The following is a 140,982-nucleotide window of genomic DNA, read 5'->3' on the forward strand; positions in this document are numbered from 1 at the left end:
AGATAAAGACGCAGGAAACTTTCCGTAGGTAGAGCAAGAAGACAAATGGTTGAAAAGCAGGAGAAAGAAAGAGAAGACAATGAGAGGACATGCACGGTAGGTGGTTGGCCACTTGAAGAGCAGAAGGGCCAAAAGAGAGAAGAGGGAAAATAAAATAATTCAAAAAAAAATTCTCCATAACTGAAAGATGTGAATTTGCAAACGAGGGCCCAATGATAGCACAACAGATAAAAACAAGTCAGGGAATACGAGCAACAATCAGGTCTCATACACTTAGAGGCTGGAGGCAGTGCGGAGGCTACATATCACAGATGAAAGGTCAGGAATCCAAACATCTGGAGACTTCGCCAAAATTCTAAAGGAAGACTATTGCCAACTGGTCTTTCTGTAGTCAGCTGAATTATCTAGCCCATGAGGATCTGAAAACTTTTATGTCTTCTGTACCCTCTCTCCTTTGACAAGCCTGGAGGAAATAAACTAAGACCAAGGTCAAAGTGGGAGGCACATAACAGGGGATGGACATTCCCAAGCGGAAGAAGAAGGGAGATCTCTGGGAGATCTCTCCTGCCCAGCCGTCTCCTGGGAGGAGAAGCCGTTAATACCTGCTCTGGCTGAATATCAAGAGACCACAGTCGGCAGGGGGGGGGGGCGGGGGTGTGAATTTGTGATCAAAACACAACAAACAAAGCAAATGAGAAACCAAGTACTCACTCCAGGCAAAAATAAAGAGGTGTGCAAGAAAGAAGTGGTCATAGTGTCTTGTCGCCTGTGAATACCATTTCCATGCTCAGAACAACATAAATGCTATTTAATACTGTAGCTAAGGGCGCCTGGGTGGCTCAGCCAGTTTTGCGTCCGACATCGGCTCAGGTCAGGATCTCGCAGTTTTTGAGTTCCAGCCCCGCGTCGGGCTCTGTGCTGATGGCTCAGAGCCTGGAGCCTGCTTCGGGTTCTGTGTCTCCCTCTCTCTCTGCCCCTTCCCTGCTCATGCTCTGTCTCTATTTCAAAAATAAATAATAATAATAAAAAAAAACACTGTAGCTAAAATTTGATATTTCTTTGGGAGACGAAGGGATGGGAAGGGTGGAGGAGGGAAAAGGAAGAGAGGAGTTTTCATATCATATAATGCCTAAAATGAAAAGTCGGCATGTAGTAATAATAGTACATTATTCAGAGACGTGGAGTAAAACGCCAATATAATCCCTGTGACAGATGATACTGGCTGTCCTGGGAGGGGAAATGCTAGCATAGAGGGTTTCACAACAAGCTTAATAAGAATTATGTGACCTTTTTTTTTTTTTAATAGAGAGAGGGAGAGGGAGAGAGAGAATCTCAAGCAGGCTCCACGCCTAGCCCCAGCGCAGAGCCAACTCGGGGCTTGATCTCATCACCATGATATCGCAACCTGAGCCAAAATCAAGAGTCGGATGCTTAACTGACTGAGCTACCCAGGTGCCCCAAGAATTGTGACTTTTTAAATTATGTGCACAAATGCTTAGATGAAAGAAAGAAAGAAAGAAAGAAGAAAGAAAGAAAGAAAGAAAGAAAGAAAGAAAGAAAGAAAGAAAGAAGAAAGAAAGAAAGCCAAAAATGTTACATACAGATATAAGTATAGAAAAAAGAGAAAAAGACACTGGGGGCGTCTTGTTGGCTCAGTTGGTTAAGTGTCTGACTTCAGCTCAGGTCATGATCTCACGGTTCACGAGTTTGAGCCCTATGTCGGGCTCTGTGCTGACAGCTCAGAGCCTAGAGCCTGCTTTGGATTCTGGGTCTCCCTCTCTCTGCCCCACCCCTACTCATGCTCTGTCCCTCTCTCTCTCTCTCTCTCTCTCAAAAATAAATAAACATTTAGGGGCGCCTGGGTGGCGCAGTCGGTTAAGCCTCCGACTTCAGCCAGGTCACGATCTCGCGGTCCGTGAGTTCGAGCCCCGCGTCGGGCTCTGGGCTGATGGCTCGGAGCCTGGATCCTGTTTCCGATTCTGTGTCTCCCTCTCTCTCTGCCCCTCCCCCGTTCATGCTCTGTTTCTCTCTGTCCCAAAAAAATAAATAAATGTTGAAAAAAAAATTTAAAAAAATAAATAAATAAACATTTAAAAAAAAAGACACTGATTCTCTGGGATATGAGGATTACAAATAATTTTTCTTTATAGTTTTGTGAGTAAAATAAATGTTTTAACTTTTTCACCGCACAATTATTACTTCAGGAAACAAAAGAATATGAAGGCAAAATCAAGAATTTTCTCACTGGTGAATCAGCACGACACTGGAGCGTAGGTTCCAGACTGTGGGCGGGTCTCGGGAATGGAGTTTCCTCTTCATCCCCACACAGAGCTGACACTCCTTTGGTCCTCCATGTTGGATTGCTTAATTCTGTCTAGTTCAATGTCGACTCCCCAGCTGCTTCATAAATCGTTTGAAAGTCATCAGGCACATAGTGGGTCTTCAATAATTCCTTGCTACATATCACCACACCGTGCCTTCTTTCGCAGGCACAGAAATACAGCAAAGAATTATAACAGGATGAAACTAATACAACATTGTATGTTAACTCACTGTAATTAAAAGAAAAACTTTTTTTTTTTAAGTTTATTTATTTTTGAGAGAGAGAGAGAGAGCACAAGGTGGGGAGGGGCTGAGAGAGAGGAGACAGAGAATCTCAAGCAGGCTCTGCCCTGTCAGCGTGGAGCCCGATGCCGGGCTCCAACTCACAAACGGTGAGCTCATGACCTGAGCCAAAGTCAAGAGTTAGACACTTAACTGATTGAGCCACCCAGGTGCCTCTAACATAAAAATGGGACGGGACGGGACGGGACGGGACGGGACGGGACGGGATGGGACGGGACGGGATGGGACGGGACGGGATGGGACGGGAAGGGAAGGGAAGGAAAGGGAAGGGGCGCCTGGGTGGCTCAGTCGGTTAAGCATCTGACTCTTGATCTCAGCTCAGGTCATGAGCTCAAGGTTCGTGAGTTCATAGACCTGCATCGGGTTCTGTGCTGACAGCAAGGAGCCTGCTTGGGATTCTGTCTCTCCTTCTCTTTGCCCCTCCCCTAGTGTGCTCTCTCTCTCAAAATAAATAAATAAACTAAAAAGAAATTTTTTTTTAAAGAAAAGAATTATAACAGGAAATGCAGGAATTATAACAGGAGGACGGGGTCCTCTGCTTAGCCCATCGGTTCTGGCTGGCGCCCGAGGTCAGCACCTAGCTCCTTAGAGCGGGGGCTGGACTGGCCACAGGCTGTCAGGGAAGAAGCAGCAAATCAAAGCCACTGCCTCTTTATCCCCACCTCTCTCTCTTTCCCTTACACAAACCCTTGGTCACTAGGCAGGGAGCCTATGAATCTCCCACTGGCCCTCAGCCTCGTCTTCCCAACTTATTATATACACCCACACAGGTTGTGGTCATCCGACCTACTTCCTCTCTCATTTATTCATAGATCTTGATGTCCATCAAAGCTTTGAGGGAGGGGGAGTGGTGCCCAAATAGACCCACATTGAACTGTTGGCTTTTATGAGATGTAAAATCCTTCCAGCAGCCAAGGGCAAACAGAGAAGAGGCTCCCAGCAGGCGGTGCAGCCCTGCCCCCTGCTGCTGCCACACTGAAACTGCAGGACAGGTGACCCTGCCCAGGCTGGGGAGTCTTTCTGGACTCCATACAGGGCCATTTCTTTTGAAAAGTCATTCTTACATTGAGTTCTCTGTAATTTACCCTTGTTAGAGATTAAATTGTTTCCCCTCAGAATTCATATGTTGAAGTCCTAGCCCCCAGACCACAGAATGTGACCTTATATTTGAAAACAGTGCCATTGCAGATGTAATTAATTAGGTTAAGAGGTGGTTACACTAGGGGCACCTGGCCGGCTTAGTCGGTACAGCACGTGACTCTAGATCTCAGGGTGGTGAGTTTGAGCCCCGTGTTGGGGGTAGAGTTTACTTAAAAAGAAAAAGAAAAAAAAAAAAAAGGTTGGGGCTCCTGGGTGGCTCAGTCAGTTAAACGTCCAACTTCGGGTCAGGTCATGATCTTGTGGTTCCTGAGTTCGAGCCCCACATCAGGCTCTATGCTGTCAGCATGGAACCTGTTCTGGATCCTCTGTCCCCCTCTCCTTGCCCCTCCCCCTATTGTGTGCTCGTTCACGCTTGTGCTCTCTCTCTCTCCCTCAAAAATAATAAACATTTAAAAAAATTTTTTAATGTTTATTATTTTTGAGGGAGAGAGAGAGAGAGAGAGAGAGAGAGAGAGACAGGACGTGAGTGAGGGAGGGGCAGAGAGAGAGGGACACACAGAATCTAAAGCAGGCTCCAGGCTCTGAGCTGTCAGCCCAGTCCGGGTCTCGAACCCACGAGCTGTGAGATCATGACCTGAGCTGAAGTCGGACGCTTAACCAACTGAGCCACCCAGGGGTCCCCTCAATAAACATTTTTTTTAAACAAGTTAAAAAAAGAGATGAGGTTTTACTTGAACAGAGAGGGCCTCTAATCCGATATGACTGGTTGCTTGCAAAAAGGGAAATTTGGCGGCTCCAAGGAGCGACTACTCCTCAACAGCTGGGTGTGGTCTTTTGATGAAGTTCTGGCTACTGGTCTAGAAGCAGAAATGGTGTGGCATTCTGGGAAGTGTCCTCAAGGGAAGGGACATTCTCTTTCCCCCTCCCCTCCTTCCCACCAGCAAAACAGACATGGCGGCTGGTGGGAGAGCAGGCCCCACCCAGGCAGTGACTCAACAGGTAATGAGCACAGTCCCGGTCCTCAGGGTGCTCACCTGCCGGGGAACAGAGTCAGGTCCAGTCCTGGGGGCCACATTTTAGGGAAAACAGTCACACAAATATAACACAATGCTTGGGTCTCACCCTCAGAGATTCAGATGTTAACAGCGTACCATTCTCATGTTGAAGGTGGGACAAGATAGCAGGAGCCTGGGTCTGGAACTACCAGCCCTGGACTCTGTTCACAAGAGAACGTTGTTAGTTTGGTTTCAGCCATATTGTGGGTTTCTGTCCCTGAAGGCTTAACATAATCCTAACGCACAAACATAGCAGAGTCTTAAGATCACGAAAAAATGCATAAACCGTAAAAACATCAATATTAGTACTTTCAAACACCCACCCTACCTTTTTAGGGGTGGTCGGGCTCCTTGAAAGTGGATGCTAAAGTTAGGTCATTTCTAAGTTATCTGAAAAAAATTTTAAGTGCACTTGCGGAACAGAATCAACCATGAGGTTATTAAAAGTAACTGACAGTGTGTGGCCTGGGGTTTCTGTTGGAATGATGCTCTGCAAGTATCCACTGAGGTCTGTAGGAACAAATACATTGTACACTAAGATCACTTCCAGGGGCACCTGGCTGGCTCAGTCAGTGGAGCCTGCAACTCTTCATCCTGGGGTTGTGACTTCGAGCCCCAGAGCCCATGTTGGGTGTAGAGATTACTTTACATATAAAATCTTTAAAAAAAAATCCCTTCCATCCACGTGCCGTAATTTTTAACTCTTTCAAGTTTATGAGAATTCTCAGATTTTATGAAGTGTACTTTCATTGTTAAAGGAACATTTCCAGACTCCTGTGCTCCCATGCTGAGCACAGAGATTGGTTACTTTGGAACTATTTTTAGAAAATGCTACCCTAAGATGCCCCAAAGAATACCACCCCTATCCCTTTATTAACCCATATGTCATTGTAGTGGTATATATTAAGTTTCCAAGATAGAAATTTCATTTATGCTTCTTTTTGAGAGAGGGTGCGAGAGACAGCATGCAAGCACACACGCGGGGGAAGGGCAGAGAGAGAAAGAATCCCAAGCAGGCTCCACACTCAGTGCAGAGCCCAAGGCGGGGCTCAAACCCATGAAACGAGAGATCGTGACCTGAGCCAAAATCAAGTCAGACACTCCAATATTTATGCTTCTGATACTCCCAGAAAGAGCATCACCGAACAATTAGCAATTGGATGGTGGAACTAGCGGGGAAGGGGGAGGCTTAAGCCATGTAAAAGTTAACAAGAGCGGATAAAAAGAAAGCCTACAATCCAGGTTCCAAAAGAAGTCAGCCACCCTGGGAAGGAATCAAGCAGGACAGTATGAGAAACTTAAGTGTGAAGACATGCTGCTGGAGGGGTCTTTGGAGAGGTCAAAGCTAGGTCTGCATCCTGGCTCTGTCACTTCCGGTGTAACCTTGAGCAAGAAGATTCCTTAACCTCTGATGCCATTTCCTTGCTTATACAACAAGGATAGCTACATACTCACAGGGCTGTGGTAGGATTAGAGATCTTGCATGAATGCATGAAGCATGGTATCCGGCACCGTGAGTGCTCAGTAATGGTGGCTATTATTAGCTGATCCCAAGCCCAACCTAAGCCAACAGTGTGACAAGACTGGTGACAAGTTAATGACACCTTTGCCTGGATTAGAAGTGTGCAGATCAAGGGAGATTGCAGCCTATTTTTAATCCTTCTGATTGCTTTAACATTCCATACTTACACCCTCAGCAATTCTGATGTAATTGGTCTGGGGTGAGATCCTGGCACGGAGTTTTCAAAGCTCGAGTTTGAGAACCACTGCACTACATCTGGAGCACCCAGAAAGCTACATTACAAAGGGCAGGCTACCGTTGACTTAGGTACTTGGCTACTGACTAACACAACACTCGATATTTAACTGGATCCTGGATTCGGGGGAGGTACTGGTGGGGGGGGGGGGGGACAACTGGGGAAATTTTAATATGGAGTGAGTTATTAGATATTACATTCTCTGTGCTACTGGTTAGTGTGGTTACAAAGAACATCACTGTAAAAAAAAAAAAGCATACTCAAGTGATTAGGGGTGAAATATGATGTTTGAAACTTATTTTCAAATGGTCATGAGAACTTCTACTCAGACTACCAGAACAAAATACCATAGACCGGGTAGCTTAAACAACAGAACTTTATTTCTTACAGTTATGCAGGTTAAAAGTCCAAGCTCAAGATGCTGGCCAATCCTGTTCCTGGTGAGAACACTCTCCCCTAGCTTGCCAGGCTACCTTGTTGTCTGCACAACGGTGGAAGGGGAGAACAAGCAAACCTTTGGGGTCTCTTCTCATAAGGGGACAGATCCGTTCATGGAGGGTTCCACCCTCATGACCTCATCTCATTCAAATCACCTCCCAAAGGCCCCATTTCCAATACTATCACATTGGGTATAAGGACTTTCAGCATGTGAATTTTAGGGAGACAGTTCAGTCCACAGCAAAGTGTATTTATATATAAAGACAAAGCACACACCATAAGTTAACAACCAGCAAAGGTAGGGGGGAGGGCATACAAAGTTTTATTATTTTTCAATTTTTCAAACATTTTCATAATAAAGAGTTGGAAGGATTTTTGAAGCTGCTAGCAACAGAAAACCTGGGGAAGGGTAAAGGTCACATGAGCACTGTCTTCAAGAATGTGAAGTACTATCCCATGGAAATGTTTTCCTTGTGTTGTTCCAAAGACAGGGCTTGACCACTGATTCTGGTAAACGCTGAGGTGGCACATTTAGTCTCAACATAAAGGACTTCCTGAAAGCTAGAACTGTCCAACAATGGAAATGTTGCTTTCTGTAAGAACTCAAATGCTTCTCAGTGGAAGTGTTAATGCAGAATCTGGAGAACGATGTCAAGGATGCCACGTGTAGGGGCCTCTGCAGCAGGGCGGAGGCCAGAGTCACCAACTCGCCAAACTGATTATAAAAACACATGTGCACCCATAAGCATACAACACCTAACAAGTAGTCTACAAGCAGGGATGGCTTTCCAGTGATTATCTCCGAACGATTTGGAGAAAAGAGCCTTAATGGTTCAGGTGTACATTTGTGTTCCCGTAGTGTTTCCCACAGGCAGAATCACACATAAACTCAAAGTTCGCGTTACGCTCTTAAGTGTCTCCGATCTATCCATCGCCTTGCAACAAATTTACACTCTAGCAGAACTGCTTGTGTGACCCTACTTCCCACCAGGCCAAGTGGGGTTTGAACTCACCACCCTCCCTCTCCAGCCAAAGTCCCGGTCTGCCTCCCGCACTAGACCTGGCTTCCTCAAATCCTTTCCTCCTTTCCTTGCTCCCTCCCAAGTTTCACTGTCAGCAAAGCTCAATCACTGTTTCCTCAAGTTGATCCTTCCTTAAAAGCAAAGGAGATGGTGAGGAGATCAAGACAACGAAGTGGAAACAGGTGGTTTGTTTTCATTTGCCAAACTGGCTACCTGGAAAGGGCTCATAATCAAGGCAAGGTGGTTAGCTCTGTGTTAGCCCCTACCCAGACCACACCTTGCTGCTTCCATGTGCCAACCCTAAGTAGAAACACTCCAACTTTCTGATCAGGAAGAAACCATAAGCCCAATATACAAGATTTCCCACCACCACATGTCCAAAGACAAACACTCTTGTACCAATCTTTATGTATTTATTCACACATTTGATAAAAATGTCACAGTTAGAAGTGAAATCATTACAATGACATAAGTAACTGTACAGACTGACCCCAAGTATAGGGTCAAGTTGCCAAAAATAGGAACATTAGCAACACGTAGCTCCTTAACACCTGTGCACTCACACACTCTTGCCCACGCCACCATCCATGCCCCAACCATCACAGGCGCTAAGTTCAGACATAGCCCAGGGAGCTTTTCCCTGGCTTCTGTGAAGTCCTGGGGATGAGAAGAGAGAAATGATCAACGAAAAGAAGCTGGAGACACTCAACACATCTCTCCGTTCTGCCAATGACTCAGAGAAGGCAAGACATGAAACACGGGGGCAGTTATTTCCTTGGCACAAAACTTAACAGGCAACAAAAATGTCCAGAGGTTTGAGTCAATCTGAGGCTTAGATCCCCTTTTCAACAACACAAAAGGGTAGCCAAGTAGGAAAAAAGGGGAAAATCCAGCCGTTTAAATTCTACGGAAAAAAGAGAAGGGAGTATTTAAAACTTGATCCCTATTCTGTCAGATTGCAGCAGGACCATAAGCAAAATCAGCCAGGCCAAACTGATACCATCTGATTGTGACTTTACCCAAACAGTGTAGTCTGCTTTCGTTTTAACTCTGAAAAGAGGAGGAAAAACTTTGCAGAGGAACAAAAGGGTCACATAAACCACATCCCCATTATATCAGTATTTGGGGCAAGATTACATCTATTTCTTCACACAGCTTGTCTACAGCTCTGAGAGCTCCAAGGGAGTGGCCCAACCCCCATTCCTCTGCCTTTAGCCTTCCAAGATGGACAAGTCCTCAGCATCCAGTCAAACCTGAAGTGTGAAAAATAATGCCTGAATCAAAATGGTTTTCTATACAGTAGGACTATGGAGAAATCCTACTCAAGTTCCCAATTCCTACGTTTTGACACAAAGGTTAAAAAAAAAAAAAAAAAAAAAAACCCAAACCTGAAGTGTGATATTTTGAGCATCACCATTGACCCTATCAAAACACTGATGACACAGAAAGCTACCATCTGAAAGGATTCATTTCCCAGTGTTCTTGATAAACGGACTAAGGAAGGAGGTGATGATCCAAATTAATATAGGGCATGAATAGAGAAGAACTGGTCAATGCAAAGGAAACTGCTTTGGGGGATGGCGAGTCAATGGGGTGGTATCTGGGAGGCAGAAATTCCTTGGTACAAACTTGATGTCCCTAAAGATAGAAGCAGGGTGAGGACAAGGCACTTACACTGCCAAGCAATAGTTCACATCCATTCAACACTAGGACTGTTACCAAGAGCACTCCCAATGACCCCTCATTGAAGACTCAACTGGCCAACTGTACTTTCCAGCTGGACCTTCAGAACTGAAGGAAATCCCAAGCGCTGCAGAACCGATGGTGAGAACTGGAATGTTGGCAGAGGAAACTACTCAGGAAGCGAAAAGAAGCTGTCCCCTTCTGGCCTGAGGTGAGAGGTTTGTTCCAGATCAGCTCAATGAAATACCGAATTTCAAAATGCTTGGCCTGAGAATATGACAACGCCCTCATGGATGATTCCTCCTGTTTTGATAAAGAGCAATAAGGGCTCTGAATGAAATCGGGACACCAGTTATTGAGTCATCCTGCACTGGTGGTTACAGCAGACGCTTTCTAATACATGTCCCCATTCTGTAGCAGATAAGGAAGGAACTGAGACAGGGCTAAAAGCAGCCTGTCCCTTCTTATCCCAAAACCCTTCAAGCGTACTCGATCCGGGCAGGGCCACAACTACCCTCATTCTTCCGCTCTGAAGACGGGGTGGTAGCCTTGGCTTCACTACCCGTTTCCAGAGGCTTAGATGAGATATAGTCCTTTACTTTGATCTCCATGTTCTTGGCTTTCAGAGTGGCCATGTGCAGCTTCTCCAGGAAATCTGGCATGCCTGGTGGGAGAGAGGAAAATCTGGGTAGGCTGAAATACAAACCGACAATAGGCTCAAAATTAGAAGGCCCTATTTCTTTCACGGCAGGGAGCCAATTTCTTTCTTATAGAGATCACAGCCTAATCAACAACCTGTGAGTGACAGCTGCCTCCTAAAATGTATACAGAGTGAAAACAACCCATGACCTCGGAGATCCTTTGGAAAGGGGTACTGATCAAGCCGCATAAGGTTTTTAGGTGATTAAAATACCACTTATCAGTAGCATAGCCTAATTATCTGCCAATTTTATTTAGACAAATATCAAACAGAAACACCTAATCTCTCCATTCTCCCCCTGAGGTATTAGTAGCTGCCTACAGAGAAGCAAAAGAAAAAAAATCACACGAGGATGCTTTTTAAAACAAGGAATTGGAAGAAAAAGGTACAGTTACAGCTGTGATATGTAGCCTTTGTCAAGATACATGGTAGCCCCTTTCTCAAGGTTACTGTCCTATAACTACCACATTTTTTCCACCAGATTGTATGGCCTCCAACACTATCTAAAAAAAAAAAAAATTGTTAACACATTAACATACACAGTCCATATTTAAGGAATAAAAGCTAAGCAACTGTTCTTAAAACTCCCTTCTGGGCACATGTTGCTTTCAGGGACTCCCTAACTCTCATCCCTCTGAACCCCAGCTGGAGGCTTCAATGTCTTCATAGTATTCAAGAATGGACCAGGAAAGATATGTAATTTCTCCAACAGTGCTCCCATGAGACAAGCACTAATCTTGCTTGCCATTAAGAGCTAGAGAAAAACAAAATGCTCAGCCCAGGTTCCAGGCCCTGTATACAAGTGCCCACTCACCACTGGAAACCATCCAACTAACGCAGTAGCGAGGAAACACAGTCTGGGGATTGTCACTGTAGGTCAACAAGTAGTCAAAGCCATTCTGAAAAAGAAGTACAGCAAAAATAACGATACCTGAATTACCCACCACAGCTTCCGTATCCAGTACCCCAGAATGATCATGATCGGACTCTGGGGCAGACAGTGTCATTTTTTACCCTGAGCAGAAAAGCGTTAATACTGAAGACCTGAGAGGTTGCCATTCGTAGAAGGGCCACCCTACAAGGTTGGCCCTCGGGTGGTGTCCGGGAACTCGGCTCCCGGAGTATTCCCAGTCAACAGTTAAGTGTAAGGGTGACTCCCTGTGTGTCTTGTCTGTTTGTGCAAACAATCATACAGTTTGTGCTAAACACCTGTTTTCCTTCTGGGGACATCTGGAATTTTGGTATGTGCTATGCAGAGGATCCCTATGTGACTAGCCCTGAATAAAAATCTTGGGTGCTGAGTCTCTAATGGGCTTCTCTGGGCAGAAACATCACATACCTGTTGCTATGTTTTTGTTGCTGGAAGAATATGCTCTCCTTCATGGGAGAGAGCAAGAGGAAGCCTCCACATGGATTCCTTCAGACTCTGCCTGTCTCTTCCCTTATGATCCAGCTGTGTATCCTTACTACATGACTATATAATGAATCTTAGTCATGAGTACAATTACATGCTGAGTCCTAGGAGTCCTTCCTGTGAATTTTGGGAGTGGTCTTGAAAATCCCAACACATATCCCAAAATGTTTAAAGGTCCTAATCTTTATCAAAATGATACAAACTCTGGGGCGCCTGGGTGGCTCAGTTGGTGAAGTGTCCGACTTTGGCTCAGGTCATAATCTCGTGGTTCATGGGTTCGAGCCCTGCATTGGGCTTTGTGCTGACAGCTCGGACCCTGGATCCTGCTTCGGAGTCCACGTCTCCCTCTCTCTGCCCCTCCCCCACTTGTGCTCGCTCTCTCTCTCTCTCTCAAGAATAAACATTAAAAAAAAATTCCCGGGGGTGCCTGGTCAGTTAAGCATCCGATTTCGGCTCAGGTCATGATCTCACAGTTTTCGAGCCCCGTATCAGGCTCTGTGCTGACAGCTCAGAGCCTGGAGCCTGCTTTGGATTCTGTGTCTCCTTCTCTCTCTGCCCCTCCCCCACTTGTGCTCTGTCTCTCAAAAATAAATACATGTAAAAAAATTTTTTTTAATTTTTAAAAATTATTTTTAAAATGATATAAACTCTGCCGCACTGCTGCTGCTGCTGCTGCTGCTACTACTACTACCAGCAAACCTTTATAGACCACTTAATGGTGTGCCAGGAACTATTTCAACTTACAATGTAGATACTGTTACCCCATTTTATAGGGGGGGAAACTGAGCAAAAAGAAGGAGGTTTGCCCAAGGTTACCCACATACTCAATGACAGCCAAGACGAACCCAGAATTCTGAGTGCAGGGCCCTTGCACCCACCATTCTTTTTGGCTCAGCACTCTCATTGCCTAACTCCAGTGAAGGACAGGAAATTAAGGAAATTTACAAGTGTCCTGATCCTAGGAGAAGTAACCAATCATGCTCCATCCAAAGGGGTAAGAGAGAACCGCTCTTATGTCGCACTTTTTTTTTAATGTTTATTTTTTAGAGAGCGAGTACATGCGTGAGCAGGAGAGGGGCAGAGAGAGAGGCACAGAGAGGATCTGAAGCAGGCTTTGTGCTGACAGCAGAGAGCCTGACATGGGACTCCAACTCAGGAACCGTAAGATCATGACCTGAGCTGAAGTCGGACGCTTAACCACTGAGCCACCCAGGTGCTCCTATGTCTGTACTTTTTAAAGCAGAGTGGCCACAACTCCAGGTGGTAGAACTACAACTTTAAATTCCCATGGTTTTTTTTTTTTTAACCAATTTTTTAAAATGTTTATGTATTTATTTTTGAGAGAGAGAGTGAGCGAGCACAAGCAGGGGAGGCGAAGAGAGAGACGGAGACAAAGGATCCCAAGCAGGCTCTGCTCCAACAGCAGAGAGCCCGATGCAGGGCTTGAACTCACAAACCATGAAATCATGACCTGAGCCAAAGTGGGATGCTCAACTGACTAAACCACCCAGGTGCCCCTAAATTCCCATGCTTTTACACCAAAGTTCTTTTTTTTCCTGAATGGACTGTTTAATCTTTTATTCGTTTACTCAATACGTATTTGAATGTCTGCTGTGATTGGCACTGTGCTGGGTATGACAGAGCAAACAAAAATGTGCTAGTCCCTGCCCTCAGGAGCTTTCAATTAACAGAATAGATGCCATAACAGAGATACAGATGAATACTATGGAAGTAAAGAGAAGGGAAAGGTAAAACCTGTACAGTGGAAACAGTAACAGTACCCACCACAAAGGTTGGCTAGAAGACTAAATTAGTTAATATATATAAAAGACTTTATTCTTCCCGTAAAACACTTGGGCTGAGAAGTCAAGAGACCCAGGTTCTCATCCACCACTACTTGTGTTTTAAAAGGAAACCAAAAACAATGATTACCCATAAGAAGAAGGAAGGAACTGGGTGGAAGGTACAGGGATATAAGCAAAATCACTCTAGTTATTGATAAATTTCACTTTGGAAAAACACATTTTTTTCATAATTTAATAAAACAAAATTAAGTTTAAAAAGCAGTATCTAAAAATCAAAGATAAAGTAGAAAACAGGGAACCCAACTACAAACTGAGTCAGTAAAAAAAAATCACAAAGAGAACACCTATTTCAAATAACTTTAAGTGTTTATTTTGGGGGGCGCCTGGGTGGCTCAGTCGGTTGAATGACCAACTTTGGGTCAGGTCATGATCTCACGGTTCATGGGTTCGAGCCCCGCGTCGGGCTCTGGGCTGACAGCTCAGAGCCTGGAGCCTGCTTTGGATTCTGTGTGTGTCTCTCTCTCTGCCCCTCTCCCACTCGTGCCCTCTCTCTGCCTCTCAAAAATAAAGAAACGTATTTTAAAAAAAACGTATATTAAAAAAAAACTTTTTTTTAATGTTTATTTTTTGAGAGAGAGAGAGAGTGGGGGAGGGGCAGAGGGAGAAAGGAACAGAGGATCCAAATCGGGCTCACGCTGACAGCAGAGAGATGACATGGGCTCAAACCCACAAACCACAAGATCATGACCCAAGCCGAATTTGGATGCTTAACTGACTGAGCCACCCAGGTGCCTTTCAAGTAACTTTAAAACTCAATTATTTTGTACCCTGTGTACATACCCTAAGGATAAAAAAATATATATATACAAATTTTAAATCATCACATTATTGGTGATCTTTGCGGTATTACTCTGAAGCTGTTGTGTATACTTCAGGTTAAAGCAAATGAGTAGTTATGTTTGGAGTGATAAGAACTGAATTTCTCATCATGGGAAAAGATGATAGATGTAAGACACAAAATAATAAACAACTCTCCAGTCTGAAATTTGAATTAAAAGTATTGGCATGTATTTAAGATTTATCTTTAAAACAAACAAGTAAAATTTATTACTTAGTTCTATCTTCTGAAAAGACCTAAAAACAATGAGCAAACCAATAGCTATTACTCCTAGAAACCAAATTCTGGTTATTTATTTTTAAAGATTTTATTTTCAAGTAATCCCTATACCAAACCTGGGGCTTGAACTTACAACCCTGAGATCAAGAATCACATGCTCTACTGACTGAGCGAGCCAGTCATCACCCCCAAATCCTGGTATTTAAATGACATTTTCTTAAAAGGAACCAGGACTCCCTAAAGAAATGCTAATTTCAGGTTTACAGCTAAACCTATACAAGATGAACCTAGGATATCTTATAACAGCAGAAAACAAAAGAACCCCTGAGGTCAAGTCAAAAGGATTCAAGCCAGGAAGATGAGGCCCCTAATGGCCAAAATTGGGACAAATTTGAGTGTCAATAATTGTAGGGGCACCTGAGTGGCTCAGTCAGTTAAGCATCCAACTCTTGATTTCAACTCCGGTCATGATCTTGCAGTTCATGGGTTCAAGCCCTACACTGGGTTCTGTGCTAAGAGCTTGGAGCCTGCTTCGGATTCTCTCTCTCCCTCTCTCTGCCCCTCCCCCCTGCTCGCACCTCTCTCTCAAAATAAACAAACTGAAAAAAAGAAAAAGAATAACTGCAATAGGTTAAAACTAAACAAACATGTTTAAAAACTGAAATAGCTACCCTCAAGACAAAAAGCTTCTACACAGCGAAGGAAACAATCACCAAAACTAAAAGGTAACCAATGGAATGGGAGAAGATATTTACAAATAACAGATCAGATAAACAGTTAGTATTCAAAATCTATAAAGAACTTCTCAAACTCAACACCCAAAAAGCAAATAATCCAGTGAAGAAATGGGCAAAAGACATGAATAGACGCTTCTCCAAAGAAGACCTCCAGATGGCTAACAGACACATGAAAAAATGCTCAACATTACTCATCATCAGGAAAATACAAATCAAAACCACAATGAGATACCACCTCACACCATTTAGAATTGCTAAAATTAATAATTCAGGCAACAACAGATGCTGGCAAGGATGTGGAGAAAGGGGAACCCTTTTGCACTGCTGGTAGGAATGCAAACTGATGTAGTTACTCTGGAAAAGTGTGGAGGGTCCTCAAAAAATTTAAAATAGAACTACCCTACAACCCAGCAATTGCACTACTAGGTATTTATCCAAAAGATATGGGAGTGCTGATTTGAAGGGGGGCCATGCACCCCAATGTTTATAGCAGCACTATTAACAATAGCCAAAGTATGGAAAGAGCTCAAATGTCCATCAACTAATGAATAAAGAAGCTATGATACACACAGACACACACATACACACATAACACACACACACACACACACACACACACACACACACACACACACACACACTGGAATATTACCTGGCAATCAAAAAGAATGAAATCTTGCCATTTGCTACAATGTGGATGGAACTAGAATGTATTATGCTGTTTGAAATAAATCAGGCAGAGAAAGCCAAATAGCCTAGGATTTTACTCATATGTGGAATTTAAGATACAAAACAGATGAACATAAGGGAAGAGAAGCAAAAATAATATAAAAACAGAGAGGGACACAAACCATAAGAGACTCTTAAAAACAGAGAACAAACTGGGGGTTGCTGGTGGGGTGCTAGGTGGGAGGTATGGGCTAAATGAGCAAGGGGCATTAAGGTGGGCACTTGCTGGGATGCACCCTGGGTGTTATATGCAAGTGATGAATCATTAACTTCTATTCCTGAAATCATTATTACACTATATGTTAACTAACTTGAATTAAAACAAAACAAAACAAAACAAAACAAAACACAACTAAAATAGCATTAGAAGAAGTCTTCTATCAGTTCTTCTACAGCAAAGACTAATGGTATTTGCCTATAACAAAAAAATAAAAACTTTACCTTTGGAGGATCCCTGGTTGAAAGGACCAATGCATTATTTTGAAACTCATAAATAAAGGAACAAATCAACTATTTCTCTTACTTCCCTTTCCTATGTGCACTATAGAAAACCAAACAGTTGGTGAGGAAAATTACCTTAATGTGTTCCAATTAATAAGTGGAAATAAATGAAGAAAAATAAAGGAATTACAAAACCAGCAATTTGTTATACCCCTAATGAAATAACGGATCTGAGCCATAATCACCAATCATTTCTAAATTCACAAAGAAAGAAACAGTCATCAACTGGCCTTCTGATACAGTGGTCTTGCCCAAAACAACCAACCAACCTGAATCTGTTCAAGCCTGAGGTTTGAACAGTAACTACCAATACCCAGGAAATACAGGCAGGGGACAGGGACAGAGGAACACATTAAATGATACTATGGAGATACAATCATCAAGATCCAGGACAAAAAAACACTGCTTCTTCAACAAATATAATTGCAAAACAGCAACAACAAGAAGAAACAAAAAAAACAAAAAACAAAAAAAAAGAGGGGAAACATACGGACTTCAAAAGACTCAAGAGATAATATGAACAAATTTCAAATGTCTAGAGTCTGAATCATATTTTTTTTCCTTCAAGAATTTTATCTTTTGGGGGGAGCCTGGGTGGCTCAGTCGGTTGAGTGTCTGACTTCAGCTCAGGTCATGATCTCACAGTCTATGAGTTCAAGCCCCACGTCAGGCTCTGTGCTGACAGCTCAGAGCCTGGAGCCTGCTTCTGATTCCATGTCTTCCTCTCTCTCTGCCCCCTGCCCTGCTCACACTTGGTCTCTCAAAAAGCGAATAAACATTAAAAAAAAAAAAAATTATCTTTTGGCACACCTGGGTGGCTCAAGCATCGACTCTTGATTTCAGCTCAGGTCATGATCTCACAGTTCATGAGTTCAAGCCCTGTGCCAGGCTCCACACTGACAGCAAAGAGCCTGCTTGGGATCCTCTCTGACCCTCCCAGCTCGTGCTCTCTCAAAATAAATAAGAAAAAAAAAAAAAGATATTTACTTTTTTTTAATTTATTTTTTTATTTTGAGAGAGATAGAGACAGAAACCAAAGACTCAACCAAAACTAAAACCAAGACTCAACACTTAACCAACCGAGCCACCACCCAGGTGCCCAAACTTTTTTTTTTTTTTTTAAAGCAGGCTCCATGCCCAGCACGGAGTCTGACGCAGGGCTTCATTTCACAACTGGGAGATCATGACCTGAGCCAACTGAGTCCTGATTCAAATAAACCAACTACAAAAAAATTCATGGACCATCAGGAAAATATGAACACTAACTAGATTATTTGATATTAGGGATCATTATGACACTGAGGTTATATTTTCAAAAATGTTTTTTCTTTTTGAGATAAATACTGAAATATCTATAGAAGAATTCTTCTATGGGTTCTTCTATAGTAAAGCAAGAAACTGTTTCAAAATAATCAGGAGAGCAGGAAAAGGGACAAGAAAGGATATAGATAAAATAAGTTTGTCCGTGAGTTGATCACTGTTGGAGCTGGGAATGGATACAAAAGGTTCATCAACATGATTCTACTTATTTATCTTTTAATTTTTTTTTTTTAACATTTATTTATTTTTGAGACAGAGAGAGACAGAGCATGAACAGGGGAGGGGCAGAGAGAGAGGGAGACACAGAATCTGAAACAGGCTCCAGGCTCTGAGCTGTCAGCACAGAGCCTGACGCGGGGCTCGAACTCACGGACCGTGAGATCATGACCTGAGCCGAAGTCAAACGCTTAACCGACCAAGCCACCCAGGCACCCCTCTTTATCTTTTAATTAGGGAAAATTTGAAATGTATATAAAAGTAAAACAAATAAAACACCATACCTTGGCTCAAGGATCTATTTTCCATCTGCCAAGTCCAAATGCAGCTGCCTGGTTTTCAAGTATTCTATCTACATGGTCAATGTTAACTTATCACTCCTCCCTAATCTCAACTTTCCTTTCTAAGTGGTGAGTCTCTGAACCCATTCATGGCTCATTTTTGTCTTTGTCTTTGATAAATCATGCCGTGTCCGCCCACAGGGCGCTTCCTGTTTTCCTCTATCCAGTCTGCCTTTTCAAGAGACCCCACTCAAATCTTACCTTTTTCATAAGAGCTTGCCACCAATATACTAAAAGAATTATATAGATAATCTCTATTGTTCCCCTACCCCAACTGAAAGAAATTATTTACTGGGCCCCTGCTAGATACAACACACTCGGCTAGGTGCTAAACAATGCCTTGGCTATTTCATGGTCATGGTTTCTAAAGGTAGCAATGCTGGAACTCAAGTCAGTTTTTTCCCAATAGGAAATATATGGGGGGCAAGGTTAAAATTTTAAAGGAAAAGAGTGAGACCTAAGTCTGTCTCCCACACGGTCTCCAGCCTGACCCAGGCTCCCCTTCCTAAAGGCAACTAGCCATGGACACTAAGTAGCCTTACTACTTTCTTTTCTATTTTCTGAAGTTCTAAAGGACTTTTTAACTACAACACATTGTAAATAAACTTTTTACACTGCAACCAGTTCTCTCTCAGCCTCATACACACACATTCATACATCCTTATGTACCTAAACAAGTCTCATGAAATATGCTTACACTCAGATGATTTCTACTCCGTATATTTTTTCTTTTCTTTTTTTTTTAGCTGGTCATAATGCACTAAAGTAATTTTGTCTTCCACTAATGGGTAGCAATCTGTTTGAAAAATACTGTTCTAAAAATAGTATACAAATAAACACACAGATCTCCCAGTTAAAAAGAGTCAATCACCACATTAACTGAAGTGAACCACCATTTCTGTCATATTTAAAGTCCCACGTCAGGCAGTATAAATAGAACAACTTGTTGAAAACAAAACCATACTAACACACAGTTCATCCAGCTCAAAAATAAAAGTAATGGAAAGAAACAAAGCCTTTAATTGTAAAGTGAAATACAACTAAAACCAGCAACCACTGGAATCAATACGTAGTAAACTCAATAGATTTGACCAAAAAAAAAAAAAAAAAAAAAAAAAAGCAATTCCCTATGTTGAAAAAAAAATTCTTCTCAAAGAAAGGTCACAGATTTTAAAGAAAGCTGAGAACATTATTTTAACCCTCTCATTTTACAGATAAGGAAACAGAAATCCAGAAAGGTTTCAAATGTTTTGCCCATTGTGGTGAAATTTTGATGGAAAAGATGCTCCTTCAGTTCCCAAAGAATGCCGCTAACAGGCCGTCGTCTTCTCCTGTCTCTCATACAAACAGGAATCGTGGGTCATCAGAACTTTGTCCTGGAGGATCTTCCAGGTGTTATCACCCTACAGCAATGGTTCTCAAACCAGTAGTATCACATTGGGACCTCTTAAAAATGAGAATTCTTGGGCCATACCCCAGCACTGTATGTTAACAAGCTCCAGTGGACTCTGATGCACGCCAAGTGTGAGAACCATTGCCCTTCCCAGTTCAGACAAAAGGCATTCCTTGAGAAAATTCCATAGCAGCTACACATCATCTCTCGGATGATGTAAAACTCACCTCATCAAATGACTTGTGGGGACGGATAACCATCTGGGATTCATACGATCTGACCCTTACAAATTCTGGAGACTCTGGAACACTAGGGTGCTCCACAGCACTGGTAAGGAGAAAAGTTAAGGAAACTCAGTAATGTTTACATACAAAACAGCATAAGAGCTAAAGTTAAGGAGAAAATCTAAAAAGCTGACTCTAATTTTTAAAATAAAACAGAGAGTCACCAAGATGAATGAATACAAACTAAGTTCTAAAAACAAAGTGAGTTTCCTTGGTGATTCCTAGGCTTTGTAACCTTTGTGTTGAAGAAAAAAGCACTTATTTTTCTAATTATCAATATTAAGGTTAAAGAAATGGTTTAATGAAAAGCTTACATCCCTTCTATCTTCCTAGACTGTCACCAGTCAAAGCCCACTCGTGTTCTAGCTGGGATGGATGGGGTCCTAGCAGCACCCCTATTAACAAGACCATGCAAACTCCCACCAGACATCTATGAAGGACACAGCTAAAGGATCTCAGGAGGAGCCACAAGTAACCACACATACCGTGACACCAACACCATCACGTTGTTTTCCTGATCCACGCTATACCGTCGAACATAAACATAATCCCGGGAATACATTGGATACTAAAGGAAAGAATAGGCAGAATTAGTGTTCTGCCTCACATGGATGTGATAAAAGTAAAAACAGTAACGAAAATACTCACAGGAAAATGGGTTACCCAGTGAAGAACCTCAGAACCACTAACCACATCCCTCTCAATCACTTCCAGCTTGATTACCAGGGCATCCCACTTTTTTCTATACTCTGTATCCAGCTGTAGAAAGAGAAGAGACTGTCAAGACCTAAGAAATTCAAAACAAAGCTGCAGAAGACTTCTCCAGATGCTTGGACCTCTGACCCAAGGATCTTATTCTGAAATGGAAACCTGACCTAAAAGTGGCAAAGTATGAAAAACACAGCTGTGTTTATTTTAGACAAGTCTTTCAAAATCCTTTCTTATAGGCCAATAGCATTATTTTGAAAGTGAATCTTACTAAAGAAAGGCAAAGCACAGGGGCGCCTGGGGGGCTCAGTCAGTTAAGCAACCAACTCTTGATTTTGGCTCAGGTCATGATCTCATAGTTCATGGGGTCGAGCCCCATGTTAGGCTCTGCACTGACTACATGGAGCCTATTTCGGATCCTCTCTCTGCCCCTCCCCGCTTGCTCTCTCCCTCTCTCAAAAATAAGTATTTTTTTAAAAAGGCAAAGCAAAGGAAAATATAAGAAAAAAATATTGTGATAGACATGTTTAGGGAAAATTTAATAGGTAGTGACATACAAGTGTACAAGGGTAAAACAAATTTTTAAAGATTTAAACAGACAAAAAGCCCAAAAGTATGAGCAAAACTTCACAAAAAGAAATGCAGGCAGTGTATTTTTTAATTTCTAGCATCACTTGTAACTAGGGAATTTCAAAATAAGACATATCATACACATCCAAACTCAACAAAAACTCCATATAAATTAACAAAATTCAGTGTTTGGGGGGAAGTGTGCACTTGCATATTATTAGTGTGTTATAATCATTAATTAGTTACTGAAAGCCTGATAAAACAGTGAAAAATCCAAGAAGGAAAAAAAAATTTTTATACAACTCTAGGTGATCCCACCTCCCCTTTTCATACATTTCCACCCAAGGAAGAAAGGAGTCTTTGAATACTCTTCATCTTTCCTAAATAAATAGCTTCACTGTGGCAATATTCCACATTACTAAATCCTGATTGGATCTGCACTCAAGAGGAAAACGCTGTAAAGAACATTATCGGGTCAATAGATAAAAACTGGAATACAAACAAGAGTAGAAGAGTTGCAAAAAAAAAAAAAAAAAAAAAGAGTATAAGAGCTGCATCAATGTTAAATTTAGAGACTTTCATAATGGCACCACAGTTAGGAGAATATGTCTAGTTTTAGGAAATATACACTGAAGGATTTCGGAATAAAGGGACACGTATGTAACTTACCCTTAAATTGTTTAGGAAAAAATAACTGTAACGCCTTATAAAATACTAAAAACATTCAATTACATTCCTCTAATTGATCTTCCCAACAGCCCTGTAAGAGGATAGAATCAGTCTCATCCCCTTGGACAAAGAGTAAGTCCAATGTCTACCTAGATGCTATTTGACAGGAGAAGGATACAAAAATAGACAGATGTACTGAAGCCAATGTCTTCGGAGTTAAAGAAATTATTCATGTGGACAGTTTGCAGTGGATTTCCAGGCTTAGAACCTCCAAACCTGGGAAGAAAAATTTACTCACCTGAACATTGAAGAACTGCCGGGGTGTCACATCTGTGTAGGTTCCAAAAACTAGAATGACATAACAAAGAATAAGGGATTAATGCCACATCCCCATCACTTGCCTTATTCCTATCACTTAACTGCATTCCAATTATAGAGTACAGACAGATCTTAAAGGCAGATTCAGGAGCACCTGGGTGGCTCAGTCAGTTAGGCGACTCTTAATTTCAGCTCAGGTCATGACTCCAGGGTTCCTGAGATGGAGCCCCACATGGGGCTCTGTGCTGACACAGCGGAGCCTGCTTGGGATTCTCTCACTCCCTCTCTGCCCCTCCTCCCCCCATAAATAAACATCAACAACAACAAAAAAACATTTGCTATAGAAAAATAAAAGGCAGATTCAAAAACTAGATTATCATATTGGGACAGAAAAGACAGACAAAGACAACCTACAGCAAAGTATAGCAATGAAGACACTGAGATACTGGTCATCTGGGGGAGGCAAAACAAAAACAAGAAACCATGGTAAATTTTCTGATCAAGAATCAGAAAAGAACAATTTAGAGAGGATGAGGAACAAAAGTCCTGCACACCTGGGCAACCATGGAACACACAAGGCAGCCAAGCTGGGCTCACCTCTGTACTGGTAAAGGTGAGTGCCTGTAATAGGGCGCCGCCACAGCTTAAAGTGTTTCTTATCCATCACCATTTCCCATGGCTGCTCTTTGCCCCCTAAATCTTCATTCCCTTCTGTCTGGGATTTTGGTTCTGAAGGGTGGCGTTCAACTCCAGAGCGCTGAAACACATGTGACATTTCCTCCAACCGCTTCATCTCATCAATGGATCTGCAAAGAAAAACAAAAGGAATGGTGCAGGTGGTTGTAATTAACCTGTGAAATGAAATGTCCACACAATGACTTGCATAAGAAAGGTGTGGGTTTAAAGCAGTATAAAATGAATAAAAACCTGACTTCCTGAGTTTGAATCCCAGTCCAACATTCATTCACCAAAACATTAAATTACTTGACCAGTCTGTATTCTTAATCTGTAAGATGGGGATAATAACAGCACCTACCTCAAAGGGTTGATTATAAAAACTTATATAATTACATATTTTTCCTCCTCCTTTAAAAATATAATTCACATTCCAGAAGAATCATCATTTTATAGCATATAATTCAACGTTTTTTAGTATAGTCACAAGGTTGTGTAACCATTACCACTAATTCCAAAACATTTTCATCATCCCCCCAAAAAACTATACCCATTGGCAGTCATTCACTCCCATAACCTCTCACAATCACTCATCTATTTTCCATCTCTATGAACTTGTCTATTTTGGACAATTAATAGAAAGACTATACAATATACAGTCCCTTGTGTCTTGCTTTTTCCACTCAGCATATTTTCTTATGAATTTTTTAATGTTTATTTTTGACAGAGAGAGAGGGAGAGGAAGAGGGATGGAGGGGCAGAGAGAGAGGGGAAACACAAAATCTGAAGCAGGCTCCAGGCTCTGAGCTGTCAGCATGGAGCCCGACGTGGGGCTCAAACCCACAAACCACGAGATCATGACCTGAGCTCAAGTAGGATGCTTAACCGACTTTCAAGGTTCATTCACGGTGTACTTTGTTCCCCTCTTTTTTGGCTGAATACTTCTATTTCATTGAATGATACATCACATTTTGTTTATCCATTCATCAGGTGATGGGCACTTAAGTAAGTTTCTACTTTTTGGCTGTTATAAATAATAATGCCATAAACAGTTGTGTACAAGTTTTCATGTAGACACAGTTCCACACAGCTTTCAGTTCTCTTGGATAGATTCCTAGGATCGAATTTGCTGGGTCATGGCAACTCTATGTTTAACCTTTTGAGAAACTGCCCAATTATTTTCCAAAGCAGCTGCACCATTTTTATATTCATACCAACAATGTATGAGGGTTCCAACTGCTTCACATCCTTGCCAACACTTGTTATTGTCTATCTTCATGGTTCTAGAAATCCTAGTGGGTGTGAGAAGCATATCTCATTATGGTCTTTGATTTATATTTCCCCAGGGCCTAATGATGCTAAGCATATTTTCAAGTGCTTATTGGCCATTTGCGTATCTTCTTTGGAGAAACAGCTATGGAACTCTTCGCCTATTTTTAAATGTTTGAGAGAAAGAGCACATATGCACCACATGTGGGGGCGGGGCAGAGAGAGAGAGAGAGAGAGAGAGAGAGAGAGAGAGAGAGAGTGTCCCAAGCAGGCTCCGTACTGTCAGCCCAAAGCCCTACATAGGACTTGATCTCAGGAACCCGGGGATCACGATGTGACCCGAAATCAAGAGTCGGACATTTGGGGGCACCTGGGTGACTCAGTTGGTTAAGGGTCTGACTTTGGCTCAGGTCATGATCTCACAGTTCCTGAGTTTAAGGCTGCTTCGGGCTCTGTGCTGACAGCTCAGAGCTGGAGCTTGCTTCAGATTCCATGTCTCCCTCCCCCGCTCGCACTCAGTCTCTCAAAAATAAACGTTAAAAAAAAAAAAAAAAGTCAGACACTTAACCAACTGAGCCACCCAGGCGCCCCTTTGCCTATTTTTAAACTGTTATTTTATTGCATTTTTTTTATTGTTGAAATGTAAGAGTTCTTCTATACACTCTCAATAACAGTCCCTTATCAGATATAATTTCTATTTTGTCCATTGCTTTGGGTTATCTTTTCAGTTTTTTGATAGTGACCTTTGACGCACAAAAGTTTTTAATTTTGATGAAATCCAATTCAGCTATTTTTTGATTGCCTGTGTTTTTGGAGTTACAGCTAAGAAACCATTACTGCCTAATCCAAAGTCATAAGGACTCATGCCTATATTTTCCTCTAAGAGTTTTAGTATTAAAAAAAAAAGTTTTAGTATTAGTTTACACTTTGATCCATTTTGAGTTAATTTTTGTGTATGGTATGAGGCAGGGGGTCTAAATTCATTATTTAGAATGTGCCTCTCCAGTTGTCCCAGACCCATCTGAAGACTATTCTTTCCTCACTGAATTGTCTGGTACTTTTTTTTGAAAATCAACTGGCCATAAATATAAGGGTTTATTTCTAAAACTCTCCATTTTATTCCAACAATTTATTTATCCATCCTTATGCCAGTACCATATATGTTTTTTAGTATTTATTTATTTAAGAGAGAGGGTAAATGGGTTTGAGGCAAAGGGAAAAGGAGAGTGAGAGAGAGAATCCCAAGTGGCTCCACACACAGTGTGGAGCCCAACACGGCGCTCATTCCCACAACTGTGAGATGGTGATCTGAGCTGAAATCAAGAGTCCAATGTTTTGTTTTAATTTTTTTTTTAACATTTATTCATTTTTGAGAGACGGAGACAGAGTGCGAGTGGGGGAGGGGCAGAGAGAGTGGGAGAATCCAAAGCGGGCTCCAGGCTCTGAGCTGTCAGCACAGGGCCCGACACGGGGTTCAAACTCACAAACCGTGAGATCCTGACCTGAGCTGAAGTCGGACACTTAACCGACTGAGCCACCCAGGCGCCCCGAGAGTCCAATGTTTAACTGACTAAGCCACCCAAGCACCCCCGATATCATCTTAATTACTATAGCTTGGTAATAAGTTTTCAAATCAGGAAGAGAGAGTCCTCCAACTTTGTCCTCCTTTTTCAAAACTGTTTTGACCATTCTGGGTCTTTTTCATTTCCATATGAGTATCAGGATCAGCTTGTCAAATTGCACAAAATAGTGTACTAATTAAGACTTTGATGAGGATTGTATTGAATTTATAGATCAGTTTGACTAGTACTGCTATCTTCACAATCATCTTCGATTCCATGAACACAGCTTATCTGCCCATTTATATGTTTTAAAAATTCTTGCAATGATCTTTCGCAGTTTAAAAAAAAATGTTGTTGAACAGTACAATGTTGAACAGAAGTGGTGAGAGCAGACATACTTGTCTTATTCCTGATCTTAAGAGAAAACCTTTCAGGGGGCGCGTGGGTGGCGCAGTCGGTTAAGTGTCTGACTTCAGCCAGGTCACGATCTCGCTGTCTGTGAGTTCGAGCCCCGCGTCGGGCTCTGGGCTGATGGCTCAGAGCCTGGATCCTGTTTCCAATTCTGTGTCTCCCTCTCTCTCTGCCCTTCCCCCGTTCATGCTCTGTCTCTCTGGCCCAAAAATAAATAAACGTTGAAAAAAAATTTTTTTTTAAATAAAAAAATAATAAAATAAAATAAAAAAAGAGAAAACCTTTTAGTCCCTCACTATTAAACTATGCTGCTAGCTATGTCTTTTGTAGATGCCCTTAATCAAGTTGAGGAAGCTTCCTTCTATTCCTAGTTGTTGAATGATTTTTTATCATGAGAGGAGGTTGGACTGTCAAAATGCTTTTCTGCCTGTACTGAGATGATCATGTGGTTTTTTAGCCTTTATTAACGCGATGTATTAAACTGATTTTTATTTGATGAACTAACCTTACTTTCCTGGAATAAAACCCACTACTTCATGTCCCTTTTTATATGTTGTTGGATTCAGTTTGTTAGCATTTTGTTCAGAACTACATGAAGCTTTAAAACATCCAAGATAATACCATATAACCTTCTATGTTCTATTATATATTATTTAGGAACATATGCCTATGTATAAAGACACAGATGGGAATGAAATACAACAAACTGAGATAGATAATCTGGAGGGCAGGGGAGATTTCAACTGGACAGGAGTACAGAGAAGTCTTTAATGGCATCTTATTTTCTTTCTTAAATATAACTGTATTTGTAACATTCATGTTAAAGTCTTTTTATACATCTGAAACATTTTATAATAGTTTTTTAAAACATGGCTTATATTTTCGCCTTAACGTTTAAATAGCCCATGGAAAGAAAGATTGCTGGCTGTCTGCATCATATACAACTCTTCTGTTATTCAAGACTGAAGAAGACATCAACTACTGATAGACTGTCTGAAATGCCCACTCTTCTTCAACCTTCAAAAAAACACACAGTTCAAGGTCAACTTCCCGGCAGAGTAACCATATTCTTTTACTTTTATTCCTCTACAGCCATATATCATATTATAATTAATCTATCTTTATACATGCCTCCTCTTTACTAAACTATGAATTCCCTAATGTCCCCAAATCAGTCTTTCATGTCTGTATTCCCAGCATCTAGAAGTACCTAGTAAACATCAAACACTCCAATGTTTACTGAATAAATGGAGTATATATGAAAGCAGGCCTCAATGATTCAAATTCTTATTAAAAGATTATATTAACACATTACTTTAAAAGCCAAAAATTCAAAGTTATACTAGTGGCCCAAGATTAAAAGTTGAGAGCAACCCAAAGTGATGGTGACTGTAAACACCTGTGTTCCAGTCCTCACTCTGCCAACTATGTGATCTTATGCCAAGTCATTTTACCTGTAAATCCCTCCCTTTTTCTACCTGTAATGTTAGGACATTATTTCTTGAAGGTTTCTATTAGCTCTAAAATTCCATTTCTCTGGATTTTAAACTTTGGGCTTCGATGAGAATCCCAAAATAGGTGGGATATAGCCCTCTTTCAAGCCCTAGCAGTTGGAGTACAGCACCTAACTTAAAGGAGGTTAATTAGAGACTTCTGGTAGAGGATGTGAATCTTGAGGAAATAATACAAGGCATGGGATCTTTTGGAGATTATTCTCAGTGATCTTGAAGGAGTTGAGAGTCCAGCAGTGCAACCAACCTAGGGGAAACAAAATCAGCACTAGTACCCTAAGGAGATTGATTATTCCTATGGCAAGTCTTGGCTGTTCTCTTGGCCAACCTGTACTCTGGTCTTCTTGTCAATGCCCTGAGTGACCTAACATCTTTCTGGTTAATCCCTTTGGCTTAAGTTAACCAATATCACCTCTGTTTGCAACCAAGAACCCTAGCCAGTACAATTTATACTGATGTTCTGATGAAAAAAGTTTAACCATTTTTTTTTCAACGTTTATTTATTTTTGGGACAGAGAGAGACAGAGCATGAACGGGGGAGGGGCAGAGAGAGAGGGAGACACAGAATTGGAAACAGGCTCCAGGCTCTGAGCCATCAGCCCAGAGCCTGACGCGGGGCTCAAACTCACGGACCGCGAGATCGTGACCTGGCTGAAGTCGGACGCTTAACCGACTGCGCCACCCAGGCGCCCCATTTAAAAAGTTTTAATTTGAATTAAAAATTGCAAAACAGGATTCACTGCTACCACTACAAACACATATAGAAATAGGAAAGGAACTTTATACAGTAAGATCTTTCAGAGAAAAAAGCAAAAGCAAAACCAGAACCAGACTGGCTCAGAGAACAATTCAGGCATCACACAGCACCAATTATGACACTTTTCAGGACTAGTAAAGCATTCTTCAGTAAAAATTAAGCACCACCCTTGAATGTCATTCTTATCACATAATGAAGAAGGGGAGGAATGTCTTATTAAAACTTCATCAGAGGCTCATCAAATTACATAGTAAGGTTTTAAGAAAATTATATGACTATAGGCAATACTTTTAATGGCCTTCTAAGGTGGTACAGAGCTTCTGACCCATTGCTTTATCAACCTCTCGTATATAATTAAAGGCCACTAGGTGACCTTGATTAAAATTATGAGACCAAGTCCCCAGAGGGGGAGAGAAATGTCTTGTGAAGGCCTGACATTCATACTTGAAATAGCACAATCTGAATGCTGGCACAAGACTGCGACATGAAAATGCAAATGATTCTTGTCCACAGATTCAACAATATGTGAAGGGTCTCAACTTCTTCTTTTTTTTTTTTTTTAATGTTTATTTATTTTTGAGAGAGAGAGGCAGACTGCAAGCAGAGGGAAGGGCAGAGAGAGAGGAAGACACAGAATCAGAAGCAGGCTACAGGCTCTGAGCCAGAGCTCGATGTGGGGCCCAAACCCACAAACTGTGAGATCGTGATCTGAGCCAAAGTCAGTCGCTTAACGGACTGAGACACCTAGGCGCCCCTGAAGGGTCTCAACTTCTAAATGCTGACATGACAGACATCATTAGCAGCACACAGGTGTTCAAAGTCAGTCACTATCCTGTATGTGGAGGAAGGAAAACCTCTCGCCATACATCTCTTTAGCCTGCTGTGCCAAATCCTGTTTGGACAGGGTGAGTGCCTAAACCTTGTTATCTAAGAGACTTAAACAGGTAATAAGAAGAAAGGACAAAAGAGATTATTCCCAAAATAGTAACAGAACCAGCAGATTAGTAAAAGGATTAAGAAAAAGACAGCCAATGCTTACCTTTCTCCAAAACTAAAGTCATTTCAATATGGAGTGAGAGGTATAGAAAGAAAATGAAGACATAAAACTATTAAAACAGAGTAATAAGTACAACCAGGTTTGGCCATGTTAAGTCCTGCCCCAGTATAGGGTTTGATATAAGGGCCCAAAATGATTCAAATAAAGCCATCCCGAAATTAGCCATCCCGAAATCAGTAATTTCAGTAAAACAACTGCCTCAATTCACATAATCCCTTCCTTAAATTACAAATTACGGTCAAAGTCAGAAACTTTCAAGTACAACTGTTACGAGACAACACATCTACAAATAACAAAACATCAGCTAGCTCACTGCAATTCTGGGCCAACTGGTTAACGGTAAAATAATGAAGACAATGTAAAAAATTTCAAGTCAGGTTTAATGTAGTTCTGATGATCTAAGAAGGGTATGCCAGCAAAAAATCTTCAAGTGACAGTGGCAAAAAAGATGAAGGACCTTTCGTTGGTCATTTATCTAATTAATAATACACAAAACAATGTAACAGAAGTTACAATTATTCTAAATGCCCTGAGATAAAAGCGGGAAACTAAACAATTTCTTTATGAAATTTTACTGGCACTTATTTACTCAAATTTCTGGAGCAATGGGCTGTAACTTTTTTAACAGGAGGAGGAGTTAATAGAACATTTTCCCCTAGCCTTTCATATTTCTTAACTTCCTTCCTCCTTTTGTTCTTGTAATTTTTTTTTTAATGTTCCAAAGCAATAAAAAATTACTACTGTATTTTTCCATAAGATCTGTCCTGGGCTCACAGAATGCCAGCTAGTACCAAAAACAACGATTGAAAGTTATTTTGTTTGATTTGTTTAATTGAAGCCACTGGGTAAGAATACTAGGCCAAGCATTAAAAGACCTGATTTCTACACCTGGTGCCCATCAGTGTGCCAGAGTCACTTTGTACACGTTACTCCATTTCTCAAATTTTCTTGCTGTTGCTAAATAAATGAGATTCTATTTGTTAAGATGTTCTCAAGCATAGAAGAATTGAAAGCCAGGTTATTCCTTTTCATTCTGAACGGAGACTCAAGTAACATAAGAAAAAACACACGCCATGTTTAAAGCATACATTCAAAGAGTACCAGCACAAGTTGGTACAAAAACAGCACAGAAAAACCAAATGCTGTGATTTAGGGGCCATGGGACAATCATGCTCTTCTTCCATTAACAATGAAAAAAATGCACTTGTCCTGAGGCACATTCAACCGCGCTCCATTATGGAAGCCACCCAAAATCATTTCACTAGCACAAACAAAATCTAAGATGTTCCAAACTAGCTATAAGAACCTCAGCAGTGCCTCCTTTAAAGCAAATAAAATACTTAAACGACAAACAAAAAATGTTCACCTGAACCCAGAATATTTTATTAAATAAAATATATGACAAGATATTAGAAACATAAGAAACCTATAGAACCACCGTACAATCGGCATATAGTTGAACAGCGTTACTATTCGTCTCCCTAGCAAGGTAACAAACGGTTTTTTTTTTAGTTCTCAAAATGGACACCTTCATCAAATTTTAGGTATATGACTGAATTCAAGCATGAACTAGAAAACAAATTGTTAAACGAAGGTCTTTACTAGAACAACTCTGGAGAATCAGAAAGGACCTTAAGTGTTCTGACTGGCCTTCATCTAAGCTTATGAAACTCGCGAGTGGGTTAACAGAGGGCAATACCTCTTCAGGAGCTGGATTAGAACCAAGAGTGTTTCAAATGCCCCCGGGTTTCACAGACAGCTCAAAGAGAAGGGAAATGGTACGAATACAGGGCCTGGCCATCAACTGGTCTCTTTCTGCTACAGTGGGTAGTGACTACGGACTCAAATGTTTACCACATGCATTTTTTATCTTGTTTTCCTCTCTAGCTCCTGCTAATGGGAGGCCTACTAAACAAAGGCTCCAGGACAGACTGTCCATAAAAACACATGAAATAAGCCAAAGAACGTCATCTACCACCCAGGCCCCCAATGCTATTCAATGCCCATCCCAAAACATCTCCCTCTCTTTTGCACCAGGTAGCCCTTTTCTGGTTTTCTTGTTTTTCCTAAATAGATCCAACTGGGAATTTTCCTCTCAAACTTGACTACTGGGGAACATGGGTATTTCATCATCAAAAAGAAAACGAAAATTCAAACAGTTAATTGATAATTTCTCAATACAAAGGTTTTCCTCCCATAAGTCATTTTATTTCCCATACCTGAGACTGAGAAGTTGCACAAGAATACTAACAGAAACTAGGCAAGCAACCTATCATGCTTTGGTATCTTAACATTTTTGTGAATAAGATTAAGATTTTCAATTGCATTTATATCCTCAAGGTGGATATTTAGTAACTAGTAAGTTTTCTATATGTATGTCATAGTAATGCAGGGATCAAAAACCATAGCCTAGGGCCAACCACCTAATTTTGTAAAGGTTTACAGGGAAACAAAAATTTAGGGGGTGGAGGGAGAGAGGGGATATCTGTTAAAAGGAAAATACAGAGGGGCGCCTGCGTGGGTCAGTTGGTTAAGCATCTGGACTCTGATTTGGGCTCAGGTCATTATCTCCCGGTTGTGGGCTCTGCGCTGACACTTCGGATCCTGCTTGGGATTCTCTCCCTCTCTCTCCCTTTTTCTCTGTTCCTCTCCCACTTATGCTCTCTCTCAAAATAAATAAACTTAAAAAAAAAGTTTACTAAGAAAAGGAAAATACAAAGATACTGTAAATCAAGAGCTAAATCAAGGCTTCCCCATGAGATTAGTTGAAAACTATAAGGATTAAGATTCAGAACCACAGATTATCAAATTCAACCAATAGTACTGCATTTTTCACCTAGAAATTTTGATGATGATGACAGCATAACTTCAGAGCCTAATGAAACACTATTCCCTAAGTTGTAGTTAAAGCAGCAAAAAACTGACCTAATTTTTGCAGGTTAAAATGGCTGGGCTACTGGTTTAAGAAGCCAAAAGCCTTTCCAGCCTCATAATTCTGTCACAGCAGCAAAAGAGCTCTCCTGGCATTTCTCACGAAAACCCATTTGGAATGCAGTAATTTTGTAAATTACATATACTCAGGTCAAATTTGAAACCTGCATTGAATTTGCACCTTTTTGGAAGAATTAAAGATTACGTGAACCAATGGGTTACATGCCTTCAAGACCTAATTTGTTTTTTACAACGTTATTTCTTCGGCGTGATGCTCCCTATTCAAAGTCTTCCCACCTACACCAATCTGCATTTCGTTTTTTCTAGCCAGACAAATGAAATTAGCACAGAAAGACAATAAAAAAAAACATGGTGTGCTAAAACAGGATCGAGTTACTGCATCGTCACTTCAAGTACCACCGGGTAAACCGGACACACTGACCGAAAAGGCAGGCCCCGAGGATCGACGTGCCGATCTCCCAATCTGACCCGCGCCAGCGAACCGGACCGAACGACCTCGTCTCCGGACTCACCTCTGCAACTCCTCCTCCTGGATCCTCTCCTCGTCCCACACGAACGCGCCAGCGAGCGCCGCCATCAAGGCAGAGGCATGGCCAGGGCGGCCGCGCAGCCGGCGCCAGAGGCGGCCGAGAAGGACGCGGCGCGAGGTCTCCGAGTAGAGGCGGCCGTACAGCTGCGCGATCTGCTGCGCGCGCCGCACACGCAGGCCCGTCACGAAGCGGCACTGATTGGCCAGCAGGGCTAGCAGGCCCCCGCCCCGCGCCCCCGCGCGTCCCGCCGCCGCCGCGCCCGCTAGCCAGGCGGCCAGGGCCCGCGGCCTCCGCAGGAACATGCCGCCGACGCGCGCCCCGCCCAGACCCTCTTGCCCCACCCCTCGGCGCCCGCTGCGCGCCCGGAGGCGAACTAGGCCTCCCTCTCAGGGCAAAAAGAACGGGTCCGGGAAGGCGCGGGCGGCCTGCCGCGAGTGCCCCTAGTCGGTCGGCCCCGAACTCGTCTCACGGTCTAACAGGCTTTTCATCTCTCTCTGCAGTAAACGTTGAGGAAGAGTCCCCTTTGCGGAGAGAGTCGGTCATGGCACAGTCGTGGGGGTGGCCCCGCAACCTCTGCAAGAGGCCTTCCTGGGCTCAGGCCGCGAACGCGGCAGGCCAACAGCCGATCAGCGTTGTTGGCTCCCTGCTTCCTTGGCGTCCTCAAGCCGGCACCGGGGCCCTGATGTGCAGCGCTCGGGAAGCAGCGAGGTGGGCGGCTCAGTCGCAGCAGCAGGTGAGGTCCCGGGCGTTCGGCGTCCGCCACATGCGCTGCTCGCCTGCAACCTACCCCCTTCGTGGCCACCCGGCTCCTGATTGGGCGCGGTCCGGACTCGTCGGTGCTGATTGGCGCTGCCCAGTGCTCGTCAGCGCTCCTTCCCGCCCCTTCGTGTAGCGCGCCGGGCCCCTAGCTAGCAAGGTAGGTGGCGCGGCAGAGAGCCAGTCAAGGGCGCCTCGGAGAGTGACCCGTAGACCCCGCCGCCGCCGCCGCCATATTCCGACCAAAAGACCCCACCCCGCGGGGGGGCGCGACCAGGTGTCAGTTAGAGTCCTGCGCAGTGCTCAATTGGTGTGAGAGGCGGGAGAGCGTCTCCTGTTTCACTACTTTGAATCTTGGGTGGAATGGGGTCTTGGTATTGCCTCTGCGGGACGCTGGGGGTGTCCAGGTTCGGGTGGGGAGAGGGCGGGACGGTGTAGACGCCTTTGGTGAATGGAGACCTTGCTGAGGCCTAGAAGCAGCTGCCATCAATACCTTCTTCGATCTCTCCGATCTCTCCGGCTGGCCTCTCCCGGAAGCGCTTTTAATAACCAAAGGTACTGGGATGGTCTCCGAGGGTCGGAGTCGTAGCACTCATCTTCTCTCTGAACCCCACGTCGCTAGAGTGGGCCGATGTGGCATCCTTAGAGCCTAGGACACTTTCCAGAGAGCTACGTGGGCAGGTGGCCTGTCACAGTCTGGAAATTGAAAAACCTTTTGGTAAAAGGGCAGCAGATGCCCTAGTTCGCGTAGTAGCTGCCCCACTCTCTTTGACTCAAAGATGTTAGCGTGAGAAGGTAAACAGGTCTCCTAAAACCTACTTTGCACCACCCGTGAACACCCTGGCTAAACGATCTCGAAAGCCATCAAATTACTAATCTGTACCCATCTCATTAATACAACTGTTGGATGTCCAGTAGGAAAACCTTACACTAAATTTCCTTTTTTTTTTCTTACAGGTACCTTAGGGACGAGAAAAAATATGTAAAAGGACGTCTTGCTACAAAAGGGGTTGTGCTCATTCCAAGACAATGCATTTAGAAATTTTACTCTTAGGGGAGCTATTTGAACCGTTGTAGAGATTAATAAAAAATGTTTCTCTAAAAAGAGAAAAAAAATCAAACTTTACTGGAAGCTGAAGTTTAGATCTATCCTATCCAGACTGTCTGTTTTTACTCCGGGGATTGGTTATTGATATTTATTTTCCCCAGAAAGCAGGTAAGGAGAAATGGGTATATAACAGAAAATAGTATTTGAAACTTTGAGTCAGGATTTTCCCAGTGATGGCCAGGAGGGGGCTGTGTGGAGAGAGGTTGAACTCTCCTACTGTCTTGCTCCCTTGATTAAAAGCTTAGCACTTCTGCTTTTTTGGTTTTTTTTTTTTTTTTCTTTTCTGTTTTTGTTTTGTTTATCAAAATGAGTTCTCAAGAACTTCAGCTGAGCCCCTCTAACCCTCAAATCTAGCCATTGTTCTCTATCGCTACTGCTTCTTCCTTCAGTACATAAACATAAGTCCATCTTCAAAAAAGCTTTGAGAAAAAGAGACCTTTAACTCATCCTCTTTTCAGAGACCACCTCTCTCCTTCCTTTCACAGCTGTGATTTTGTTTTTTAAAAGGATGGCATAAATATGCTTGCTGTCTCCATTTCTGTACCAACTTACCAATTCTTCCACTTTAGAATTTTATAGATCAATTTCTTCTACACCATTCTCTCTTCTACTTTTCTGTTGAGGCCCTAACAGTATTCTCTAGCCTGACCTCCCTTCCAATCCGTTATCCACAAACTTTTTGCTTGTGTATCCCCAGAACAAGTTGAAAAACTATTCCCTTTGTATACTTTTGTTGGCCCCAAATTCTTCATCATGAGCTTTTCTTGTGTAAGTTAGGTTCTGCCCTTTAGACCTACTAAAACATAAAGTTAAATAGGCCCAGCAATGGTTCATAGCAGGACAGAAATAGTACATCCAGAATTGGGTATGGACAGGATCAGGGGCACAAGTAAGCTCTACCAGCAGATGACCTAGACATTCATGTCGCTTACCGTTTTTGCACCAATGCCTCTGCCCTCAACTCATACCTATGGTTACATAGGAAGTGAGGTCCCTTTGATCAGCTAACAAGGAAAAAAAGCAAAATTTAATTTGCTGATAGGTCTGAATGGTACATGGATGCAAGTAGAAAATGAACTGTGTCTGTACTATAGCCCCACCCTGAGGTGATCCTGGAAGACAGTGGCCAGGAAAATTCTCCCAAAGGATAAATCCTCAGTGGTGCACCTGGCCATTCACTTTGTGTGGAAATGTAGCAGTAGTTAAAATATATATGGACTCACAGCACTGGCAGTTGATTTGGCTGGTTGACTGGGGACCTGAGGACCTGGCAGGAGAAAGAAAAGTTGGACAAAAAGGGGCACCTGGGTGGCACAGTCAGCTGAGCATCCGATCATGATCTCACAGCTCATGAGTTTGAGCCCTGCATCAGGCTACGTGCTGACAGCTCAGAGTCTAGAGCCTGCTTCAGATTCTGTGTCGCCATCTTTCTCTACCCTGCCCCCCCCCCACACACACACATGCGCTCACTTGCTCTCTCTCAAAAATAAGTGCACATGAAAAAAAAAGCAGACAAGAAGGTCTGGGAGAAGGGTACCTGGGTGGCTCAGTCGATTACATGTCCGACTCTTGGTTTTTGTTCAGGTCGTGATCTCACGGTTTTGTGAGTCAAGCCCCGCATTGGGCCCTGCACTGGTAGCATGAAGCCTGCTTGGGATTCTCTGTCTCTGCTCTCTGCCCCTCCCCGCTCATGCTGTCTTTGTCTCGGTCAAAAATAAACTTAAAAAAAAAACAAAAGGTCTGGGAGAGAGAGGAGTATATAGGTGGACTCTGAGTAGACAAGAAGTGTACAGATGCCCTGCAGAGAGTATCTACCCGGAAAGAGGCCCTAAAGAACAAGTAGGAAGAATAACTTACCAGTCGATGGCCCCCAGATGCTATCAGCCACCTCAATACCAGCACAATGGGTATGTGAATGGAGCAGGAATGGGAGTAATACATGGATCCAAGAACATAGGCTCCACTCACAAAAGCTGAGGCCACTGCTGAATGCCCAAACTACCAGCAACTAATCCAATGCTGAGCCCCCCAAATGGCAATATTCCTCAAGGAGAGCAACCAGGCTGGATGACAAGTTGACTGCGTTGGATACTCTCCATCCTGGAAAAGGCAACAATTTATTTTGACTGAAATTGCTACATTCTGGGTGTTTGCTTTTTTCTGCCTGCAGGGTCTCAGCCAGCACCAGTATCTTTTGAGTGTTACTGAATGTCTGACCTATTGACATAGGATCCCATATAGCAGTGCATCAGACCAAAGGACCCATTGCACAGCAAAGGAGGCATGACCGTGGCACGTGACCATGGGATCCACTGGCCTTATCACATTCTATACCATCCAGATGCCAGCATGAACAGAGAGAAGGAGTGGACTGTAAAGGCATAGCTGAGGTCCCAGCACAGAGATGATACCAACTAAGGATAGGGTACCACCTTCCATGACACCATGTACACTGTCAACAGTCAGTATGGTGCTATGTCCCAATAAGAACAGATAGGTCCAGAAGCAAGTGGTGGAAGTAGGAGTGGCTTCACGTACCATTAAGCCCAGTGAGCCCATTGGCTATTTCTCACTGCACCTGTGAACTTTGAGGGTTTTGAGGCCCTGGTTCCCAAAATGGAAGTATTTTCATCAGGGGCTATAACAAAAATCCCATTGAACTTTAACCTTCAGGTGCCACCAGACACTTTGAGCTCCTTAAAGGGACCAGCAGGCAAGGAGCAGGCGTCACCATCCTAGCAGCAGTAATTGACCCTGATTATCAGGAAGAGCCAGGGCTACAGTTACACAATGGGAGCAAAGAGGAAGGTACTTTGTTAGCACCCAGACAGTCCAGCTGGCTGTGTCTTTGTTACACCATTGCTCAATGTTGAGAGTAAATAGAGAAGTGCAGCAACCATGGCCAGAAAAGAACACGGTGACTAGGCACTCAGCATAAGTGCTTCCTGAGGGTGAGAAGCATCGAAAATGCATAGAAGAGGAAGATGATGTTATCTAGTTGGGGCCTCAAGACCAGCTGTTGTGGGAAATGTGGCTTATCCCATGAACGATCAGCTTCCTGCAGAAAAATCAAGCTGCTCCCAAAACTTATACAAAGAAGTGGATCTGAGTAGTAAACAGAAGGAGTAGCGGACACCATGATATGCCATTGCAGGTCCACCTTCATGACTGAAGAGCTTCTTGTTCCTAGGTACTTGGAGTGTTGTTGGCTGACAGCCCTCAGTTATCAGTCCTCTAGGAATTGCCCTCATGTGATGGAGCTTCCTCGCCCAAGGTAACACCTTCCTCTCTGGGGCATGCATCCAGTGACTTGCTGAAGCCAGCATATAAAGGCCTGGTCCCCCCCCACCCCAATTCAGGACAACTCAAAAGGCCATCATCCCAGCTTCAGAACTCTGTGGGGTCAGGCCTTTGTGGAGATGACTTTGCACCCCACTTTCTCCCTCTGACCAGGACTGCTTCCTTCCCTTCCTCCATAGGTGTTGAACCAGAGAACACCCCCAGTACCACATCACGTGCTAATCTTTATCTCACAGTCTGCTGCCCAGGGAACCCAACTCTGTCCTCAAGATCAATAGAGTCTGTCTGTCCAGAGAACTGGTATTGGGAGTCGGCTCATGGACTCTCTTTGCCTAGAAAGTGCTAGGGGCCCTGAATACTCCCCTCTCCAGATGTCTTTCTCTGGTATCCCTTAGCAGATGCCCTTGCCCTCTGACCCATCCCTCCTCGTGGCAGGTTCCTCATGCAGGCTCCAGGTCCTAGACTAGACATAATCTCTCCCGGTTTGGGGATCTGGCAGTTAGGAAGCACCAATTTATTGGTTTAGCAGCATTTGTAAAAATCACTTCTCAGGCACTCCCCAGAGAGTCAAATGGGCCCACTCTAAATTAATTAGGATTTGATGCCCATGCCTTGGTCCCTTTTCCCCAGTACTTGGAAAGTAAGTTGTCTAAGACTGATGCAAACCCTGGGTTCCAACGGTCAGGCGAAGAGGCAGCAGTAATTGCCTTCTCCTTGCTTCAAAATGGTATGTAACCCAAAGCTCTATTCATCTATTATTTAGAACGGAAAGTATTTACAATATTTATCCACTTATTCATCCATCCGTATGTGAGATCTTTTCATAGCAGGCAGTTTCCCCTAATTCACAACCTAAAAACAATTCAGGAAAACATGTGTTCTTGTCATCAAGGATACAGCTTGAGCTGCCAGGCCAAAGCACTTCAGGTCAAGTCTTCCAGAACCAGATCAAAATCCCTTCGACAAAAGAGACATCCCGGTCCTTAAACAAGAGATTAGTAACAGCCTAGGGCTGCTTTGACCATCTTCACCACCTTTGGGGAGAAATTACCTGAGCCCATGAGAAGAACGGAGAGAGAGAGAGAGAGAGAAATAGTGTCTTGACATCATCATTTGAGTACTTGGATCCCGCCAAGTCACTGTTTCAGTTATGCAAACCAATAAATTCCATTTAATTAAGATAGTTCTGTGTTAAGAGTTCTGTATCTTGGAGCTGTAAGTATTCTGACAAAACCTTTGCTTTCCAGGCCCTCACGGGCTGGGTCCCTCCACCTTATTACTCTCCTCCTGTGGGTTATCACTTCAAAACACTGACTCATTGCTCCCCCCCCCCAAAAGCCTGTCCCTTTCTTACCATCACACCATTGATTACATTATTCTCATGAGAACCTGCCCATTCTTCAATGCCTGTATTAAGTCTCTCCTTCATGAAGCCTTCCGAGACCATTAGTCTCAAGGGGCATCAAACTGCTTTTGTCAGGTCTCTGCAGGTCTTGTAGATTTCCTCTTTCCTGACAGCTGGACTAGAAGGCCCTCAAGAACGAGGATTGTATGAATTCATATATTTGCATCCTTCACAAAGCACACTATGTTCATTTGGTGAGTGAACATTGCATAAGAAAGCAAGCCTCCCTGCCCCTAACTAAGTAATGTAAAAAAACAAGACATAAAGCCTGTGCAACCTAATAGTCTGTGTGTTCAAGTGAACATATGCACAAATTTCTCTCACCACTCTTACTAGAGCACAAGGAAGCAAACAGGTGGGAAAGCATGAATAAGGGACGGCCTTCCCTTTTGAAAACGAAACCCACCCACCACCCCAGTGTTATTCCACAAGGAACCTCTCTGCCAATAGTTGGGGCACCAGAAATCTGGGTGAGAGAACCCCAAGAGGAAGGTAACACCAAGGTGGAGGACCGAGTTACAGGGTCTTGTCAGACCTCGCCATTAAGGGAAGGTCCTTTACAAGGCTAGCTGCCATTTTTGCTACAGAGACCAAGAGAACTGGAACCTTCCAAACAGGGCTGCCTGCAGGCCCGGTAACTCCAGCCACATTCTCAGAGCCTTCCAAGCCCTTAAGTAAGATGGAACCACAGATGTCTCTTTGGAAGTTTTACATCACCAAACTCTCCAGAGACATGGTTGTCCAAAGGGCTGAGGGGCCTCTATGTCTTCTTGAACTCATGTTACAAAGCCCCTCACCATTCACTGTGTTTTGTTTTTTTTTTCCCCCACTCAGCTGAGTGGGCAGACCAGGCCAACATAAATCCTTGAGCTTTAAGAAACCGCTGAAATCTCTCCTGAGGAAACTTCCCCTGCCCACAGCAGCAAAGCCAAGCGTTTTCCCCAAAGTGAGGAACTGTTACATTAATTCTCAAAGTGGGCACCTAATAGAGTGCCTTCACTTTAGGTACACCATTCAAAGAGTCATTTTCTCCCCTCCATGTGCCTCCCAAACGTAACTAAAATGCCACTCCCAGAAAAAAATGCAGGGGAGAAGATTTCGGGCTATTTGGAAACAAGGGCCAAAAAGTTTTTAGTTCCTTTATCTCCCCACAGAACCTTGTGACCTATGAGTTTAGTGGCTGATGGTGTAGACATCTGTGGGAGAGATGTCAGCTGAAGATTCTCTAGTTATTTTAAGAAAACTGCTCTTCCCCAAGACCCAACCACCTCTTCCTCTGTTCTCCAAGGTTCTCTCCTTGCTGCCCTTCACATCCTGCATCTTCTCATGTGTGAGCCCTTCTAAGCCCACACTGCTGACTCTGCCTCCATGCCATGAGATTGCTCTCTTCCCCTTCCGCAAGCTTCCAGGCCCCCACACCACTTCCCATTTCCCACACCCTCAGGCTCTGACACTTAACAGGAGTTGGGCCTCCGTCACACTGTCACCAGCCATTACAAGAAACCTGGATCCCTCCTGTCTCTTCTCAAAACCTTTCCAGGATTCCCCACTGCTTTTAGTGCCTTCAGTGGGCCTCTCACCTTTCTAACCTCTTCTCTCACTACATCCGGGCCTCCAGTTGTGCTCCTGCTCGCCATTCCTTCGGTGGCAACTCCCCACACCCTATCTCCAAATTCTCACGGTGAGCCTGGTTCAAGCTGCCCTCCTCCGTGAAGCCTTTTGTAATCGCTCAAGTCATAACCAGCCTCCCCTCTTGAGACAGCACTTTCCCCAACTGTCCATTAGACCACTTACTTCACTGCCTGTTTGTGAACAAGACCATCTCCTGAACTAAGAATACACAATTCTTGGAGACGGGGGCCACTGGTCATCTCGTTTCTTCTCATGGTGCCTAAGGGCGCCTCGTATACAACACGGGCCATTTGTAAAGATCTGAAATGAAATGAGACAGAGCACATCCTAGCTTTCAGGAAAGATGTGTATTCTTCCAAAGGGGGAAAAAAAAAAAAAGAACACCTAAACAGGCTGCTCCTCAAAGGGAGCCCTAAACCCTTCTGCCGTGATATACATTTGGCCTAGTGTGTCGGCTGAGCGAAGGGAAGATGGGTGGCCACGTGAGGCGTGGACACGAAAGGCAGGATCCTTCTACAAGTTACACTCCTGGAACTGTCTCCACTCGCGTGCCTCTCCTTGTTAAGTAAGTAATCATTCCCTGTGGTTTCAAAAGGAAGGGCAGCAACTTCTCCAAGTCCTAGCTCTAAAGAAGTCTATTCCTTTCCGCATCATGGCTGGGGTTCAGAAGCAGCTTTCTCTTCTGCAGCTAACCAGCAGCTGCAGAGGAGAGCTCAGGGTCTGAAGACAGGGACCGGGCTGGAGGTGTCCATTGCTCCTACCCTTGGGACCCTGGTGTGGAAGGTCTCAGGATTGGGGGGGGGGGGGGGGGCGGGTCTTAGGGGTGAAAATGCCTTGCATGGAGTAAGCACATGCAAGTCCCTTCTTTTCTTTTTATTTGATTACACACTTCATCAATTTCCCCTGCTTCTCTAAGAGGAAGGGAACAAACCAAATCTGGGAAACTGCAACAGAAAAATGACAGGGAGCCACTGGCATTTACATTCTTATTTGTAGTTTGTTTTGTTTTGCTTTTTAATTTTTTTTTTCTAGAAAAAAAAAAAAAAAAACACAACCAGGGGGATATATATGACAAACTATCAGTGTCAGGATGGCAGGGAAAAAGAGAAAGGCCAGAGGTATGGGGAACTAATAAAAAGTGGGTTCCAAATCACATGGAACGGTCCACAGGGTCATGTCTGGGTCCTCATGAGATGACTGGTCACTTTGGCATGCGTGTTTGGTGCCCGGTCTCTTGGTCTGCCTGCTTGGACACCCACGGTCTGAGAGAGCTGGCCACACCCTGGAGATCTGCCAAAGGCAAACTCGGACTTTACAGACAGACGTAAGACTTAATTTAGCTCCTTGGCTTTGTGCTCAGGTATCATACTGCGGTCTTTCTTGCCGAAAAGTCTGGAAGAACGTGAGAGTCACCATGGGACACACGTTGGCACCACAGTGAACTCCAGGCAGCCGCTCACTCGTGCACAGACATGGTCTTCACCTCCCACGCAGGCATCTGTCCAGATATCCCCAGGACGACAGGCTGAAGAAGGACGAGACACAAGACAGTCCCTTTCTAGCCCCAACTCAACAGTGGTATCCATTCTCCGGTCTTGTTTGGTCTGTTGCCCGTGAAAGGAAATTGGGATCCAATCTGCTTTTCAGCTCGGCATTGGACACTGATTCCAAAGAAGCCCGGCCATCTGGATCCACGCTGAAGATCTCTCACGTTTCTCCCACTTGTGCCCCAGATCTCAGGGCAGGGTTTCCAGCCAGACCCAAAGCTATGTGTGGCAAACAGGATAGCCAGAGTGATGGCTGGGCAAGGAAGAGCCAGCGGCACACTCCTAGACCAGACAGAGTACATTCGAGAAGAGAAGAGGGGCATGCAGCAAGCCGTTGCCCCAAGTCACAGTCCAGGGGACACACTGAGCCTGAAGGACACAGCCAGGTCCGTTAGTCTGACAGGGTGGTGTTGACACCTCACGCGATGGGACCCCACTGGTGGCGGTTCCTATGTGGAGAGTGGCGGGTTTCCTGCCCTACTGTGGCCCCTGTTCCTGCACGGAGGCCAGGTTACATCTCAGTGCCACAGTCCTGAGGAGCACCACGCTGGCCGGCCAGCCAGGCCACAGTCCTCAGCCCCTCGGGGGCTGCCAGGGCTCTGGGTTCCACAGGAAGGGCCCAGGGAGCCGGGTCACTGCAGGGGAGGGAGCAAGGGAAGAGGCTGCATTCTGCTGGGAGAGGTTCAGGGAGGAACTACCTGGGAGGAGTGGTGGCCCCAAACACTGCGGGGCCGAAAGGAATGGGATACGTGTCTGAAAAAACGACAACAGTCTGGTCGCTAGTTTAAAAACAATATTGTTGCTGTTGGTTGGTTTTGCTTGATCCTTCTAAAACCACTCACGTTTTAAAAGGTGAAGGGGCTAGGGAGATTTGGCCCCCCTCACTCTGATCCTTTATGGGCACCAGGGGGGCCTCAGGCCCACGCCAGCTGCTGCTCTCTTTGCCTGGGCTCCAGTCACCCAAGCAAGGGCAGGGCGGGGAGAGCACTGGCTCTGCTTCCCGACAGCAATTCCTTCTTCCCATAAAACCAGAACACACGTAATGGGAAGTCCAAAGACTAAAGTGCAGAGAATTCCGTGGAGTGGACGGCCCGGTACTGGGGCCCTCCAGGAAGGAATGGGGGGGGGGGTCAGTCCAGGGTTACAACTGTGGGACAAACACGGACTGTTATGAAGTAAGCCTGCAGGGCATAGCCCCCTTTCCCTTTGCACCTGCTGACACTTCTATCTGGGACTGTCCACTGTCAGCAGCATCCCAAGGAAAGTCCCAGTTTCGAAGATACGGCCCATGAAGGGAGAAAAGTTGTATGACCATCCCTGGTTGGTAATGACTAGTGACCGCGAAGGGACAGGAAGGTGACAAAAGGGGAAACAGTGCATTATATAAAATCTGCGAATCCCAGGTTTCGAGAGCAGGGATACATGAACAACCTTAAAGGCAGAGTCTCTCCTGGGAAGGTTTGGTGAAATGGTCAGGATCCTACCAGTGAGGCCTGCTGGGGACAGGAGCTCCTCTGGGGGTGAGAAGCGCCGCAGAGTGGGGAGGGGCTGCTGTGGCAGAAAGCCCTCGGCCGGCATTAGGGTGTGTAGGCCGGGGGCGGCTGGAATTGGTTGATAACCTCATACTCTGCTGGGTAGGGCTCGTTCTCCTCCATCTCGGAGAGCAGCTCTAGGGCCTGCTCCTCCTCCTCTGTGGGGTAGTGGCGCAGGAGGTTGGCTGCTGTGGCCAGGATCGAGGCTCCACCGGCTCCTGCCACCAGGTAGAAACTAACAGCAAAGGTGACATAGACCTGGGAGCCATGGTACTTCTTATGTTGCTGCTGCTGGGCCAGGATGAGTTCAGAAGCCCAGTAGGAAAAGCCGATGACGGTGGCACACTGCAGGACTGGGGGACAGAGCGACAGCATGGGAATTAGTAGGCACCCTGCAGCCAGGATGCTCAAAGAACCAACTGCAGCCTCTCCGCCCAAACCTCATTCTCAGAGAACCTGCCCGGCTCCAGACACTGCCATGGGGAGCTCTCTTGGCCAGGAAAATTCTCGGGCTGGGGCTGGGCCCAGATGCCCGACCCCTTCTCGGCCAGTCAGTCTCTGCGTCTCAAGAATTTGGAATTGGGATATCAGGCTGCTATAAGTCACCGTGTGTTTGAAAGGGATAGACCAGCTCATGCAGTTTGGGGGTGGAATCGGCACCACCACAAGTCAAATCAACACAGCAGCCCAGTCATGAGGGAGGACAGAGGCTGCACCTAAGAGAAAGGTGGCATGCAGGGAAGCAGGAAGAGGAGAATGCGATGAGACCAGGTACTCCAGGGGAGATACAGTGAGACAACCCGGTTTCCTTCCCTGCTTGTGCCAGGCCCCGTGAACCCCAGCTGAGCTTCGACTCCAGTTCTTAGAGAGCACAGAGATTTCTTGTGGAATACGAACAATATTCCCTCTCCACAGCTGGGCCGAGTGGCTTTGTGGCCCTGGCAGGCATAAATGCGAACAAAAGAAACAAGCTGCTATTACAACTCCATGCTTTGTGAAAGGCTAAAGCTGAAAGAAGAATCTGGAATGGTGTCTGCTCACAGAAGCCCCTAGGACCCCAACTGCAACTCCAGACGGGGTGCCTCCGCCCTGTGGCAGTTCCTTCCCCACCGTGAGCAGGCCCAAGCGTACCTGTAAGGATGTGGGCGAAGGCATAGCGACGGGTGATCTTCAGAGCTGGATGCTTGGGCCCAAAGACATCTAGGAGGAACGCAGAGAGACTACACAGGATGCCCAGGAAGCAGAAGGCGGCGATGACCCGCAGGAGCAGTACTGTCTGGGGATTCATGCAGAAGTCTGTAGGGGAAGAACCAGATCTTCAGGGCCCCAAGCAACACCCCGGGGCAGAAAGCCTCCCGCTGGGAGGCGTTTGTCCCCCTCTACCACAGTCCTGGGGAACCAGGGGAGTACTGGACCGAGCAGTCTTGGCTCCTGCTCCAGCTGGCCTCCACAGGAGATGGAACAGCAGACAGGAACCCTGGTCACTGCTCCCATGAGCCTCAGGTCCTTCTTCCCTTTCCAACAAAATCAGCCTGAGTGAAGGGCTCCACTTCCTCGTGCTTGCCACCCTCTGCTAACCATTTGTAAAGACCTTGACGATTAGCCTGACATGGTAACCCACTCTGCTAAAAGCGTGCTTTGGGCTGGCGGGAAAAGCCCACTGACTTCTGAGCTGGGACGGCCAAAGAGGCTAAGGCCAGAGGCCGATTAATGTTGACTGTCTATCTAGCCGCTCATTCATTCCCTTGTTCAAAAAGAAGTTGAAGCAGTTTAGAAAAACAGAGAATTAAAAGAGTGCTAAATAAACCAGGAAAGATGGCAGACTAGTATGTCACATTTATTTTTGCTCCCTCCTTGCACGCTACTAAAACAAAAGAAAAAAAATGTAAGGCATAAACCCACACAAAGAGGAGAGGGGCAAAACAAAATTCTGGAAATTAAAAGGAGTTAGAACTACTCAGAATGGACTTAACGCACCAGATAAGCCCAAGTAGCCTGCTAGATAAGCTTTTCCCAGATGGGGGAAAAGCTAAGAAGCAATTCGTTTACGCCACAAAAGCCTAACAGACTCAGAAATTGACAGCCCCCGACACCTTCTAAAATGAGGGCAAAGCCATTGAGGGGTGCATGCTCTACCCAAACGAGGGAGTGAACCAAGAAAAAGGAAGATGCTGAAACAAGAGCCCCAACACTCAGAGTCCCCAGGGTCATGGAGAAGGGAGGTCCCGGGATGACAACCATCACCAGACACACACAGCAAACTTCTAGGACTTTAGAAACTTCTTTAAAAAAAAAAAAAATCATCTAGACAACACTGCTCCATTGTATATCTATGCAAACTACTAGAGCTCCCAAAATCACATAGAATAAAGGCCCATCCAAGAAGAAACCATTTTAGGCTTTGGTAGAAAGAAATGGGCCTTCACTAACTCTCCCCCTTCTATTCTAACCATGGGCAAATTCTTCTTTCATTTAGGCCATGGGTCACCAACTGATTTAGGGCAATTTGGAAAAGGCCGGCAGGACTTAGACTATAGGCTTCTTTCCTGAGTCTTGATCTGAGGCTGACGCTGACAGGCTGTGGGATGATGGTCATCAATCTAGTTCACATGAAAATCGCAAGGGTGCTGGCTGAGAGCATGTTCCCAGGCCCCAGAGATTCTGAGCTCTCAGCCTGAAGCAGGGCCTAGGGATCTGGATTTTAGCAAGCAGCCCAGGTAATTCCCAGGCAGGAGGGCCAGGCCTTACATTCCAAGAAACACTGGCCCCAGACCTATGACGGAAAGTGGACTGCTGAAGAATAGTCCAGGAACCTGGAGAGACGACCTGAACCCCACAAGGCAGGCTCAAACCAACAGACACTGGCATCACTGGATCTTGGGCAGAGGGTCTGGCCTCCCACCCTGAAGAACCAGACCAAGAGGCTCTGGGCCTTTGTGACAGCATGCATTCCCTGCCTCAGGTTCAGAATTCACCCGGCAGATGTTGGCTGAGCTCACACAGGACTCCTATGCCTCCATCTGGCTGCAGATCATTCATTAAGCCGCCCCAGAGCTATCTGCCGCTCTCTTGTCAGCTGACCATCTGTTTTGGGTCCAATCATCCAGCCTGGGAAACCGTCTGCTGCTAAGAGGCTTACCTATGAGTGAGCTCTGCCAGCAACCAGGACCAGCCTTCGCTTAACCCAGCCCTGCATCGCCTAAGACAGCGCTATGGCCTGAAGGACTCTAGAAACCCACAGGCCTCACTGCAAGAAAAGTTCCTGGAGGCAGGAGGCTGTCTCCTGCCTTTGCTTGAATATTGTTAAAAGCTCTCTGAGACAGTTCTTCTTGGGCTCCACATGGCACATAGCAGGGACGGGACAGGACGGGACAAAAGTGTTCTTCTAGTGCTTCCAAGAATAACCTGAGAGCGGCGGGGTGTAAGGGCTTACATCACACTCTGCGCTGCAGCAGGCTGTGTTCCGATTTCAGCAGCATTACTTAATGTGGCCAGACATTCTGAGTGGTGCTTTAATTGTGGTTCTTAAAAATCAACTAGGGGCACCTGGGTGGCTCGGTTGATTAAGCATCTGACTTCTGCTCAGGTCACGATCTCATGGTTCCTGTGTTTGAGCCCCACATGGGGCTCCACACGGAGAGTATGGAGCCTGCTTGGGGTTCTTTCTCTCTCTCTCTCTCTCTCTCTCTCTCTCTCTCTCTCTCTCTCTCTCTCTCTCTCTCTCTCTCTCTCTCTCTCCTCTCTCTCTCTCTCTCTCTCTCTCTCTCTCTCTCTCTCTCTCTCTCTCTCTCTCTCTCTCTCCCCCCCCTCCCCCACTTGCACTTTCTATCAAAATAAATAAATAAACAAACCAAATTTTGGAGTGCCTGGGTGGCTCAGTTGGTTGAGCATCTGACTCTTGATCTAGGCTCAGGTCAAGGTCTTGAGGTTTCTGAGTTCAGGCCCCACATCAGGCTCTGTGCGAAAAGCACCGAGCCTGCCTGAGATTCTGTCTCCCTCTCTCTCTGCCCCTCCCCTACTCACACACATGCACGCACATGTGCATGCGTGCTCTCTCTCTCTCAAAAATAAACTTAAAAAAAAAAAATCAACTACATTTTAACAATTAGTTTTAACTGAAAAAGTAATACATCAGTGCTTCAGACACTTTCTTTGGCTGCATAGTGAGTACAGGATGTCCGTTTTATTACCATCCTTAAAAATGTACATTTATTGGGGCGCCTGGGTGGCGCAGTCGGTTAAGCGTCCGACTTCAGCCAGGTCACGATCTCGCGGTCCGTGAGTTCGAGCCCCGCGTCGGGCTCTGGGCTGATGGCTCGGAGCCTGGAGCCTGTTTCCGACTCTGTGTCTCCCTCTCTCTCTGCCCCTCCCCCGTTCATGCTCTGTCTCTCTCTGTCCCAAAAATAAATAAATGTTGAAAAAAAAATGTACATTTATTATATATACTCCTATGTCTTATGTTTCATAATACACTTATTTCAATAATAACGAAGACTTGCACGTGATAAAGAGCTTCAGAGAGGACATCCCGCCCCTTCCAAATGCCCAACTGCCCCACCCAAGAGACAAATATTATTGGTGGTTTCTTGTGTACCCCTCCAGGAATAGCCTGTGTGCACAGATGGGTCATACATTATTTTAGTTGGGGCACCTGGCTGGCTTGATCAGTAGAGCATGTTACTCTTGATCTTGGGGTTGTGAATGCAAGCCCCACATTGGGTGTAGAGCCTACTTTAAAAAAAAAAAAAAAAAAGTGTTACTTTAGGTAAGCCTCACTCCACACTGGGGGATTCATCACACAGCTCAGATGAGGAATCGGAGGCTCCAGGAGGTCAAGGGACTTCCTCCAGGTCACACAGCAGAGTTAAGACTCCAAACCCGCATCAGCCTCCCTTGCATCATGAGGCTTGGAATCACCAAGCACCAGACTTAGCCGTTTCATTCTTTCCTAATGGAAGTAATCAATCAAATCCTAAAGAGCGGTATTTGAACGAAGGGTCAGAAGTTAACACGAATGCTGTCAGAGCCATCCTCGGAGCCAGTGGCTGCTGAGCTCACTAACGGAACAGCTGGAAGCATGAAAGCTCTTCTAGGCAAGAAAGGTTTGGGTCAGTGAGCCATGAGAAGTGGGAATTACTGGGCAAAACCTGCTCGGTGTGGTCTGGGCTTCTGCAGCCATCGGTCTGGCTCTTGAAAGCAGTGGGGACGCCAGAAAGGCACCGAATCCTAGACCGACCACAGACTCTGTGTTACCTTGAGCAAGTCACTTAACTGCCCTGCTCTCTCATCTAGCAAATGAAAGCAGTACCACCTGCTCCCTCTATGAAGGGGTGTGCTGAAAGAGTCAACTCACACCATGCCAGGAATGGGCCTGTACGGACTGCCACTGGCCCACTCTCTCGGCACTGGGGCTGTTATGGCTGGGCCACAGCTGGGTCATCCCCGGCGTGCCTTTCCTCCTTCCACTGGTACTTCCTCCTCTGCACATGTCAGCCAGTGTGGGCCAGGGAAAGAGCCGACTAAAGCCAAACTGAGAATCTGCCCACAAGAGTGATAATGTGGTACAGAGGAAGAGCTTTTGACCCAAAATTCAAATGAGTTTTGTTTCAACATGACTGCCTGTGAGTAAACCCTCAGGCGTGGTGGGGAAGCGAAATATAAACTTCCCTGGTAGGGGCGCCTGGGTGGCTTAGTCGGTTGGGCGTCCGACTTTGGCTCAGGTCATGATCTCATGGTTTGTGGGTTCGAGCCCTGCGTTGGGCTCTGTGCTGACAGCTCAGAGCCTGCAGCCTGCTTTGGATTTGTGTATCTCCCTCGTTCTCTGCCCCTCCCCGGCTTGCACTCTGTGTGTGTCTCTCTCTCAAAAATAAATAAAGAAAGAAGTAAATAAACATCAAAAAGTGTTTTAAAAAATAAAATAAACTTCCCTTGGAGTGATGTTTACAGATACCCCAGGAGTCTGCCTCATATCCCAAGCAGTCTTTCATCAGAGAGTCTCCGAGCACACAGAAAAGCCAGGCAGAGTTATTGCAGACATGCTTAGAACTCAGCTCAGACTCTCCCAGGGTCAGGATCTCAATGTCTGTTTCTCTCCTCCCCTGCCAGACATCAGTATGGCAGGAAGGGCAACGAATATCCACTCCCTTGAGGGTTGCTAAAGGAAAAAAAAAAAAAAATCCCCAAATGTTATGTATGTATTATTTTTTTTTAATTTTTTTTTTAAATTTTATTTTTTTCAACGTTTATTTATTTTTGGGACAGAGAGAGACAGAGCATGAACGGGGGAGGGGCAGAGAGAGAGGGAGACACAGAATCGGAAACAGGCTCCAGGCTCTGAGCCATCAGCCCAGAGCCTGATGGGGGGCTCGAACTCCCAGACCGCGAGATCGTGACCTGGCTGAAGTCGGACGCTTAACCGACTGTGCCACCCAGGCGCCCCTTTTTTTTAATTTTTTAACGTTTATTTATTTTTGAGAGAGAGAGAGAGAGAGAGAGACAGAGCATGAACGGGGGAGGGGCAGAGAGAGAGGGAGACACAGAACCGGAAGCAGGCTCCAGGCTCTGAGCCATCAGCCCAGAGCCCGACGCGGGGCTCGAACTCACGGAACGTGAGATCGTGACCTGAGCTGAAGTCAGACGCTTAACCGACTGAGCCACCCAGGCGCCCCAAGTATTATTTTATTTGTGGAGAGAAATGGCATATGGGGCAGGGTCCTAATTTTAAATTCAAACCAGTGGTACAGTCTACTACACTCTAGTAAGTCCGAGAACACATCCTCTTCTCCACTTGTGCTGTTTATTTTGGTAATTATTGCTGACTGTCCCCTCCAGTCACCAGGGAAGAAGGCAGCTGCTGTGTAATAGGATCCCAAGGAACTGACTTTGCCCAAGGTCACTGGTGAGTCACTGGGCTGGATTTGTTTTGAAGGCCCTGGCTCTTCCTGTCTACCTGCCCATTGCTCTCACCCCCTCCTCCTGCAGGCAGGAGGGTTAAAGTGGCTTCTGGACAGTTCCCTTCTTCTGTCTCATCCTCCATCCCTTCGCCCCTCACTGGAGTCCCAGCGAGTCAGAGGCACTTCCCCATTGCCCCAATCCTTCTCAGAGTTCATCTATCCCACCTGCACAGCTCACTGTGACTTTTTAGCTTCCAGACAGGCTTCTGACACAGGACTCCAACAGGGCCCTCTAGTGCCTGGCTGGGTATTACCACAGATACTAAAGGTTCTAGCTGAGCTGCCTCTGGGGACAGGCCCGGCAGGCATTGAAAGTGCCAGCTGCATTAGTCACCACTCAGCAGGCACACTGGCCCTCCCTGGAAGGGCCTTGATCTTCGTGGCTTGTTGTCAACTGTGATTCATTGACTTCAAATCCCAAACTTCCTCATTCTCCAAAGATGCTTCCTGAAGCTGTGAGCTGCCCTTTGCTGGCCACACTTGATAGCAGGGACTGGGGCTCAGAAGGAACAATTATCTGGGGCTCTGCTGCCTGGGGCCACTAGCAGTCTGAGCCTATCTATGGACCTGGGCCCAGGGTGAAGAGCTGTGTGAGAAGCAGGCACCCCCTGGAGAGTGGAAGAATTCAGGACCAAATCTTTTGAGCCAGCCAGCATTTGCCAAAGCCTTCTGGGGCTCTGCAAGTGACAGCAAGAGGGTGAGTGGCTTTGCCTCGGGATCACCAACTTGAGCTGGAATGCTGAGGCCACGAGGGATAAGCAGCACAGCTTTGGCTGGGCTTGTGAGAAAAACTCTACTAGAATGGGGAGGTAACAAGCCTTGGACAGCTCCAATAGAAGGAAAAAGAAACCTAGAGTGCGCAAAGTACGGTGCTATGAGTGGAGGTCCACCACCACCTGAGCCTGAGACCTTTGTGAAGTGAGGTTAGGACGTTAGGACAGTACTTACCAAAGAAAGATATTCGGAAGAAACTAAAGCCAGACATGGAGTGTGCTTAGCACAACGCCTGGGACTCAAGAAGGGGGGCTGAGAAACAGGAAGGCACTGCTCCAAAGCCTGCCGGCCCCATCTACTCCCCTTCACCTGCAGAGACCTGGGAGGGCCTGTTCTCCCTCTGGTAGCAACTATAGGCATCAGATCTGTGCCCCGCAGCTCTGCTCCCTCCTGAGATACGGAATAACCCAGGCTTTCATGCTAGGATGTGGGTTAGGCCCTAAGGATCAACATAGTTGCACAGGAAAGCCCATGTCTAAAGGCCCACGGGGTACCAAAAACCCAACAGGTACAGAGAAAAGGAAGAAGAGAAGCCATCAGGGACCTCCTGATTCCTTGCCTTGTTCTCTGAGAGTTCATGAGGTACCACTGGCGCCTTCCTTATTAATGGACGCCCACATGTTCCTAGCTTGCAGTGGCCAACAAGGTGGCCACGGAAAAGTAGGTTGGAACTATCCATGGGGTAAGATCGCTAAATGCATGAGTAAATGTAATGTAAAGATTAAGGCAACGTGCTTTATAAAAGACCAAATCTGGCTTGAAAACTACTTAAAGAGGGTAAATATATACGTCAACAAAAGAGAACCTGAATCAAGAATTTGTTTTTATTTTTTAAATGCCTTTGACAAGGAGGCACACCAACGTGGACCCCTCATGAGATCATTCTCTATGACACGCAAGTAAAACAAAGGTGAAGAAACATAGGAGACAGCATCATTTTATACCGGACCCGATAGATGTCAGCAGCCTCAGCTCTGCCCCCAGTTGTGTGACCCTGGAGAGATCACTTCACTTCTCTCAGACACAGCTTGCGGGGCCTCTGAAATAAGGACATGGGACCAGAGTGCCTCTCCCTCCGTCACACAGATTCTGTGAGCCCCTCCAGGAATGATTTGAAAGGGGGGAAGCACCATGAACTCTCCCCCAGTTTGCAGGGGGACAGGTTACGCTGGAACAGCAGGTGATCAGTGGCAAAGATCTAGATGAAGTAATGGAAAGGCAGCAGCTGTGCTCCAAGGTAGGTAGTGTGCTGAGGGTAAAACCATCCAGGCTCTACTCGAGCTGGATGGCTTTTCTGCCACCAGCTACACGCCAGAGAAAAAGCTGCACGTCACGAGGCCTCCATCATGTGTATAACTTGGGTCTCAGTGAGCCCAACCAGCAAATTTCATCACGGTGAAACGTAGAAGTAAACAAGAAACCCCCATCCTGTTCTCTACAAAACTATCCTAAAACAGCGAAAACTCCAGAGAGATTCAAAACAGCAAGAGAACTCTTAGAGAAAGACAACATTAGGCTCTAAGGATAGGGTTTTTCAGACTAGGCCTGCAGAAGTGGCATATAATCCAAAGCACAGGAGAGAATTTGACCTTTTCACTAAATCCCAGTGCCGGAATCCTTAAAGAGGCAGAGTGGAGATAGCTAATGCTTCCGATACATAGGGAAGTAAACATCTGGAATGCATCACAGATGGGGGTGGCCCAGGGAGAAAATATGAAGACCTTCATAAACGGTTCAAAAGACCTTGGAGGTAATGAACTGTGCTGTTACTAAGGGCTTTTGGGGATTGTCTGACCATTTTGGGGGTAGAAGCCAGGCAAGTGCAGTCCTGCTTCCCACCACACAGCCTTTACTTTCATTACTGGGAGACAGGGCTGGGCAGGATAACCTATGAGGCTCCCTGGGACAGCCCCCCCCCCCCCATGCCCACACCCACCTCCGGAAATTTTGGTCTCCCCTGTGCCCAAGTAAAGAGAACAGTCCCTTTCTCCTCTCCTGGCCACTGGGCTAGGAAACATGATGAAGAACAAAGCAATCTTACTTCACTCGAGCCCACCCACTTGTCAAGGTTCCAAGAGACAAATTCCGATTGTTTTACCGAGGGGGCAATGGAACTGACTTCTGGTTATCAAAAATGCCATAAACTCCCTTTTTCTCTAGCAAAAACCCAGTTACGATAGAACTCTAAAATATCTATTGAAATCTGGCCACACTAAAAGTTCCTCTTCCTCCCTCCATCTGGCTGCCCCCAAAGAAACCTTCCTATATTCCGTAGGTTCCTCATAAAGGGGCAGCTAATTGTGATGCCTAGCACCCTTATCAGTTCTCGATATACAGCGCCCTTCCTTAGGCAGAATCCTAACATAACAGCAGTCCAGATTAGCACGGCGTGAGAAGTAGGTGCCTGGCTGAATAACATCAGAATTAATGAGGGGCCAGACCCCAAACAGAGCCACCTGGTGGGCATGTACACCAGGCAAGAATGGGGGTGTTTTCTTAAAGCCAAGTGCCTGCCCCTGGCTATCTCTGCTCCAGCCCGCACCGCATTCTGTTCTCCACCAAGGAGGTCCCTATCGCTCAGAAAGAAGAGGGCCGGCGCGCAGCGCCCTCACCTTTCAGCAGGTCCGGGTGCACGTAGCCCAGCACGTCGGAGACCCCCAGCTCCTGACGAGAACAGGTGCCACCGTGGATGTGCAGCCAGGCAGGCTCCGCGAGGGCAGTGCACAGCGCCGTGATGGACAGGGCACCCGGCAGAGCCGAGGCCAGACTACGCTCCGGCTGCTTGGGCAGAGCGCTGCCTCCAGGGCTCCTCCGCCGGCGCCCGCCGGGCAGCCCTGCGCCTCCGGGGGCGTACATGCCCGGGGCCGCCCGCCGTCGCTCCGCGGTCGCTGCTGTTCGCCGCGGACCTCCGCAGGGCGCGCTGAGCCTGCCTGTCCCGGGGAGGAGAGCAAGGCACTGGGTTCACAGAAGGGGGGGCTGGCGCAGCGCTGTCAGGGCCCACACTCGAGAATAGGGGGTGGGACCTGGGGCCAAGCATAGACAGGAGGGCTGCAGGGAGTCGGGGGGCGGGGACAGGGTCCCTGGAATGGGGCTGCGGAGGTGAGGAATAGGGACCCGGAGAGGGATGAGGGCCGGCCAGGTCTGGGCAGGCCAGAGTAGAGGCGCTAGTATCTGCTACTGATGAGAGAAAGATCCGGGGTCTCGGCCAGAGAGTGCCGAGGGGTAGAGGACTGGGCTGGGCCGCGGGGATCGGGGACCCGGGATCTGGAAACAGTCCTCTCGGGGTGCGACCTGTGGCCAGAAAGGAGCCTCCCCTACACCGACTCCTGTTCCTCACCGGTCAGCAGGCCTCAGGGCCGGTATGGCGCCGCTCAGTTCTGTCAGGGGCTCCGCAGCTGCCGGGGGCCGAGCGATCTCAGGCCCCAAACCCGCAACGCCCGGACCGACCCGGGCCCGATCCACTTCCGGCTTCCTCCACCTCTGCCTCCGCCTCCTCCGGCTCCCCGCCCCGTCCCCCGCGCGCGTCACAGCCCGGGCGCGCCGCCGGCTCCCTGCGCAGGGCCTCACGGGACTGGTAGTTCGAGACTGTCCCGCGGTGCTTTCCTCTTGGGGTGGGGGGGAAATTGACTACAACTCCCAGAGGGCAGCACGGCCGCAGCAGCGGGCACTTCAGTTCCCAGGAAGACCCGGGCCTTCGGGCGGAAGTGGCGGGACCCGAAGGCCTTGGAAGGCCGGAGTGGGCGTCGCGGGGGTTTGCACCAACTGACTCGTAATCGGCGCTCCTGCATCTGCCCACCTCCTCCACACCCTGCTCCGGGTCGTCATGAAGGACTCGCTGGTGCTGCTGGCCCGCGTCCCGGCACACCCGGACTCCCGCTGCTGGTTCTTGGCCTGGAACCCCGCGGGAACCTTGCTGGCGTCGTGCGGTGGTGACCGTAGAGTCCGCATTTGGGGAACAGAAGGTCTGTCCCGGCCTCGCTGCGCGACCCTTGCTGCCGTGGGTTCCGCGTGCGCGTAGTGTGGGTGCCGGGCTTAGGGAGTGCGCAGCTTTGGGGGCAAGCCGACCCTGAATGGGGTTACAGGCTAAAGGGGAGGAGGGAGAGGCCGCCTTCAAGTTGGCCACTCTGGGAAAGACTTTTTGAGCAAAGGAGTCGGCAAGTATTGGAAGCAAAAACGTCAGTAGGCTGGAACTGTCGAGGGGATTATGATAATTGCTGAGGCCGGAAAGGGAGAAGAGAAGGGTGGTAGGAATGTATCGTGCAGAGAGTAATTTGCGACACAGGGGTGAAGTTTAAATTTTATTCTGAGAGCATTTGGGAGCCATTGACAGTTTTAAATCAGGAAGGTGACTCCTCAGATTTGTTTTATAAGGATGCCTCCAAAGGAAGTAGAGGAAGTTACAGCTTTCTGAAAGCATGTTGTTAAATATGCCTGTTGAGCCCAGCATGGCTCCCGCACTAGCCCCTATTATCTAACGGCATTGATAGTGCTTCTGCACGTTCTAGTGCACCCAGCTCCAGAGACTGGCCTGTCCTCTGCTTTTAGGTGACAGCTGGATCTGCAAATCTGTCCTTTCCGAAGGCCACCAGCGCACTGTGCGGAAGGTGGCCTGGTCTCCCTGTGGCAATTACCTAGCCTCTGCCAGTTTCGATGCTACCACGTGCATTTGGAAAAAGAACCAGGATGACTTTGAGGTAACCAGGCTGGATGGGAGCAGGATTGTTGCCTTTTTGCTCCCTAGGGCTGTTTCGGGAACCTGAGCCAACCTGGACTAGCTGGGCTATACCCATGTGAAGAACCCCCGGGGTCTCAGCTGTTTGATTCTTGTCTCTCTTCCCTTTATCACAGTGTGTAACGACTCTGGAGGGCCATGAAAATGAGGTCAAGTCAGTGGCCTGGGCTCCTTCTGGCAACCTCCTTGCCACCTGCAGCCGAGATAAGAGTGTGTGGGTCTGGGAAGGTGAGTCTAGGTCCTTCCAGACGCAGTTGCAAGCCAGTGAACAGACTCTATATCCCTGACAGGGTCAGCTGGCGGGCTCCTTTTTTTTTCCCCCTCCCACAGTTGATGAAGAAGATGAGTATGAATGTGTCAGTGTCCTCAACTCTCATACACAGGATGTCAAGCATGTGGTTTGGCACCCAAGCCAAGAGGTAAGTGTGAGGTGAGCTATCTCGTTGGGAAGAAATTTTGGTGTGGAGTGTTATGCCCAGCCTTCCTTTCCTCTTCAGCCTCAACCTGGCTTTTATGGGGGATCTCTATCTGTGGCTAAAAGTATTTTTAATCCCTTTATAGAGACAGATCCCTGGGACTGTCCTAGCTGGGAGAGATCTTGGAAATAGGCACTTCCTGAGCCACAGAGACAAGTGCTGTGTTCCCTCTCTCCCCCACACCCCCAGCTGTTAGCCTCTGCCAGCTATGATGACACAGTGAAGCTCTACCGGGAGGAAGAGGATGATTGGGTATGCTATGCCACCCTTGAAGGCCATGAATCCACGGTCTGGAGCTTAGCCTTTGACCCCAGTGGCCAGCGCCTGGCGTCTTGCAGTGATGACCGTACCGTGCGTATCTGGCGCCAGTATCTACCAAACAACGAGCAAGGTGAGGGGCCAGAGAGCTAAAGGAGACTCCTCTTTCGTGCGGTTTATAGTCTACTAAGGGTCTGAGACATATAGATGAGTCACAGCAAATTGGGGTAGAAAGGGCATGTGCCACGAGAGGGCTCCCAAGTGAGTACGGGCAGAATCAAGGAAGACTGTGGAAGAGGAGCCATTTCATCTGAATTTGAAAGTGTACAGGATTTTAACACGAGGAATTTAGCATGAGAATTCTGGGTGAATACAGAACAACATGAGCAAAGGCATTGAAGGCGTAAAAGCCTAGATTTATGTCAGGAACCCTGATTCCTTTAGTTGGAGGATAGGGTGTAAAGGATTCTGGGAGAAATAAGGCGGGTTGGGTGGCTGGTTGGTGGCCTTAAAAGACAGGCCAACTAGTCAGACATAGTCCGTAGCAAAAAGTTTTTAAAAAACAGGACGTTTCCTTCTCAGCATTCTGGAAAAACCCCTGTCTGGCCACCGTATGTAAGGCAGATCAGTAAGGATGGGGACAGAGGAACGAAAATGAGGTCTCAGATTGAAGGTGGGGGTAAGGGAGGGCAGACTAGGATCTCCTCCCCTGAGATGCCCGGGACACAGACATGTCTTAGGCTCAAGAGAAGTCTGTTGTGCAGGGGTGGCATGCAGCGGCTCTGACCCCAGCTGGAAATGTATCTGCACTTTGTCAGGCTTCCACTCCAGGACCATTTACGACGTTGCTTGGTAAGACCTCCATCCCCACATCCGCCCATTTGGAGAGATTTTAGAGAAGTCAAGACCCCGTGCGTCTCTCTACCACCTTTGAGAGTACATGGAAATGGAGAGCAGCCACTTTCATTTATTCAAATCGGGCAGACTGTCTAGCTCAGAGCTGGCTGGCCTGAGGTTCACAGGAGCGGGGAACAGACTTACAGACCTAGGCCTGTACCTATGTTAACATCTAGGCTGTGAGGGCAGCACCAGCCTTGTGGTAGGGGTGGGTATGGGGGATGGTCACGGCATCATACCATCCAGAAATATTTATTCTTGAAATTGGGACTCATGGCTGGGGTTTTTATGGTTGGTAACACTGACTCTACCCTTATGGAGTCTAGAAAAGCCATACCATTCATCTAGGAGAGTCCGTCAGAGGGCAGTTCTGTCCATAACTATCTGTAGGAAAAAATCCTAAGCAATGAAAATAGTTGATGTGCATCTAAGCTTTATTTATATTAGCAAACGTTTGGGAATAATGAAAGTGACCTTAAATAAAGTATGGTGAAGTTCAGTGGCCTAGTACTGTTCAAAAAAAATGGTTAAGAATAGCTCACGACAAGGGAAACTGCTTAGGCTAAGTGAAGAAAGTGCAGCTCAGAATCGTGGAGTTTTGGGGTTGACCGGGGAAACCCGACCTAGATGGCAGCACTTGAATTCAAGGGGGACAGATTTGTGGCTGTGGTTAGTTAGGGAAGCTTTTCAATAACAGGCGTTTAGCTGAGGCCTGCAGTTTGGGAAGAGCTGGCCAAGCACTGTAGAACCAATCTCTCGTGCCTAATTTGCCAGGGTGGGGATGGAGGAGCCACTTGCATACTCACTGATGCACATGTTCCTCCCAGGTGTCAGCTGACAGGGGCCCTGGCCACAGCTTGTGGGGATGATGCCATCCGTGTGTTTGAGGAGGATCCCAGCTCAGATCCACAGCAGCCCACCTTCTCCCTGACAGCCCACTTGCCTCAGGCCCACTCCCAGGATGTCAATTGTGTGGCCTGGAACCCTAAGGAGCAGGGGCTCCTGGCCTCCTGCAGTGACGACGGGGAGGTGGCCTTCTGGAAGTATCAGCGACCAGAAGGCATCTGAGCTACCTTGACCTTGGAGAGCTACCTTGACCTTGGACAGAATCATGGCTTCCCAGAAAATGCCATAAGACTTTCCCAGCCCCGAGAGGACCTAGAAAAGCATCCTTGACCTTCGCTTAACTTGGCTCTCTTCCATTCACACTTGGGTAGAAGTACAGAGTCACAGAACTGCTCACTCTCCCCATCCTTTGACATGGGACCCTTGGTAAAGAGCTACAGAACATCCGGTGCATTGTGGTCATGCCACAGATCTTGCTTGCTTGAGGGCAGTGTTAAGTTTTGGGGGATGAATATAGTATTTATAATCACCTTATCTCTGTGTAGAAAGGATGCCTCTTAGGCCTTTCAGAAATTGGAAGCTTTGTAGAAATAGGTCGAGTCCCAAGTCCAATTTTATAAGGATATTCACAATTTAAAAGAATTCCATGGTGAGTCCTTTTCTGAAATTGGTCCTGCCTTCCTGATTTCTGGGTAATCCTTACAGATAAGACGTTCAAATCAAGGTTGAAGGAAACTTTTTAACGTAGGCTGGTTTAGAGTAAGATACACTTCTGCTTTCCCTTAGAAACCCTCGTGTGTCTTCTGTGCCATATGCTGTGGTGGCAACTGAAAATGCTGAAAAATAAATGAAGACATGAACACTAAAAGTTATTATTGGCTAGGCTGTACATTCTCAGTGGGGCTAAAAATTAGTTTCTGAAAATTTTAGCAAAAAAAATCTAAGAGACCATTTGTGACCCTCTAAAGGGCCACCAGTTATTAAATTTTCATGGTGGGGGCAAGTAGGAAAAAGCTGGCTAATAAGGCTCATTAGAGGCATAATGAAAAAAGGTAGAGAATCACTCCATAGGCAATCAGTTCTTCAGTGTCACCCAAGTTGTCTTCTGCAAGTCACTTCCAAATGGGTTTTGACTTGAGGACCATCCTCAGAGCTACAGCCTTCGCCTGATTTTTTACACCACGAAAATTATGACCTTAGACTTTGAAAACACACCTGAGGCAACACCTAGCACAATAGCTCTCAGAGTGTGGTCCCAAGAGCCTTTCAGGAGATCTGAGAGGTCAGCTGTTGGCACCTTGGCAGGAATCGAGGCAGTGGCAGCCAATACCAGTGGTCATGGTCTTCAGCCGCCTTGCTCTCCTGGTAAAAAAAATACTGGTAACCTCACTTAGAAATATCCTGGATAGAACCAATAAAAAGTTTGTTAAATCTTGACCCCTAAGAATGAGCTGATATTCTGACAGTGGAAAGCATGATAAAGCCATTCTGTACACTGAAGGTGGTCTCGACAAAAAGTTGTACAGTTGAGTTACAAGCTGAATTCGGTCTTCATGGCATACCATTTTTACTTCAACTAGCAAATTGTTATTTAGAATTGGCTATTTGGCAGACATTTGCTGGGAAACAGATGGAATGAGACTTTCACTTCAAGGGAAACTGACAGTGTTGCCAGTGAAAAAATAGAGCTCTCAAGCAAAAATTAGACTTGTATTGCCACCATGAACTTGACATCTTCCCAACACTTAAGACTTTTCTGATGAGATTGGTGGTACTAACAGATGTGATTTGTATGATGAAACGGGTCATTTGGAAGATTTGCCTAAATCCATGAACCAACATTTTTCAAATGAATAAGGCGCGATGTCACGAAATCATTCGTGGGTAAGAGATTCATTCAAAGCGGGTTTTAACAATAGAGGACAAAAAGTTTATTACCGATGAGGTTTCAGATTCCACATTGCCTTTAAAAAACTATCACTTGCAGGGGCACCTGGGTGGCTCAGTCGGTTAAGCATCCGACTTCGGCTGAGGTCATGATCTCACGGTCTGTGAGTTCGAGCCCCACGTCGGGCTCTGTGCTGACAGCTCAGAGCCTGGAGCCTGTTTCAGATTCTGTGTCTCCCTCTCTCTGACCCTAACCTGTTCATGCTCTGTCTCCCTCTGTCTCAAAAATAAAGGTTAAAAAAAAAAAAAAACTATCACTTGCAGAGTCTCGCTGTAGTATCTAGTAGCCGATCGCCTGAAAGGCTTGAAAAGCCCCTCCCTTTTCTGACTTTATGTCTGTATAGAATCAGCTTTACATCATTTCACTTCAACTCAAAACAATACACAAAATTGTAGAAACAGCTATGAGCATGTCTTCCATTAAACCAGACATTAAAGATCTGTACGGGCGCCTCAGTGGCTGTCAGTTAAGCATGTGTCCAACTCTTGATTTGGGTTCAGGTCATGATTTCACAGTTCGTGGGATTGAGCACCCCCCACCCCCCACACACATTGCGCTCTGCACGGACACAGAGCCAGCTTGAGATCCCCTCTCTTCCTCTCTGTCCCTCTCCCACTTGCATTCTCTCAAAATAAAAAAAAATAAAAATAATTGTAGAAGTGTAAAATGCAGTCTTCTCCCTGGATTTGTTTTGGAAGGTATTTTTCATAAAAAATTATTTTTAAATGCATTAAGTTTTGTTTTAATCTTTAGTAAAGGTCGAGAGATGATAAAATTTCTTTGGGGTTCTTAATTTTTTGTAGTGTAAAAGGGGTCCTAAAGTCATATTATTTGAAAACTACTGGTTTGGAGAAACTGAAAATTATCTCTAATTTTATGCACATTTATTCCTAAAGAACGGAAGGCAAGAATTTGAAGAGGAAAATTTGTAAATCTAAGATCACAAAATTGCTTTACCAAGACTGGGCCCTACCGAGCTGGTGCATTTTAATCCCCTTTTTCTGCTACTGCCTCCTTAAGGGAGGGAAAACTGCAGATCGTGAGAGACTAACATTCAGTGTTAGTTCCCACAGTAGTGCTGATATCTGGGTAACAACTGAGGTAGTAGACAAGGGCATAAATCTGACCAAAGAGAAGCTATCTCACATTGATCCCTCCCTCACACTGACTAAAATGGCTGTGGGTGACAGCCCACCTAAGCAGTAGCCTTATCCTCTAGAGGTATTCATTGTAAGCAAGTTCAATGGCTAAAAAAAACCCATCTTTTTGGCCAAGGGCCTTAGGTAGACAAAAGAAACATTTCTTTGGAAACACTGCAAAGACAAGTGGTTTCTCTAAGTTATTTTATTAGAATGTTTGACAAAAGGAACTACACAGAACATGGCTAAAAATGCTGTACACAGTTTATGCTTGACAGTTACGGGACACCTGCAGACACTGGATCCCAAGTCTAGATGGCAAGGTAACAAGAGGGCAAAGTAGCGGAGCGGGGCCGGGACAGTACCTGCACTGACTGGCCAGACCTCACACGAACAGATCCGGTCCCCACAGGACTGTACATCTTCCTGATTCAGGTGCAACTCTTCTCTCCTCTTTGCAAGAGTTAAGTGCCTCTGGACTCAGTCTGAATCACTGTCTGTCTCCGCTTCTTTCACATCCACGCTGAATTTGTATTCCTGGTCACATCCCATGTAAGCGTCACTCATGAAATACAGAGTGTAGTTGTGGGCGCCAGTGGCTGGGGCCACAAAGTCAAGCTTCACCTACAGAGAGCAGAAGAAATCCAGGTGAGCATGAATGCAGTGGGGGAAGAATTCTCACCCTGACCCCAGCTCAGAACAAATGCCAGGGCCAGCACACACTCACCTTGGCCTTCTGCTGCAAGGTCAGCCTCTTGATGGAGATGAGGCTATTGGACTTGGCATCGCCGATCACCACCCACCAGCCCTCTTCACGTTTCTGCAGGGACCAAAAGCCAAGAATTTCGGCATGTAAAACTTGACGGCCATGAGACCATAGGAATGATTATAAAAGCAGGAAAAAAAAGCCCAGACAGAAAGCTTTCTAAAATTTCCTCAATTTGTTATAACTAAGATTTCAAAACTATCAAAAGGTATCTCAAATGAACTCCACTTTTAAGTAGCAAATGAACTCATTGTGGGTCCTGGCTCATTTCCTTATTTGCTCCAGAATGTCTTCTCCCATTCAGTCCTTGTCACTGAATCCAAGATTCCACTATTAGAGATCTAGCCTTTGTGGCCAGGCAGCTGAGTTCTCCGAGATCCTTTTTAAGTAAACACATATGCCAGATAAGCAAAACATGTTAACATGGAGATAAGCTGCCGACAGAGAGGATCCAAAGCAGGCCTTGCCTCTATCGAAAGCCTCTCTGCCGGCCATTCCTGTCAGAAAGCCCAGGTGTTCGTTTAAAGCACTTTCCCCAGAGCCTATTAAACAACTAGTTTGTAAAATACAAACTAGTTTAATACAAACTAGTTTAATAACCAGATACAACGTATCTGGTTTCTGCTTTCAGTCTTCAATTACTCTCTCATATAAGGAATCAGACTTTTTTTTCTGGTGGTAAAGAACCAAGTAACTGGAAGCAGAGTGGGGGGTAGTGAGAGAGGAGAGAGAAGAAACACGGACTGGAAAAACCCAAGTATCCCAGAGTCTTTAAAAACAAATGCATCTTAACAGTCATAGAGAATGACAATATTATAGAAGTGATGTCTTTAACAATGATCAGTCACCTACTAAATTGTTTTAAAGCAAAAAAACAATCAACAAAACCACCCATGGCCCCCAGATTAATTCTCAGCTTTGTGTCTTGTCATGACTCTAAATTTCCCTTCCCCAGTGACAATGCACCCTTGAACTCTGTACTCTAGCCAATGGCTAAGGCCTCCAGAAGACACCTCATACCACTACTTAAAAACGGAGTTGGAGATTCCTTTTGACCATTTAAAAATCTTAGTTATATCAAACTGTCTTTCACAGGGACATTTCAAAAAGCTTTCTATTGGGTTTTTGTTTTTGTCCAGTTATGAAAACACACCTGTGGAAAGAGAGGTGCTATCACAGGGCCCGTGACCTCCTCCTCTCGCTCCAGCTGCACCAGCACCACAACTGGCCCGCCACTGTGGGAGAAGAGCAGGGCAGCACATCAGCAACGTGGCAGTGGGGTCAGAGCGCACTGTCATGTTGTGCCCAGCAGGGACCCTGGGGCAGGGCACCTGGCTGACCATGGCTCACCTGCGGATGCTGTCCTTATCCACCACTTCGTAAGACAGCTCGATATTAGGGTAGCGGTTGCAGAAACGGGCCACGTCCGCGATCTGGCTGTCAGACAGCTGAAGCAACGCGTTTCGTTCTTCATCTTCCATCTCCATGATGTCAAAAACACTCTCCACTCCCTGCAGTGCGTATTCAGAGGTCAGGGAAGGAGAACGCATACTAATGGCAAACGAAACCTGGCTCCAAACAACTGCTGGTTCAACTCCTATGCTATCAGATCATCTAAATACACGATTTCAGAAAGAACACAGCCCACAATTGTCCAATCGTCAGGCTCCCTAGTACCTCAATACGTAACACCCTCAGGGGAACCAGAACTAGAACCCCCCCTGTACTGTGACTCCCCTCCCACAACCGCCACAAGTCCCCTCCTTCCCCTAGAAACTTGGCTCAGCCACCCAATAATCCGGGTCCAGATTCAGCTCACCTTGTCTGTACAACGTTTAATATGCTCTGAGGTGAAGTGTGGCAGCTGTTTCAGGTATGAGTCCTTGGACCACATGGCTTGGGTGACCATCTGGGCCAGCTCCATAGCTGCCAGAGCAGGGCTAAGCCACCCATTGCTGGAAAGGACATCCACACAGGCCTGGATGAGCCGGATTGCCTGAACCGAGACAGGAGTGCAGGACAAGGTAGGGTTGGAACCACTACTTCACAGGCCACCACTGGCCCCTCCACTCCATACCCGCACCCGCACTATACCTTGCTAAGAATTTCCTCAGTATCCGACTGCAGCTCGGCACTCAGCTGCATGCGGGACAGGTGAGCTTGCAGAAGCAGGTTGGTCTTGACATGTGGGTCATTGAACTTAGGATTATTCAGCTTATGGGGGACCTTCTGAGCCAACTGGAGAGTGGAAGAAAAATAGCTGGTGACGAACAGGTGACCCTGCCTGAGAACAGCTCTCAGGCCCAAAGTACCACCTGCCCCAAGCTCACAACCCTTCAAAACAGAAGTGTGGGTGATGTGTTAGGATCTTCCTGTGGTGACAAGGACAACATGTGCTCTGGGCACACAGGCCAAGTTTCAACTCTAAAGATGTCCTCCTGAATCCAAGATGCCCTCACCTGCCGCAGGAGGTTATCTTCATGGTGCCGGATGGGAATGTTCTCGTACTCCGCCGCATTGGAGATGATTTCAATAAGCCCTCGCACCTTGGTCTTGGCATTCAGGGACATGCTGAAGAGCTCTGACAGCCAAAGAGAAGGAGAAACGGGAGGAGTCAAACGCAAGTAGAAAAGGAGCAGGCAGGAGAGTTAACTGGGTTACTCCTCCCGACCCTATGATACATCCCTGGAATGTGCTTCCAGGGCACTGGAAGCCCTGTGCTCTCTCATCCCAGTGGGCTGCAGACCCCTGCATAAGGCTTCTTTAGCTTGGGCTCCCCAGACACAGCCCCTGCCGGCCCCTCACCAATGGTGGTGTAGTTGATGTAATAGTAAGCAGCGATCATGCCCAGGTTCAGAGGTGCCACATCCATTTCATCCTCAATGCTGATGCACTTGGACTGCTCTAAGTCACTCAGGGTCTGCTCCACAAGCTCGGACAAGTGGTCAGACAGGTGACGATGGGAGATCCCTGCAAAGGTGACAGAGAAGTGGGGAGTCACAGGGAGACTGGCCGGCAAGGTCTATGAGCCACAAAAGGATACCGTGCTCCAAAGTCCACTGACCCTGCAGGTTGTAATAATTGGGGTTCTGTGTCATGCGGCGGTACAGAAAGGTCCAGGTGAGGTAGTCCACAGCATCCTGCTTGTTCTCAATGGTCTTGGTGACAATTTCAGCATTGAAATGGTCATGCATACAGTGGTCCAGGTGGGACTCTACTGGCAAGGGCTCATATAAGAACTTTTTGAAGAAATCCTACAGGTTGGAAAAGGACAGACAGTAATACTCAATGACAACATGGTTACAATGAAGGGCCAAAGGCAAATCAACAGGGAACGGTCCTTGTGTGACAGACATAGCTAATACAATAATGGAAGAAATCAGCTGCAGAGACAAGGTGAACTAGGTCTGGACCTGGAATGCTGGATGTGTGTGTCCGTTCCCACTGGCATCACTGGGTATTTTTATGGTGGGAACAGGGATACAGCAAGTCACACAGGCCTAACAGTACATGAGAAACCACCCAGAAGGTGAAAACCTTGACACATGGGAGTCCACAGCAGTAGCAAAAACAAAGGGCTACAAAATTCCACGTGGCTAAGAGGTTTATTACCAAAGCAATGTGGAAAATTAAAAAAATAAAATAAAAAACAGAAGTTGACAGAAAAACTGTAAACAATGAAAGGCATCTATTAAAGGATCTACTCTGAGGCCCAGGATCTCAAGAGGGTGCACAAGGCCAGGACTGACCTTTTTGGAGCCCTGGCACATGATAACACAGCGCCCCTCATCATCCTGCAAAGGGCGGTTGGCATGGCCCACCATCTGAAGCACGTCGTAGATAGGGTAATCCACATACCTGGTGACAGAGAGAAGAAGGCAGGGAAAAGGTCCATCACCACAGAGGCCATACTCAGGAGGCTAAGACTACCTCAATGTCAAAGAATAAAATATAAATATGGGACACAGTGGCAAATTACAGCAGACTTCTGTATTTACGGCTTCTTGTGCTCAGGTACTAGCTTCACTTGTTTAGAGATCATTACAGTTTTCAAGTTTAAGAGCTGGGACTCTGCTGCTCAGGGTCCTTGAACCAAAGCTACCAACCCATCGAGTGCCAAAAGCAAGTGACTCCCTGTTAAAGGATCAAATATGTAAGTCAAGCTCCCCAAAGAGGTGTATACTTCAAGAATTCTCAAGTCACCAGACTTAAATCCATACCTAGACGCAGTTTTAGGCATTAAAAATAAGCCCATAAATAACAGTCACTTAAAAAAAAAGTCTACATTTTGAGAAAAAAAATTAAGAGTTAAATCATTCAATTTTTTTCGGAGAAAAATGGACCCTTCTACATCTCGTCACCACAAAGGTATGTGACTTGGACCATATCACCTTCCCAGTCTATAAAATACACGAGTTAACTACCTAATCTCCAGCTCAAACTTCCTGGTTCTCTAACTTGCTGAAATGAGAGGAAGATCATAAAAGCAAATGTGAACCTAGGTCCTAAGACTAAAAAAACTCTCTGACACCTGGCTGTGGGGGAACCTCAGCTGACTGTTTAGTTCCCTAACACTTCTTTTTCGTAATAGCTAATTTCCAGATCTTCAGATGTTATGTTCATTTTAGGAGGAAGGTTCCCGTTAATGCACAGCACAGCTAGACTCACGCATGAATCTTGCCATTGTAGTACTGGGTGTCCATGATGATCACCAGGTGGGCGGCCACATTCATGCCCCAGCAGAGACTCCGGGAAGCTACCACCACCTGGATAGCCCCTGGATAGTAGAGAGAAGAAGACTGAGTGCAGGGCTCACTGGGAGCCTCCTTCTGTGCAGATAGGGGCTTATCCTGTGCTAAGTTTCAGAACTCAGAGCAAAGTGTGCTGGGAAATGAGCCCTAATAATGGCTAAGGGTTAACACAGTACTAGAAAAGGGAGCTCTATGCTGCTGTTGCCCTGCTTGGGGGCCTATCCTAGAGGAAACAAGGTAATCTTGGAACCGAATCCGAAGCCCAGAGAAAGCCAGGCTTAGCCATCTGCCTGACACACTGGCCTTGTTGACTGGAAAATGCTAACACCAACTCATTAATAGGCTGGCTCAAGGTCATGATCTCGCGGTCCGTGAGTTCGAGTCCCGCGTCGGGCTCTGGGCTGATGGCTCAGAGCTTGGAGCCTGTTTCCGATTCTGTGTCTCCCTCTCTCTCTGCCCCTCCCCCATTCATGCTCTGTCTCTCTCTGTCCCAAAAATAAAATAAATAAACGTTGAAAAAAAAAATTAAAAAAAAAAAAAAATAGGCTGGCTCAGTACACGGCAGCAAAACTGAGCTGAGTGTACATCAAACCAAATAGATTCAAGGGCCAAAGAGTGCCAGTAAGTGGTTCTGGCAGGAGCAACTCCATTGCAGCTCCAACAAAGAATGTCAGAGTGACAATACTCTATGTGAAATGCCAGAGGTCAACAAGGGACAGTGGCACACAGGCCACCCAAGGGAGACTCTACCGTTTACTACATCTCTAAGGTCTAACAACCTTGGCGAATCTGGTATCCATAGAAAACCAGGTCTACTGGTCAAAGGTCTAGAAAACCAGGTTCTGAAGTAATACGACCGTATGTGCCTGTTTTCTCAGCTAGCCAGTAGGGATAATATCCTACCTATACCACAAGGTTACTGGGAAAATCAAATGAGATAATACGTAAAACAATCAGAAAAGTATTTTGAAGGTGGTTAAGTGTGCAGTAGGGAAGTATCACCCACATCCTAAAGTTTCGTTCCTACCACCTGTGACACTCCCAGATACAATCTCCCTCTAGGCCACAGCACTTTTTTTCACCTGAGCTGAAGAGCTGTTCTACCAGGCGTCGCTCCATGGGGCTGAGCCCCTCGTGCAGGTAGCCCACTCCATTTAACAGTGTTTCCTTAAGCGTGCTGTCACTTAGTTTCTCCAGGTACGGGATCAGATCCTTCTCCGTGCAGTGCAAAAACCTAGGCAGCACGGGCACTGATTTAGCTCAGAGCAGTTCCAATCCCTTGCAAGACCCTTCCAACTGTGCGGCTGCCCAGTCCCTGGCCCCAATGGGGCTAACCCCCACCCTCATAAACAGAACACTCTTCAGGATCAGCCAACCTCACTGACCCAACTTCCCCCCCTCCCCCGCCGCCATCCCACCTCTGCCGCTGGATATCTGCTGCACATGTGGTGAGAATGTCAATTGCAGTCAGGCGGGTCTGCTTTCGAGACGGAACAAAAACAATGACAGGCTTCTTGGGAGAGTGTTTGGTGATAGCATGGTACACGGGCTTGGCCATGGAGAGCAGGCGAGTTTGTGTATGGCTAATGTTGAAGCCCTGGAGACCGAGGAAAACGAAAAGACAGAAGTTACAATACCTGGTACTTCAACAAGAGGCCACGCAGGAACGGGGAGAGCGGGCCCTACCTGGATGTGCAGCTCCAAGGGCACAGGGCGCACGTTAGGGTGGAAGTTGAAAGTCGAGGTGGCACTGCACCCCAGCCAGTGGGCCACATCCTTGGCATTCGAAAGCGAAGAGCTAAGTGCCACAATGCGAATGGGTCGCTCAATCTGGGAGGAGATGTAGCGCATCCGGGAGCAGATCACTTCTAAGACAGGCTGGGACAGAGGTGGGGAGTCACTAGGGGCCCAGGCTCTTTCCCCATCCTCCACCCTGACTTAGCCTTTCTGTCTAGTTCAACCACCTCAAAACCATCACCTAACTCTTCCTTCTAATTAAGGGTTCTCCAATCTTTGGTTCTACCTCCTCCATAGCAGCCAATCTTCACTAAGCAATGCTATTTTCCAAGAGTACTACAAAAAAGGCTCACAACGTCCTTTTGGAATAGGGTGACAAGCAGAATCCTCCTGGGAGAAGCACCTAGTCTATGGCCTCAGACCCAAACCTAACTCCCCAAAGCTAAGGACACTCAGCCAATCGCAGCCCCTCCAGTGTGCAAGGTTAAGCCATACCCCATTCTCGCCCCCGATAAGGTGGACTTCATCCACCACGAAGAGGTTGATGTTTTGGACATTCTTGCGCTGCTTCCACCGCCGAGAAAGAATGTCCCACTTCTCAGGGGTGCTGATGATGATATTGCCCTTGCCCAGAAGCTTCAGGTCCGTGCTAGTCTCCCCTGTCAGGAGCACCACCTTCTTGTTGAGCCTGTCCTGGAACTTCTCATACCAGTCCATGTAAACCTGGCACGCAGGGAGAGGAAGGGCAGCAAACATCAGGCCATGACAGGCATCGTTTCATTTGTAATGAGAATTGCCTGAGAAGCCAAATAGAGAGACCTGATGGTCTGTAGATCTCAAGCTACCTTATAATCCCACACTGACCTTTAAGAGTATTTTTCTTTAGGACACAAACTGGGGACATGAACAAAAGAAAGCAAAGGGTCTCGCCCCAATTAACCCTGCAAATTTCAAGGGCTTAGAAAATCTTGATCTGGACTCAGATAAAAATAGCTTCCGGGAAAATTCACACGTGACACAGCAGCACGCCACATACCTGCTCTGCCAGAGCCTCCATGGGAGTGATATAGACACAGCGTCCCTCTGAGTTCTGCAGCAGCATCCGCAGGATGGCAAATTCCGCACAGATGGTCTTGCCGCTGCCCGTGGGGGCCCCCACGAACACATTGTCATCACTGTTGTAGACGGTGTTGAACACTGGAAGCCGGCAGAGCAGCAGTGGGAACATCAAAGAGAAAAGACACTCAGACCACTCCTCAGAACAGAGGACACCTGGAGAAACTCAGCCAGTCGACTGCCAAGTGCCGACAACGAAGGGGGAGGCATTAGGGCCTCTAATTGCAGCCAGCCTACTACACTACACCTCTCCCCTCATGCTCTCCCTCTCACACACAAGCAACAGGCGAAGAGCCCAAGACCAAGAAGTCCAGTAGCAGGGAGATCTGCAAGATGGCAGAGAAAGTAGACCAAGTATCCGGTGCTTCTCTGCCAGTCTTCTCAGGGACCAGGATACGGAACAAAAAGGAACTGGCTACCATCATCTGGCTACCCTCCGACACTCTCCTTGAAAGAAGGTAAAGCCTCAGTCGTGGCATCAAGACTGGTTAAAGTCAGTTGGGGGGGCACCCGGGTTGTTCAGTCGGTTAAGTGTCCAACTTCGGCTCAGGTCATGATCTCACGGTTCGTGAGTTCAGGCCCCCGCATCAGGCTCTGTGCTGACAGCTCAGAGCCTGGAGTCTGCTTCGGACTCTGTGTCTCCCTCTCTCTCTGTCACTCCCCCGCTCACGCTATCTCTTAAAAATAAACATTAAAAAAAAAAAAAAAGATTGGTTAAAGTCCAAGTTCTGTTTATTAAATGATTCCGTTGAGGTGCCTCTCTGCCTAGCTTCCTCATCTGTAAAGCAAGACACTAAAAATAGTACCACAAGTAGTAAATCCCCCATAGAATCAGTGAGAGGAATAAAAGAGAAAATAACCAGATGTACTCAGCCAAAGTACTTAAGAAACAGGACATGCCCTGTGAACATGCCTGTTATTTAAAACGACAGACAGGGGAGTGCCTGGGTGGCTCAGTCAGTTGAGCATTCATTCGACTCTGTTTTATCTCAGGTCATGATCTCTCAGTCTGTGGGTCCGAGCTCCATGTCAGGGTCTGCGCTGACAGTGCAGAGCCTAGTTAGGACTCTCTCTCTCTCTCCCTCTCTGCCCCCCCCCCCCCCATGTGCGCTCTCTCAAAATAAAAATAAACTTAAAATAATGCATTAAAAAAAAATGAAAAGAAAGGAGGCTTCAGTCAACACTGCACATGCTGCACACACGAGCAACAGGAGCACAGATCCAGCCTCCTGAGTCTGAGAAACAATGCATCATAATACGACCTTGTTCTGACCCTCCTCAATGAGCCGGGCAAATAAGCAAAGGAAATCTAAGAGTAACCAAGGACTGAGATAGGAAGAAGTCCTAGTGTGCTCCAACAGTTGGCACTGATGAGCTCCCACACCTACCCGAGCGCCCTACGTCCCTTCTTGCCACTGAACATATCTGTCTCTATGGAACCTTTAAGGTCCTCCAGAGGAATGAACCGCGTGGGGATGGAAACACCTACCTTGGGTCTGGATGGGGTTGAAGAAAGGAAATTTATCCTGGTAAAGGCTCTCAAAAGCACTGTTTCTCAGGGCAGACACGGGCAAAGGCTGCAGGTCCAGAAGCTCGGTTGGAGGTGGGTACTTCTCCGGTAGGATCAGGTGCCGGAAGGAGACAGGCAGCTGGGTCTCACAAGCTGCCGAAACAGAAACGGGAGAGGTCATAAGCACTCCTCTCTTTACCTAACGACCCCTCAGAGCCCCTCCATGCACACTGAAAACCCCAAAGCAGCAGCAGATAGTATCACTCTGACCCCACGAAGTCCAGTCCAGCACAAAGTGAAAGACACTCTTGATTCCCCCAGAAGACCTGTCCCTATGGGACCATACAGAGACACACTCACAGAGCCAGCGGTCAGACACCACTCGGATGAAGTACTGAGGGGGCAGCGGTTCAAAGACAGGAACGAAAAACGTAATGAGGTGCTCATCCTGAGCATACTTGGCCTTGAGTAGAAAATACTCATGGTGGAGTATCACCTCACTGTCTACATCCTCCACCAGAATCCAGAATGCCTCTGACGAACCATGGACCTGTCAACACAAGCACAAGTAAAAGGAACACGAGCCAGCGTGGACTTGCACCTCCAATCCAGCTCTCCTCAGGGGCATTCGTGAGTAGTCCCTCCGCCAAGCAAAGCCTCACCTTTTCATCCCACTGGAAATCCGGCGTGATGGTCAGCTCCACTTTTAGGGTGGAGCGTGTGATAGGCTGCAGGTGCACCGACAACTCCAACTTGGGGAAGAGGTGGACGTACTTGTGGATGGTCTTCCCCATCTTCGGCATGCGGATAAGCTCCCCTAGAAGGACAGGAGGGTACGGGGGCTGCAGCGCAGGCTTCCAAGTACAGCTGCAAACCGGGCCTTGTGGGCAAGTGGCAGAGTCCGCTCTGGCGGGCAGACTCCTCCTCCCTCCACTCTCAGTGCAGTCCAGAGGAGTCAAAGTCCCGGGACCAAGAGCTAGCCACGTTACTTCAGCAGAATAGGAGAAGTGAACACAGGACAGTAGGGCACCGGGCCCCGGAGATGGAAAGCAAGAAGACTTAGAAAGATTTCTGAGCAGTAAGGACAAGGAGGATAGCTCCCCACATACCTATCTCATTATGATTCAGGTCATACAGACGCTCGAAGGGGAAGTTTTTCTTCTCAATCTTCTTCACTACCTCCTCAGGGAGTTTCCGGAACTGGCGCAGAGGACACATGGACTGCCACCTAGCCAGGAAGGAAACATTAACTGTCAGTCCCCTTGAAACAAACTGCCTTTGTCATGGCTTTCGATTAGCTGTGACCACACAAAACAGTCATTAAAGGAAGGCATCTGGAACTGTACCAGCAGTGAGACTTGAAAGCCATCACTCATCACCACTCTCCTCCCACCCCCAGGCTCCACCTCAAAGGGCCCTCCCTCTTCTCAACTTTTAGCCAAGTTCAAGTCCCATTTCATGAGTGAGGACCAGAGATAAGAGCACTCCCAGGCTTCCCCACGACATCCTCAGCCTGGGGACCTTAACTCATGGTGACCGGCTCCCAGCCCAGTAGGTCCTTACATGCGCTTGTCAATCATCTTGCAGAGGTTCAGTGTCTTGTCTGTAAGCTGCGCCCAACCTCGATTCAGGACAATTTCAAAGATGGCACGCATCAACCTGCCAGCCGACTGGGAAAGATAAAGCATTCCCTCTGTTAAGTCCCCACCACCCCCAACCTAACGAAGCCACTCGACACATGGCTTAATTACCTCAAGCTCTGATGCAATCGGTCACACTTCTCAAAAATAAAGTCCTCTGTAATTACTCCCCCACCCTTTTTAAAGACTTTTTTAAAGTTTATTTATTTATTTTGAGAAAGAGGGAGAGCAGGGGAGGGGCAGAGAGAGAGAAAGAATCCCCATCTGTACTGTCAGCACAGAGCCCAACGCGGGGCTCAAACTCACAAACTCATGAGATCATGACCTAAGCCAAAATCAAGACTGAGATGCTTAACTGACTGGGCCACCCAGGCGCCCCTGCCTTTCCCCTTTTAGGTAGCTGATGTTTGCTGAATGCAGAATAGTCAGAGAAGGGCAGCTCGAGCTTACTGTACAACATCTTAACCTAATATCCATTGCGATTTTAAGGTTCGGCTCATTTAGCACTCAGGGTTCTAGCAAAAGCAAGGATGCTAATGACCTGCCCTCAAAGGTAAAGACGAACTGTAGCTAATAGAACCTTTTGCCATTTCTGGATTTACAGATAAGCCTAGCCGTAGTGGAAAGTCACTCTCTGTAGGGAAGCAGACATTATGTCTTGTGGCTCTCCCTATGGAACCTGCCCAGCACTCTCTCTTAAGGCCCTACCTCTCCTCACGCTCAAGATCAGCGACACAGAGTGGCTATGCCATATGCACATAATCAACGAGCCAACTAGAACAAAACTTGGCCTTCTCCCCTCCTCACTAGCGTCAGCCTGTTTTCTCCAAGACACACAATAGCACAAGGGACTGGAACTGTTTAGGCCTCTTCTCCCGGCAGCACAACTGCGCTCTCACCTGCGTAACATACACCATGTCTGCCATCAGCGCAAAGCCCTCCAATTTCAGCTGTGAGATGAAGGCTTGGAGAAGCACATTGATCTGGAAAAAAGCAAGGTCAGCAAGAAGATGGCCAGTCATTGATGGTGCAAGAAGGGGAATCACACTTCTGCTCTGGGACCCATGGATCATGCCGAATCGGATCCACAGCTCCCGCTTTATAGGCATTAAATAACTGCTGCTCCACATAAAGAACATGTGGAAAGGAAGCAAAACCCAGGAAAACTGAGCAAGTCATCGAACATGAACGCAGATTCAAGGTTCACTTTTTACAAACCCATCCAATCCTTATGCCAAGTGGAGGAGTGAGCTCACCTTTGCACTGGGTTCCTCAATGCTCTCCTTTACCGGGATGGGCACCCTCTCCAACAACTTCTGCAGCTCCAGCTTCTCCTCCTGCCACAAGAAGGGAACCGGTCAAGGAAAAGCCAGGTGACTAAGGAGAGAACCCATCCAGCGACTCAGCAGTGAGTACCAACCATCTGTCCCAACACGCTGTGTGGACTCACCTCTCTCACAGTGATGTTCTTGAACTCTGAAGACAACGAGAAGACTCTGAAAAGCTCAATTTCACTTAGGGTGGGCTTCAGCAGCTGGTTGTAGGTCTGTACTGTGTCATTGGTGATGTAGTAGTGGCTGGCTATACGGCCCAGTTCTGTCACCTATGAAGGAGGAAGACTCAATCCAACGGTGATCGTTAACAAGTGGCAACCTCTCACTGTAGACAACAGGTGCCCACTGGAGGAACTCACGGCAACAAGAGTTTCTGGCCCAAGCACATGAAGAAAGATGGCACAACAAACTGACCTATGGTGAACTGATGCCCACACAGAAAAGACAGGTGAATGAGCTGCTTTGACTCAAGTGACAGAAAGCAGGCACCCTCAGGTTCTACTATACCATCTTAGAGGTTCCTAGATTCAAAGGGCACAGTCTAATCCCACCTATTTTTCTACACAATGGGCAATTACACAGGCAGTGCTCAAATCAAGAAAACAATTTAAAAAATTGCCTGAGATCACCACTTTTACTGAGACCTGTGGCTCAATCCCTCAACCCACTCACCTGGAAGTTGCCTGTCTTCTTGTCATACTTGACCAGATTGTTCTTATCCAGCATCAAGGCAGCAGTATGAACCAGATCCAGTCGGCGCTGGTCCAGCAGGGGATCTCCCTTGAGGTCATCATGAGAGATGCCATAGAGGGTTGGGGATCGGAGCATTCGGATATACAGATAGGCATATCCAAGCCAGTTCACCGCATCCTACATGAGAAAACCCGCTGGTCTGAGCATGGAGAAGTTATGTCCAAATGAAAAGCTCCCAGAGATCACTTAGAAATTAATTCCAAGGACGCCTGAGTGACTCAGTCGGTTAAGTGTCTGACTCTTGATTGTGGCTCAGGTCATGATCTTACAGTTTGTGGGAAGGAGCCCCAAGATGGGCTCCACGCTGTCTCCACGCAGTGCAGATTCTCTCTCTCCCTCTCTCTCGGCCCCTCCCCTGCTCGCATGCACATACTCTCTCTCAAAAAAAATTTTTTTTTAATTTTTTTTAACGTTTATTTATTTTTGAGACAGAGAGAGACAGAGCATGAACGGGGGAAGGTCAGAGAGAGAGGGAGACACAGAATCTGAAACAGGCTCCAGGCTCTGAGCAGTCAGCACAGAGTCTGACGCGGGGCTTGAACTCACGGACCACGAGATCATGACCCGAGCCGAAGTCGGCCGCTCAACCGACTGAGCCACCCAGGCGCCCCTCAAAATATTTTTTAAAAAAAGAGAGAAATTAATTCCCAACTAGAAGAATGTATGTCGTCTTCTGAAGGTTTCTAGTATCTTATTAGAACGACAGAGTTCTTTCTGAGATCTTGGTAACAAGGGGAATTGTCAGTCACAGAGTTGACAAGCTTCAGAGAGACTGCTTACATTGAAGATGTGGGGCACAGGGTTGGAAGCCCCTACGCGCTGGTGGTCCACAACACCACAATGGAGACCATCCCACCCTGGTACCTTGGCTTCTCTGGAGAAGGCAAGACGCGTGACGGGCAGAGCCCTTCCCTACCTTGGCATTCTGGACATTCCCCAGCACGATTTCCGCATTGAGCATGTCAGGCAACTTTGATACCATCTGGCTCTCGATAGGAAGTTGCTGATTAAGGAGGGACAGGTAGTACTGTAGCTCCCCATGAGACGTGATGAGTATGCCTTCGCCCTTGGTGTCATACTGGGGTCTTCCAGCACGTCCCAGCATCTAGATCAGAAACAGGTTGCAAACCTTTTAAAAGAGTTATGGCCACAGAGCCTACGGTTTTGTTCCCAGACTTCTACTTTACAGAACCCCACCTTCCATCTGCCACCTTTTTGGCCTCTTTGCATAAATTTTATACACAGGATACCTTTCCCCACTGAAAATAACCTCAAAGGCTCTATACCTGCAGAATGTCCAGTGCCCCCAGTTCCGTCCAACGCCCCTTCTCTGGACTGTACACCTGGGTGCCTTTGATGATGACTGTATGTGCGGGGAGATTCACACCCCAAGCCAGAGTTGCTGTGGAAACTAAAACCTATAGAAGCAAAGCCAAGGTAATATAGAAAAGACATTACCACCACAGGGTTAGTATCCCCAAGTTCTCTTAGAAACTGGCCTTAGAGCTTCTAGCAGGACTGAGGTGGGTCCCACACTTGTCAAGGTAACAATGGAATAAAGAGGAAAGGAGTCCCTTGGTTCCTCGTCTATTCAATAATTAACATTCGACAGTTCTCGAGATACTTAAAAGGTAAAACTGTAGACTAATATTAATCAACTTAAAGTTACCAGACAATTAACAATACACCCCGAGAGAGAGAACATATGAGGTCCTAACCTTACGAGGCCCTGCTTGGTGACATCTGGAGTCACTGACACACTTCCTTTGTCATGCTTCTCAAACGCTTTCCTAAAATCACCCATCTTCCCTGATGCAGTAGGTGAAGAGCTGGGAGAGGTGGCCAAAGTTCTATCTACCGTACCTCCCACAACCCTCTAACCTGGTTTACCATAAGGTACTGGGTGCAAACATGGCATCTGACACCTGAGGTCTTCTGATGCCTACACTTTGCCCGCGCTCACCTGAATGTGTTTATCAGCAAAAAGATCCTCTACAAGTGTCCGGTCAACTCTAGTCATGCCCGCATGATGAATAGCAAAGCCATATGGCAGAAGATCCTTCAGCTCCAGGTTCTGTGGAACAGAAAAAAAACAGGTGAGGAGGTGAGCCTCGCTGTGGGAACTCCACAGAGACTAAGTAGATCTCTTCCCTCGAGACCCTGCCCCTTACCTATTCCACAGAACCAGACCCAGACAATCAACCTTCACCTGTGTGAAACAACAGCACCATGATGCAGTCGAGGACTGTCTGGACAACCTCGGATTGAACCAGTTACCAGGTAGGAAACAAGAGAACCGGGCCTGTCTCTCCTCACCTTGCACTGCTCAGCTTCCGTCCGAAGGACTTCTGTGGAGGCAGAGCCCTCTCTCAGAAACAGACCCAGAGTGTCCTTCTCTAGGCACATGTCCCGGATGGCCCTGGCCGTCTTCCCAGTCTCCTTCCGGGAGTGGACAAACACCAGCACCTAAGGAGAAACCACAGTTTGCCACAGTCAAGAGACGCAGCTACCACTGTCACTCCTCTGGCCCCATGGCGCCAGCACCAGGAAGCAGAGGCTACACTGTTATGAGGCCAGAAACCCTGAGAAGAGCAATGGCAGGAAGGTATACGGATTCAGAAGCGCCTAAGACCCTGTGTGAATAAAGTACAAAGTACAGTGGCAGAGTCCTGTAGCTGGAAAACTAAGCTAACTCTTAGCATCCTATCTTTAAAACCACATTTAAGTACAATATAGATGCAAATTCAGAACTCCCAGTAATAAATCTGTGTTCAGGCACCTGACAGGATTCTGAGTCACCTGAAGAATGTGCCTGCAAAGTAACAGCTCATATACTGTATTCAATGATAGGCACTAGCCTTTGTAAAAGGACTTAGGAAGTCTCAGTATAGACTAGTACCATTTGGTAGGAAATAAAGTCCTCCAAGTATTTAGTGCCAAGAAAAGATTTGTCTTGGGGCACCTAAGTGGCTTAGTCGGTTAAGCATCCAACTCAGTTTCATTTCAGCTCGGTCATGAACTCAATTTTGTGAGTTCAAGCCCCATACTGGCAGCGCAGAGCCAGCTTGGGATCCTTTCTCTCTCCACTCTCTTAAAATAAACTCACTTAAAAAGAAAGAAAAGATTGGTCTCTTCATCTAGATTCATAGGCTTTTTTTAACAGATAAAAAAATATACACACCCTGCCACTTTCCCTTGGTTTTTGTCTTGGTTAACGTGATCAAATGGTGTTTAATTAAAAAAATATGTGTTTTCTAGTAAAATGTCCTCTTTCACTAGTTTTTAGTTTTCAACTTTATTTTCACTGTAAGCCAGCCAAATCTTTTATGGAAGGACCCTTGATAATGTAGAGAGACAGACTGATTATCCACACCTGGGGATTTCTTTTTTGGGAGTTTTTAAATTACAAATTCAATTTCCTTAATGGCTATGAAACTATTCAGGTTATCTTCTTCATCAAGGCTGAGTTTTGGTAGTTAGTAATTTTTGAGGAACAGGCCCCTTATTTTTTCTAGGTTGTCAGATGTACATGTAAAGTTATTCATAATAATCCTTTATTATCCTTTCAATGGCTACAGGTTCTATGTTAATATCCAATTTCATTCCTAATACTGGTGATTTGTCTTGTGTCTTTTCTCTTTATAGAAGTCAAAAATATAAAAGAACAGAGTTTAATAGGAAACCAGAGATAGACCTGATTTTTTCCAGCATGTTCCATGATTTTCTCATAGACTATTTCATTCATGATCTGGAAACGCTTGATGGCTTTTTTCTCTGTGATGCCCACATAAGTCTGTTCCAGAGGCACTGGGCGGAAGCTAGAAATTCAAATTAGATAAATGAGGTTTTTGGCACAAAATAGTGAGGAAACAGTTATTTTCAGTGGAAAGGACATTCTTTCCTGGATTCACACCACATCAAAACCCAAAATCCGTCTAATACCCAATCCAAAAGAGCTCCTTAGAAAAGGGGAAGGGCATCAGGAAGGTCACCCTAATCTTCTCCCAGTCTTTCTTGTACCTGTTGTCAAAGTAAAAGAGGCCCTTGGCAGGATCTACACGCAGAAAGGTAGCCACATCTTCATAGTTGGGGAGGGTGGCACTAAGACCGATGAGTCGGACATCCTCTTGGGTCATCTCAATGTTTCGGATGGCCCTGGCCACCAAAGCTTCCAAGACAGGACCTCTGTCATCATGGAGAAGATGGATCTCATCCTAAGGAATGAGGGGGTGGCCAATTACCTCTAGGGCTAGAAAAATGTAGTCCTCTTTCCTAATAGACCTATCCTGTAGTACATACCTACCATGCCAAATAAAGAAGAAAAGGGATCCCAAGCAAGAGAAACCCAAAGGGTGAGACAATACTCACTGAGAAATACCCCAGAAAATAACATGCTCTGACCACCAAGCTGCTTTGCTAGTTTACTGAAACCTAATGCTTTATGGCAAGAAAATCTGATACTTCAGGTAAATGAGTTCATTATAACTTCACTCAAAGATTAATTTCTTTACTAAAAATGAAGCTTCTCAGCAAACTTTATTTATATCAAATAAGGCTTCACCCCTGGGCAGTCATTCTTACTACTCTGTGCTTGCAAAAGATATGCATCAAATGATGAGTTCACATAGCCTAAGGCAGTGCTTCTTGAACGTCAGCATGTAGCAGAGAATCTTACTAAAATGTGGATTATGTTTCAGTAAATGTGGGATGAGGTCAGGGACTGCACTTCTAACAAGACTTTGAGTAGCACTAAAGCAGGGGCTGGCAAACTTCATAAAGGGCCAATCAGGATTTTAAGCTTGTGGGCCATACAGTCTCTGTTACAAACAGAGCTGACCCTTGTACAGTGCAGGGGTTATGGATGCTCCACACAGTCGAGAATCCACTTACAACTTTTGACTCCCCCAGAACTTAACTACTGAGAGCCTACTGTTTACCAAAAGCCTTACCAATAACATAAACAGTTGATTAACACATATCTTGTACATGTTTTCTATACTGTATTCTTATGATACTGTAAACTAAAGAAAATGTTATTAGAATCATAAAGAAAAAATACACTTATAGTCCAGTACTGTATTTACCGAAAAAAATCATCATAAAAGCAGACCTGCAGTTCAAGCCTGTGTTGTTCAAGAGCCAACTGTACTCAATTCTGTCACTAAAGCACAAAAGCAGCTGTAACAATATGTAAATAAATGGGTATGACTGTACTGATAAAACAAAATCCAGTAGCCAGACTGCCAAGCCCTGATCTAGAATGCTGAAAATCAACATGTGAGGTCTCCTTTCTGCTTTCCCAGACAACTTAAAGAAACTACAACCAGACTCAAGGTCATTCTTCTCTGGGTGCTCTCCGTACATTTGGAACACAATATCCTGATTCCTTCCTCATTCCCCTTGAGAATCGATTATTTATTTATAAAGCCCTCCTGGGAGAAGGACACAATTAGTCTGTCTGTTTACATTTATTCCAAAACATTTCGGACACAAAAAAAAACACATAAAGACCAACATGGCAAACACCATGCACCGCCTCAGAAATCTTTCACTTAGGGGCAGATTCTCATTTAACGGTAACGGCAATACTGACAACAGCTGTCATTATAAAGACTAGTGACTAGAGGAAAGCACTGAAGAAACGGCGTTAAAATTCAGCAAACCCTCCTCGACCAGGCCTGGTCTCTACGTGCTCAAGTACTCCCTGCTCACCAGAATGATGAGCCGCACGAGCTGTGTGTAGGTGCGCTCCCCACCCTTGCGGGTAATGATGTCCCACTTCTCAGGGGTGCAGACGATGATCTGAGTGGCGCTGATCTCCTCCTTGCACAGCTGGTGGTCGCCAGTCAGTTCTGCAACAGTGATGCCATACGTCGCCAAGCGCTAGGTGGAGGAGAGGCATGTCAGGCAAGAATGCTTGAAGGGGGCCTTGCCACCACACTTTAGCTGGGATGTCTGAATGTAGGGTACTGGAAGGAGGTATCGACCCAACAGGGAAATATCATATGAACACAAACACATATTTCTAAAATAAACCCAGTTTACACTCAAATGAAGCAAAGAATTTCTGGGATGTCTGCACAAAGAGGGGGAAATGGAAACTTGTAGACAACAGGACCTGGAATAACACCGCTAGGTCTAATGTCAACCATATCCTAAGAGCATTTCATAAATTCTTCAGTAATGTAAATGATAACAGCAGAAAACTGACTCAGAGACAGTAACAGAAAGATGCTAAATCCTCGCAAAAGTCCAAGACAAGCCCAGGACACTCTTGCTTCAGAAATACTCGGACCCTGGGTCAAGCTCCACCTTGAAGTGGAAGAAAAACACCATACAAGACATTCCAGAGATGCCCCAGTATAAGCAGTGATGCACTAGACCTGTTCCCAATACCTTTCTACCCCTTACCTTTCCGAAACTGCCCACCATCTCCTGCACCAGAGATCTCATAGGAGCAATGTAGATGATCTTGAAGTCATCCACGTTGATAGTGCCATCCATGTTAATGTGTTTCCCTATCTCTCGGAGCATACACATCAGGGCCACGTTGGTCTTACCCGCACCCTAAGACAGAGTCAAGGATGAGAAGGCCTGTTTACCTGTCCTCACTTCTACGGGCTTATCGGCAAAACAGACACCAGAGCACCTCCTAGGACATCTCTTCCATCAAAGAAAAAAGAACTGGCAGAGAGGATTTGGGTGAAGATGAACCATCATGCCACCAAAAACATACACCACTTCCCACAGGAACAAAGCAGCCAGGGCAGTGCTTACAGTAGGGGCGCACAGCAGCAGATTCTCATCTGTTTCCAGAGCAGCACGGTAGAGTTTACTCTGGATCCGATTCAGTGTTTTGAAGCCCTCAAATCCAGCCTGGGCATACTTCGGCAGCTTCTCCACTGGAAGCAGTTGCTAGAAGGAAGAAATGCCATGCATGTCACACACTGGCAGCACCCTTGAGCAGGCTGTTTTTGCGGGATGGCCAGGATTGTATTTCCTGGCGCCCTCCCTGAATAACTCTGCACTGAAGGCCAGATGAGAAATTCAATATTGTCTCCTGGACTCAAAATCAAAACGGGAAACTCTGAAGCAACTTCCATTTCTGGGACAAACTATCTATGACACAAGGCCACATTTTGGCCAATGGGTTGAAATCCTAACTGGAAGGGAGATGAACTGAGCAGAAAACTGAGAAAAATAATTCACTCACTTCTTCTGAACCAAAGGGCTTGGGCTTCAGAGCAGGCACATGCACCTCTTCATAGCCCTTGCGCTGGCGACGGAAGGACCCATCAGGAAGCTGACAACGTTTATTGGCCATGAAGTGGCTCCCCTGGGTAAAAACCAGGTCCTCCAAGTCCAGAACCTGACGCGGAGCCAGTGCCTGGGAAGATGGGGGTAAAAAAACAAAACAAAACAAAAAACAACACACAGTGAACAAGGTGAACAACTAAGTTTTCCATCCGGCATAGCCTTAGAAATGACCCAATACTTACCTCTCCACCCTGGTCCAGATCCATGGTTTCCAAGTCTGTGTCCATTCGGGACTGTCGTACTCGCTCTCTCCGAGACCTTTCCTCCTGTGACGGGGAAAGATATAAAGTAACAATTATTCACCGTTGTAGATTCTGGTCCCTTCCAACCCCTGCTTAGCGAAGCCTGACTCACAGGTGCTGACCAGTAAGTCTCCAAACAGAAAGATGGCCCTTTATGTTCAGACATTTGCCACAGGGACCACCAGAATGATGAAAGCAAACAGCTTTAAAGGGACAATGCACAGCGCAGGGATTTCAAAAGTAGACATTCAGCAATTCAGCATCAAGGGCTATCCCTAAAGGTAGAAGCGTGGGTTCTGTGTTCAGCCAACACATGTGTTCTGTCCCAGCATTTTCAGTAGATACCATGATTTATTGTGTAAACAAAGAGTGAACCGTCCATGGTGCTGGTGAAGACCACGGGAAGTCAACAGTCTCTTGACCACACCAATGTCAATGTGTAGATTTTAATCTACACCAGTGACAAACCTCAAAGAATTCAGAGAAATTACTTCTTCAATTCCCTTTTCTAATAGGAATTCAGCTCTATGCTACAATCTTCTAAATGAGGTCTCCTTTCCAAATCAAACAGTCTAGCTCCGGAATCAGACCGATAAACCAACCCGGCCCTTACCCGGATCAGATCCTCCTTCTCGGTCTCATGGAGCTGGTAGAGGAACTTGGAGAGCTCTGGATCAGCTTCCATCTTTCCCATGATCCTTTCCTTTTCCGCTTCACTCTGTGCACTGGCCAGTAAGGTGCAGTATAAAACTGCCAACAGCAAAAGGAAGAAAGGGAAGGTGAGAAGAAGGGGGTAAGGTAAAATCAGCCTTCAACCTTGGGGGAGAAAGCAAACTAAATGAAAGAAGCACTGAAGCTATGAAAATTAACAAAGCCTCCATCACACATGCACACACACCACGTATATGCTCCAGAAGAGACCACTATATACTCACTCATCATCCTGTGCTGTCGCAACACTTTAATAAAATCAAAAGTGTTGAAACCAAGGAGCAGAACCAGCTGGTTCTCACATTCCCGATCATCACTGGCCGTCTGCAGAGAGAAGGTAACACCATGATTAAGGACACAGCCATCTGCCTCCATCCACCGTCCCATCTACTAAGATACATACAATGAACACAAAACAACGTCTTGGCTGTACCTTCAAAATCTCCAACACTTCATCTGCCTTCTTCTGTGACACAATGGCATCATCATAGAAGCGACTGAGCTGCCGCTGTAGCCAAAACGCATCAATATCCCGAGGATGCAAATCCTTCTTCTTAGAACTCATCAGTTCCCCCGACGCTACAAGCTACAAAGGTAACCAGGCACTTAGCTCACACCATGTCTGTCTGCACCAACGGCTTTCTCATCATCCTACAACAAAGTTCTACCTGCCACCCATAGCCTACGATCCTTTGAGGACTTTCCAGAAGGAAAAAAAAAAACTCTGCTACATTGAGCTCAGGAGCATACCAAACTAAGATTTCACCAACACATGCCTTTGGAAAGGAGAATGAGTGACTGAAGTCTTAAGAAAATCAAGACACTGCATGTTTATTACGGCTCCTATAAAAGGGTAGCTTGGTAAGTAATATATAACAGGACCTACATATGAGAAACAAATGCTACACCCAGAAATCCCCTGACCTTGCAGCAATAGGCAAAAACAAACCGTACTTACATTAGCTGAAAGGGTGCAGCGCACCACGGCCTCATCCCCTTCCATGTCATCATCAGATGCCTCTTCTCGAACTTCCCCATACACATCTTCATCACCTTCCTACAGAAACAGCCCAACCCCAACTCATGATTTGGAAGTGACTCTGACATCACCACAGAACTTCTCCCCTCAATCACTTAAAATTGGATCCATGGTTAGAGCAATGGTTGGGGGAGGGGGGAGGTAACCAATAGCTTACTGGAGCCAGGGTCAGTCTTACTCCATAGTACATTTAACTGAATGACCTCATTACTCTTAAGTCCACTTGGCATGGATTCATTAGATACTTCTACTCTCTCTTCTGCTTCTCCTCTTAGTTTACTAAACTCCCTTAAATTTATTTTTTGCGAGACAGAGAGGCAGAGAGAGGAAAAAAGAGAATCCCAAGCAGGCTCCACACCACCAGTGAGAAGCCCAATGCAGGGCTCAAACTCACGAACCATGAGATCATGACCTGAACCAAAGTCGGACGCTTAAATGACTGAGCCACCCAGGCGCCCCCAAGAAATTCTGATTAGGTGGTAAATCTCAGTGGTTGCTGCAATTGTTACTTTAACAAACATATACAAAATATGCCTGTGCTCTTGGGCAAAAGTGCATTCTTTTAAAATTGGCACAGGAGCACCAGGGTGGCTCAGTTGGTTGGGCGTCCAACTTCGGCTCAGGTCATGATCTCACAGCTCATGGATTCAGGCCCCATGTCAAGCTCTGTGCTGAGGCTCAAAGCCTGGAGCCTGCTTCAGATTCTGTGTCTCCCTCTTTCTCTGCCCCCCACCCCCATTCGTCTCTCTCTCTCTCTCTTAAAAATAAATAAGCATTAAAAAAAAATTTTTTTTAAACGGCAGGACACAGTACTGAAAATTGGAAAATTATCACAATAAATTAAAATGCATTAAAACATGGTGATGTATGCCCTCAATGGAGGTGCATGCTGTACTTTTTGTCTTTTTGCTAATCCACATAATTTATTTTAAATTATTATATGTTTAGGGGCACCTGTGTGGCTCAGTCAGGTGAGTGTCCGATTTCGGCTCAGGTCATGATCTCGCGGTCCGTGAGTTCGAGCCCCGCGTCAGGCTCTGTGCCGACAGCTCAGAGCCTGGAGCCTGCTTCGGATTCTGTGTCTCCCTCTCTCTCTCTCTCTCTGTCCCTCTCCCATTCACACCATTTCTCTCTCTCAAAAATAAATACACAGGGGCGCCTGGGTGGCTCAGTCGGTTAAGCGTCCGACTTCAGTTCAGATCATGATCTCGCAGTTTGTGAGTTGAGCCCCACATCAGGTTCTGTGCTGACAGCTCAGAGCCTGGAGCCTGCTTCAGATTTTGTGTCTCCTTCTCTCTCTCTCCCTCCCCTGCTCATGCTCTATCTCAAAAATAAATAAAACGTTAAAAAAAAAATTCATAAAACAAAAATAAAAAATTTAAAAAAACCAAATTATTATATGCTCACATTTATAAGTTCAAATGTGCTTTATAAATCCCTAAAGACGACCGCAGCAAATTCTTAGCAACATAATATTTATGCCTGAGTTAGACACCCATAAAACAAACACCGTAAGATTTAGCTGGCTTCAGTTAGGAAGCTTCTTTATGCCAGAAGTGGTCCCCTCACCTTAACAATTTCAAAAAATAAAAACAGACTGCATCCATTTGCTTTATCACTCACCTCCTCATCAGACTCAAACTGAACATTCACACCATACGTCTCATCAATGTTGTCATCTGCAACGGTAAGAAGTAAGAAAAAGAATAGTGAATTAATGTAATGAGGCACTTTGGAGCTAATTCCTCCCCAACTGCCTGCTAGTTCTGGATATGGCCCTGCATCGCCTGCTCAACCACCCGAACGTGCCACTCCTGCCCCCACACAGGCTCTGCCCAAGTTTTCCCCCAGGTTCTATACAAAAGGGTCTTAAGAGTAAGAAATGGCTGCTGTATCTAGGGATTCTGATTCACCAATCACAACTCTTCAAACATCACGACTCTTCAAACACCAAAGAGGTTACGAGAACTCACTGACATATGCAGAGGTTTTAATAACTAAGGCTAGAAAATCAAGTTTAGAAGTCAAAAGCAATCATTTAATAAGATAAGGACATAAAGAACTCAGTTACCCATATTCTGGATTTCCTTGTCTCCACCGTAGTCTGTGATCTTTTTGCCCAAGTTCACTAGCACATGGTATCTGGTATCATCTGTCTGACCCAACAGCAGGTCAATCTCCTTTCTCCTTTCCTTGTCCCGAAGCTTTTCATTCTTTAGAACAGCCAGAACTTCATCAGCTGCCCCACAAAGGATATCACGTGGCTAGAGGCAAAAAAAAAAAAATTTAGAACAAGATCTAGAACATCACCAACCAGCTTCATGTGACAACAGGATGTGAACAGCCAGGCCTCTTTAAACCTTGCCTACCAGATTCTGACTACTTTCATCACTACTGATAAAAAATGCCACAACCGAAGGAAGACCCATCTGTTTTTAAAAAGATTAGGTAGGTGGTCTCAAGAAGTAGGACCCAGATTCCACAAGTCTGGCACATTTCTACAGGTGGCAGAGGCGCTCCTCAATGCTCCTCTAGCCCACCAAACTTTTGGTAATTCTTTATCCTCACCAGAGCCTCTGAGATGCATAAAGACCCTTAAACTAATCACACATATATAATGTTCAAGAGCACAAATTTCAGATATAGAATATCCGGGCTCCTATGGTGGCCCTGCAAAAATACTACCTCTATCACGTAGGAAAATTACTTAACTATTCTTTGCCTCGTATCTCTCGCCTGTAAAATGAAAAACAAATATTAACAGGGCCTAGTCATAGAGCTGATGTCATAGAGGACTGAAAAAGAGAAAACACGCAAAGTGCTATTCCACACAAAGCCAAGTGCTCAGTAAGTATTAGCCACTTCCACAAACTGCTATTGTCCACAAAGGAAAATCCACAGTCAAGGTTCTTCTGATACTTCCCAGTTGCAATTCTCTCCCTCTCCAAAAACATGGTTTCACCCTCTGGCTTCCTCACCTGGTCCCCAAGGGCAGCTTGGATGAAGCTGAGTAGCACCTCATAGGTCTCCCGGGTCTCTTTAGTCTTGGGCTTATAGATGATGCCCACCATCTCATCGATGCCCTCCGAGAGCAGTGTATAACCCTTCATCTTGTTAATGTCATGTCGGTCCTCATCACGCTTTCTTCGCCTAATGAACACATGATAGTGAAGAGGTAGAATCTCCCCACAAAGACAAAACTAAATCAAGCCTATCCTCCTCCCCTCAGCTTCATGGCACACAGGTAATGTTTAAAAATATGAATCTATGCCTCAGCAAATGATTCCCACTTGGCCATGTTTATGCGGAAAAAGTAACAAGAAGGGAATCCTCTGTTATTCTCTCACTAAACACACTAAATGTTGCAATGAGACAGCCTCCTCACTCACTTGAAAAAGGACAACCCTTTTTGGGTTGTTGGCATAACACTACAATTGAATTTCAACTTGCCACACCTCAGACACATTTTCTTTTTCTGGCCAGAGAAACTGAGGATCCAAAGGAATCTACTACCATTAATTCTCAACAAATTATAACAAATCTGTAAAGGAAGCTATACTCTGCAAGGTAAAGAAACCATGATGTATTTATTCACTTCAAATGTAAATAATCAAGGGGTGCCTGGCTGGCTCAGTCGGTAGAGAGCACGCAACTCATGATCATGGGGTTGGGGGTTAGAGCCCCATGTTGGGTGTAAAGATTACTTAAAAATAAAATTGTTTTTTTAATTTTTTTTTTTTTTTTTAAGAGAGCAAGAGAGCACACATGAGCAGGGGAGGGACAGAGAGAGAGAGAGAATCCCAAGCAGACTCCATGCCATCAGCATGGAGCCCAATGCGGGGCTCAAACTCACGAAACCTTGAGGTCATGACCTGAGCCGAAATCAAGAGTCAGAGGCTTAACTGACTGAGCCACCCAAGCACCCCAAAAATTAAATCTTAAAACAAACAAACAAACAAACAAACATAACTAATCAAAACTGGGCCTCTGAATTACTGAGGCTTCATCATCGAAGAAGAAAAAGAGACAGAGATGATCAGAGATTTCAAAACACAAGGATGAGGGGCGCCTGGGCAGCTCAGTCGGTTGGGCGTCTGATTTTAGCTCAGGTCATGATCTTCCGGTTTGTGAGTTCGAGCCTTGTGTCTGGCTCTGTGCTGACAGCTCAGAGCCTGGAACCTGCCTCGGATTCTGTGTCTCCCTCTCTCTCTCTGCCCCTTACCTGCTCACTTTGTCTCTCTCTCTCTCTCTCAAAAATAAAAAAATAAACAAAAAAAAAAAAACATAAAGATGAGGAAAAGTTCAATGATTTTTAAGTTTTGAAATATATCCCCCAGTGTGCCCAGGTGACTCAGTGGGTTAATCACCCGACTTTGGCTCAGGCCATGATCTCGCAGTTTGTGAGTTTGAGCCCCACGTTGGGCTCTATGCTATCAGTGGACAGCCCACTTCAGATCCTGTCTCCCATTCTCTCTGCCCTTCCCCTGCTTGCGCACACACATGCACATGCTCACTCTGTCTCTCTCTCTCTATATATATATATCCCCTCAAAAGTTAAAAAAAAACAAAAAACACGGGGCGCCTGGGTGGCGCAGTCGGTTAAGCGTCCGACTTCAGCCAGGTCACGATCTCGCGGTCCGTGAGTTCGAGCCCCGCGTCAGGCTCTGGGCTGATGGCTCAGAGCCTGGAGCCTGTTTCCAATTCTGTGTCTCCCTCTCTCTCTCTGCCCCTCCCCCGTTCATGCTCTCTCTCTGTCCCAAAAATAAACGTTGAAAAAAAAAATTAAAAAAAAAAAAAAACAACCAAAAAACAAAAACACACACAACAAAACCCAAAACGAAACAAAAAACCTTTCTTACTATGGATGCTTGAGCGTTAAGCTATAACAACAAAAGTAGGAAGTGGTCAACAGCAAAAGAAAGAAGTAAGGGTGGGAAGTTCATAATGGAAGAAAAGGAGTTACTGAGACAGAGAACAGCAAGGGTCCTGAAAATATCGTGGAGAAAATTAAGATCCCTCTATGGACCAGAAACACATACGTTAGAAAAAGATCTAAAAGTTTCCTCACTTCAGGTATCCTTATTGAGGCCAAAGACCCTGTTAAGTCTCGCGTTCCATTTTTACCTTCACTAAGTTGTTTGATTGCCCCCGTGTCTCATCTTGCACCAAACATTTCAGCAAAAAAGTTGGTCAAATGCTCAAGCAAAGAGGGACTCTGGATCTGAAGAGAAATCATTTTCTCCCTGGTACTCACTTGGCTCTTCTTTCCTCCTGCATCTGTGGTTTGGTCCGTTGAGCTTTATCTCCCATCCGGGTGCCCTCCAGCTTCCCAACCAGGGACAGCACCTCTCCTGTGGGTTCATCCCGCCGGGTCCGGTCAATGAGAGAGCGGTCAGCTTGGAGGACAAGATTCGAGTTCTGAAAACATCAAAATACTATCAAAGCTCTGCCACCAGTAAGGCCACTTGTTGTATCACAGGAATACAATTTTGATGGTATCAAAATTAGTAAGAACTGGAGCAACTGAGTGCCGACACGCACAGTGGGAATAAGAGGTTTTCCTTAAGATGAAAGAGCGCCATGTGACTGCGGGGGAGGAAAGAGCGATCAAATCAGTGGAACGACCCTTGTGCCTAGCACTGCCCGTAATAATCCACCTCTGGGAAAAGCGTTGGGTTCGCTGGGTGGGGGAAATAAACGGGGGCGGGTATAGCGCTGAGGGGACAGGGAACAAACACTCCTAGCGGAATTCTTAGCCCATAACACCCGCCCTAGACCCTAGCGGGGCTATTCGTGTCATCCTGTACCCCCCACCTCAGCCCGGGTCTGATTTCCTCTCCGCTTTCGTGGTTCACCTGCAGGCCTTCTGACTTGCCTCCCGCTCCCCACTGGGCTCCCTAGCCCGGGCCCTCCCCCGAGCCCACACGCACCGCCTTGTACTCGTACTGCAGGCTACGGGCGGTCACATCCGCCATGGCCGCGGCTGCCGGGGGGTCTCAGGGCTCAGCTCCCCTCACCGCACTTCACGAAACGCAGTCGCTCTCCTCTCCCGCCCGGCCCCAGCGACGCAGGACTGACGCACAGGACAGGCACGGAGACGGGCTCCTTTCCGCTTCCGGGTCGCGCGCCGGAAGTATGGGTGGGGCGTGTCTCCGGAGAGAGTGTGTCGCTTACCCGCGCGGCCTTCTGGGCGTGGCCGGCGCAATCGGGGCGGCGAATCCCGGAACCCCTAGACTCCGGTTCCAGCCCCCCCATGGGACTTAAGACCCTCCCCCCCACCCACCGTAGGCTTCCCGCCTCGGGCTGCGGCCTTCGGCCTCTTCACATCACCGCGAAACGTACGCCTGCCTAACCCAAGAATTTTCTACGCACTTTTTCCTGACTCTGGCCACTCTCTTGTAAGCTGTACTGGCAAGAAGGGCCTAATTAGCTCCTTTTCCGGTTGAGGAAACTGAAGCACCCAGCGAGCGGTTTAAGAGTGTGTGTGTGTGGCGTCTGGGTGGCTCAGTCGGTTAAGAGTCTGACTTCTGCTGAGGTCATGATCTCACAGCTCGTGAGTTCAAGCCCCGCGTCGGGCTCTGTGCTGACAGCTCAGAGCCTGGAGCCTGCTTCACATTCTTCGTCTCCCTCTCTCTCTGCTCCTCCCCTACTCACGCTCTGTCTCTCAATAACAAACGTTAAAAAAAAATTGTGTGTGTGCGCGCGCGTGTGAATTACTGGTATCTTCCCTTTGGGTTTCAATTACGTTTTTAACGATTGGAAGAATTGTCCCTCACCCATCCCACCTAAAACCCATGCTTGCCTACAAGACCCTCCTTCTGGATCTGCTGGGGCCTTCTATTTGCTCCTAAATGCTTGTCTCATTCTTTTGCAGAGCCCAAGGAACATTGTGAAGGTAGCTGCCCTTTTGGTAGGAACAGCTCCTAGAAGTCAGTGACTTAATTCCTTCCTCAAGGGCAAAGCCCCAGGGCCAGGAGGCACTCCTGCCTTCCTACCCACAATGAACCAGTTCTCGCCTGTGGAATGGCAACTAATAACTGAATGGTTATCTCACTTAGAGTCTGTTTGCTTTTGAAAGAGAAATGAAAGGGAAGATGGGTATTAAGCAAAAGGCATTCATCCTCTATAGCAGTCTCCTGGGCCAGATTTGCCCTGCACGGGTATTTTGTTTGGCTCTCTGTTGGCTCCTTACTTAAAAATTGGGATAGTTCATGAAAAATCTGGGTTTTTAACATCTATGGAGAAATCAGAATACTGGCCACATGAGACCCACATTCCTACATGGCCTGCATGCCCAGTGCTAGTCAGCAACTTGCTGTCCTTAGAGGATACGCATGCCCCCCGCCCCCCTGCTCTGCATGTAGCTTGCAGCCCTGCCCACGTTTTTGTTTGTCTAACTTCCAGGGGACAGTCAAGTCCTTGCTGCAGCTCTGCTCCTCGGTGGCATTGTGACTTTGAGGTAGCTACCTAGTCTGTCTGGGTGAGCCTCATTTTGTCATCCTTAAAATTGAGGCAATTAAACTTTCCTCATATGAGTGTTGTGATTAAATCAGGTAGTGTGTTTAAAAACACCAGTGAATGTATCAAGGTGAGGGCTTACTGAAGGTTATTTAAATCTGAATCCTAAAGACTGACTTTTGTTCTATGGCCACCCTGTGGGTCACCCACCTGACACAAAAGAAGCTGCTATTTCAAGGATTCTGCTTTGCATTTTTTAAGTTTTTATTTATTTTGAGAGAGAGTGAGCAGGGGAGAGGCAGAGAGAGAGAAGGAGAGAGAGAATCCCAAGCAGGTTCCACACCATCCTCAAGAAGCCTGATGCGGGGCTTGAACTCATGAACCATGAGCCAAAACCAAAAGTTAGATGCTTAACGGACTGAGCCACCCAGGTGCCCCTCAGTGAAGGTGTCTGTCTGTTTGTTTTAACATTTATTTGAGTGTGTGTGTGTGTGTGTGTGTGTGTGTGTGTGTGGGAAGGGCAGAGAGAAAGAGAGACACAGAATCTGAAGCAAACTCCAGGCTCTGAGTTGTCAGCACAGAGCCCAACGCAGGGCTCAAACTCACCTACTGCGAGATCATGACCTGAGCCGAGGTCAGACACTCAACCAATTGAGCCACCCAGGCACCCCTCAGTGAAGGTGTTTTAAAAAAAAAAAAATTAACAGAATTATCCCCAGGAAGCTGAAGGACCCAGGAGCACCCTGACATGCACAGACCCTTGTGGGGGATGTTCGTTAACAAATTGGGCTCAGCTTTAACTGTCTTCCAGTCTATATGTGCCCCACCGTGCTGCCTCTCTGCAGAGATTCAGAATTCACTACTCCCTAGCGCCAGGCCTGGACACAGGGTTACCCAGGCTCCTGGACCCTGCATTTCTGTACCTTAAGATCTGTTATTTCATTTAGTTAACCTCTCAAATATTACATGTGCGCTAAACTTTGTGAGCACTTTTAGGGACTCAGAGAAAAATGATGCACTTAGAACCTTTGAGAAGTTACATAGTCTTGCAGGACAAATGAAATGTACCGGTAACTGCAATTAAAAAGCCTAGCGTAAAGTACCAGAAAAGGAAAAGTCCATATGCCCCCATACCTCCTCACCTTTCCCCCTCCTAACTAAAGCCCCCTCAACACTGCCTCCTGGCAAACAGTCTCTCCTTTGCTCTACTGCCCACTGCTCCCTTGCAGTGTATCCAATCAACTTCCATCTCAGAAGAAAAAAAGAAAAAAGAAAAAAAAAAAAAGCTGACTGCAGTCAGTGTCACAAGGGGGCGTTGTGAGAAATCAGAGAAGTCCCTTCTGATTGGAGAGAATGAGCAAGAATTTGCAGCTGTAAAGGACGGCTAGGATTTCAGTAGCGGCAGGGAGTGGGGGAGATTTCAAGGGCATACAGAAGCAGCAAAAGTAGGAAGGTAGGAAGACAGGGACATATTCTAGGAACTGTGAAGAACAATTCAGATGAATGAAGTCCAAAGGTGAGGAACGAAACAGTGTAATAATTTGGATAGATATAATTCAGAATCTCTTGAAAAAACAATGCCATTGTAAAGAGCTTTTTCTTTATTCTTGGAGACGATAGGAAGCCATACAGATTTCCGGTTTGGGAGGGTTATGTTTGTTTTTGCATCTGTATAGCAGGTGTTTGATTAGAGAGACTAACATTTAGATTAAGAAAACAAACAAACAAACAAACAAACAAACCCCTACCGTGTATCATGTGGCAAGCACTTGTAAAGTGCCACTTTAGCATACGTGGTCTCATTTAATCCCCATACAGCCCTATTAGATATATTTATTTCCCCCATTTTACCAATGAAGAAATCGAGGCGCAGGGAAGATAACTGACTTGCCTGGCCTCACCTGCCTCAAAGCCAGCCTGTCTCATTCCAGACCCTCTGCACAGGGGCTTCCTCACAGAGCTGGGTATGAGGAAGGTCATTCTCACAGTACTAGGCAATGTGTAGGTGGGAGAGTGGGATGTAGGGGAGACCAGAGACAGGGAGTAGAGCTGGGAGGCCATTGAAGAAGGCAGAGCAAGAGGTTAGGTGTGCTTGACGGGGGTTCCACCAGCAGGGGTAATGAAATGTTAGAAATGCGAGTGAAATTCAAAGGCACTTGGTGATTGTCTTTGGTGTATCCAGGAGGCTGTTAGGTTGCCTGAACTCTTGGGTTGGGAAAGAGGAGTGCTGGGTTGCCCAAAAGCTCCCGGTAACTTGCGTATTAGGTAGTGAAATGCCTCCTGACCCAGGATTGAACATTCACATTACAGGGTTTGAGTGAGGCTAAATTAAACAACTCCAGTAAACACAGTGTCCTATGTGGAGAAGGGATTCAGTAAATCCCATGTGCCTAGAACAGTAACCCAGTAACACACACTTTTGAACTACTCCATTCATTCACTTCTTCATTCAGCAAAATTTTATTGTGTCCTATGTGCCATTCACCACGCTAGGTTCCAGGGCTGTACCAGCAACAAGACAGATACTATATGCAGATGCACGTAAGATTTAACCATGTAGTGACATAATTTGTTTTCTAATTAATTTATCTGGCGTATGTTTCTCAACAGGATCAGCTGTCTTTCCAGGTCTTCACCTTAGGAAGCAATGCCCTCGCATTAACCAAGAGGCAGTTTGATGTGGTGATTAAAAGCATGGACTCTTGTGTCAGACTGCTGGGGTTCAAATCCCAGCATCCCCCCTTACCAGCTGTGCAATCTTAGGCATCACTTGTGGAACGGAGATCGTCTTACCTACCGTAGGCTTGCTGGGCACCTAGAACTCCACCAGGAAGTAGAAAGGATCAAGTGTCGTCCAACATAGCTGCATTTCTCAAAAGCATTTATGAAGTACTTTGTGTTTGGAGGCAGTTTGTGACTCGAACACTGGCGAATGGTCTCATTTTTTTGTCATATCCTTGCTTTACTATCAATGGTCTTACCTGATGGCCCTGCCACACAGCAAACTTGGTTCCGAATGACTGTCGGCTCTTTCCTAGACTCTAGCCCCCCCACAAAGAAGATAACAGTTTGCCAGGATCAGGTGCACCCAGTAGCACGGTTGTAGGTTGGGTGGCTGTGCCAGAATGTTCTGTGTTTGGGGCCACATTGTCAGGCCAAGCGGGTGACCTCACCAGGTGACTTATTTGCAGGGCTTCCTGAGAACTCATGTGATGCGCAGGTTGCTTGTTCAGAAATGAAATGATGTCCTAACTATATATAAACATAGGCAGTCGTCATATGTCAAGGCGTGGCTCATACTGGTTCTGTGATGGATCCATTCCTAACGAGGCGGCTGGTGGCCTGCAGTTTTGAGGACTGGCTTCTGCCACAGATGGAGGACAGACTCGTGTCGCAAAGCTGACTCTCCTGCTTGTACTGGGCAGTACCTCGGCTAGGCTTTCCCTCCCCTACCATCCCATTCCCTCCAATTCCCATTGCAGAGCAGAAGTTTCTTTTAAAAGAAAGCACGGGGAGGCCTGGCTGGCTCAGTCAGAAGAGCATGCAGCTCTTGATCTCAGGGTTGTGAATCCAAGCCCCACGCTGGGTGTAGAGATTACTTACATAAACTTAAAAATGAATGAATGAAAAAAAAAAACTGAATGAATGAATGAGAGGGATAAAGGGAGATACAGAACATACCTGCACTGCACGTTGCTGCATTCTTGCCCATCTTCCTCTCTGGGCCCTGATTTTCTTTCATCTTGGCAGCTCTAAGTCCGTGCCCATTAATCTCTCCAAGCCCCGGACTGCTGGTTGGGACGAAAGCCAGATCCCAAGCCCCAGTCACTTTTTCCTGAAGCACCGTGGCCTTCAGCACAGACGCAGTACTTGCCAGGCGCTTGTGACTGGGCCCAGGATGAGGAGGATCGCCAAGTGCAAGCTCTTCCCCGGGACAGACACCAGCAGCGGAGGGCAGGCTGAGTGAAGAAGGCTTGGAATGCTGACTCCTGCCAGAGACCCATGTGCCGAGGAGATGGGCAACGAAAGCATACCAGTGTGCCCCATCACACTGGTACCTCAGAAGCCGCTTGGGGCTCCTCTCCACGTGCTCCTCTCCCTCTCTCTCCACCAGAGGTAACCCCTTCCCTGACTTTTATATTAGCCATTCTCTTGCTTTTCTTCGTAGTCTTACTAGTTACGCAGGATCTCTCAACAACGTCTTGCTCAGTTTTAAGAAAATGAGTAGCAAACACCATACCCCACTGTGCAAAGAAAGGGCAATCTGGTCCCAATAGATGGAGGCATCAGAAGGTCAAAGCAGAATGTCTGCATCAGAGGCTGGCCTCGACTCCCCTGAGCATCTATGGGGCCACACCAGGCAGTGAGTGGGCGAGGCCACAAAGGAGGCCTGGAAGCACGGGGTTCAGGGCACTTGGGCACCTAGCAGGGTCTTGGTGTGGACCAGTATAGCTTCTTGGAAAGGGGTACGTGTGAGGGTTGTTCTGTTGTCTTTTAAACATCACATGACCCATGGGGCTCCTGGGTGGCTCTGTCGGTTGGGCGACCGACTTTGGCTCAGGTCATGATCTCACCATTCGTGAGTTTGAGCCCCGCGTCGGGCTCTGTGCTGACAGCTCAGAGCCTGGAGCCCGCTTCGGATTCTGTGTCTCCCTCTCTCTCTGCCCCTCCCCTGCTCATTCTCTGTCTCTCTGGCTCAAAAAAAATAAAAATAAATTATTAAAAAAAAAAAAAAGAGATCTTCTCTGTTCTTTCTGGGCCCCCGAATTGTCATATGTGGGGCCTACCTGGTGACCCTCCTAAGTCCTCTCCATTCTTTTCCAGCCGTTGGCATTTTTACTCCAATTCGGGGACATTGCTTCTGTTTTATCCTTCAGTCTCAGTAGCACCTGCCACACCGCACACCCCTCACTCCACATCCCTGCTCCCCTTGTCAGCCCGGAACACCTGTGGCAGGTCTCAACCCTTCAAGGCAGGCGGCCGCCACCTCTTCCTCAAGGCCTCCCTGGGCTTCACCTTCAGGGTCAGTTGAACATTTACCAGTATCTCACCGAAATAGGTGAACAAATATAAATAAAGCCTATTTCAAAGAGAAGCATGAAGGGAGGATTCTAGAATCCTTAGAGATGAGACCTACCCTGTGCCAGGTCTGGGGTAATCATCCTGATGAAGTCGGGGGGTGACAGTGGGGTGATCCGGAGCCGACGGCCAAGAAAGAATTCTCGAAGACATCCTTGGTGCAAAGAGGTGACTTTATTAAAGCACAGGGACAGGACCTATGGGCAGGAAGAGCTGCATGGGGTTGTGACGGATAACTCATTATATACCCTCAGGCTGGGAGGGGGTCAGGGATAGAGGAAGTCTCTAAGGTATTTGGGAAGCAAGGTTTCCAGGACCTTGAGGGGCTCGCTGTTGCTAGGGAAACACCATTTATTACCTTTTAGTAAAACCTCAGGCATAAGACCCTTCAGATGTATATGAGGGGGCCATAAGCTTGGAGTATGATTGTCAGCATATATCTTGGGGCAGTTGAGATAAAGGAGGTAGACTTAACAGGATCTCAAGGTTGGGATAATGTTAAGCCAAGGTTCTCTTTTGCCCCTAGCATAGTGTCATCAACGAGGCAGCTGAGTTCCTAGAGAAGGTCACTCTGCTGGTCCTAAGGACTTGTCAATGGGCTACAGGCAGTAAGGGAATTTAATTTTACATTTGCCTTAGTTTCCCACATCATCATGGCAAGCACTTAAACCCCTTTCCTTTGTTCTTGGGTAACCAGGCGTGTCCGAGGACTAGCACACACATTCCACCTGTGACGGGGGGTACTGTTAGCTTGTATTTTGCCCTCAGCCTGCCCCCCACGCTCCCTCATCAATCCCTCAGCTCCAACCCACCCTCTATTCTGTGCCACTCTGCAAGCTCCATTTCTGCTTTGCCAGCCACTCCCAGCCAGGTTATGCCAACGGGAGGCACTTGAACGAGACTGCAGGGCTGGAGAAAAAAGGACTCGCTCCTTCCTGTCCGCTTCCTGATCCTGTGAGCATCACCCAGCGGTGCTTCCTCATGTCAGTAGCGACCCACCGATCTTCCAGCACCCAGCACCGGCTTCGCCATGTCCCCCTTAGACACCATCGTTAGCCGGGCAGCACCCTTCCTCAGGGGCCAGTTTCTGCTCTGCAGAGCCCTCTTCGAAGTTTTCCTTTGGTCCTTTTGTCTTCCCAGCCCTGGGGCCGCTGGTTGCTTCTAGCAGTTGCTACTTTAGATGCCCTATATACCTAGCAAACAGTTCTTTATAGTAAGTTCTTTATTCATGTTCTAGGTTTCTGTCTCCTGACTAGATCCTGTTACAACTCTCATCTTTATTTTACAGAAACTGTATTTTACAGGAGGTGACTGCAACCCAGAGGGACACTTTTAAGGCAATATCCTGAATTCAGTGTTCCTATTCATCTGGAAGAAGAGGGGATGGTTTCCCAAACGGGGCTTCCGTTTTGGCAAAGGAGTAGTTCTCGCGTATTTTTGCCCAGGACACCCCCACTGGTGAGGCTGAGCATTTCAGCCTCGGTGGCTTCATCTGTCTTTTGCACACTGGCTGCATTTCCTCCTGCCACAGGGGGACTCTCCTCCATTGTTTTTGTGTCTTGATCGCACCTGCAGCAGGAAGAGGGAGGGCATTCTGATGCCTTAGTGTTTCCTTCCAGGGAATGGCCTCCTCCTCCTCCTCTGATTCTGCAGGATTTTTAATTCCTAAGGGACTGTGACCAGATCTCACTTTGGAAAACCCAGTTGTAAATGAACTCCACTCATCCTTATCCAGGAAAAACAATCTCTAATGTTAGGGAAACGATTTCTGTTATGAAAAAGTACTCTGCACTCGGACTCAGATCTGGAACAGCTTGCTCCCAGAGCCTCCTGACAAGCAGGGAAAATTGGGAAACCGTTCTATTTCCTTCCTGGGGAAGGAAAAAAAAAAATATCTTGTTTAGCAGAGCTCCAGAAGGAAACTTTCCGTTCAGGCATCCCCAAAGGACAGAGGAAGTTTATCTTCATTGGAAATGCGACCACCACCCCACCCCCCACCGCAGCTCCTCGTAGTCTGAATTATTATTGCAGACAGGGTGCAAGGACATCATAAGCAAGAAGAGACAATCCAGAATGAACAGTGTTGAGATATCAACCCACTGAGAGAGGTACTACGTGGCCTATGACAGAGACACAAATGCAGTACTGTCCCATTTATCCTGACAAAGGTTTTTTTTCCCTCTGATTTGAGACTTTGTGCATATGGAAATCTTACAAAGGTATGCAAATGAAATCGCCTTTTCCTTCAGAATTTTTTTTTTTTTTTTTTTTTTTTTGAGAGAGAGGCCCTATGAGTGAGGAAGGGGCAAGAAGAGAGGGAGACACAGAATCCAAAGCAAGCTCCAGGCTCCGAGCTGCCAGCACAGAGCCCAACGCGGGGCTCGAACCCACGAACCGCAAGATCATGACCTGAGCCAAAGTAGGACGCTGAGCCACCCAGGCACCCCATGTCATAAATCATTTTTATCAAAAAGAATAAAATGTGATGAACTCAGCACTGTTGGAAGAATCCGAGGCAGCTTGGTGACTGGAGCCCAGAGGAGCACTTTGCTTCTCTAGTCAGCTATGAGCAGTGCATGTGGTACACCTGATGTGCAGATGAACAAACACAGGCTCTTCCTTGCTTTACTGAACAGAATCATCCCTGGGAAACAGGACTAGAGAGGAGTGTACGGGCTTGGCTGGTTGCACTCCCAGAAGTAAGAGCAGAGCAGGAGAGGCAGCGCTCACCTGGCAGGGGAAAGGCGTGGGGGGCTTCAGCCCCAGCAGGACAGGGATCCTCACTCAGCATCACCGCCTTTTCCTCTAACGCATGTTCACAAGTCTACCCTCTCAATGTGGCAGAACAGGTAACATTTTTTGGACACGATTTGGGAAGCACGTTCTGGGGTGTGTTTTGTGTGGTTTTTGGCTTAGAAATAAGTTCTTTATTATCAAGAGCTATTGCCAATCAAATACCTCACTGAATAGAGATCCAAGATCTCTATTTACCCAGTGAGTGGTGACAGGGTGCTCCGATAGACGGAGGACCTGCCAAGGAGAGAATTACTTGGGTCAATGTCTACAGGCAGAGCCTGTGATCTGAGCAGCAGATAGTACCAGTTGCTAAGAACAGACTCTAAGAAGCACATTAGTTCAAGATCAGTCTCTGACAGCTGTCTGCCCTTAGGCAGGTTCCTTTACCTTCAAATACCTATTTCTCCTCTGTAAGATGTGAGTGATGAAACTATGTTCCTCACAGAGATGCTAAGAAGGCTGAGTGAAGTAATCCACGGGAGGTGGCCGCTTAACAAAGGTTAGCAATTTTTACCACCATCGCCCTCCAGCAGAATTCATAGGCCCAATGGACCCAATCTGGAAATCTGAACCTCCAGCCAGTGGTTTCTTTCTCCTCTACTGTTACAAGACCAATCTTCTCAGCCCTTAAGTGTTTCCTGCCTTTACTGACACACAGGTACCTCATCAAGCTAACAAGACTGCAACCCCCTTAAGGGAAAGCACCAGCTCTAAAACTTATCTAGAAGATAGTCAAATATTTTGTCAAGCATATGATTCAGAATGATTTTATTTAAGCAGACATAACATATATACATTTGTAAGTGCACAGACGATGTATTTTATGTACATGGCTTAGACAGCTGTTTAAAGACAACCAGTGCCTACTGGGAAATAATTTTCTACAAAAGTGTGGAAAAAAACAAAGAGCAGCTGAGGAGGCAAAAACGAGACATGAATTCAAAACATGGATATAGGTTTTCATAATCAAGAACAGTGCCCTCACCATCTCCTCCCTGTGGTCACCACAAGGCAGGAAACTTTAATCAAAGAGCTTCCGGGTGCTGGTTCCCAGACCATGAGGAAGAGAAGGGAAGAGCAACAGATAAAAAACCTGGCACTTTGGTAGTGGGCTACAGCCTTGCCACAGGCCTGCCGCACTTGCAGCACCCAGAGTGGGGACGTCCTGGTCACCGAAGAAGCGATGAGCCCCTTTCTGCCAACTCTTCTCGGGCAAACTCAATCCCCTTGCCTCACAAGAATGTCGGAAAGGTCCTCAGTTCCTTCCAGCTTTAGATTCTGAAGGAAGATCAAACACATGAACAGATTCTAATCAAGGTAACAGGGTGGTGACTACAAAGAATGAACTTAGTCCCATGATTGTAAGAAAATTACGTTATAGCAAATATCAATTGCATAATAAAGCTAATTGCAAATCCTTGCCAACTGCAGGGGGAAAAAAGGCAAAAAGAAAGACTTCCTGGTGCTGATTCCTGCAACAGCCTCTCTCTGTAACGGGCCCAAGAGCTAAGCTATTTGCTCTGGAAGGAACGAAAAGTGGATGGGAAGCCACCAGGAGACACAACACATGCTTGTTAACCCTGTCCATGTGTGGCCTTGTCCAGGCCCTCCCCCTCCCTGCCCCATAACCTCATCCCTGAGGACGGCCGTGACAGCCCCCTCGCTCCATCTGCTCAGGCCTTTCCCTACCTCTCAGCTCTTCCCCCACCTAACACCCCCACTCTCCTACCCCATGGATTCCCCACCAATCCCAGGCACTTGTTTCCTTTAGGACCAAACAATTGCCAGAGGCCTGTCTTGCCTAAGCTCACCATAAGCATACCTCCCCTCACTTGGCACCGGAGGCAGGCACGATGTGCTGGCACTCAGCAACCACACCACCCTTTCTGGTGCACCTTTCTGTACTGCTAACGACGGAAAGCTGAAATCATACCCCCCTGAAGTGTGACTTCTACGACTCAGGTTCCAGAAGCGGTTCAGGTTTGGCTAATCAGTCACACCATACTGGCACTCAGGCCCACAGAGGTAGAGGAGACCCAGCGTCCACCACTGCACCCCAAGCCCCGTCGCACTTCTCAGGGGAGCTCATTCCCAGAGTGGCCGATGAAGAGTCCAGATGGGAGTGAAAGACAGGGAGAAAGAAGGCCACAAGAGAGTCATGTTCTGGTATTAAGCGTTGTGAAATTTCTCTTGGTGGTTCTAAACTAAGTTACCACAGACCCCTGCAGACTATCATGGTAACTGACAGGGTCAATGTTATAGTCAAATCTTCTCAAACAGCCCAAAGCCAAGACCCAGCAATGGCCTCCCTCAGCGCTTAGCCCAAGGGTTTCTGGTCTGGTGCCATCTCCCCATCCTTTAAATGCTGAGCGCTCTGGGCCCCTAAAGACACACTCGATCACAGCACAACAATCCCGGCCCTGCTGTTGGGGGAAGCAGCACAGTGCTGGAGCCAGAGCATTATGTGCCTCAGTGAGGCCACAGAATCACCGATGCTTTTTAGCAGGGTTTCCTCGGCCCGGTCTATTTGGGAACCAAGTGTAGATCATACAGCTGCCCTCTCACAGGGAAGAGGCAGGCTTCTGCAGAGACACACAGCCCTGGGCACCACCGATTCTCAGACTGGTGCAATTGAGTGAAATCAGTAACATTCTTAATTTGGACTCAAGATGAGGGTTTCTGAGCTTTGGGGGCACCCTGTGCTTTAGGAGCCTGTGTGTGCTAGGAGAACACACCCAGTGGGAGAGTTCACCAGCACCTACGTCCGTAAAGATGGTGTGAGGTTCCAGGCCTCCCCCAGAACAGCTTTACAGTCACACTTCTGAATGTCAGACAGATGGATGGCTTGTGTGCCCTCCTCTTCAGATGGGGAATCCTCCTCAGAGCCATTTGTGGATTTCTTGTCAGGATGATAATATCTTTTTGTTTTTTTTTTCCTCCTAGTTATTCTTTCTTCGTGTAGTTTGCTTCTGACATTGGATAAGTTGGAACATGTCAAGAATCACACGGAGCCATTCTCACTGCCATCTCCCACAACCACGGATGGGGCTGTGTGTCCCCTAGCCTTGTCTTCAGGACTTCTGAACAGGGCACATGACCTCTCCAGTCAGCCACTGCTGCTTACTACCTTTCACCCAGCAGCCATGTGAGTTCAATGTTCCTGGGTCAACAATCAACCACGGTGGCTCTAATGTATAAGCTCTTCCCGTCAGAAGCTAAGCTGGGTTGCTCTGTTCACGCCTCAGTAGTGAACACCCGGGCCCAACAGTCAGCACCATAGGTGCACACACGCAGCACCTGTCCTGGCTCACTGGCTCTTCCATATCTCTTCCCCGCCCAGCCTCAAAACTAGCTTCTGCCAAATGGACACGTTCTTCTTCTTCAGTGAAGTCATGACCTTCGAAAGAGAAAAAGTGGTCCCTGACTCCCAGTGGGAGGTCCGCGTGGATAGGCTGAAGGCTATCCTACACGGGTCATCCTGCAAGGGAACCTCTCGCCTTCGGGCCCAGCAGTCGGTCCAAGCAAGCCCAGAGCCGCCAAACAGCCGATCATCGTTGCGTCATTTTAATTACGAGGCCAGAGGTCAGGCACTGGCACACAGGAAATCCTGGGTGCTTCTGCAGCACCCCATTTTTGCTGGCATTCCAGTGCAATCTTATCAATCCTCTCAAACCACTCTTCAGTGTTCAGACAGGCGCCACACTCTCGGCTCTGGGGCAGGGTTCCGGTCTTGGAGGAGGTTAGAATCCACAGCTGTGGTGCACGACAGCAGCGAGACATGCCCAGCCCTAGTGATGCTCTACTTCAAGAGCCAAAGTCTACGTGAGGGACCAGCTGCCTAAGGACACGAAAGGATACAAAGGGTACAAAGCCTCACGCAGTGCCACCTGTTGGGGCTTGTTGCTGACTGCCTCACCGGGCTGCCTCCTGGGTAGCTGCCACCACACTCTTGGGAAGATGGGTCCCTGCCCGCTCTTCTGGTGACTGTGCCACAGCTGCTCAGTTCTGCTGGCTGGCGTGGCACGCTGCGGAGCCTGGCATTGTTGGTAGTGCGGCCCTGCTGGCCGTGGCCTCCATGTCTCACTATCCTCTCCCTGCACCAATTTTCCTTTCATCCTCACCTGGCCCTCCGTCCTCCACCACATCTCCATGTGTCTTGACTTTGGCACCGGCAGGATTTGCCCTTTAAAGCCTCCGACACCCAAACATACAAAAGCACTTTATGTTTTAAAGTTGGGAACTGACAGATCACAATTCAGCACCTAAAAATTTCCCCAGTTGGGTCCTCCTCATTATTTTCATTGCTAATCACACCCAGTGGCCTTTTTCTAAGTTACTTCTAAGTGCATGGTTAATCCTCTGGGTTGGAAGTACTGCATAAGTCACTGTATTTAAGATGTCCTATGAGGTTGCCCGTGAGAGATCTAATTAAGAGCTCAAACAGGTTGCTATGAACAAAGAATACTCCCATGCTTACCAGATTTACCTACCTTTTCATTGGCTAAATGTAGGAGACAGGCAAAGGCCAGAGGTATAGAGAGGTTCTGAGCCATGAGGGGAGGCAAGCTATAAAACAAAGAGGCAAGTATTTAGCTGGGTCACTGCGGTTCTAGGAACAAAGGCTCTTTCATCAAGTATGAATTCACATGTCCAGTGAACAAACTAAGCAGAAACAAAGAAATATTTCAGATGCATCTTATAAGCAGGTTCTTCTAGTTTCTCATTTGGAAATAAAATATCACTTGTCCCATTCCAGCCAATGGTGCAGAAAAATGCCTTTTTAAAAGTTGGTCTCTATTAACTCATTTCACAATGCAAAGAAGACACAGAAAAACTGCCCCAAGTATTAAAAGAGCAGAGCGTGTGCAAAGGGTCCGTCAGCCCTGCGGTCACTGGCACGCACCTCTTCTGTAGGTCCTTTGTGAGCCCGCTGAGCATCTTCTCATCAGCCACCTTTCCCATGTCCCCTTCTTTTCCAGTTTCACTGTGGTTTGTCTAACAGAAGAAGGATATTGACAACTCCAATATGTAGGACCGGTTCACTTTCGAGAAAGCAACATAAACCTAAAGATTGTATCTCCAAAAAGTCTACATCTGAATGAAACCACATTTTCTAGGTTACATCTTAAAGAAAAGGGACCCATAAGGGGACTCCATTCCTTAGCCCTGCACCAGGACACTGATTACCAAGTGATGGTAAATGTTGATGTCAATGTCAATGTAATCCCAGTAAAGGAAAAACTGCAAAAAGTCTTCTAGTTTTCTCTGAGGAAAAAAAATACAAACCAACAAAAACCATGATCATTTATAGTTTCAACTGGCCTAACGCAGCCAAGGGCAGCACAGAATCCATAATCCGTACGGCAAGCAGTTATCAAAGGATGTCATGTCTCGTATTTGTGTTACAATAATTCAGAATGTGTACATGGTGGGTGGGATGGGGAGGCAGGACAGGATGGGTGACAGTATACATAAAACAGTGATAGTTATCAGAAGTAGGTGTTCACTATACTATTCTCTCTCTACTAATATGTTTGAGTATTTTCGTGATAAAAGACTTTTTAAAAAAGAATAAATTCTTAGTTAACCATAATCCCTGGAGTAGAGGGTATTTTAAGTTGTTTAAATTCAAAGTTTGGGGTGCCTGAGTGGCGCAGTCAGTTGAGTGTCCAACTCAATTTTGGCTCAGGTCATGATCCCAGGGTTGTGGGATCAAGCCCCACATCGGGCTCTGTGCTGAGCATGGAGCCTGCTTAAGATATTCCCTCTCTCCCTCCCTCCCTCTCTCCTTCTCCCTCCTTCCCCCCACCCCCTGTCCCTGGTCACATGCTGTCTCTCTAAAAATAAAATAAATCTTTAGGGGCCTCTGGGTGGCTCAATCAGTTAAGCATCCGACTTTGGCTCAGGTCATGATCTCTGTGAGTTCCAGCCCCGCAGCAGGCTCTGTGCTGACAGTTCACAGCCTGGAGCCTGCTTCTGTGTCTGTCTCTCTCTCTGCCCCTTCCCAGCTTGTGCTCTGTCTCTTTCAAAAATAAACAAACGCTTAAAAAAAAACAAAAACAACAACAACAAAAAAACTTTAAAAAAATAAATAAATCTTCAAAATAAATATATAAATAAACTCAAAGCTTACGCAGAACCCCTTTCCTACTTTTTTTTTATTTTTAATTTTTTAAGATGTTTTATTATTTATTTTTGAGAGAGAGACAGAGACAGAGTGTGAGCGGGAGAGGGGCAGAGAAAGAGGGAGACACAGAATCCAAAGCAGGCTCCGGTCACTGAGCTGTCATCACAGAGCCTGACGTGGGGCTCAAACTCATAAGCTGTGAGATCATAACCTGAGCCAAAGTCGGACACTTAACCGACTGAGCTACCCAGGCACCCCACCCCTTTTCTACTTTGTAAAAAGCGCATTTCCCTTACATTTGCATCCTATTCAGATTTAGGCATACGATTGGAGCCTTAGCTGATATGTAGGACTACACAACTCAGGGTCCTCAGTCAAAGCATGATTTTCACTTCTCAGCCAACAGGAGAAGGTACAGGAGAACGGGTTGGGTTTGGAAAGCTCAGAACATTGCCTGAGCATTAGCGGTCCAATAGACAGGATGGAAGGATTCTGGTTAACTGAGAGTTCCATTTAGTTGGAAAGAGTCAGTCAAGGTTTCACCTTGTTCTGAAGGAAAAAGAGACAATTTGACAAAATTGTTTTTTACTATTTTCCTACTTTGATTATATTTCCCAAATCAAGAAGTATTAGATCAAAGGGCTTAAACATTTTATGGCACCTGAGATGTTAGAATTTGCTTTCCAAAAGGGTCATTTATCAACTTAAATTGCACCAGCAGTGAGTAAGTGCTCCAAGCTTTTTCTCAACTCTGTACCGAAAAAATTGTTTAACTGCTAAAGTTACTATTTTAAAGGAGCCTAAAATGCTTTCATCTGTATTTTTTGATTACCAGCAAGGCTGAATAATGTCACGTGCACTAGTTAACCATCTGCATCGCCTTTCGTGTGACTTGCATGTTCATATACTTGGTTCATTTCTCTTTCAGAAGGTGTGAAGTTTCTTTGTATTTCTGAATAAATGCTTTCTGAATTCACGCCACTGATCTTAGAGCCTTAACCGTGAGCTATTCCCCTCCCACATGCCGGGCACCTAGAGAGTAAGCAGAACATGTTACCTCCGCGTCTGCATGCTTGGAGAACTCTGTCAGCAAACTCCACATGCTTTGCTTCAACTTCTTCATGTCCATCTTTTTGGCAGTCTTGGCATAATGAATTTCAATTTTATTTACCTGCAATAGATATATAACCAAGTAAAACTAAGTAAAATAAAAAAAAAAACATTTACCATCAACCCATTGTAAAATCAAAAGTCTGGAGTTCAAATAAAGAATCTAGTTTGGTTTAATCCAAGGAGTTCTAGAACTTCCTTTGGATATACCAAAATAGAGTCCCTTCCTTTAATCTAATTTCTTGTTGATCAAGTATAATCTACATTAAGACTAACCTGGAATCCCAGTGTAAGAGACATAGGTCAATCAAATATATATGAAATCACCAAGCCTATCACTTGGTATGGGACAGATGCTTAATGCATGATAATTTAATACAAATTGAATCTGGCCAAGATTTTCCAGAGACAAATAGCTAGCCTCACGCAATCAGCACAGAAACCAATTTTCCCCGCCTGCAGCCTTCATTCACATACTTTACCACTTTGCTCCTAGTTATATGGTTTATCACAATCTCTGGAGAGATGACTAGTTCTACACATACTTAATTAGCATCAGCTCATTCCCAACACAGCCCTACTTAAGAGTCAGCCACTTAGAGAGCAACGACTTAAAATGGAGGGGAAAAAAAAAAAAAAAAATCAAGCCCAGACCAATATGACTCTCATATAGGAGGCAAATTAAATAGATCTCAGGCAAACAATATAATTCTCGGCTTTCACCTCTACCTTCTGAGGTTCAGCTACCAGATTCGACTCCCCATAAGTGGTGATGTCCAATCCTTGGACTTCAGGGATATCATCATTCTCTTGTGTTGTTTTAGGTGGATGGCAAGATGTAAGGTCAAAGGTCCCAACTGGTCCCACAAATAAATCATCCGACTCTTCATAATCACTGTCAGCAGCCTGGGCAAGAAAACAGTTCTTCAAGTTTGGCAGAAGCTGTCTGAGAGGCTTAGAAGTATCCTTGAAAAAGACTGTATTTACACATCAAGAGCAGAGCACCTGAGAGTTCATTGTGTGAGTCAAGCCTACGATGGACTTCTAGGTGCCTCTACTTATCTTCCTGTTATACATAAACCCTAAGAGGAAAGCTTCTGTTAACTAAGACCTCTAGAGCAAGTTAAAAGGAATTCAATAATCACAACTGCCAGTGTCACCTTTGGCTTCAGACCAACTTAAGATTTCATTTTATAGAAAGCATTCTTGAAACACTGGAGATCTGACCCACATCCCTCACCCAATGTGAGCACAAGAGTCGCCAGGGGTCTCCAGCCGGCCACAGGATTCCTGTCCAGGAGCCATGAAAAATTCATTCTTGGACCAAGGCCAGCAGGAATGGATCAGATCTCTGGGCTGGGACCCAGGACTTGTTTTTAGCAGTGATTCTTTTTTAGGGTGATTCTTCAACACCCGGAAAGTTTGAGAAGCACTCAAGAGGTCTGGATTTTCACTAAAATGTAACAACGCAATTCTCCACGTAAGATGGTAAGATGAACAAACTATTCTGCAGTTCTTGTCCCTCTCCCTAAAGGGACACAGATGAGGCTTAATATTTTCCCCCTTTCTGTTATTTACATTTGCTATCTCATTAGTGGACTCACAATAGGAATACTGAGATTATTTAGCCTAAACCTAGATCTAAATTTGGGGAGTAGCTTGTATAAGTTTGCAATGTAAGAACCAAAATCAGAGCTAGAAGCCTGGTCTCCTGAATCTACCCCATAGACTTTTTGCCTATCAGATCACACCATCTTCACATGTCTATGTGCTCTGTCTCCCTAGCCGAAATACTAGCTCCTCAGAGCAGGAAGAGTATTTTCCTTTGAAATCCCAAAATAGCCAAGATAAGTGCTTTGCACAGGCTAAAGATATTGACTGGTTTATTGGAGTATGATCATTCGCTTTCCGCGTGTAGGACTGGCGGCAAAGCAGGCCAAGGTGTTGGCTGTTTCCTCAGCTTTGCTCATTCCCTGATGCCTGGGGCAGGGCAGGCAGCCACAAACTCCCCACCTCATTTAGAATTTCCTGCAGCTTTCTACCATATAGGAAAGAAGGCTCTTCCGCTTAGAAGAGAGGACAGAGCTCTTCTCTCCTTTACCTGTAATCCAGGGCAAAAGTTGGAGGTGTCGTTAGGGTTGTTGTAATCATAGTCTCCAATTTCTTCATAATGTTCAGTTCCTGCCCTCTGGCCTTGGGCCATCTTAAGTAACTAGAATGAAGGAAAGAATAACAGTAGAAAGCAATTTCTAGGAAAGCATCTCTAAACTAAGATGGACAATAACCTTAGTTCTTATGATCAATCTCCTAGAATTACAGAATTTTAGGGGTGCCTAGGTGGCTTAGCCAGTTAAGCGTCTGACTTCATCTCAGGTCATGATCTCACGGTTCGTGAGTTCGAGCCCCACGTCGGGCTCTGTGCTGACAGCCCAGAGCCTGGAACTTGCTTCAGATTCTGTGTCTCCCTCTCTCTCTGCCCCTTCCCTGCTCATACTCTGTCTCTCTCTGTCTCTCAACAATAAAATGTAATAAATAAATAAATAAATAGATAGATAGATAGATAGATAGATAGATAGATAGAATTATAGAATTTTAGAGTTCTAAGGGCCCTGAAAAGTCATCTTAATCCTGACAACTTCAACTGCACAGCTCCGTTCTAGAGCAAGCCCTGGGGTAGCAGGGCTTGGAGACTCCATCCAACCCAAATAAACCAGAGAGCTGGTGTGCAATTAGGTCTGTGCACAACTTTATTGGAAAGGGTTTCTTCATTAAAAACAAAACTGCCTAAAGCTATCTGAAAAGAAGTCAACTTGGTTGCCACTCGAGCAATTCTGAGAAAACCCATTCACAATTTTAATTCACAGGCAGCCTGTCTCATTTCTGGGACAATCATAAGAAGAAACATCCAGCTTTTTTCCCTGTTGTTACACACAGGGTCCTTGTTCTGCCTTCCAGAGCCTCAGAGAACAAGTCTGCCTCCTCCTTTGGGAATGCCTGTGACCACAGCCCTTCAGATATTTGCTGATCGTTAGACCAGTGATTTTTGCCTGAGGGGTTTCTCTGGGGAGAAGGACAGGAGGCTGAAGGTATGTAGTTTACAAAGCATACTGAATATTTTAATACAACCCTATACCCAAAAGCAGCCAAAAAAACCCTTCACAATGTTTTTATAATACAAATCCAAAAATAATATTCAACAATAGGCATTTATCGTCTACTTTCTTCCACTGTTCCTCCTATAACACTATTTCTAAATCTCTCTCCATTTAGGATACTCTCCTCGAGGCGCACTCTAAATTGTCCGTAGTCTACAAAAAGTGTCTTAGGAAGGGAACATAATAGCGGTGGCTATTAGAATCCCCTTGCAAGATATTAAACTGGATGGGTGGTTGATGTGTATAGTCTCTAACCAAATAGTGCTTATTAATCCAGCATCTAATTTCCAGGGTTTCCAGAGCTTAGCAGTCATTTTCCCAGTGTAACTCTGCTGGGAAGGTCAGGGATCTCCAGCTCCTGCTGCCTGGCTGCCCTACCACACACAGTGAATTTGTTCCCACGGACAATCAGAAGCAAAAGTTCTTTCTTCTATAAGAGACAATCATAAAACAAAAAACAAAAAACCACCCCCTGGAATGCAATGTCTCAGTGACTTTGTTCTACCACCTTAACATCTGAATATGCAAATTCCCACCGAAGGCCACAATCTTCAAATGTTCACAATAAGGGCTTGAGGGAAAAGGGGGTGGCTTGTGGCCGCAGAGAGCAGCTCCAGGCTGGGCAAGGTTTGAGAAGTGTCCTACCATCCTGCTCCTCCGCCACAGGGTTCCACTTTCTGATCAGAACGAGGGGGCTAGCATCTTACCAATACTGACCATAGCCATACTTTCTCGTACTGCGGTTTTGTATCTCTTTCTGCAATTTTAAGAGTATTTCTATTAAGTAGACAGTGTTGATTAAAAAGGAAAATAAATTACTGTTGGTTTACAAAAACACAATGTGAGATATCAGTGATTTGGGGGAGCTGTATACATATCATTACGGTCTTGTACAGAAAGAGGCAAAATAAGGAAGAGGAAACTGAAGACAGTTTGTGTATATGATGCCACAAGACTAGAACCACCAGGAATGCAAATGAACGGGGTCTAGATAAATGAAACCTAGCTTGAACCACTGACTGGTTACCCTGGCAACAGTGACATGCGCTTGCTACCAGCATCACCAGAAGAACCACAGGCAGATGAAGCGAACGGCGACTAGGTACAGCACCAAGTGGTCTGGAGTGCTCATCTTAACAGAGGAGCCAGGAAGGTCGCGCAGCACTGGAGAACTCCCTGAGGCCTGCACAGTCAGACACTGGCACCTACATCACCCCTCATGTCACAGTCTACACCCCGTCCACACCCTGACCATGAGGAAGGCAACGTAGGCTGGGGACAGCATCTGCCTAGTGAATCCACCACCTCAACGAGAAAGTAGAGAATCAAGCAATAACTAATATCTTGTAAGAACCTCAACAAAAGATTGTTTATCGCCCTAGCATTTCAGCGTGTAGGGCTCAGTGTCCATCCGGAGGTCTAACCAACTGATGTATTTCAAATCTTTGGTGTGCATCTATCCCATAAGCTTTCCCTTTAGCTCTGCTATACCCACTGCGTCTTCCAGTAACTGCCCTGGGCTAACACACATCTCTCCTCTCGCTCTCTCCTTTTCCTTAAAGGCACTGACAGTCACACTACCCATCATCCGATACTTCTGATGCTATCAGCAGGTTAGACAACAGCAGCAGCCTGAACGAACCAAGGAACAGTCTTATCCTGGTCTTACCCTGGTTCCTGGTTTGAGATGCAGCTGGACAAGATTATCAGTCTCATAGAGGAAATCCGTAGGAAGAGTGGTAGCTCTCCAATTCTGATTCTCCAAAGTGGATTTGGTCAGAATAGTAGCAGCCTATTTAAAAAAAAAAAAAAAAAAAAAAAAAAAAAAAAAAAAAAAGTTTTTAGGCATCTTTAATAAGAATGTTCAAAACATACATACATACATATATATATATATATATATATATATATATATATATATATATATATAAGGAGCTTGGAAAGGATTTGGGCAGCACTAGTCTACTGTCAGAATTCCCAGTTCCATGTGAAAGAGTGATTTTGCTAGACATTATTCATTTTCTAAACCTGATTCTTCTGCCACTGAGTTCGGGGTTTTTTTCTCAATTCCTCTAGAGACTGAGGGAGAATGAAACCATCTATTTACTCTAAAACTTGTATTTGTAATTAATTGTTTAAAAAATCACATCTGTGGGGCATCTGGGTGGCTGTTGGTTAAGCGTCCAACTCTTGATTTCAGCTCAAGGCAGGATGTCGCCGTTTGTGAGTTTGAGTCCCGCATTGGGCTTCATGCTGACAGCACGGAGCCTGTTTGGGATTCTTTCTCTCTTTCTCTCTTTCTCTCTTTCTCTCTCTCTCTCTCTCTCTCTCTCTCTCTCTCTCTCTCTCCCTCCCTCCCTCCCTCCCTCCCTCTCTCTGCCCTTCTCTTGCTCACATACACTCGTGCTCTCTCTCTCTCAAAATAATAAATAAACTTAAAACAAAAATCACATCTAGGGGTGCCTAGGTGGCTCAGTCGGTTGAGCGTCTGACTTCGGCTCAGGCCATGATCTCACAGCCCATGAGTTTGAGCCCCGCATCGGGCTCTGTGCTGACAGCTCAGAGCTGGAGCCTGCTTTGGATTCTGTGTCTCCCTCTCTCTCTGCCCCTAACCCACTCGCATTCTGTTTCTGTCTCTCTCAAAATAAATAAATACTAAAAAAAAAAAAAAAGAAAAATTAAAAAAAAAAATCACATCTGGAAAGAAAGAAGAGTAAAAAGAGTAATTTAAGAAACCACATATGCTAATAAATCTAGCACAAACCTTTGTTTTTCGAAAATATATGTCAAAGTCAATATCATCATCAAAGTCAATTTCAAAATCTTTCTTTGTATTCTTCTTCTTGTTTTCTGATTTGGAGGCAGCATCATCTGCAGAAATGAACACAGACATCAATACCGTTCACCTCTGTGGACAATATTTACCCATTCTGCAAGATCCTTATCAATGGCAAAATACCATTTTTATCTGAACAACATAATGGCATTAGGAAAGGCAAACCACATACCTATTTCATCAACTGGTAATTTGTGGTCTTGCTAACAAAACACAATAAAAAATATGCTAATTAATCCCTTCCATTCAAAGATAGAATGCAAAACATATAACGCTGGCAAGCCCTTCAGAGTTCTAGAGTCCTGCCTTGTAAGCTTGTGGTCATTCCCACATATGCTGGATGGTCACTGACACTATGTGTTCAAGTTCCATCTAGAAGTACATACGTTTGAGTCGGGGTCTAAAGCGCCAGTGATCCGGGCCAGCCCACATCGACATGGTACGGGGACTAAAATAGGAATATTCTCCAGGTTTCATGGACAGAAGGGGGCACATGGTCCTAATGTCTCCATCCCCAAGGGGAATCATTTCTTCCCTGTAACACACATGAAATCACATTTTTACATGTACAACCATGTACATGTCAATATATATAACGCAATCATGCATTTACACGTAAAGCAGCATGTGAGGCAACTGAAGACTACCTACTCAGTTTTCACAGATGGGCAGGATTTCTAAGAGTTAGTTCAATATAAATACTTCATCGTTAAAAATCCTTTAGTTCTTACTTAGTCAAAGTGCTTTTGCTTCTCTTAATTTTATAACAATATGATCATAGCTATACAAGGAGGTTTTAAAGTGCTTCATAAAATGCAAGTTTACCCACTTGAGAGACAAGAAAAGTGGCAGAGAGAAAGTTGGACTGCACAGTTAATAAAATGCCAGAGCTGGGAGTTGGACACAATTCTCTGAATCAGCTTCAAGATCTTTCCATATGGAAGATTTCCCACCACACAAGATGATAATCTCTCTCTCATTCTTTCTTCACCCTCCTTCCAAAAGTGAGGGCTCCAATAACACTAGTGTAATGTCTACCAAAAGTGAAGCAGATGTTATTCTAATTTGTCCCCCAAATGATCGGGGTGGGGGAGGGGCACTTGTAATCCGTTAAGCCATCTTAGCTTTATTTTTGCTGTGTGTGAAGTCTAACTGGCCAGTCCAGCATGGCAGTTTTGGGTTGATTTTTCAACCTTTCTACAAGGTACTAGTATGTGCGAGGTAGCTTTCTCCTAAAGGCCCCTGACACATCAGAAAGTATGTTAGCGCTGCTATACTGCCCTCTAAAGGTAAAGGTGACAAGGAAACTTCAGGCACCAAGGGGTTTTTCATCCATACTGTGCGATCCATATACACAAATCCTCTTCACATCAAACCTTATGGAATAAGGTTAAAAAGTTTTAACAGGGGACTTCACCTGTATCTACAGAATATTTATTTAAAAACTAGGAAACTGGGTTTGTATAATTATTGTGCAATTAAAACTTAATTTTAAAAATAAGAATATGCTCAAAAAAATTCACATTTCCAGTCTGTAGAATGCCCATGTTACTGATAACAACTGTACTACACTGTAAGCTCCGGAGGGAGAAAGACGATGCCTTCAGTAGAATCTCTGCTCAATTCTCACAGATACTGTTCTGTTTTGGCAGTCATGCTGGGAATTTATTGGGAACTTATAGGCAAAGCTGTAAAGAGCTTGGCCCCCATCCCCTGAGAATCTGTGGGCCAGGGCAGGGCTAAGGCCCTTGAGGCTTGAACTCTAGCCATTTTATCTTACGATACACAATACTATGTGGCAGCACCCTACTGGTCCTAAGTCCCTGACTCAACAACCAACCTACTTCATGGTCTATCCAGTTTTCAAGGCCTACCCCCCCCCCCCCCCCCATCAAACTTCTCTAATCCCCTCTGGGGGAACTACTTCCTTTACCTGCTCCCCCACCACAGGGCTCCTCCTTCAATTCAACACCAGTTCAGCACATCACACTTTAACCCGCAGGGTAAAGGTCTCCTCCCAGTTGGCTTCTAGCGCATCACCCGGCACTTAGCAAAATGCTTCATTCTTACATGCATGGAGCGGGCTGTGGTGGGCCCCGGACTGTAGACTAGGTCTGTAACCACAGCAAGCACCTGTACACAGAGAGATTGGCTAGAGCACATGTGGCCCACTGCTGCAGGAAGAGGGAATGCGCCCAAGATGCTGCTGGGCATACAACACTTCTGTCAGGCCCGGCCTCGTTAACAGATGATGTGCACAGTTGTCCAAGTGTTGCCATCCAGGGACCAATAACATGGGGCATCCTACAGAACGCTGGAATTTATAATTCAGCACTGCCATAACTCACCTTGAGCTAGAGAAGCCCTTAAAGACCTTTTAGTCCAGTACAGTGTCGTCATCACGGGTGCACAGTACAATCACCCAGGAAAAGTTTGGGAAATGTGACGAAGAGCCTGGCTTCAGGGACTCTCAGTGAAATGCTCTGGGGTGGAGCCTACTATCCAAAGTTCACTACATGCAGCCAGAATTGGCCAAAGGTGCTGAGTGATACCCAGCTCCATCCCAGTATTTAACTTCTCTGAGACTGTTCCCCCATCTGTGAAGTGGGGATAACAGGACTTAATGATAAGGTTGTTGTAAGGCTTAAGAAATGACATTTTCTGCACTACGTAAATTATGTGACGTAATGCAGGTAAGGCACCTGGCATGGGTCTGGCACAAAGCCAGAATAATATAGCACTCATGAGCTCAGACGTTATTATTATCTAGTCCAAACCCTTCATTTTATGGATGAGAACACAAGACCCTAAAAGGTGATGCCACTTGCCTCTGCCCCACATCTCACATCTATCAATGACAGAGTCAAGTCTGTGCAGTTTAAATATTGACTGAGCTCTCGGGAAAGAACAGCACCAGGCCAAGGATAGGGATTTCAAGGTGGACAAAACCTTCGGCTAGAACCTAAGCCCCCTGGCCCTAATGCACTCAGTAGGATGGACTCTACGATTTCATTCTGTTTGAAACTGGAGAGAAATGGAGACGTTTATTCAAAATACTAAAATGGAAGTAACTAAAGCCCTTTGTTACCATCAATTCCTCAGATGCCAGGAAAAGTAACAGTTGTTCTCTGACATTTGAAAATGATATTAAAAGAGCTAATCCCACCAACCTGCCTACCATTTCTCACTTTGTAGAAGATAGGATGGGAACGGGGACAAGACTGCAAGTATAATAATAGTACAAATCAGGAGAAGAAAGGACGGTGCCAAAGGTCTTAGATGGTAGTTTTGCCTTGAGGTGCTAAATGTTTAGCCCATCACTATCTACTCCGATTTGAAGAGACATTATCACTCAAATCATTTCCCACACAAGCAGACAAATTATACGGGACAACTTCTAAGGTTTTACCCCATAGCAAACCAGCTTAGCTGTCCCCAGTCACAGGCACACAAAACTGCTGTAGGCACAGGGACTGTTCGTTTGTAGTCTTATGGAATCTCCCACACCCAAGACTATTCATGACCTTTAGAGGCCCTTGGTACTACGTGATTATGATGCTTCCAAACCATATTCAAAATTAAAACAATACTAATCTCTTCAGTACGTATAAAAAGGCCCAGAAAGCTCTGATTTTCTCCTATGCCTACTAGAGTAATAAAAAATTTAAATTACTACAGGCTAATTCCTCCTGCCCAATCTGCTCAGTTTTATTTGCTTATTTAGTTTCCCCTGCTTTGCTTATCCCTGGTCTGCCTATCTGGTAACTGAACACTGCCCAGCCCCCCTTCTTTGCTTGACCCTGAAGAGGCAGGGGCCACTGGTTCTGTAAGCAGCACATAAGCCTGTTTGTGTCTATAACTGACGTGCAGTGATGTAGCCAAAAGCCAGACTATGCATCATGTGTAGAAAGCAAGCACACTCTGTGCTACCAAAACACGTAACAAGAGCCACCACTGAAGTAGCTCCTGTATCCCGGGTACTTTTTTCCAGCACTTTACATATTTTAGTTCTATCCTTACAAACTCCCACAGTGTCAGTTTTATAACCACTAAGTTGCTGAGCCAAATTCACAGGCAGGTGTGATTCCGTGAGTCAGAACGGCTCAGCCTGTGTGGACTACATGGCCAGCACGCCAGCCTAGCCAGTCTCAGAGATGAAATTCGACTGTCTCAGCAGGGAAAGAACAAACGGAAAACTCCGCTGGGAACATCTGTGGCCCTGAGAGCCTTACGGGCAGCTATGAGTGTGGCAGGGTTCCTTCCAGCTCCTGAACTCAGCGTTGTCCCCAGCCATGCTGTGCTCAGGCTCGTCGTTCGCATCAAAGTCGTCCTCCATGGGCCCATCAGGAAAATCCCCGCAGTCATCCTCCTCTACCTCGGCGTTGATGTCAAACACCTGTTCGTTTTTCTTGAACTTGTCTACCAGGGCAGACACGGACTGGAGAGGACAAAGAGAGGGTTCTCTAGTACTCCCCATTCCCACGGCCACCCCAGCCACCACTGGAGGAACAGACTCCTTTCTCATCCCAAAATTCGAGTTTCCAGCCTCTCCTCCCACCTCCCCAGAGCCAACGTTCTCACGATAGTAAAGCGCTGAGGAAGTTTATATTGTGCAGCACAGGATGAAGCTGTATTGTCATCAGGCACATTTTGTAAAACATGAAACAGGAATCTGTATCCATTAACTACATGTTTAGAGAAAACTGTTTTCCATGGAGACCATTTATTCTGGAAGTGGTAGTATGTAGGCTAAAGGGGGCCATACTAAAAATATACAGAGGAAAGCTCTACACATGACAATTTCTCAGGAAACTCTGTGCCAAGGGACTCAACCCTGAAGAGCAGGAAATTCCTCGAGCCTGACAGCAGCCTGAGACCAGAGGACTGGAATTAACCATGTTAGAGGGTAAAGCTAATTAAAAAAATGCACACCCAGGAATGACAGGGCTGCCTCACCCTCCATTCCTAGCCCCCAGGTTTTAGTCCTTACAGAAGGGCCAAGGGAAATATTTTCTATACTCTTGGCCAAATAAAAATGATGCCACAGTTTTGATTCTCACTGGGCAGGACTTGTCTTGGGCCATCTCACTGAAACTATGAGCAGTTGGACAAATGCCCAGAGCCCTTAGAAGTCTAAAAGTTGAACTCACCTCATTATGTGCCTCGCTGTCCCATTTAGTGAACTGGAACCCGGCCAGGGAAGGGCAGATCTGGCAATCTTCCACACACTGTTGCAAGGGCGCTGGAGAGAACAGAAGATGGCAAAGAGGGACGATGGCAAAGAATGTGGATGGAGCACACTCCTCCCTGCTCAGAACGACCAGAGCAGCACGATGGAGATGGGAGGCTCAGTTGCCTCCTGTTCTGTGGCAGAGGCTGGCTGGAGGCCAAGCTCCAGGTCACAGACTTCTGTCCAGGGAGAGGGTGGTGCTCCAAAGACATACCCACACTGGAAGCAGGCTCCACATTGGCATTCCAACAATTACTGAAACATTAGGGCAGAAACCTGAAGCACAGACATTTGACTCTGAAATGGACTCTGTGCCCCTATGCTATAGCTGGGAAATCAAAAACCCTTCCAAAAAGTGTACCAACTGGGGGTACCTGGGTGGCTCAGTCAGTTGAGTGTCCGACTTCAGCACAGGCCATGACCTTGCAGCTCGGGAGTTTGAGCTCTACGTTGGGCTCTTTGCTGTCAGCACAGAGTCCACTTCCGATCTTCTGTCCCCCTCGCTCGCTCTGCCCCTCCCCTGCTTGTGCTCACTCTCTCTCTCTCTCAACAACAACAAAAAAAAGTGTACTAACTGCATAACCAATCATGCAATGCTACTTATTTTAGCCCCAAACTAAACTAGTTACCTCACAAGATTAAAGTCCCAGTTGGGAGCATAAACTTGGAAATAGATCATGAGCACAAAACAGCTGTACTTAGAAAACTTTAGATGAGAATCGGGGCGCCTGGGTGGCTCAGTCGGTTAAGTGTCTGACTCTTGATTTTGGCTCAGGTCATGATCTCACAGTTCATGAGATCAAGCCCTGCATCAGGCTCCATGCTGGGCACGCAGCCTGCTTAAGTTTCTCTCCCTCTGCCCCTCCCCTGCTCACACATGTGCACGTATGCACTCTCTAAGCAAAAAAACAAAAAAAAGAAAAAACACTTTATACAAGAATAGAAAGGATGAAAATGGGCACCGTAACATCTGTGTGGCCCTGGGGGCAGGGGGGTGGGGGGGAGGACCAATTTCATGCAACACATAAAAAAGACTGCACACAAGTGTAGCTACTACATTCCCGCACCTGCCATCCCCCCACTCACAACTGTCACAATTTCTCAGATGATTCAGAGAGGTATGGACGGTAGGATGGGAGGGGGGATAAAACCCTTTCCAAGCCAGTATAAGGAGTTAACAAAAGGACAGGTCCATTCTCAGACCACCACAGTGGAGTCTGAAAATAATTCACAATGCCCTCTTCTCCTCAGGACCCCCTAAATTGGTAACAAAAGAACAAGGCCTCCCTGGCTCACCAAAAGCCTATTTTAAAGCTCCTTTCCCAAGTCCAAACTGTGACAGGCCAGGCTTAGCCCAGGGCTCTAAAACGTGACTGTGCGAGCTGGCTGCTGACAGGGGCACACGAGGGATGCGACACATATAGACCAGGTGGGCATCAGCTACTTACTACTCTTAGACTCCATGCTGCAGAGAGGAAGAGAAGTTAGTTTCTCCCAAAAGGATGCCCAATTTGGCATTCCAGAGGCACCTTCTGGTAATTTAGCCAAGCAACATAATGACAGGCTTATTATATTCTAGGGCTGTACGGAAACTTTTCTGATGACTGAAATGCTCTGGTGAGACGCACTATGTGTACTCACCCTTTAAATCTGTCATTTCTACCCAACCTAAATCTGGCAACTCCAGGGGTTCTTCAGTGGAGAGAGTCTGGACATCGGAAGGAAACAGCAGCTCACTTCTATAGTCATGGCAGTGGAGGGTCGAGAGAAATACCCCCGCTGTGCTGCACTCATCGAATGAGGCTGCTGTCTTCTGAAACATGGGATCGATCTGAACGTAAAAACAGAGGGAACCGAAGAATTATGGAATGCAGCCAAAGCAAATATAAAATCTCATTCACTGGACCCTGCTTATACACAACTGCATATGCTGGATTGAAGTATCTCTGCACATGATCCAAACAGGTCGAGGGCTTTCTGATAGGTAGAATCTCATCCTAGCACATACCAATTGAAAAGGAAGCCTGTGTGTGGTCAGATGAATAAATGCATAGTGCTCAAGTACACGGTAAATGGGAACAAGCTTCTACTGTGCCAATCTGTTTATAATCTACACAGACAGTATCCCTCTGCTGGTCTCTTTCCATAAGTCACTGTTTTCAAATAGCTGTCTCTAGTAGAATGCTATCACAACAAATTCTGTGGACTTAGAATGGACTTAGAAAACCTGTATGAGGGATCTGTTCACAAGATCCCATTATTACTCTGAACAGAAATATTTTCACAGATTTGAAGGAACACACTAAGAGACTGAGGGGAAAGACAGGCAGAGTCAGCAGGACTAGATGGATGGGTTGGGGCGCCTGGGTGGCGCAGTCGGTTAAGCGTCCGACTTCAGCCAGGTCACGATCTCGCGGTCTGTGAGTTCAAGCCCCGTGTCAGGCTCTGGGCTGATGGCTCAGAGCCTGGAGCCTGTTTCCGATTCTGTGTCTCCCTCTCTCTCTGCCCCTTCCCTGTTCATGCTCTGTCTCTCTCTGTCCCAAAAATAAATAAACGTTGAAAAAAAAAATTAAAAAAAAAAAAAAAAAAAAACATGGAAGAGGCTGTAAGAAGGCTCCCAAGGTTGGGATAAGGAGTAGGAGTGGCACGGCCACATGACACCAATCCCAAAGGCAGAATAGGGCACAGAGCACGAGAACAAGGACAGAGCAAGGCACACGCACGTGTGGCAAGAGGTTAGAAGTCACCTGATTGTACAGGTGGCCCTGCGACAGGAAACAGGTTGGGTACTGGATTCACAGGTTTTATGTCTCCGGATGTAGCTACTACTGTAGCTACTACGGAGAGAAGAGGCCTCAGGTGGGATGACAGATGTGGCTCTCTGGCTCTTTCCTGGCCCCCTTAGCTCTGAGCCTGGCCCCACCAGAACCAAGACTCTCCTCTCGCTTTCCCAATAAACCTGTGTCACCATCCTCCTAGCCCGAGTATCACATATATCACCTCCACATTCTTCCTGTCTTCCTACCGCTCACCCAGTCACACAGCCTGGCAAGTTTTCCTCCCCGCACATCTCTACCATCTATCCCTTCCTTCTTCACCTCTATTGCCACCAATACAACCCACGCCTAAGTTAACCCTTGCCTCTGGTCTTTCTCATTTCCCATTCCAAAAATACTAGTGTTGCTATTCCCATTCCCTTCCTAAGATGCTACCCAGACCATTGGCTTCCCACCTGGAGCCCCACACCCTTTGAGGTCCTGTGTGGGTAGTTAATGAAACTCAGCATTTCAAAGAGTCAATGCAGAAACTGTAAATGCTAAAATAAAACTGAAAAACACTAGTTTTCCTCAATTTTGTCTAGAATTACATCATGCTAGTGTAGGAACAATGGTCTTGACTAACATCTTTGAGTAATTTGAGGGAACATGAGGGGAGCAATAATTCTATTGCTAACTGCATAGTTTGGGTAGATAAAGCTTTTGTCTTTTATTTATGTATTTATTTATTTTTTAAGTAATCCCTACATCCACCATGGGGCTGAAACTCACAGCCCCAAGATCAAGAGTCACATGCTCTAAAGACTGAGATAGCCAGGTACCTTGGGTAGATCAACCTTTTGAAACAAGGGTCCACAGCAAGGAAAAGAGAGAGTAAAAAGAGAGCTTGGTAGACTAACAAACTGCATGGTAAAGCCTAGGTGGTTTCAGCTGTGTGAGTAAATACTAGACAAACTCTAGTTTGGCTCTAGACAAACTTATAAACCACCCAGCTGCCTAGCTGCCTAGAATCACCTTCCTGGCAATCTCCATCTGAAAATACCTACCTTTCCTTTAAGGCCCAGTTTCAAATTTCACCTCTTCCATCAATTCTGACCTCCACCCACTCTGATTTCCTATACCATGTGCCTTGAACTTCCTTTCATTGTATCTATTTGTGCTCTCCTGGTTTAAAGAACTGGAGCATAATCAGGTTGGAATCTCTCATGACAGCAAACATTTTGCACACAGAGAGCTGTGTCCAAAACAGATCAGCTCATACACAAATAAGAGTTCTCAACTGGTCTAGACACACCCACAGAACATTTGCTTTCTCATCTCCATGCCATCTCCAAGAGAATGTGGGTTCAAGAAACAGTTGAAACTTCAAATTTTAGGTTTGTGACAATCTCTCCCTCGTTTATCTTCCAAATTGGGCTTTGGGCCATTACGGCAGATTACAGAGCAAAAAAAATACTTTCTAGGATGGGGTACTTGGTGTTTCTTCAAGACTAATGATGGGGCTCCTGAGTGGCTCAGTCGGTTAGTCATCCAACTCAGCCTGGGTCATAATCCCACAGTTTGTGAATTCGAGCCCCGCATTGGGCTCTCTCCTCTCAGCACAGAACCAGCTTCACATTCTTTCTCTCTCCTCTCTTTGCCTGTCCCCACCCTCAAAATAAATAAACTTAAAAAAAAAAAAAAAAAAAAAAACCCAACAACAAAAGACGAATGATTTCACTTGGCCTAGATGTAGCTGACCACCACAGGCTTAGAGGGAGCAGCACTGCTTGCTCTCTCATTCTCTCTTTAGAACAACGGGAAAGGGTAGTTAGTGCAAGCTTCCTCGGGCTCCCTGGAACTGGGTCTACCTGGTCAGAAAAAAGATGATTGGAAACAGAATTTTCTGTAAGAGCTGAAGTTGGATGTAAGAAGGGGAAAATGGAGAACAGGGGAGGGGACAGGAAGGTGCGAAAGGATTATATGGCTTCTCTTCAGATGTATGCAACATATTACTATGGATAAAAAGCAGTTTGCTAGGAACAGATTCACTACCACAAAACCCATATGTGGATGAGACTAATGTCACCTGTTCTTACAATTTAACAAAGTGAGATTCAGAGTCTTTTCCCAAACCACACAGCTAAGACAGTGGAACTAGGATCTGAACTTTACATCACCTGCCTAGAAATCTGGCACTACCCAAGGTCAATGCTGACACATCGATAAATACAACTCTCTCTCCCCAAAGCACCCGCCACCCTTGTTTTTCCCCCTCCCTCTTTGGCCTTGGCCTCAGTGGATCCACTTTCCTCAGGCCCCCTCCTGCCAATTCACACACAGTCCTCACACTAGCACAGGCTAGAGCCTCCAGGCAAGTCCAGAGAAGAACTGCCCCACCACTCAGAATAAGACTGGCAAGGCTCCTCTCTCCTAGCCCCCCCGCATGCTCAGCCTACCACTACCATCTGCCATGAGGCCACCAGGACTAATTTCATTATTACCCTCTATTTAGTTTATTTATTAGTTACATATAAAAGACCCAGGACCTCCCAGGATTCTACATTTCCCAGGCTCTAAACCCTATACAGCTCTGACATCCCCTTTTTGGGCCCCACCCCCCTCTCTTAACAATTGATAATTTCTGCCAGGGCCCTCTAGACTCGGTCAGTCATCACCGAAATTCCCTACATTCCCCCACTTCTTTCTTCACCTACCAGCTGTAACTCATTCATTTTCAATGGGGGTGATATCATTCTAAAGGAAGTGAAAACTGGTTCTGGGAGAGGGTGAAAAAAAATCTGAGAAGTTATAATAACTTGTGGTTCTAAGCCTCAAACTTACCTGACAAAAATCTTATTCCTTTATAATTCATTTTAGGGCAGGGGGTAGGAAGACAATATCTAAAAAGGCTCTGGAGGAGGAAGAGAATGACAAAACGCTGAGGGGCACTGCTCTAATGAAACCTGCTGTCTGCCCAAGGACACTGCTTCCCTGCAGGCTCACCAGTGCGGCTGCTTCCTCTTCCGCAGCTCTCCAACCGACCGCTGGCCTAGATGTGGGATAGGTGAAGTTCCTTGTTCCTCATCGCTGCTTCCAGATTACTCTCCTTCCCAAGTCCTAAAACCCTCAGCTTTGAACATAATATAAGGTCAGACCTCACCACCCTCTGCCCATATGTTTTTTAATCGCCTTCTAATCCCCAGGTCTACCCAATTCTTGGGAGATCTTAATATGCACTCTTGGCTCATTACTATTCTCCAATTTTACTGCTGTCATAGTTTTTGGTGGTCTCAATATCCATCTATCCATCCATCCAGCACTCTGGCCTCTCAGTTCCTTGATATCCTCTCCTTCAATGGTCTTGAGCTTCATCCTGAAAATCCCAGGGCTTCCAGAGATCCCAGCATGAACCCCACACCTCCTGTCTTTTACTCCCTTTCTTCTTCTCTGAATTGAATCCTAACCATGACTGCAGCCTCTCTGTTGCTCAACTCTAAGTGCCCCTGACAGTCACCTCACATCTTTCCAGCCACCACCTTCTTGTCTCTAACACCAAGAAGTCTTTGACCCACCAGGCCCTACAACCACTGATCATACGGCTTTATGCTGTCCCTCTTCTCCCCACCAAAGTTCCATAAACACCGATCGTAACCACCCCCTCACACATGCTCTTCACTCCAGTGCTCCTTTCTAGCTGTGTCACATTGATTCAGCTGAACACAATCCTGTATTAAATCCAGCTTTCTGCCCGCTTCGCGCTCGCACCCACACAGCTAACCACTGTCGGAGAAACACACAAAGTCACGTTGACTGAACTTACTTTATATTCATCTGCCACGGCCTTCAAGTCAACCATGACTATTGTCTGGCAAGCAAACTCTACTTCCCCGGTCCACTCGCTGACCCACCCTCCTACCTTTTTCTCTCCTCAAACCTTTACCTTTCCACTTCCACACAGTCAGTTGATGGTCTGGCTTCCTATTTTCAATGGGGGGGGGGGGGGGGGGGGGAGAGGGGGTGGGTGCTGGTGGGAGACAACCAGAAGGGACTACCTGGAACGCTCCCACACGTGCACACTTGCATGCCATCTCTCACCAGCCATGAATGCTCCTTAGCCAAATTCTGTCGACACTGTCCATTCCCTTCCCTTCTCACGAGCTCAAAGACTCTACTTGAGCAAGTCTCCTCCATTCTCCACTAGACTGTTCCCATCAACAAGTAAACATGCTGTTAATTCTCCCATTAAAAAAGCAAAAACCAAGAAAACCCTCTAGACCTTACTTTCTTCTCCACTTGCCACCCATTACTCTGTTCCAAATTATAGCAAAACTCTTCAAAAGAACAGCCTATAGTGTCTTCATTCCTCTCTTTCCATTTGTTTGCCCCCATTTATTAAGAAAAATTTCAAGCCTACAAGAATGTTGAAATAGTAATAAGAACCTCTGTGTAACTTTTATGTAGATTCCCCACTGGGTAACATTTTGCATATCTGCTTTCTCTCCTTGCCACCCCCACCGAACCTTTTCGGAAGTAGATATTGTGACACTTTACCTCTCTGCCAGTTATTAAGGTATTGCTTCTCAGACCCAAACCAACTTTGTATTGTCCGCTCTGTGATGCTAGCTCTAGGACCACATTTGGGCTTTGCCAGCAGCTCCCTGTTCGGCTCCACCAGTAGGGGACACTAGAGGGAGCTTGCAAGGCTACAAGAAGGGACTTGCTTCTTTCTGTAGGCTTCCTGTTGCTGTCACCCAGCAGGACTTCTTCACCCCAGATGCACTAGCTGAGTTCAATTTGCACTTTTACTCACACTCACAGAACCAGCCTCACTGTGTGCCCCTCACAGGCACCAGCACCAACCAGAATGCCTTCCTCAGAGGTCTGGGTCCTGGGTCCCATAAGCCCCTCTTCCAAATTCAGGGACACTGAGCCAAGCAGCACCCCTTCCTTGGTCTGAGTTTCAGCTCCATAGGCCCTTCCTTCTCCAAGAATACCAGTGGCCCCAGGTTGCCACTTTGGTAGAGCTGATCACTCCCTCCTCCCTGATACTTTCTCATTTGGGTGCCACACCCTCCTGGTCTTCCTCCTACCTACTGAATGTTTCTTCTTTGGCTCTTTGAATTCTTAAGATTGGGGTATCCCAGGGCTCAGTCCTTTTTCTACATATGCTCATTCTGGTGATCAATTCCAGTCTCTTGACCTTAACTGCCATTTACAAATGTCATGGAGGTAGGAGAATGTAATCTAGTCCACTGTTGGTGGCATAGTAGATTGGTACAACCCAATGGAAATTCTATGACTCAGAATTTTCTTACAGATACATCCTCAGAAGAGCACAAATATGTACAAGAATGTTCACTGAGATACTGTTTTTAATAGCAAAATTTTTAAAAAGCTTGTACCAACACCTTTGCTTTAAATTAACTATGCTAAAGATAAATGAAGCCTCTGGCCGCCTTTAAGCAGATTCCTTAGGATTTGCCAGATCGTAAGGCTGTTTACAGCAAGGACTCTGGAGCGAGGCCACTTAGTTTCAAATCCCAGCTTGCTTACTAGCTGTATCATTTTGGGCAAGTTACTTAACGCCCTGTACCTCAAGCGAGGTAACACAGCTCAGCTCACAGGCTTTGGGCAGTACAGGGTGCCCAGTAAATGCACACTAAAAGTTAGCCATCATTATCTTTGCTGCATGTACTAGGAAAGAAAATTAATGGTATGATCAATTAGAGTCCTTGGTAATTTGCCATCTCTTTCGACTCAATCATTCTGAAATATTGTGGGGAAAGCAGGGACTTATACCTGTCAGTCTTCACTATAAAGCTAAGGGATGATAATGCAGATGCCACTTATATATTTTACTCCCTTGAGGCCTAAGCAAACGCATACCGGGCAGGCTTGGCTCTGCCGAGTTTCAGCCACTGAGGCTCTGAATTAGTCAGAGACCACACTGCACACAGTTCCTCACCTCACACTTCCGATCTGCTTCGGAGACATTGAGGTTGCTTATATTCTGTTCGATGGTTTTGCAGGAGTGCTTCTTCTTTGGCTTTTGAGCCTTTTTGGTTGTTCCTGTCTCAGTAGCACTTCCATCTGAAAGAAGAAATAAGACTAGGCACTGCAAGGATTGCTCTGGAGCACGTAACTTAACTAATTAACTCATGTTCTTCAAACCTCTAAAGAGCGATCATAATTGGAATGTGCCATTCTCTCAAAGCAACAGGCTCATCTAATCCGCAGCTTCAGGGACGCCTGGGTGGTTCAGTCAGTTAAGCGTCTGACTTGGGCTCAGGTCATGATCTCGTGGCTCGTGAGTTTGAGTCCCATGTCAGGCTCCATGCTGACAGCTCAGAGCCTGAAGCCCGCTTCGAATTCTGTCTCCCTCTCTCTCTACCCCTCCCCTGCTCATGCTCTGCCTCTCTCTCAAAAACTAATCCACAGCTTCGGGAGAAACCTTAAGTATTTGGCTTCTAATACAAGCCAATTTCTAAAGCCCCCCCAAATCAGAAGCTCCCCCACTTGGTGATGTTTACTCAATCTTGCCTAAATAAAAGCCAAAAGTTTTAATAAGGTTCTTCTCTTTTTTGAAGAAAAACAACTCTAGGGCTTAACGATCTTCTCATATACAATTCTGAAAATGTTCATGTCTTCAGTCGAATGAGATTATTGATTTCCTACGACTTCATTCCAACACATTGCTCAAATCACAACCTGCTACACCCTTAAGAAAGCCCCTTAAATCCAGATCCGAACCCACATACCTGCATCATGGTTCTCTACCTCTGGAGATGGCGCATCTTTGCCCAGCCCCCCGAGGACTCTGTATACATCGGCATGGACAGCGTCTACCCGCACAGCGTAGATCTTGGTGCTGGCATCCAGAGTGCCAGCGGCCACCTAGTCAAACAAGCAGAGCTATACTCACTGGAGGCATAAAAAGGAACTGCTGAACAAGCAAAAACACAGCAAGCTTTGTAAAATATTTACTTGCTCTTAAGAAAAAAATGACAAAGATTCCCCTAAGACTGACAGGGAATAAACAAAATATAACAGAAAGAGGTCTCTATTTCATCAGTTTAGGAAAGAAAGTAAAGAAGCTAATAAAATGTCTTATACAAGGAAGGTTCTCATGTATTTGCAGAATTCAAGTACAGGGTTGTGCTAAATATCAGAAATAATCATCATTAATTCACATCCAAGAGAAGGTGAACATCCTTCTTACTTTAAAGTTGGTCGGTTCGGTGTCTTTCTGTTTAAGAATCTCTGACATGAAATCAATCAAGTGCAAACCAAAAGCATTCTTGGTAGTAATTTTCTGAAAACAGAAAAACGTAGAAAGGTTTGTTATTTATAGCCTAGGCTCGTGTAAATAATGCTACCCTCATAGAGGAAGCTACGCTTTTACAAAGTAACAGCCCACATCTCACCACAGGTATCAATTCCCACACTTGATGACAGGGCTAAATCCATACACGTATCTCCCCATTCTCAAGGCCCAGAGGGTGACAGCACACTTCCTGAGTTTTCACTGTACGCAGACCCTGTTCTAAGCACTGCACACAAAGGGACTCGGTCACCCTCAGAACAACTCTAGGAGGCAGGTACTAGTCACATTCTCATTTTACAGCGGACAATGCAGCAGAATGCCTAGGCGACTTGCCGATACTACACAGCTTGTGAATGGCAGGGGCTGGATTCCAACAGAGGTTAGTTCTAGAACTCACACTATTAACCCCTAAGCAATGCTGCCTCTCTAGATACGCTGCAGGTGGCAGGCAACCTTATCAAAAAGAGCATCAAAGGCCCATAAGAAACAGTAAAAGCATGCAGAAAAATATTAGCGTTAAGAAGAGTCGCTGGACAATGAAAGCACATAACTATCATCAATTGCGTGTTCTCCACAGAATCAAGGATAGATTTCCCTTGTGATCAAGTTGCAGTATCTTCACTGCTAATCCAGCAGATACTCACATTTTTCTTTTTTTTTTTAATAATTTTTTAAAAATTTATTTTGAGAAAGAGACAGCACAAGCGGGGGAGAGGCAGAGAGAGAGAGAGAGAGAGAGAGAGAGGGAGGGAGGGAGAATCCCAAGCAGGCTCCGTGCTGCCAGAGCAGAGTCTGACATGGGGCTCGAACTCATGAACCAGCAAGATCATGACCTGAGCCGAAACCAAGGGCCGGACACTCAACCAACTAAGCCACCCAGGCGCCCCAGATACTCACATTTTCAGTGGATAGTTTGATACAGGTGGAGTAATGTTCTGTAATCTGTGTATTTGTAAATTTAGGAATCGTGGCTGAAACGTCAATATTCCTACACGAAAAACAACAAAAAACTCTGGCAAGGATCCATGATACCCTAACTTTTCAAAATCTGGATCCAGAATCCCACATGGTATTGTGGAGATGCCAGACCCACGTAACCCACATCAGAACAGCCACCCAATGGAGGCAGCCCCGAATGCACTCACCTGCTCGATGGGGAGGCTAGCAAATGAGGCGAGTCTGCGCTGAACTGCAGGTCCAGGACTCGGGAGCGCCTCCGTTGCAGTCGCTCCTTTTCGTCGTCATTCTGGGGAAAGTCTTCAAGGACGGGGGTGCCAGGAGTATTGAGAGGGGCCTTCCGAGGCAGGGGCATCGAGAACACCCGTTCTGAAGGTGAGGAGGTACTGTGGGGGTGCCCACGGATTTCTGAAGAAAAAGGTATTCATTGTGGCTGACGATGATGGAGCAAAACACTTGCTCAACAAACCTTCCACGGAACATTTCCTATTCTAAAGTGGGCTTGGGGCCTCTCCTGGGGTGGAAGTTCACTGCACATTTGCCACCAAGATCTTTTCCAATCGAATATTCCACGGCTAGAACCTCTATAGTTTACGTTTTTCTTGGCGTGATGGCCTTCTGATACTTCCTTGACAAATTAATGAGGTCTGAGAGGAGGTCAAATTCGAGAAGGGCTGAGAATCAATCAGTGGATTTAACCACCCGGAGGCTTATTGGTGACCTCGACAATAGCCGTTTTCCTAGGGTAGCAGCGGGAGGAGAAAGTCAAACAGGCATAGATTCCAGGGAAGACAGGAGAAGCGAAACTGGGAGACAGTAAATGGAGACAAGGTTTTCAAGGACTTATGTTGTAATAAGGAAGGACTAAAATGGGAGGGAAGCAGTTGAAAGGGAAGTGAGGTTGAGAAATTAATTTTAAGATGGGAAAACTCCAGCTTAGTAGAGAGAATGAAGCAAAGAAATTGTATTAGTTTCCTATTGCTGCTATTAACAAATTACTACAAACTTAGTGGTTTAAACCAATACAAACGTGGGGCGCCTGGGTGGCTCAGTCGGTTAAGCGGCCGACTTCGGCTCAGGTCGTGATCTCACGGTCCGTGAGTTCGAGCCCCGCGTCAGGCTCTGTGCTGACAGCTCAGAGCCTGGAGCCTGTTTCGGATTCTGTGTCTCCCTCTCTCTGACCTTCCCCCGTCCATGCTCTGTCTCTCTCTGTCTCAAAAATAAATAAACGTTAAAAAAAAAAAATTAAAAAAAAAAAAAAAAAACACAATACAAACGTATTCTCTTGCAGTCCTGGAGTCAGAGTCTAAAATCAAGGTGTTAGCAGGGCTGTGTTCTTTCTGGAGGCTTCAGGGAAGAATCTCCTTCCCTATCTTTTTCAACTTTTAGAGGCTGCCTACATTCGTCCCATCACTCCAACCTCTTGTTTCTGTCATCACATTGCCTTCTGACTGTGAACCTCCTGCATCCCTCTTCTGAGGACCACTGAGATTGCACTGGGCCCATCCAGACTATCTGGGATAATCTCCCCATCTCAAGACCCCTAACCTAATCATATCTGCAAAGTCCTTTTCAAATTATAATCTTGTATTAGTGTGTGTGCGTGTGTGTGTGTGTGTGTGTGTGTGTGTATATATATATATATATATATATATATATATATATATATATATATGTATTTAGTAGCCTCTACAGCCAACATGGGGCTCCAACTCACAGCCCCAAATTCAAGAGTTGCATGCTCTTCCAACTGAGCCAGGCAGGTGCCCCAGCAAAGTCCATTTTACCACATAAGGATACCATATTCAAAGGTTCCAGGTATCTTTGTGGGGGAGGGGGGGCACTATTCACAGCGATCATGCAGAATAAAGGGTAAAAGTCACTGAACAATGCATTCAAGGAACAATGCATTCAAGGAAGTAAGAGCATTGCTTTTCCTTACAGAAAGCCCATCCACAGCAAGAGAAAGGAAGCCAGACAACACAGACAGAGATACAGGTAAGGGAGCAAGCACAACGGTGCATTTGTGGATGTTCCTTTTGGACTGTTTTAATTTTCTTAGTAAAATAAGAAGCACATAAAAACCAAAATGCGGGGCGCCTGGGTGGCGCAGTCGGTTAAGCGTCCGACTTCAGCCAGGTCACGATCTCGCGGTCCGTGAGTTCAAGCCCCGCGTGGGGCTCTGGGCTGATGGCTCGGAGCCTGGAGCCTGTTTCCGATTCTGTGTCTCCCTCTCTCTCTGCCCCTCCCCCGTTCATGCTCTGTCTCTCTCTGTCCCAAAAATAAATAATAATAAAAAAATACAAAAATAAAAAAAAAAACCAAAACGCAGTAGCTAAGGGTGAGGGCCAGGGAGGAGGTACTGGAGATTTCAGGAGAGAAAGGAAGGTATGGAATAGCCATCTAGGAGAAGGAGAGTGGATGAACAAGGGAATACAGCATGACTGCTGGGCAGTTTTAGGGTCCCCTTGAGACCATCAAGTGAGCAGGGGCAAGGGGAGAGTAGGCAGAGTTGGAATTAATCAGGATTGTGATTTTATCAAGAAAGTATAGAGGCCAGCAGAGGGCAAAAGGCTAGAAGGGGTTAGAAGCATATGAAACAGAGTGATTGACCAGGGAATGTAAGCTAAGTAAGGAGGGGAACAAGGACATGAGAGACATGAGGGACAGACAGTGAAAAGTAAAGAATATAGGGGCTCCTGGGTGACTCAGTCAGTTAAGCGTCCAACTTCAGCTCGGGTCATGATCTCGTGGTTCGTGGGTTCGAGCCCCGCATCGGGCTCTGTGCTGCCAGCTCGGAGCCTGGAGCCTACTTTGGATTCTGTGTCTCCCTCTCTCTCTCTCTGCCCCTCCCCTGCTCATGCTCTGTCTCTCTCTGTCTCAAAAAAAAAAAAAAAACAAAAACAAACAAACAAAAAACAAACATTAAAAAAAAAGTGATATACAATTAACACTAAGTGTTGCCCATGTAAGGGGAAGGAAACATAAGTGGCAAAGGGGGGGGGGACGCTAGGTGGCTCAGTCAGTTAAGCGTCCCACTCTTGATTTCAGCTCAGGTCATGATCTCACAGTTTCGCGAGTTACAGCCCTGAGTAAGGCTCTGTGCCGACAGCACAGAGACTGCTTGGGATTCTCCCTCTCTCTGTGCCCTTCCCCGGCTCACACTCTGTCTCTCCCAAAAGAAACTTAAAAATAAAAACATTAATTGGGGCGCCTGGATAGGCTCAGTTGGTTAAAGTGTCTGACTTCAGCTCAGGTCACGATCTCAACTGTTCGTGAGTTCAAGCCCCACATGGGGCTCTCTGCTGTCAGTGCGGAGCCCCTTCACATCCTCTCTCTCTCAAAAAAAAACATTAATTTTTTCAAAAGTGGTGCACAGGGATAAAAGGGAATAAATAAAACACAAGAAGAACTTCACATGTTCCCCTGATAGCTTCCCACAAGCTGAAGAGTATGCTTAACATCAACATGTTTAACATTAACTCCGAGGTCAAAACAAAGGAAGAAAGGCAAGAAAAGGAAGGAGGCAAGAGACATATTTAGGGAATGAATCAAGAGGACTTGTTACTATCTGGATGAGGGCACTTCCAGAGAAGAAGGGGAGTTGGACCTTGAGACAAAAGACTTTAACAGAAATAGGGAAGCACTGAAGGAGGAACCTAAGAGGGAAACTCAAGATGGGGATCAGAGGCAATTCTTGGAATACTCCTCAGATTTCTCTCGTTCAGATGATTACTGAGCTCAAAGACACTTTCTACATCTACTTCCTTACCTCCCATTCGTTTTTCAAACCTCTTCGTCTGGCTACCACCCCCACCACTTTCTGAAAACTATCTTGTTACTATCACCTACAACTTCTGGCTACTCTTCAGGCTTCATCTCTCTGTAGAGTTTCAGCAGCATGTGAAACAGATGAAAACCCTTCAAGTGCTTCTTGAAACACTCCTGGTTTCTATGTCACCGCTCTCTTCTGACGGTTTTTCAAGCTCCCCCTTCTCTATCTAGCTTCTAAATGCTGGTCCTGAGGGTCTTTTCTTACAGGGTCTTCCTAGCGTTCTCACCCGTTCCCATGGTTTTATGATCTATATGATGATGATGTCCAAATTTGTTCCTGAGTCTGCGGGCCACTTCCCTGAGTGGCCCATATCACTCCCCGGAGTGTCCAACTCTTATCCCAATGTTTACTGACCCCTTCAACAGTCTCTCACGAGTCATTTACCACGTCCAAAACGTAACTCTAAATTTCCAAACCTTTTACCAAGACCTGCAAAGGCCCTGCCTACCTCAAGGGCCTCACTCACTGTTCAGGCATAATGTTGCTAGTCCTAGCGGAAGCCAGGCCCTTTCCTCCTTTCCCATTTTATCGCACCTGCTTCTTCTATCCAGAACCCGTTCCCCAGTCTCTGCTCTAAGACCTTCCTTGCATCCTCAAATGAAAGGGGCCCCTCCCCTTACTCTGCTATTCTCAATCACAGCACTCAGCCTCACGCGCAATTCTTTCGTTTGTTAACTGGCTCCCCAACTAGAACACAAGCTCCAAGAGGTTGGGATCTTATCTGTTTTGTTCTTTACTGTATCTCTGCACCTGACAGAGGGTTTGGCCCAAAGGGAGCGCTCAGCGCTTACTGAATGAATGCAAAAATACATGCACGCGTACGCGAAGCGTACGGCAGGCCCAGGAAAACCACCGTTTCAACGGAGAGACACCGCGCACGGCATAGAAGCCTACAGGAAAGGTCGCCCCACACCCAGCGACCGTACGGAGGAGTGGGGATCGGCCCACGCGCTCCGGACGCCGACTGAAGCCGCGTCCTGATTGGCGGGGCACACCCCTCCCCCACTCTTCCTTCCCGCCTCTTCCTCTCGGCGCCTGCCTCTCCCTCCACCAGCAGAGCCCAAGACCAACAACTAGGCCGAGAATATCCGCACCTCCCGCTCAGTCCGCCCGCCGACCCTGCCCGCCCGGAGCACCGCTTCACGCCGACCCCTTCCAGCGGCACCCCGCACCCGCTCAACCTCACCTGGGCAGGGAGGCCCCATCTCGCTCTCCCTGTCTGGAGCTGGTTTTAAATCGCGCGCCGAGACGCTTTAACGGCGTAACGGCCGCGGTGACGTTTGCCGTGGGCGGGGCCAGGAGCGGGCCTGCGCAGGCCGCCCCATCCTCCGCCCGTAAAGGGGGTGTGCCGGGCTGTGCGCTAGTGTGCTGCTTGGAATGGCTGGTTTCCTGCTCGGTTCCTGTGAGCGCACTGTAGAGGGTCCGTGGACTCCCTGAAATAGCATGAAAACTCCCTCCTTTCGAGCTTAGACGCGGAACTGGCCACTAGCCCACTAGCTGGGCTCCAGCGCGGAGCAGGACGGGCGAAGACACTGCTTTCACGCAATTCACTTTCTAACGATGGTGGCAGATTACTAGGAAACAAGGTTAATTTCTCATAGTGACCTGTATTATGAGGGCAGCAAAACACTAAGGAGGTAGAAAGCGATGGATGGGGTATGGGACAGAGGTGAGAAGGAGCCAACAACACAATGGACGGATCGGGCAGGCGAAGGACAGGTGCGAAATGTCGTATATACAGTTTTGAATGAAGGCCATCATTTTTACTCACATTCTTTTGAAAAGCTTAATGGATAGCTACACCTCCCCTCCCCCCCCCCCCCCCCCCCCCCCACACACACACTCCTACCCCTGCCACACTAAAGAAAAGGTTAAGGTCAGAAATGAGATGGGTATAATTGGCACCTATCCGTTCTTCATCTGATCCCAAGAATCGTATTATGGGAGGAAAGGCCAGGGCAATTTCCCCAAATATCTCTAGAATATCCTATAATTTCTTTTTTGTTTTTTATTTATTTTGAGAGAGAGAAAGAGAATCCCAAGCAGGATCTGCACTGTCAACACGGAGCCGGACCTGGGGCTTAATCCCATGAGCTCTGAGGTCATGACCTGAGCCAAAATCAAGAGCCTAACTGGCCGAGCCACTCAGGCACCACCCTGCCCCCATTATTTCTTACAACACACATCTGGCATTTTATGCAGTGTTTCCCCTCAAGGGTGTTATTGGTATTCAGGGTGAAACAATTCTTGACACGTGGGACTCTGTAGGACTGTTCAGCAACCTCCACACCGTTTGTCCGCTGAATGCCATCAGTGCCCCTCAGTCATTAAAAGTACTACCCTTTGTTGAAAACCTCTTCATAAGCCTATTTGCTTTTGCACAAATAGTGACCACCTTCAAATCTTTAGCGCAAGGCAGTGTGGAATAGAGAGAAGAACGCAGGTTTACAGTGTCTTTCAGCGAATGATTCTACCAGCCACCCAGGGACCCAAATCAGCACCCAGGAGCCATCCTGGATGCCTTACTCTCTATACACAATCTATTGTTGAACTCTTTTTACTTCCTAAAAAGCTCTTCAGCCCTGCGTCTCTTTTTCATCCATATTACCTTCTTTTTTTTTTTTTTTTTTTATTTATTTATTTTTGGGACAGAGAGAAACAGAGCATGAACGGGGGAGGGGCAGAGAGAGAGGGAGACACAGAATCGGAAACAGGCTCCAGGCTCCGAGCCATCAGCCCAGAGCCTGACGCGGGGCTCGAACTCACGGGCCGCGAGATCGTGACCTGGCTGAAGCCGGACGCTTAACCGACTGCGCCACCCAGGCGCCCCCATCCATATTACCTTCTTGCTGGTCTGCAGCAGCCCCACACCTGCTCGGACACCCTCCTCATTGCACCCAGGGTGGTTGTTGCTAAGTACCTGTTGCTAAGTACCGACCTGTCACTTCCCAAAGTCTGAAACCATTCAAAAGTTCCATTGCTCTGGGAACTTCTAAAGTGGTCTAGAAGGCCCTACAGGGTCTGGTCCCTGCAGCCTCTCCAGCTTCATCTTGCACCTTGCCTCCACTTACTTCCTGCCCTCCAGACACTTGGGCCTTCCATCAGACTCTCCCTCATCATGCCCATTCCCACAAGGCCTCTGCACATGCCATGTGCACATGTCCTCCACATAGGATCTCAACCCATCTTCACCCAGTTGGCACCTGTCAAGTTTCAGCTCACATCACTTCCTCAGGGAAGCCTTCCTTGATACGCTCAAGTGTCCTTACTGGAAGTTTTAGTGGAACTTGTCACCTTTGAAATTTCACATCCGCTGGTGTGACTATTTCATGTCTATCTCCTCCACAGGTTGTCAGTTCCATGAGGATGAAGCCATTGTTTTCCCAGGGCCCAGTGCTAGCCCCGGACACAGCAAGTGCTTGAATATGTATTGAATGTGTGAAGTTGGAAGACAAGCTTAAATCCTCGGTTGGGCATGTGAACCTCTCTGGGCCTCATTTTCTTCTGTTTATAAAACATTGAAGATAATACCCCTTCACTGGACTGCTTGGGGCTCCCTGTGCTGGGAGGGAGAGCCAGCTCCACCCCCTGCAGGCGGGTCATTCACCTCCAGATCTGAATGCCGTCTTTGTTTCTCGAGGGGTTAGTTGGGTGGAGGGTGCCAAAAGATTGAATGATTTATCAGTGGTTTGAGTGGTATGCAAAACTCAATTGCTCTGCACACACCCCAAGTAGTGCCTCCCGCCCCCACTCCTGGTCTGCCAGAAAAGCAGTACTGGGGCCATTCCCCTTCCCCATTTCACTCCTTACCAAGATCTACTTCCCCGAAATGAATGGCAAAAACCTTTAGGTGAGGAACGGTACTGTTATCGGTTGGCGACCTGAACAATCTTTCGGCTTCAAATTGGCCCTGACCTTCCATCCTGCAGCTGGCTTGTATCATCATGTAGTTCATGATATAAACAAGTCACTGGGGCTCAACAGGCATGTAGTGCAAATGGCTTTACATTCATGTTGGCCTCTGAGCAAATGCCTTTAATTTTTGTATGTGATACGAAACTCCTGACCTAAAGACTGGGCTAAGGACCAACAATTTCTGTCTTCTAGAATTTCTAAACAACATACCACCCTTTATCTTAATGTAGTGCTTTTAGCTTTTCAAAGCATGTTAACTCCTACATCTTGATATTCCCAAGACCATGCTGGAAGGTTGCTAGGACATGCACTTTCCTCCGGGCTCTGCCTTTTACTAGCTATGTGACCTTGGGGAAGTTGTGTACCATTTCTTTTTCTTTTTTAAATTTATTTTGAGAGAGACAGAGACAGTGCGAGTTGGGGAGGGACAGAGAGAGAATCCCAAGCAAGCTCCCCACTCTCAGCACAGAGCCCAACGCAGAGTTCAAACCCAGGAACTGTGAGATCATGACCTGAACCGAAACCAAGAGTCGGACGCTTAACCGACTGAGCCACCCAGGCGCCCCAGTGTGTACCATTTCTGTGCCTCAGTTTCCTCATAGGTAAAATGGAAGGGATAAAGCCCTCACTTCATGGTGTTATAGTGTGAGGGCTAAATGAGTTACCTCACTTAGCATTAAGAACAGTGCCTGGACCACTGGCAATGCTCAATGAACGTGAAGTATAACCATTACTAGAACTCCTGTTGTATCCTGGGTGCCGGCCAGGAATTGTTTTAGAATAAAGCTCAGCTTCCTAAATTATCTAGAGAAGTTTCCCCTTTCATTGTAAGAGTATTCCCAGAGCACAACAGCTCTGTTCTTTCCATTACTACTTGTTTTTTCTATACTCGTTCTTAACACCCTCTGCCCCACCCAAGCTTCGCTGACTGTTCCCTTTGTTGTCTTCTGTTCGCTCCTGTTTTCTTACCTCTTACTAGACTGGAAACCACAGAGCTCTAGAACATCATACTTTGAACTTGACAGATTTGTGCCTCCTACAGCTTCTGCATGTTGTTTGTAGTCTTTTAAATTGGCTGATATTTTGGTTTGGGCACCATGAAAATGAATAACGTTCTGAATTATTCTTTCCTGGCTACTGGCCATGCCACTGGGAAACCTCAGGGCAGACTGGTTCAAGGTGCATTGAGAAATAGCAGGATGTACTGGATGAAGCTATCAGGAGAACATGAACATCTTGGGAACAGGCATGTGAGAATACTGGTCTTCTGTGTGTGTTATTATGTAATTCCAACTGACACACAAAATAACTTCCTTTATTGATTCAGAACTAAAACATCACAAATTGTTTTCTAAACAAAAAGAATATGGATGTTTCTAACACATCAAAATCCCAACGAGCATGGAACCAACCATCACTGCATCTTAGCTTGAAAGCAGTACCTGGCAGGTGTCAGCAGATAACACGGGAGCACAGCCATTAATGTGTGGTAGGAGCCTCAAATATTGACTCGCATCAGCTTCTGGGACATAAATTTGTAATTTAATTTTGCCATGGGAGGGGTGTGGATACAGCAAAAGCCCACAAGGCCAGCATCTAAACCCCCCTGTGATCGAGTTAAATGTGCGGCCAGGTTCTCCTCCCCAGATCTTCCTGGCATGCAGGGAAGGAACAGCATTGTTATTTCCAAAACAACCACACCCACAACTACAGTCACTTTTCTTAAGCCTCCTCATCAGGATGCCCAGGTTTTTGAACGACGGGAAAAATCCACCAATCGTATCTTCAGAATCACGACTTTGTTGGAGCTGGACTGCTCCACAGTCCCTTCCTGTCCGACCCTGGCAACGGGCCTGGATTGTGATGATCCTGCTTTGCAAAACTGCAAACATAGTTCAAAAAACTCCCTTTGTCATCTTTGAAAAGAGAATACAAAGGCATTAACAGACTGAGAAAAAGCACGGCTACACATGGGGGTTAAACCTTTTCATTTGACCAAACAAATGGCTCCCTTTAGAAACACTAATTGTTCATCTCAGAGCCACCCGCCCCCCACCCCGCCAAAAAAAAAAAAGACTGTCCTCTGTAAGGGTTTCATAACATTGGTTCCAGGCTTGAGAAGCTTGTTAGATGCTGGCTATGTCATTAATTTTAGTAAATACACTAAATTTACTAAATTTACACAATTATGAAATAGATCACCATTGACTTAATATTTGTGAATCAGTGCTAATGAATTCTTTGGCTAGTAGTGGGAGTTTTCTTTCAGATTCATAAAAACAGCTGTATTATATTCTACTTCATATATTATATGAAAATAGGGCTAAATTAAGAAAAAGGAAGACAAACATCTTGGTTATGTCTTCAAATAGAGAAGGGTCTGAAAAATTAGATCCTAACATACGAGCAATTGCCTTCACAGGTATTTAGGATAAAATGATGCGCTGTCAGCTTGGATGTGAATTAAACTAACAGTTCAACCAGGAAACCAGGTTGCGAGGAATGTTGCTGGGAGTCATTCACAAAAAGGAATAAGCTGCGACGGAGGTATTCTCTGGTTCTCTTTCACTTCCAGTGTTGATACAAAACACAACTTCACAGGCCGCCTCTGGATTTCAACTCTAGCTGCAAGATCCTCCTATAACACCCGTTTCCCTGGGCCCTCTTTGGGTCATGCTAAAAGGCAGGAGAAGAAAACCTCAGAAGACACACTGTAGATCAGACCCTACAGGTTGGATCCCATCCTTATGAGCACTTCGGGTACCCCGTAAAGTGTCTTCATCTATCATAGCCCCCCCACTGGCAAGGTAAACATCACACATACCACTGACGTGTCCTGAAAAATAAACTCTTTGGCAGCCTGAGGAATCAGAAACACCTTCTCCCCTTTTTTAATGGCCTTTACATTAATGTGCCCCAGCCAATGGGGCACAGGGCAGCGTTTTCACTTGGGTC

General features: G+C 46.1%; 6 protein-coding genes and 3 long non-coding RNA genes across 17 annotated transcripts in view; 4 read left to right on the forward strand and 5 right to left on the reverse strand.

Annotated features, from left to right (window-relative positions):
• Positions 1-6,896: 6,896 nt before the first annotated feature.
• On the reverse strand, positions 6,897-34,048 carry STARD7 (StAR related lipid transfer domain containing 7). The gene is made up of 8 exons (XM_003984286.5): positions 33,210-34,048; positions 23,101-23,309; positions 22,484-22,533; positions 20,887-20,997; positions 20,724-20,806; positions 20,182-20,281; positions 11,196-11,280; positions 6,897-10,345 (listed from the first exon to the last, which is right to left on the reverse strand). Exons 1-8 carry the CDS (start codon positions 33,527-33,529, stop codon positions 10,161-10,163), a joined length of 1,143 nt encoding a protein of 380 aa, XP_003984335.4. The 5' UTR covers positions 33,530-34,048; the 3' UTR covers positions 6,897-10,160.
• LOC109498267 lies at positions 33,823-35,109 on the forward strand. The gene is made up of 2 exons (XR_002155004.3): positions 33,823-33,960; positions 34,941-35,109. It is a non-coding gene; the product is annotated as an uncharacterized LOC109498267 (long non-coding RNA).
• An 8,642-nt stretch (positions 35,110-43,751) lies between these two features.
• Positions 43,752-55,728, reverse strand: TMEM127 (transmembrane protein 127). Its single transcript, XM_003984287.5, has 4 exons — positions 55,572-55,728; positions 54,847-55,164; positions 45,639-45,803; positions 43,752-44,860 (listed from the first exon to the last, which is right to left on the reverse strand). Exons 2-4 carry the CDS (start codon positions 55,088-55,090, stop codon positions 44,553-44,555), a joined length of 717 nt encoding a protein of 238 aa, XP_003984336.1. The 5' UTR covers positions 55,091-55,164; positions 55,572-55,728; the 3' UTR covers positions 43,752-44,552.
• Positions 55,729-55,904: 176 nt separating this feature from the next.
• On the forward strand, positions 55,905-60,880 carry CIAO1 (cytosolic iron-sulfur assembly component 1). The gene is made up of 7 exons (XM_003984288.6): positions 55,905-56,196; positions 56,780-56,928; positions 57,083-57,194; positions 57,297-57,385; positions 57,632-57,833; positions 58,465-58,552; positions 59,425-60,880. Exons 1-7 carry the CDS (start codon positions 56,058-56,060, stop codon positions 59,663-59,665), a joined length of 1,020 nt encoding a protein of 339 aa, XP_003984337.1. The 5' UTR covers positions 55,905-56,057; the 3' UTR covers positions 59,666-60,880.
• A 1,837-nt stretch (positions 60,881-62,717) lies between these two features.
• SNRNP200 (small nuclear ribonucleoprotein U5 subunit 200) lies at positions 62,718-91,550 on the reverse strand. Its single transcript, XM_003984289.6, has 45 exons — positions 91,377-91,550; positions 90,701-90,864; positions 88,425-88,596; positions 87,518-87,710; positions 87,070-87,125; positions 85,366-85,464; positions 84,841-84,993; positions 84,632-84,731; positions 84,310-84,446; positions 83,637-83,720; positions 83,351-83,524; positions 82,915-83,052; positions 82,549-82,704; positions 81,850-82,020; positions 80,158-80,351; positions 79,832-79,955; positions 78,454-78,603; positions 78,101-78,211; positions 77,424-77,555; positions 77,054-77,242; positions 76,057-76,254; positions 75,501-75,653; positions 75,307-75,387; positions 74,950-75,033; positions 73,974-74,080; positions 73,520-73,638; positions 73,073-73,227; positions 72,771-72,960; positions 72,390-72,563; positions 70,821-70,981; positions 70,280-70,507; positions 69,734-69,925; positions 69,466-69,644; positions 69,130-69,281; positions 67,965-68,073; positions 67,046-67,154; positions 66,361-66,550; positions 66,102-66,266; positions 65,756-65,877; positions 65,391-65,534; positions 65,116-65,292; positions 64,647-64,807; positions 64,450-64,531; positions 63,258-63,350; positions 62,718-63,154 (listed from the first exon to the last, which is right to left on the reverse strand). Exons 1-45 carry the CDS (start codon positions 91,419-91,421, stop codon positions 63,011-63,013), a joined length of 6,411 nt encoding a protein of 2,136 aa, XP_003984338.1. The 5' UTR covers positions 91,422-91,550; the 3' UTR covers positions 62,718-63,010.
• Positions 91,551-91,595: 45 nt separating this feature from the next.
• Positions 91,596-95,845, forward strand: LOC109498268. Its single transcript, XR_006595785.1, has 2 exons — positions 91,596-91,844; positions 95,515-95,845. It is a non-coding gene; the product is annotated as an uncharacterized LOC109498268 (long non-coding RNA).
• Positions 95,846-101,530: 5,685 nt separating this feature from the next.
• On the reverse strand, positions 101,531-135,454 carry NCAPH (non-SMC condensin I complex subunit H). Of its 5 annotated transcripts, XR_002155006.3 has the most exons (19): positions 135,299-135,454; positions 130,466-130,685; positions 130,218-130,308; positions 129,216-129,308; positions 128,755-128,890; positions 127,962-128,086; positions 120,879-121,068; positions 119,158-119,249; positions 118,240-118,445; positions 114,394-114,542; positions 113,936-114,042; positions 112,841-112,963; positions 110,118-110,228; positions 108,740-108,922; positions 107,964-108,077; positions 105,683-105,774; positions 105,270-105,345; positions 102,713-102,863; positions 101,531-102,057 (listed from the first exon to the last, which is right to left on the reverse strand). XR_002155006.3 is itself a non-coding variant. In XM_006930333.4 (18 exons), exons 1-18 carry the CDS (start codon positions 135,315-135,317, stop codon positions 101,998-102,000), a joined length of 2,181 nt encoding a protein of 726 aa, XP_006930395.1. In that variant the 5' UTR covers positions 135,318-135,454; the 3' UTR covers positions 101,531-101,997. The 5 variants fall into 5 exon arrangements, 4 of the variants coding, with proteins under 4 accessions (XP_006930395.1, XP_006930394.1, XP_006930396.1 ...); XM_006930333.4 differs by lacking the exon at positions 102,713-102,863 and having other exon boundaries at positions 108,746-108,922; XM_006930332.4 differs by lacking the exon at positions 102,713-102,863.
• Positions 135,455-135,693: 239 nt separating this feature from the next.
• LOC109498270 lies at positions 135,694-140,585 on the forward strand. The gene is made up of 3 exons (XR_002155008.3): positions 135,694-135,831; positions 137,461-137,754; positions 140,450-140,585. It is a non-coding gene; the product is annotated as an uncharacterized LOC109498270 (long non-coding RNA).
• The window catches only part of ITPRIPL1 (ITPRIP like 1), a 4,644-nt gene continuing 2,983 nt past the window's right edge, over positions 139,322-140,982 (reverse strand). For all 5 annotated transcript variants that reach the window (XM_006930337.5, XM_019827630.3, XM_045054636.1 and 2 more), the window contains one exon: positions 139,322-140,982. This exon is cut by the window's right edge. In XM_006930337.5, the coding sequence (XP_006930399.2) occupies positions 140,934-140,982 (49 nt within the window). In that variant the 3' untranslated portion in view covers positions 139,322-140,933.

The sequence above is a fragment of the Felis catus genome, chromosome A3, assembly GCF_018350175.1.
Source record: "Felis catus isolate Fca126 chromosome A3, F.catus_Fca126_mat1.0, whole genome shotgun sequence".
NCBI lineage: Eukaryota > Metazoa > Chordata > Mammalia > Carnivora > Felidae > Felis > Felis catus.

What these genes read in the sequence shown, in the direction of transcription:
- STARD7 (XM_003984286.5), bottom strand. Translation starts at nt 33,529, where the DNA reads ATGTTCCTGCGGAGGCCGCGGGCCCTGGCCGCCTGGCTAGCGGGCGCG. An exon ending in GTGATGGTGTTGGTGTCACG is followed by an intron (nt 20,282 to 20,723) that starts GTATGTGTGGTT and finishes TCTCCTTACCAG; the next exon opens with TGCTGTGGAGCACCCTAGTG. An exon ending in CCCACAAGTCATTTGATGAG is followed by an intron (nt 11,281 to 20,181) that starts GTGAGTTTTACA and finishes CTTCTTTTTCAG; the next exon opens with AATGGCTTTGACTACTTGTT.
- TMEM127 (XM_003984287.5), bottom strand. Translation starts at nt 55,090, where the DNA reads ATGTACGCCCCCGGAGGCGCAGGGCTGCCCGGCGGGCGCCGGCGGAGG. An exon ending in GCACCCGGACCTGCTGAAAG is followed by an intron (nt 45,804 to 54,846) that starts GTGAGGGCGCTG and finishes CTTCCCCTACAG; the next exon opens with ACTTCTGCATGAATCCCCAG. An exon ending in CTTCGCCCACATCCTTACAG is followed by an intron (nt 44,861 to 45,638) that starts GTACGCTTGGGC and finishes TCTGTCCCCCAG; the next exon opens with TCCTGCAGTGTGCCACCGTC.
- CIAO1 (XM_003984288.6), top strand. Translation starts at nt 56,058, where the DNA reads ATGAAGGACTCGCTGGTGCTGCTGGCCCGCGTCCCGGCACACCCGGAC. An exon ending in CCGCATTTGGGGAACAGAAG is followed by an intron (nt 56,197 to 56,779) that starts GTCTGTCCCGGC and finishes CTCTGCTTTTAG; the next exon opens with GTGACAGCTGGATCTGCAAA. An exon ending in GAGTGTGTGGGTCTGGGAAG is followed by an intron (nt 57,195 to 57,296) that starts GTGAGTCTAGGT and finishes CCCCTCCCACAG; the next exon opens with TTGATGAAGAAGATGAGTAT.
- SNRNP200 (XM_003984289.6), bottom strand. Translation starts at nt 91,421, where the DNA reads ATGGCGGATGTGACCGCCCGTAGCCTGCAGTACGAGTACAAGGCG. An exon ending in CATCAACTACACCACCATTG is followed by an intron (nt 65,878 to 66,101) that starts GTGAGGGGCCGG and finishes TTTGGCTGTCAG; the next exon opens with AGCTCTTCAGCATGTCCCTG. An exon ending in CCTTGCAGCAGAAGGCCAAG is followed by an intron (nt 63,155 to 63,257) that starts GTGAGTGTGTGC and finishes TGCTCTCTGTAG; the next exon opens with GTGAAGCTTGACTTTGTGGC.
- NCAPH (XM_006930332.4), bottom strand. An exon ending in AGAAATGACAGATTTAAAGG is followed by an intron (nt 119,250 to 120,878) that starts GTGAGTACACAT and finishes TGTTCTCTCCAG; the next exon opens with CGCCCTTGCAACAGTGTGTG. An exon ending in TACATTTAGCCAATGAAAAG is followed by an intron (nt 102,058 to 105,269) that starts GTAGGTAAATCT and finishes ATCTTCCTTCAG; the next exon opens with AATCTAAAGCTGGAAGGAAC.